The 144,179-nt window shown below is 41.9% G+C and overlaps 5 protein-coding genes across 8 annotated transcripts in view; 3 read left to right on the top strand and 2 right to left on the bottom strand.

Moving 5' to 3' along the window:
• Window positions 1-36,201: 36,201 nt before the first annotated feature.
• On the top strand, window positions 36,202-89,974 carry LOC134070869 (radixin). 2 transcript variants are annotated; one of them, XM_062527349.1, is made up of 15 exons: window positions 36,202-36,409; window positions 39,254-39,358; window positions 64,784-64,867; window positions 72,892-72,987; window positions 76,091-76,213; window positions 76,703-76,854; window positions 77,864-77,947; window positions 78,507-78,653; window positions 80,019-80,115; window positions 80,477-80,640; window positions 81,150-81,280; window positions 82,604-82,764; window positions 83,406-83,498; window positions 85,417-85,638; window positions 85,915-89,974. In XM_062527349.1, exons 2-15 carry the CDS (start codon window positions 39,347-39,349, stop codon window positions 86,077-86,079), a joined length of 1,731 nt encoding a protein of 576 aa, XP_062383333.1. In that variant the 5' UTR covers window positions 36,202-36,409; window positions 39,254-39,346; the 3' UTR covers window positions 86,080-89,974. The 2 variants fall into 2 exon arrangements, with proteins under 2 accessions (XP_062383333.1, XP_062383334.1); XM_062527350.1 differs by lacking the exon at window positions 83,406-83,498.
• A 3,441-nt stretch (window positions 89,975-93,415) lies between these two features.
• Window positions 93,416-112,143, bottom strand: LOC134071468 (probable ribonuclease ZC3H12C). 2 transcript variants are annotated; one of them, XM_062528196.1, is made up of 6 exons: window positions 112,041-112,143; window positions 102,105-102,958; window positions 96,988-97,127; window positions 96,312-96,546; window positions 95,946-96,052; window positions 93,416-95,031 (listed from the first exon to the last, which is right to left on the bottom strand). In XM_062528196.1, the coding sequence occupies exons 2-6, from the start codon at window positions 102,845-102,847 to the stop codon at window positions 93,425-93,427; spliced, it is 2,832 nt and encodes a 943-aa protein (XP_062384180.1). In that variant the 5' UTR covers window positions 102,848-102,958; window positions 112,041-112,143; the 3' UTR covers window positions 93,416-93,424. The 2 variants fall into 2 exon arrangements, with proteins under 2 accessions (XP_062384180.1, XP_062384179.1); XM_062528195.1 differs by lacking the exon at window positions 112,041-112,143 and adding an exon at window positions 105,303-105,466.
• A 937-nt stretch (window positions 112,144-113,080) lies between these two features.
• Window positions 113,081-129,842, bottom strand: ankrd10a (ankyrin repeat domain 10a). Its single transcript, XM_062527783.1, has 6 exons — window positions 129,484-129,842; window positions 127,690-127,842; window positions 125,694-125,785; window positions 116,415-116,659; window positions 116,179-116,268; window positions 113,081-114,122 (listed from the first exon to the last, which is right to left on the bottom strand). The coding sequence occupies exons 1-6, from the start codon at window positions 129,682-129,684 to the stop codon at window positions 113,707-113,709; spliced, it is 1,197 nt and encodes a 398-aa protein (XP_062383767.1). The 5' UTR covers window positions 129,685-129,842; the 3' UTR covers window positions 113,081-113,706.
• A 1,004-nt stretch (window positions 129,843-130,846) lies between these two features.
• On the top strand, window positions 130,847-137,836 carry hsf2bp (heat shock transcription factor 2 binding protein). Of its 2 annotated transcripts, XM_062527781.1 has the most exons (9): window positions 130,847-130,991; window positions 131,589-131,745; window positions 131,985-132,088; window positions 132,489-132,638; window positions 134,158-134,302; window positions 134,391-134,508; window positions 134,651-134,754; window positions 135,566-135,854; window positions 137,615-137,836. In XM_062527781.1, exons 1-9 carry the CDS (start codon window positions 130,938-130,940, stop codon window positions 137,619-137,621), a joined length of 1,128 nt encoding a protein of 375 aa, XP_062383765.1. In that variant the 5' UTR covers window positions 130,847-130,937; the 3' UTR covers window positions 137,622-137,836. The 2 variants fall into 2 exon arrangements, with proteins under 2 accessions (XP_062383765.1, XP_062383766.1); XM_062527782.1 differs by lacking the exon at window positions 134,651-134,754.
• Window positions 137,837-141,141: 3,305 nt separating this feature from the next.
• LOC134071029 (putative serine/threonine-protein kinase SIK1B) overlaps window positions 141,142-144,179 on the top strand; it is a 10,629-nt gene continuing 7,591 nt past the window's right edge. Inside the window, exons 1-5 of the mRNA XM_062527593.1 lie at window positions 141,142-141,300; window positions 141,612-141,784; window positions 141,922-142,038; window positions 142,696-142,759; window positions 143,491-143,652. Coding sequence (XP_062383577.1) covers window positions 141,635-141,784; window positions 141,922-142,038; window positions 142,696-142,759; window positions 143,491-143,652 — 493 coding nt within the window. The 5' untranslated portion in view covers window positions 141,142-141,300; window positions 141,612-141,634. The remainder of the gene's footprint in view (window positions 141,301-141,611; window positions 141,785-141,921; window positions 142,039-142,695; window positions 142,760-143,490; window positions 143,653-144,179) is intronic.

Raw genomic sequence — 144,179 nt, 5'->3', positions numbered from 1 at the left:
TAATTGTTTGTGACGTGCACATACCTCGTCTTCGTCGTGGTTTTACAGAGTATTCAAACGAGTGCATGGCTTATGTTTCTTCTCTGGACAGCCTTCAATTATGTTTGCTCAGCCAGTATGCTATAGAAAACATCAACGCTGATGGCTCGGACAACTTGTTAAATTCAGGCCTCATATTCACAAGGATATTTTTATGAGATCAACTGATTGTTTTCATCTTCAGCAAAGATTTTTGAATATATTTTACAACAGTTTTTTTTGTTGCTTTTGTAAATGTTTTTCCAGCATTTAGGGAGAACTTAAGATGATGGCAGAGGACATACCTGAATGAATGAACTAATAAGTTCAAACGAATGTTTTGTGTAGCCTTTGCAAATGATACCTTACTGAAAATAAATAAATAAACAGCTTCATGACGTACCCAAACGACCATCTCGAGTCAATACCCCTCTTCCGTCGCCGGATGCAGTGGCGTGCGCCTGTAATCCAAGTGTCTGGGAGGCTGAGGCTGGCGGATCGCTTGAAGTCAGGGGTTCGGGACCGCCGTGCGCTATGTCGAACGGGTGTCCACGCTAAGTTCGGTGCCGATATGGTGATCTTAGGGGAGCTTGGGATCACCAAGTCGCCTAAGGAGGGGTGAACCGGCCCAGGTCGGAAACGGAGCAGGTCAAAACCCCCGTATCGATCAGTAGCGGGATAGCACCTGTGAATAGACGCTGCAGTTCAGCCTGTCCAACACAGCGAGACTCAGTCTTTTGCGCACCAAATAGCTTCTATTACGCATTGATAAAAGACATGGTAAACGTCACACATTTTCATAATTGTTTGTGACGTGCACGGTGCACATACCTCGTCTTCGTCGTGGTTTTACAGAGTATTCAAACGAGTGCATGGCTTATTTTTCTTCTCTGGACAGCCTTCAATTATGTTTGCTCAGCCAGTATGCTATAGAAAACATCAACGCTGATGGCTCGGACAACTTGTTAAATTCAGGCCTCATATTCACAAGGATATTTTTATGAGATCAACTGATTGTTTTCATCTTCAGCAAAAATGTTTTAATATATTTTACAACAGTTTTTTTTGTTGCTTTTGTAAATGTTTTTCCAGCATTTAGGGAGAACTTAAGATGATGGCAGAGGACATACCTGAATGAATGAACTAATAAGTTCAAACGAATGTTTTGTGTAGCCTTTGCGAATGATACCTTATTGAAAATAAATAAATAAACAGCTTCATGACGTATCCAAACGACCATCTTGAGTCAATACCCCTCTTCCGTCGCCGGGTGCAGTGGCGTGCGCCTGTAATCCAAGTGTCTGGGAGGCTGAGGCTGGCGGATCGCTTGAAGTCAGGGGTTCGGGACCGCCGTGCGCTATGTCGAACGGGTGTCCACGCTAAGTTCGGTGCCGATATGGTGATCTTAGGGGAGCTTGGGATCACCAGGTCGCCTAAGGAGGGGTGAACCGGCCCAGGTCGGAAACGGAGCAGGTCAAAACCCCCGTATCGATCAGTAGCGGGATAGCACCTGTGAATAGACGCTGCAGTTCAGCCTGTCCAACACAGCGAGACTCAGTCTTTTGCGCACCAAATAGCTTCTATTACGCATTGATAAAAGACATGGTAAACGTCACACATTTTCATAATTGTTTGTGACGTGCACGGTGCACATACCTCGTCTTCGTCGTGGTTTTACAGAGTATTCAAACGAGTGCATGGCTTATTTTTCTTCTCTGGACAGCCTTCAATTATGTTTGCTCAGCCAGTATGCTATAGAAAACATCAACGCTGATGGTAGTCAGGGGGCCAAAACTGATATTAAAACTTTGTCGGACACTTTTTGGTACAAGCATACAACCTATCCAGTATTGATATTTAACCCCTCAACATGAGTTCTAGACAGGTTGTCAGCTTAGAAAATGTTATTTTGTCCATTTTAACACTATATTCTTAAAAATGGAAAAAGCGGATTTCCCCCCCAAAGTGCTTCCTTTTTCTTCCATGTTACCTACTGTAATGTTGGGCAAATGTGCAATATAATCCAACGTGTGTGCAAGCATGATCATTAAAAAAGAATGATCAATAAATACCACAAGAGTATCACACCACAAGGGCCACTGTTGTGTCAGGGGGCCAATTCTGAAAAGGGCTTCCGTTAAGACTTTTGCAGACATGTTTTGGTTCAAGCTGTCAGTGTCACCCTATTTTTTTTTTGTTAGAAGACACAAATAGGTAAGATATCAGGGTGGTTGTGAAGACAAAGTTAAAAGCTTGTAGGGAGAGACATGCAATGCTGCACAAGTTATAATATTTAAATGTTACAGTGAAAATGTAGAACTGTAGATGGTGGTGTATAGTGCTATTTAACTTCATTAATATACCAGGCTGTGACACAAATTATATTTAATGGACATATTACTATAGTTATTCATTCAATCCAAACATAACTGCTCTCTCCCTACTTTAGGGTTAGGGGTTAGTAACTAGTTAGCAATAACAACTTTGTTATAGTCGTATGGCAAAGGTATGTTTTTCCCCTGTAAAAACCGGGAAGTTAACTGAACTCAAATTATTTGAGTATACTGTAAAGCCTGGGAAGCTAACTTATCTGAAATTATTTGAGTAAACTGGATGCCTTGACATTTGAGTTTGGCAACTCATTTAATTTGAGTGTAAATAAGTCATTCAACTGGAGTTATTAGTATATTGTACAGTATGTATTGCATTTTGTGTTGGGATAACTTAAAGGAGTCAAGTAAACTACACTAATTTTATTCACCTAATAACAACTTGAGTGAATTGTCATGACAAGTAAGAATTATGTAGGCCTACACACAAAAAAATGCAATGTACTCAATGTGTGAGCTATCATTTTCTATGGATTATGGGTAAATGCTTCTTTGATTTTCTAATAAGTATTTGTTCTCTTAGCTGTTCATTGTGGCTTCTTACTGTTTACCAGGTGATGGGCAAAAATATTGTGTTGATGATTTTCAGAATATGGTCAGATATACCATTAAGGAGAAGCCCATTCTCAAAATATAAAGAACATTTTGAAGTTCACTTTTTCTTGGCCTAATGCAAAGTTGATTGCGTTTCCCAATTTGACTTTGACCTATAGTCACTTGAAAGTATCACAAAGTTGAGTATCCCAATGGTGTGATTAGGAGGCTCCTATGTCTGTCTGTATTGTCTCTTGGGGAGATACAGACACATTATGCATGTTTACATTGAGTACCTATATTACCCCTCTTATGGACAGGATATGAGCTTCAGGAGTAGAGATTTCAGGATTTTTTTATAGGTTTAAATTTCTATTAAATTAATAGGATTACTGCAGAATGATGGTAGTGAAACATAATATTTATCACCATGGCAGTACTGGCCATCATGATATACTGTATCTTCAGATTATCATTACGTCTGTCTGAAGCATAAGTGATCTAAGATTTTAAAATCAGCCCACAGGCCAAGTCTGTTATGGATAGTCATCTGCTTGATGGTGTGTGGTGTCAATGTAAATAACACAATAACATAACAGCTATAGTATAGCCGTACAGTTTAACTATTGCATTTAAGATTCAATTTCAGTCAAGATTAATATGTGATAATGTGTTAAGAATACTATGGACAGTGACATTCTAGGAAATGTAATGTGTGGTCAGCCATTTCTTATTGTGAATATACTTCTTGCCATGATTACTTAATTGAAATGAGTGGCATATACAGTCATGGCTGAAAGTGTTGGCACCCCATGCAATGAATAATGTATCATGAATAAATAAATGTTCTTCCTTAAAAGACTGGGGTCAAACGTATTGGCACCCCTATGTTAACCCTATGTTCTCAACTCCCATAGAGGCAGGCAGATTTTTATTTTTAAAGGCCACTTATTTCATGGATCCAGGATACTATGCATCCTGATAAAGTTCCATTGGTCTTTAGAACTAAAATTGCCCCACATCATCACACACCCTTCACCATACCTAGAGATTGGCATGGTGTTTTGTTCAGTTTTCTTCAGTTAGCCGATTAGCCTGTTTGATGCTCATTGAGCTCAATGCAAATCAAACCAGCTAATAGGCCAACTGAATAAAACACCATGCCAATCTCTAGTTATGGTGAAGGGTGTGTGATGATGTGGGGCTATTTTAGTTCCAAAGGTCAAGGGAACTTTATCAGGATGCATAGTATCCTGGATCCATGAAATAAGTGGCCTTTAAAAATCTGCCTGCCCCTATGTTAACCCTTTGTGTTAAATTCCCATAGGGTTACATAGGGGTGCCAATACATTTATTTATTTATGATACATTATTCATTCACATAGGACGTTGGTGTCCTTAAAGGTTGGATATGTTCTACTTTTATTACTTAAGGCATTAAGATCAATTTCCAAAAGATGATTTTATATTCCTCTTTTTAGTCAACTTTAACATGGGTGCCAACACTTTCAGCCATGACTGTATTTTACTCAAGTTGAAATTAGGTGAATAAAATGAGTATACAGTAGTTTACTTGACTCCTTAAAGTTATCCCAACACAAACTACACACATAGAAATAACTCAGCTGAATGACTTATATACACTTAAGTTAACTTCCCGGGTTTTACAGTGCAGCCAAGCAGTGGTGCTCAGGTAGGCAGCCAACAGAAGGTACCCAGGGACCATGTCCATGTGCTCAGTCTGAGTCCTGGTCAGGGACATCGACACTGCCTGGTACTGCACTGACTTCCACTTTCCTCACATCCACATATCGTCAACTCCAAGCACCTGACCTGTACTCACCAAGCTCCAAGCACCTGACCTCTGTGGTTAAAAGCTGGGGGGAAAGCATGCCATCCTTCATGTGCCTTCTTCTGTTGGCTGCCTATACCCGAGCACCACTGCTTGGATGGGGAAAAATGCCTTTGCCATACGACTATTACAAAGTTATTACTACTAACTAGTTACTAACCTCTAATCCTAAAGAACTGAGAGAGCAGTTATGTTTGGGTAGAATTGATAACTATAGTGATATGTCCATTAAACACAATTTGTCACAACCTGGTACATTAATGAAGTCAAATAGCACCATAGACCACCATCTACAGTTCTACATTTTCGCCATAACATTAAAGTATTACAACATGTGCAGCAGTGCACTGTCTCTCCCTACAAGCTTTAAACTTGGCTTGACTCATTCCCATAGATAGGGGTACTGATTGATAGAGGTTTTGGAATGCTATGTTATGTTTCCAATCTGATATTCACTTTGAAAACTGGTTCTCTTTAGGCGGAGATTGTTTTTTTCATGTTCTAGGTCTGTTGTCTCTTATACTGTACAATAAATGTTAATTCTGACACTTCAGCAGACATCCCACGAGTGTTAGCTTTCATTCCATACCATTTTTTTTTTATCTATATGGTCCTTGTGGTTGTGGAGATATTCAACATTTATCGTTGGCATGTCATGTTGAGCAGGAAACCAAAAAATGGGCGTGAAATTGCTTGCACAAGTCAAAAAAAAAAAAAATTTTTGCTTGACAACCACCATAATATCTTACCTATGGGTGTCTTCTAACTAAAAAAATAGGTTGACCGCTTGTACCAAAACATGTCCGCAAAAGTCTTAACGGAAGCCCTTTTCAGAATTGGCCCCCTGACTACAAGACAGTATGACTGACACAGTGCACAAGACAGTAGGCCAATCATTTTCTACAATGTAGCCCATGATAAACTGTTTTTATTTAATTATTATTTCTTATTAACTTAGGTTCAGGGACCATCGATCTTCTTACTGGACCAAACAAATTAGGTCTTCCTGCCGTCCTCTGATGGCCTTTTTGACCAATACAGAATGGTGCCAGGTGGTCACTATGAGGTCAATGGTGATGGCAGTCCAACAACAAGCCCAAGCTCTCAGCCACCTCCTCAGCCCCACCAGTGCTCCATTTGCTGCTAATGCAGCAGCAGCGGGGCCCAAAATGATGCAGAAGTGAGTTTTGTCTTAACCTGAGTTTTGTCTTACACTGTATTCACATTATACCTTATGCGGATCGGGGTAATCCACCCTCTCTAGCCAATGAAATGTCTTTGCGCATTCAAGTTTTTATGTAGGCCTACACTCCACTTTTTTCCCAAAAAAGTTTCTTGTTTGAATCGTTAAAATTGCATTCTCCCATAATGTAAGCACTCTCTTGCATTTAGATAATTCCAAAGAGGACTATTTTTTGTAATGCAGACACATGTGTACTCTTTTTCTCAGGAACATCCTGATTGCAGACGTAATTGAGGGGAAGCCTGTCACATCAAGAACAGTGACAGTAAAATTTTCAGACCATGAAGCCACGGTGCCATGCATCACAGTTAAAGTTAGAGTCTTTGGGCCATGAGGGCATGATTTTGGTTAATAGCCATGGCAATCAGTTGGTTGATTGTGATGGCACAAGAGGTACAATCTTTTTTCTTCACATAAGGATTCTAATGGTGTCACTTGTATGTTTCTAGTATAAAAACTCACAGAGATCCGGATGTGTGTTTGGAACAGTTTTTCAAATCCCCAGGGGGGGATTTAGACTCCAGAGGGTTTTTAAGCATATAATTCACAAGATACTGTACTGGTCATTTGTATAACAATAGCATTCTCTGAATACCCAACACAGGTTCTGCTTTCTGGTGACAACACGCCAGAAAAGTGTTTGCTGTTCCAGAGGCAGAAATGGAGAGGCTGCGGGGGTTTAAAAGAAGGCGAGAAAGGTAGCCACTAAACAGACATAGTTGATACACTTTTTTTTCCCAGGCATTTTTCTGGTGTAACATCTGATGCCTTTGTGTGTCTGATGCCTGAATATTTTTTACTAGTTCTAGTTATGCATGACATCAGTACTGTGCGGGTTGAATGAGTTTTCATAGTAAACAGTGAATGAAATTTTGCTCACACATACTTTTCAGCAATCCGGTGCAGGATCTTGAGACTTAGTTGACTATGTCAACGCAAATCAACTGACCCTCACACCCTCCCTAAGCCTGACGAACCAGCAGGCCATTAAAACGGCCTTCAGATGTTTTATTTGTACAGGTATGTCAAATAAGTCTATATCCCTTGGTCATTAGACTCATTATCCTACAACCGATAATACTATTGTTGCATTTTCCTTTTTTTGTAAAATTACAGACACGATGAAGGACCCCGTGTTTGCTGAGTGCTGCAAAAGCCTGCTGGGGTGCAGCGCGTGTGTGGACAGGTGGGAGCAAGAACATGATTACTGTCCGAAATGCAGAGGGGCAGTTTTTGATTTGCATAGGCACCCAGTGGTGGGGTTGGAGGACGCCTTGGCTGCCATTCAGCCTCTGTAGTCTATTATTATGATGATTATTATTATTATTATTAAGTGTATTATTAAGTATTTAAAAAAAAAAAAAAAATTAAAACATGTACCTCTCACCATAACGTAAGAGTGTTTGAAAAAGTCATTGAAGAATTTAAAAAGAATTTGTTTTTCGTCTTGGTCTTGATCAAGATGAAGCCGAGTGCATCATATGGTTACATTGTCCCGGGTTCCACAATACCATTTAATTGTCTAGTAATTTCAAACTAGAGAAGTTGGACTACTGTTAAATGTATTAGTTACTTGTAGTTTACTACTAACAAGTAGTATGCAACTTCAAAGTGCGACATTTGTACACATGGCACACATGGCTAATGGGTGGAGTAACATAAATGATCACACCAAAACTACATTTGAATAAGATTTATTAAATATATTGTAAGGGAGAGGCAAACACGATATAAAAATATGTATTATAAAGTCCAAGGAAATAGTCCAATGTACAGTCCAGCTACATCCAGTCAGCTCTTGTAGTATGCCACCTCCAATTGTAAGGGCATCGGCCGCCGCTCAGGGCTCCGGCTGGAACATGCTCTGTGTGACAGAGATGGAGGGACACAGAGACTCAGCCTTTTCACAATACACCCCACATGTCAATAACAACACCCATAACCATAATAGCCTTTAAGTCACAGTCTTTAAGTCTATTAAGGGGCAGATAACCCAGCTGTAGCATACAATAGCCACCACAATTAGAGCAAGTTATTTTCTTCATCTTTGGTCGACATATCTAATGTCTTCACACATAATAACATGAGGAATATGAGAAAGAACACTTGGTCAGGCCCAAGAGCAACTTGTGTCTGTGGTCCGCTCCACGTAGGCCCACTGAAAGAGGGAGGAGTACAAAGGGGCAGAACAAGAGTAAATCGTAAAAAATTTAAAGAAGTTTGCACACTTGAAATCCTTCTTTTTGGTTTTCTTTTCTACACACGGAAAACACTTGATATTTAATTAATGTGCTACAATGCAGGCCTGTTAACTGTATGACAACAGTGGTTTATCTAAACACATCATATCAATTTATTTTGTCAGTCATCATGCTCATTTTGATGAGTAAAAATGAAAGTTATACTATATTTAATACAAAATCCCGCAAGGTCTCCAGCGAGGTCTCCCGCGAGTGAATTCAGTCACATGGCAGCTCAGGTGGACTGTCCGGGACCAGCTGCGTGTGATATTCGGCCCCACCCGCTAAGACTCTCAAGCTCTCGTTGACTATGAAGCCAGCCTGACCCCGCGTTCACACTGTCCACGTCCGTCGACGGACCTCGGATGTTGTGTCTGCCGTATGTGTATTTGCATACACGCGATCTGATTGGCTGACGGATCCGTCGCTGCCTGAAAAGTTGAACATTTCTCAACTTTCTTGATGGAGGCAACGGAGCTGAAGGAACGGACGGACCCACAATGCATTTCAAGTCCGCCCCATGCAAAGTGAATGAGATCCGTTGACGGACGTCAAGGGGGCAGGCATATTCCCGGAAGTAGAAACACGAAATTAGCTGGTGATCAACGCTCTGCTAACTCCCATGGACGGCCATAGATTGCAGATTTTTTTGCGATCCCATAACTTCATGTAACATGTGCCCTGTGTCGCCCTTATAGCTTCTGTGAATTCTTTTTTTTTTAAAGATTATTTTTCGGGGCTTTTTATGCCTTTAATTGGACAGGACAGTAGAGAGTATGACAGGAAACGAGCAGGAGAGAGAGTAGGGGTGGGATCCGGAAAGGACCACGGGGCAGGAATCGAACCCGGGTCGCCGGCGTGCGGTGCAGGCGCCCCAGCCAGTCGCGCCACGGCCGGGGCCTTCTGTGAATTCTTTATAGGGTATTGAAGGCAAAACGAATTCACTTCTTCCTCGTATATAACGTTTCTTGTAAAGAAGTATAGTTAGCATGTCGGTTTGAGGGAAGCTAACGTTCGAGGGGAGATTTCCCGTAATGTTTGGATAAGAAGCTGAGTGAGCCTGCACGAAAACCATGACGGAAAGTCATTCGCAAGATCAGTGAAAATGCGTGTAGCCTACGGTAGCCTACTGTTTGATAGGGTAAAGCATTACCTAGAGGCAAGTAAACATAATAATAATATTAAAAACGAACGTTAACATTTTCAGAGGTTTTCGATCTATCAGACGAGTTACAGCAATGTGCAGGATGGCTAACGTCACGAAGTGAGTACGAGTCTGCGCAGTACGACGGAAAGTAAACGGAATTTTGTTTCAGCCCCCTTCCATTGAGAACAACGGAGTCTGTTTGTCCATTTCTTTTAGGTCTATGACGGACATAGACAGTGTGAACGCGTCTAATGCTAGGCTAGTGAAAAGTGCCAAAATTGAACGATTTTTTCAGGCTTGAACATGGCGTTTCAAGGGGCTTGTTTCCGGTGCCGTTTTACTTAGCCAATTAAATGCCAGGTTACTGATTGACGTAAGGTACAGAAGGAGAGCTCGTGCCCACACTAAGCTCGTGCATGAGCTGAGAGTGGAACAGTCACCAATCAGCATGAGGAGAAATCGGAAGAAATGGCACCGGACATGATGTATTTCTGGAAAATGGCGACGAGGAAGTGCCTTGCTAATCGGCGAAGCTAATCAGTCAAATCCTGACCCCCTGTATACCTGAAGCCTATGTTGAGTGCCCTGTCTATTATCTCTAGTCATTGTTGTCCACCCAAGCACATTGTTTTTAAAGGAATACGCCACCCAAAAATGAAATTAAGCCAGTCTTGGTCACCCCCAGAGTTAGAACAGTGAAAAAAACCCGGTTAAAATCCGTCCGGGCATTGTCCTGCTTTGGGAGCTTTAGCTTAGCACAGTTGCTGTAAATGAAGGGTGTCAGTTAGCACGTCCTCTAAAAAAGTGACCGAGACATCTAATTTTTTTCCTAAATATATCTTGGGAGACCTGTGTTCAGAACAAGTACAAATCATACTGCAAAATCGAACGAGGCTATTACCTGGGCAGATATTTACTTGGAACTATATTCAGCCTCATCACAGGTGAAGCACCGCTAGTCTCACGTAGCACTTGAAAACTCCTAACTTCAACTGGAACTTCACGGAATGGGATTCAAGTGCTGCTGCATGAGAACCTTGTGCCTATCTAGCAGTGCTTCGCCTGTGATGAGGCCGAATATAGTTCCAAGTAAATATCTGCCTAGATAATAGCTTCGTTTGATTTTGCATTATGATGTGTACTCGTTTTTAACACATGGCTCCCAAGATTTAGAAAAAAATGTAGATGTCTCGGTCACTTTTTTTGAAGGACGTGCTAACTGACACCCTTCATTTACAGCAACTGTGCTAAGCTAAAGCTACAAACGCTGCTCCCAAAGCAGGACAATGCCCGGGCGGATTTTAACCGGGTTTTTTTCACTGTTCTAACTCTGGGGGTGACCGAGACTGGCTTAATTTCATTTTTGGGTGGCGTATTCCTTTAAGCATCTAGGCCTTGAGCCTTTTAAATATTGGAAGTAGGCTAATACATTTGAATGTTTTAAAGCAACACTAAAGAGTTTTTTGTACTTTAAAATAATGTTTTCAAAATAATTTCTGTGGTTCCTCAACTCGTAACAGGGTGAACAGCACTTCTGCATTCACTTCGCGGCCCTCTATCGGCTACAGCCACACTATGTACGTTTACCAGATCGGGTAGTGTATCTGTAGTTCGATGGAATGAGACCAAAGAAACGACAAATTTGACTTGCTTCGATGTCGCAATACATCATGCTTTTGTGACAGGAAGTTGGGCTGTGCCCGCCCTTCACTTTGATTCAGCTGGCTGCGTTGCGAGTGGCTCTCGCCAGCAGATATGAGCCAACCACACAGGAAGCGCCTCTATTTAAAATGGAGAGCCCTCATTGCATTACACCAGACGTCAAAGACCCGCCCCGACTCCTGATCCTGGTCATTGCTGGAGGTATGATGGTGCTCATGTAGCTATGGCTAGTTATCTGTTTGAAACATGTTGATTTAAACCAACCACTTCCGTGTTAATAGTGCCCCTTGACGTGTGCATCCCATGGCTTCGAGGGGTAGCCTATTGCCAGAGCTACCGCCAGTCGTACCTTGGCTCTGATGGGACCTCTGATGGGTATGTCGCCTTTACTGGTTTGTTTTTATTCTCGCTGACCTTTTGGGATTTTGATTGAGTATTTATGTGTAACAGGAAGCTAGAACAAGGGAGTGTCGTGGAAAAAACCACGGACTTTAACCTAACTTTAAATCTAACTTAGCACTCTGAACAAAAACCAGCGGAGAATGATCTGAGATGAGAAGTAGCCGCTTGTTAGCCTGACTCTCGCCAGACCCTTGTAGTTCCGCCATGCTCCACCAGAGGCGTTTCGCTGAGCTCCACACAAGGGTCTGGACGCGAGGGCAATCCAAACCCCTGGGCCAGTGATCAAAAAATAAGCAACCAATCAGGAGCGCCGAAGCGAGTGTTTGATTCAAATAACAATGGCGGCACGCAGCGAGGAGTCTTGTGCTGACATTGATTCTGCTATTTCAACCGTTTTGTCGAATCTATCGAGTATTCATTCTTTAAAAGATTAACAGAGAATAGTTTTGAAGACATTTATTGGTGGCAAGGATGTTTTTACTCTTCTACCGACCGGGTTTGGCAAGAGCTTGAAGAAGCCTAGCACGTCATTCAAGATAACAGGCAAATGGTTTATCGAATCACATGCGAGGATGTTTTACAAGGACCCGCCTTCAGAAATACATCTCCTATCGAGAAGTCCCAGATCCTTGTGTGAAGCAGACAGCGAACTACAGGATCTGGCGAAAGTCAGGTTAGCCGCTTGTGGCCTTTATTCGCAGAGTCCTCCAAGGCACAACTCTGAACAAGCAGAGCCTAAGTGTTGCCGAGCAGGAGTCACGAATGATGGATGCCCTCTGCAGCGGGATGTCCACGACCCAGGCCTTTGGGAGAAGGTGCGCACGTTCTGAGGAGGCCCCCCTCGGGAGAGGGGTTTTAAGTGTCCCCACAACACCTCCTTTGTTCCAATTCTTTATGTAAATAGGAGATTCTTATCTTCCAATCAATACAAAAATGATATCATACGTGGATGAGGCCACTTGGCCTGCCCCTTAGATGAATTAATTACTCTACAGTAGGCCTGGGTCTACAGTAGGCCTGGTTCATGACCGGGGCATGACCGCACGACTGTGTGTGTGTCTCTGTGTCTGTGTGTGTGTGTGTGTCTGTGTGTGTGTGTGTGAGTATGTGAATGTGTGTGTGTATGTGTGTATGTGAGTGTGTGTGTGTATGTGAGTGTGTGAATGTGTGTGTGTGTGTGTGTATGTGTGTGTGTGTGTGTGTGTGTGTGTGTGTGCGTGTGTGTATGTGTGCGTGTATGTGTGTGCACGTGTATGCATGTGTGTGCGCGCGCGCGTTTGTGACATCATCCTTTTGCTCCTGCCCAGCAACACATGAGGCCTGTATGAAAATTTACCACAGGAGCGGCAGCCATTACGGCCCTGTCAACATCTGAAAACTGCTGCTTTGCCTACGCTAACATCACTACACAATCCACAACGTTGCTAGGGGTTACCTAGCTGGATTGAGTGTGCCGTGTCTTTCACTGTTTGTGATTATACTTTGCCTGTGTGTAGTGTGAGTGATCGTGCACGTGTGAGTGGGTGACCTGTTCATTATCCACAGTGTATGTGTTAATTTGTTGTCAGTGCTTGTCAATAAACTTATTTTCCTTTATGGAACCACGTCTCCTGCTGTTTAGTTAGCGAACCTGAATAAATAAAATACTTTTGTATCAGTCTCAAACTGTTTCCTGCGTGCTTGATATTTCCTAGCTGTAGGTCACAGTAAAATGAAAAGTTACAGCACAGAAAGTTTTCATGCGCTGCCATTGTGGTATGAGCGGTCTCTGAATCAGTGGCTTGTTGTTCTGAATCTGGACATTGACACGCCAAGCGAGACGCTTGGGCCATGGATTGCCGTGTATGCAGTCTTCGTTTTGATAAGGACGACTTTGTGTTCCCAAGAAGAGCTGCTCACTGAAAGAATCCAGAGAGAAAACCCTTTAAAAAGAATGTGATTCCACGAGCCGCGAAACTGCCTACGGATAGATTGGAGGTAAATGTATTTCCTTATTTATTGTGTAGGCTGGTCCATGTTTGAGGAAGATCATGCATCACGGAACAAAGTGTGGTCGTCTTAGATAGGTCCTAACTTTATTAGCAGTAAGACAACCATGTAGATAGTGAATGTTTTCATAAAGTGATTTTACTTTTGTCTTCAATTACTCTGATGTATCAAGATGGGCTAACCATATGTAATTTGTGTAAGGGGTCTTGCTGGGGGGATGGGGGCTGAATAAGAGCCTTTTGAAGTAGCCTACATGTTGATCCCATGGGTAGGAGCGGGCCGTTTGTCAACAGTACAAATTACGCATACTAAGCTTTCAACATCTTACAGTATTATTCATCATTAGATACAGGATTGAACAGTTTGGCACAGAGGTAGCAGTAGTAGCAGGCTAATCTGTTTGAAATTAATCCAGAAATGTCAACTAAATAAATCATAGATATTATTCATATCATATGATTGATACTGTTTACAATGTTTATTATTCCTCAACATTTTAGGCTAGTGGGATCCAGTCTTCTGTAACACACATGGTTTCTGAGCCACCTGGAGGGTTTCATTCTACACCAAAGAAGAGAGTCCACATCTAGTCTGCCCTCAGCTTTGACATTGATTCTGACCAGTCCGGAACCAGCTGTGGTTAGGCCACGCACAAAACCCACACAATCTGGCAGTTACCTTGCACAGCATCCAACTTACAATCTTTCAGAGGTAAGCATTGCATCACAAGTGTTTCCGCTCATGTCTCCAGCCAACAAAATTGAGATTGTGTTGTTTTTTTTGTCAAATGGAAAGGTAATGGGTGCTACATCATCATCGCGGACTCTCTCTCATGCTGCCTCAGAAGACATTTCGCTAGTGAGTGCATGGCTTGCTTTCCCCCTTTCTAACAATACGCCTTCATCTCATTGTTGAACTCAAATGTAAATCTTCCTACTCTTCATAAAACCCAAAATGTACCCTTGTACACAGGAAGATGTGGATGATCCGCTACACAATATGAGCACAAGTTTTGGTGAATTGGGACTGGATGACCCAGCTGACGAAAGCTTCAAACCACTAAGTGACACCACCCCATCTAATTCAGGAACAGGTTCTTCATCCAGTAAAGGCTCTGAGAATAGCTTGGAAGACAGGAGGTGGTTGGTTGATGAGTTCAAAATAATGCAACTTTATAAAACATGCCACCAATGCGAAACGGCTATATAGAAGATAAGACGACAACAAAAAATGGCAGCCAAATAAGAATAAATTGGACGTGTCTGAAAGGACACCGTGGCCGATGGCAATCGTGCCCAGACCAAAGAAAGATGGCACGGAATAACATATTGAACTGTGCTGCCACCTTGTTTACGGGAGCCACCTACACAGATATCAGAGGGCGTATTCACACCAGGAAGGTCCGTTAGTTCACTTATTTGGTCCGGACCATTTTTTTTTCCTTTTTTTCTTTTTTAGTGCGGTTCGCTTTCACACCGTGATTAATTGCAACCGGACCAGAATTTATAAACAAAAGCACATGTGCTAAGGTCGTTCCACCATTGGCTGGTAAACGTGTAGGTGGAGTGAAGAATAGGAAGCCAAAGTCAAAGTTGGCCCACGTAAATACTATGTTTGCGTACTGTACTCGTTATTATCCTAGCAATATAGTTTATACAGTTACAGCTTTGCAGAAGTGCTTGAGCGTCAAGACCGTTTGATGCAAGTTTAACAATATCATGCTCGTAATTTTGCAACGACGAAGACGTGCAACAAAACAGCTGAGAAGAGCTCTCATGTGTGTCCAACATGCTAACAGCAGGCCTACGGAAGACGGAACGGGTAGGAGATGCAAAATCAAATTATTGTTGGCAAAAAAGCGTTAGCCCACTGCTGCTTACAGCTGTTGTGCGTCACGGAGCTATCCTACATTTCCCATAATGCGCAAAAACTACGGGAGCTCGTCAAATCCAAAAAAGGTAGATTTCTGTAACTGGGTCGGATCGAGGTCGGTCTGCTTTCACACCATAAACAAACCGCACCAGGGTTCGATAGGAACCGCTCCGAGACCACCTCCTCAGCTGGGTCTCGGTCCGCTTGTTTGGTCCGCACTAGAGTTCGAGTGATTGTATTCACACCAGTCAAAAAGGTCCGAACCAAGCAAGAAACGAACTTGAGTTCGTTTTAATCGAACTAAACAAGGCAGGTGTGAATACCCCCAGAGACTGGGCACAACTGCTGAACTTACAACTCCAGTAAATCTCAATTTTATGCCATCCAAGGAAAATATCTAATACCTGCCATTAACCAGGAATACCAGGCTCAGCAGGATCACCATATGGAGCATGTCAAACAAGAGTGTGCTGCCGGAAAGAGCACCAGTTCAGCTATATTTATGTGTATGTTTTTATTGTACAGGTTTCAGTGGCAAATATTCTACTCCTTCCAGGAAGACACAACCAAAAAATCTACATTTTGAATTAGTCCAGGTAAATCAGCATGCAAAGATCATGGACAAAATTATATTACTGATGACAAGATGTTGGTTGCCTGAACACTAACAACTAACACTAACTAAGTCAATGTTATTCCATAGGTTACAGAGGCCACCAGCTCCGTAGCCATGGAGGCACTTGAATTTCAACCAGGCCTCAATCATCTAATCGCCTTGGATTTGGATGTGGGGGGGGGTAATAACCACAGATTGAGCGCCATCCATCCGCAAAATTATGAGGGAAAGCTATTGCCAAATCCGCCATGAATTTGATGCCTGGCATGTTAGTAAGAGTAAGCGACAACAACCCATATTTTCACATTTTGTCTTCTGTTTTGCATTTGGGAAAATGTACCCTTATCATAATTTTTATTATGACCGCCGATAGCTAGCGAAGCGGTCATATAGTTGTTGTCAAAGTTTTTTTTATCCTTCTTTTTTCCCGTCATCTACTTCCTGAATTTTTCGTCAACGATTCCCGGGACACCGTAACACCGGAGCACATGAAACTTGGTGGGCATGTAGCCCCAGTAGACTTCAGACATACAGAGAAGATAACCCAAGAAAAAAGGAAAGAGTGAAAGAGGACACACAGTTGAATAAAAAATTTACATTCCAGGTCTTAAAAATCCGGCAGCATTTTCCTGCAGGAAGATTAGAAGGGCCTGCAGAATAATTGTTCGTCTTCTGTGACATCGGCATCTTCCTACTAAGACAGAGGGATTGTGAGGTAATGGGAAGACAAATCAGCAGAATAGTAATCCTATGCATATATTAAATAATACTATAGTACAAGCGACATGTAGCCTACACACAAGACACAACCTCCTGCTCAGTTTTTCTATGAAATCGTGAGAGATGAATTTTCAGTGCATTGCTAGACTGGAAGGTCCAAAACCAAAGGGACGTAAGTGACAAAATTGAGTTATATATATCACCTGAAAGCTCTTGATGAGCTCTTTCTAGCTGACAAAATTAGAAAGTAAAATATTTGCAAATATAAAGTTATTGAACAAAAACCAAAGGTCTTTAACTGTGAACATAATAGAAGCAGTTAGATTTGTTTTGGCTCTCCTGTAAAGTTGGTGAAATGTCACTTACGCCCCTTTGGTTCTCAGCCCTTGAAATGCAGTGGTGTATGCATGGTCATGGGCTGACCCTTGAAAACTGACTGCGATTTAATCGATAATGGCAAAATACTGTAACTGAGCCTGTGTCTTGGAAAAGGCGTCACATAACCACATAGCCAACCCATTTTGGTATATAAAATCTAAGCTGACCCCACGCTACAATTGAGTCGCAACGATTTTGAATGCCAAAACTATTTGAGACCCAAAGAATTGCATTTGAACACTTTTTTTCTTTGATTGAAAATGTTTTCCTTTTGGAGGTGACAAAAAGTTTTGAAGTGTTTTTTCTTTTGATTGAATCATTGTGAGCAGGGGGTCCGGATTTGACTGATTAGCTTCGCCGATTAGCAAGGCACTTCCTCGTCGCCATTTTCCAGAAATACATCATGTCCGGTGCCGTTTCTCCCATATTCTCCTTATGCTGATTGGTGGCTGTTCCACTCTCAGCTCATGCACGAGCGTAGTGTGGGCACGAGCTCTCCTTCTGTACCGTATGTCAATCAGTAACCTGGCACTGGCTAAGTAAAACGGCACCGGAAACAAGCCCCTTGAAACGCGATGTTGAAGCCTGAAAAAATCGTTCAATTTTGGCACCTTTCACTTCGCCTACAAAAAAGCCACCATCTTTGCCCAAATGAGGAGATCCGGTATCTTGAAATTTTTTCTATGGGAAAATAACATGGGAATTTTCAATTATCGCACCTGTTAAACTCTCGCGGGGATGATGACATTGGAAATGCAGACGTTTTTCACTACACAGTTTTGTCCACTGCCGTCTAGTGGATACTGTGATCTTCGGTAGGTGAAGACGGCACACTTTGATCTTTGCTAGCCCAGAGCTAACTTACCATGCAACTTGCCATAGGCAGTTAGCTTCAATTAACTCCCGGATCTCCTTATATGGGCAAAGATGGCAGCTTTGGATCCTTTTTGTAGGCGAACTTCAGAGGTCTATACCTCCATGATTGTGAGACAAACGTACCGCAGAGGGCGGATGCTTTCCCATTGGCAGACATATTTGACTGACAAGGGTCTAAACCAATCACGTCTTTCTGACCAACAAGTCCTTGCAGAGAATCAGTGTTGCCAACTTAGCGACTTTGTCGCTAGATTTAGCGACTTTTGGCCGTCTCTGGCGACTGAAAATCTTATCTAGCGACTGACAACAAATCTGGCGACTTTTTTGTGTGTCTGGCGACTTTTCCCCCTCCTTGTCACTGCACTTCACGCAGCTCTGAACTCTCGTCCTCCCTCTCCCGTCCCGACCCTGGCCGCCTCTCCCTCCCGCTCCCGTCCCTACACAGCTGTGTGCACCACCACTCACGTTCAGTTCGACTACGTTCTACAGGCAGCCGCGTGCTTTAAACGAGTGGCTGCTCTGCTCAGTGGCAGCAAATGCAAGACAGCGGTCTGGATTCTGGACGCTCGAAAACGGCAGGCAGTAGTTGAGCTCGGACAGAAGAATAGCTTCCAAGAACTACAAGCAAGCATTAGGCTACAGATCTGTCAGCTAATCCTGGCCATCCCCTGCCATTTTATTAAATTATTGACGCCAGCTATATGACGCAAAATGAAAGTAAATAAAACAGTGATCACGCAACTTCTGTTTTCAGTGATAGGCTGACCGTGTGATAGAGCCACAATTAAACATTGTATCCATAAGTGAAGCAGGAACTATAACCTTCTGAGATTCACATAATGTGATAAAGTTATCAGACTTAAATCGGTGAAAAGCAGATGCAGGGAATAGGTAGGAAATGACTGCTTTTCAGCCACGTAGTAATGCTCATTCTGATGTAGGATATGACAAGATAGTAAAGTAGCCTATCCAGAAGTGTAAAGTGTATCAATTAACATACAAGCAGGCTATATTAAATTAAATATATTTGAATTAGGCTCTAAAGTTGCCTATACTGTATTAGTATGAAAAAAGCAAACAGGCATAACGAGTTTTTAAAGGGACCTCAACCTTTTTTTTTTTTTTTTTTGGAGGGGGGGGGGGCACGACGTAATGACGTAATTGATATGCAAATTAGCGTGTGACGTCATCTAGCGACATTTGGCGACTTTTGGAGCTGGCTTTAGCTACTTTCCATTTGAAATAGTTGGCAACACTGCAGAGAATTTGTGGTTGCCGGAAAGCCAGGGACTAGGCTAAAGAGAGTTGTTGGGAAGTACATGAAGCAGTATTCAACTGATTGTTATCTTGTAATAAGGATATTCTGTTAGATATTTAGATTACATAAAGTTTGCTAACAATAGTCAGCGTTGACTAGCGTTAATGTTCGCTGCCGTGTAGCCTATGTTACACTGACATTAGTCAAGGAAGGCTACCGATAGCATTTTAGCAGCTTTGCATAGGCTGACTCTTAACCTTAGTTAGCCTATGCAAGCGTTAATGTTCGCTGCTGCTGTGTGGATGGAAGCTCCTTGAATAACTCGCATTGAAATGCAAGCGGCCGACCTACGTGAATAATGAAGCAAACATTAAAGAGTCACCCTAATGACAACAGTGGTTTATTTAAACACATCATATCAATTTGTTTCGTCAATCATCATGCTCATTTTAATGAGTAAAAAAAGTTTTACTATATTTAATACAAAATCTCACGATATCTCCGGCGAGGTCTCCAGCGAGGTCTCCCGCAAGTGAAGTCAGGCACACGGCAGCTCAGCTGGACTGTCCGGGACCAGCTGCGTGTGATATTCGCCCCACCCGCTAACTGTGCGTTCAGACCAAAAGCGTCAAAGTCGCTTGTGAAGCTCATAGCCCGACGCTCAACCCAGTTCGGCGCCGAAAGCGCCAAAGCCATGACGTGAAACATTTGAACAAACCACAAGCAGCAATCCTGCGAGTTTGACATTCTGATTAGTTGATGCCGAACCATGTCATAGCTCATTACCATAAATTTAACTGAGGTTCAACTTTTCTTTGACGTCCGTGAAGCTCATGAAGCCACGCTCACGCCCAGAATGCTTTTGACTCCGGTAACGCCGACTCTCCATAGAAAATGAATGATTTCCGGCGCTCTTGACGCTTTAGACGGTCTTGGTCTGAACGTACAGTCAAGCTCTCGTTGACTATGAAGCCAGCCCAAGTCAGTCGCAGCTCATCGTGAACGAGCCTAATGCTGAGACGTGATTGCTCGACAGTCCCGCCCCTCCTCCGAGAGAGCTGCTTGCCCGGAAGTACATTTCTCATTCATTTCTCCCATTGACTTCTGGAAAAATCTGGATATAAAGAGTTTTAGACCATGCCTTAAGGCCAGTTCAAGCCGAAGATTCGCGACGGTCTGAGATGGTTGCGGAGAGCAGTTGCGGCGGTGTGAATCAAAAGTTGCAAGCAGTTGCAAGCCGTCGCTAAACATTCAACATGTCAAATCTTAGTTGCAGATTTTTAGGACGTCGCTGGTTTTTAGAATGTTGCAGCTCGTCTCGTCGCGGATCTTGTGTTTGAACTGGCCTTTAGGCTAACCAGCTACGATGTGACTCAGGCATACAGTGGGTACGGGTTGAGAATGCACCTTCTCCCGCGGGACTCCCGAAGAGATCCCGCAGGCCGTCAAGCTGATTTTTTTCGAGGCTAAGGCAATGTACCCAAACAACCACCAGGTGGCAGAAAGTTTCATCTCGCACTTCAAAATGATGAAGACCGCATATCCGTCAATAGTCGACTCCTTAATCTCATTTAATCATTACAATGAAGGTGATGACTGGCGAAATTATTCAAACGACGTTTCAATGAACCATTGTTGAAATGAATGAAAATGGTTATAGAAAATCGCCTACAGCCTAACGCCGACACCGCTGATTCTTTGATTGATTCTAAGCTGTTTTGATGTAGGGGATGGGTAAACTGGCGCGCTACAAACATGCTACCAATCAAATGTAATATTAGTAGGACTAGCCTACTTAGACACTTTAGTCATAGGCAACGTTGCCATGTTAATTTGGGCTAGAAGTGCTTGCTTGTGGTGGCGCTCCTGTCCGCTGCTTCTCCCGAATTGTGTGGCAAATTTGTCAGCAATCAGCTTAAATGTCAAATCATATTTATTTCTCTTTGTCGCCATGGTAGGCTACTGGGGGAAACGCGGAGAAACGAGATGGTCAATCCTCGTATTTTTTCTTCGCGTTTCGTTATAAGAAATATATAAGTAGGCTAATAGTTAGTCTTCTTCCGTTGAACAGATACGGGACGCTCTTTGTTCCGTATTTTAAGGAACTACTCAATGCACACACACTACAATGAAAAACACACAAAGAAATAACTAAACATATAGCCTACAACCTAATGACACTTTAATGCAGCGTTTCTCAAACTATGGGCCGCGAAACGTAGAGACTGCTGCTGGTCCGCAAGACATGGAGTGAAATTAGGTCCGGTGATCTGATAATTTGCTGCGCAATTGACCAAGTAACCGCGGACCGACAGAAAAAGAAAGCAAACGTTGCTGCAGAAATGCTTGCTAATTTGATGTGTTTAAACATAGAGCCATACAATTAGGTGTGTCTGTTATTATGATAATTTTCGAGCATAACTGCTTGTCCATAGCTCAGTGACAGGTGTTAATAGCCTTGCCATAAGCACTGCTGCAGGTGCTTCTTTTATTATGCGGTTAGAGCACAAGCGCTTACTCATATAGACTATAACTCGGAGGGACAGGTGCAAAACCACCAACTGGGATGGATCGAAGGGCAAGCAAGCACTGCCACACAACGTGAAGGCCTTTGTGTTGTCAACAAACAGAAAATTCCTACGATGGGGAGAAGTGGCCGCAAGGACTGCATCGATAAGATCAACGAATACAGTAATGTTTTACAACCCAGCTGGTATCCGCTGTTCATTCCGACATATAAAATAAAACAATAGCCTAAAAAATAACTGCATGCGTAATGGACACGGCTCTATATCCTAAATAATTTTCGAGGTTCGCCATTTGGTAATATGACCTATCCTTACTGACAATAATTTAGATTGAGCACAACTAAAGTTGCACGAAGGCAAAATACAGTCCTAAAAGCCTATTCTATATAGCCTGGCCAATATTGTAGATGTGCAAAAGCAGCATTTGCGTGCGTGCTTGCCGGTGAGGTGTAGCCTACAAAAATGAGCATAACATCTGATTATTAAAGTATGGCTATAGGATATAGGCTAGAGAAGAGTTGGTTTAAAATTCAAGTGTAGTAAAAAAGTTTGTGCACATCCCCGGTCAAGGTGCAGAACAAGAGTAGGCTAAATAATAATAAAAAAAAATGGAAAAAGGTTCGCACACTTGAAATCCTTCTTTTTTGATTTGATTTTATTTTCTTTATCACAAAGGAATGACGTTTCGACCGTGTGGTCTTCTTCAGATTAAAATTCAAGTACGTGCGCTATTTAACCCCTCGAGACCGACTGCAGTCTGCTGACACAGCCAGACGACTCTCCCAACCCATTCATTCGTTTTGGCCGATGATATAACCCATTCATTCGTTTTGTGCGTATATAGATTCCTGCATGCTGCATTACCGTGACCCTTAGCCTACCTTGTGGATGATTTTTTCTCATTGGAATACAGCAGGACAGAATGCCTTTTATCTAACACACGCAAACGCTGAGATTGTTGGAAGGACTAGGCTACTCAACAAACTTGTTTTTCGTTTCTGGGAGATCTCGTTATCGTTTTGGATTGTCGGATTTTTATAGGCTACTTATTGTTTGGACTTATGGACAATGAACTTTGAGGGGTGGTTGTTAGTGCTTTACAAAGCTTTGTGTTAATAAGTGTCGGTCCTCCTATCCTTCAGCTCACTGCGCGATGCAGTTGCGCATAGTGGCCACGAAGTCATTCTGTTTACGACACAATACATGATATTTGTGTTTTTCGTTTCTTAGATTTAATGCATGTTTGACATGTAAACAGGCCTTCAGTCCGTTAACTTAAGGCCTTCTTTTGCATGGGGTTGCTCGCATCTGCCCGTAACCTAGGCTATTATGTGCGTAGTGGCTGCATATAGCCTACTCTTGATTATAATATAAGAGGCAAATTGTTACAGGACAACTTAAACGGACTTCCCCAATGCTTCCCCGCAGCACATTACATTTTAATATAGGCTAATATAGGATGAACAAAGTCTATGGACTTGCTATATTAAATCCAGTAGCCTAATAATTCTATGTGCCACGTCCGATTTCGCAAGTGATGTAGTAGGCTACGTTTAAACATCGACAAACGTCTGTGAGAGTACCCATTTCATGAAGAGCAATTGTCTTGTGCGATCATTCCCCCTCCCCCACACTTGTCTAACCAGTTCACTAGACATTATAGCCTACCTATATGCGGCATTGAGGACGATTGCCTCCCTCCCCCCTCTCTCTCGACAGACACTTCCTGACACTAGGGCTCGGGATCATGACATCAAAACTTCGCGGGCACAGCCACATTGGCAGCTTCACTCCTTAGTTTACTATGGATTACTATGGATTTACTCCCGCCTTTTAGTGTGTTCCTGTTACTTAGTTTTTGCCTTCTTGGTCGTATGTTGCTGTGTAGTGGGGTGTAACAGTGCAACCCACGATCGCAAGAGGAAAAGAATAAATCGCTACTATATTTCTGCTTCTTGTCTTGTGCATCTGAATGAATGGATATTACGTTCAGTGCGCTACCAAATGGCGGCGATATTCCTAGAATGCAAGGCGTGTGCCCGAGCCCTATTATGTAAATGTAAAAATGTGTGTGTGTGTGTGTGTGTGTGTGTGTGTGTGTGTGTGTGTGTGTGTGTGTGTGTGTGTGTGTGTGTGTGTGTGTGTGTGTGTGTGTGTGTGTGTGTGCGCGCTGAACCACGAATTCACATATTAATTTTTCTTTTCAGCAGACATCGCAATCATAAAAAAATCGCAAAACTTTTTAATAAAATAAAGCCTCTTGTCTTAATGGGTTCCGGAGGTTCGTAGAGTAGGCTAAGTTTTGAACCCCGGTCGCTGACGTGTGATTCAGATGCCTTAACCAGTTACGCCACAGTTCGAGTGTCAATAGCTTCGCACTTAGCCAAGAAATATAAAGGATTCAGTCAGTCGAGTTCATTTATTCGCGGCATGCACTTGAAACGCCGATCAAAAGTTCTGACATGTTAAACTGACGTTAGTCATTAATTCACCACATGATAAAATGCTGTTATATTGACGCACCCACGGTAGTCTATGTCTCTGAATCAACATGAACATGCATAACGAGATCCATATATTCTAAGTTGCTAGAAACTTCTTTTGCGGAGCTAGGCCTACTAGTCGATGGTTACAATGAATCACCCTCACTGCCCTATCGCATATCTGACCATCCATTGTTACAGTACAATGTTACAAAATGCGCGATCTTCTCCGTGCATGTAGCCTACGGTTATAAGTAAAGTGACATGATAGGCATGTAGGCCTATTCAAGATATTTCTGTTAAATGCATTTTATTTTCAGTTGTCAAAAGTGGTGGGGACAAAAACTGTGATAGTGCTGGGTAAGCTACCCAGCGTCGCCGGTTAAAATGAACATGCCTCCGTTTTAAAATAGCCTATAGGCCTACACATTTCTAAGAATTCCTAGCATAAATGTAGCCTAAATGTCCATCTTGTCCATCTCTTTCGTGTTCGCCTTGACAATAATAGCCTATTCACGGAAATGCGGTCTTGTAACCGTAATGAATTAATGAATTAATCTAAGGTTGCCTATCGAGTCTTTCAGGTTGAATTGAAGGCTTCTAAAACCATTTTCATTAATTTCAACAATGGTTTATTGAAACGTCGTTTGATTATAATTTCGCCAGTCATCACCTTCATTTTAATGATTAAATGAGACGGATTAAATGAGACGGATATGCGGAGCATTTCTCTCCCTCTCCATTGACCAAAACGTTGCTCTGGCATCTCTGCTGGACTGACTGAGTTAGGCTACGTCGAGTGAGAGAGCTGTGAGGTAGGCTGTAAACATTCGAAAACTCTGCAACTGCAATCTAAAGGCCCATTCATGCTCAACGTATGGCAATTTACGTCCGTATTTTGTACGCACGTTCTATCCGGTGGTGTATTCATACCTCCGTCCGTATTTTACGTGTGAATGCATAGCGCCCCCACTTTTTCGTGTGATATTCCTGTGGTAGTGTTCGGTATTGCAACGTTTCATCCGTTTCATCCGTAATCGTAAGCTCCTCAATTTCATGTCAAAGTACGGACGAAATCAACGGAAAGAACGTGTGAAACACTCCACACGTATCCGTATTCGTATTTTACGTTGAGCATGAATGGGCCTTTAAGGGGGGATACTGAGATGGTTGGAAAATGTGGGAGTCGGCAAAAGTGTTTTGAATGGCAGACATTGAAAATAAGTTGCTGCAGTGGACTTTGACTAATTATTATCATTATTATTCAGAGATGCAAAGTAACTATGTAGAAATAGCCTACTTACGTTCAGTAGCTCGTGTAACTGTAGGCTACTCGTGTAACTGTATTTTAATAGGGAAAACATGGAGGTGTTTGGTCGCTTCTAACTTCATCTCTGTTTGGATCTGAATGCATTGGGCTAGCTAAGTTGCTAAGTTGCGCCGCGAACCAGAGCCAGTGAGTGCACGCATTGAAACGTGAGAGTATGCCGAGCGTCATGTCTCTTTTCTCCGCTTGTCACCAGCGCGGTGTCCTCGGGTTTTTCCATGAGCCGAACCTTCATATTATTAGGGCGGTCTATGTTGCCCCCTTGCGGTTGCAGTTTTCCCGATGCTTCGGGAGTCCCGATGTGCGGGAAAGAAAGGAGCATTCTCAACCCGTACCATCTGTATAACTTATAATTTCAAGTGAAAAAATGTCAAAAACAGAAAATGCAAAAAGGTACAAGACTGTGTAGCCTACACATCTTAAATTCCGAAATAAAGAACTCAAATCCTGTGATGCTTTGCAAACGTACACACATTTCCAACATTTGCAGCTTAACGATAGTTTAACATGGTTCCATATTAATCTGAGAAAAGAAGATGATTACTTCTTACCGTTTCCATTGAGTAAATTCAACCTTCAAGATGAGAAAACCGTTCTTTTTTGGAAGACCACACATCGGTTCTGACCATGGAGTTTGCTAACCATGCTAACTAGCTAACTTGCTAGTGAGGACTTTTATTTTGAAACATTTGTTGCTAGGGTATCCATGGTGGCCACTAAGAACTGGAGAAAGTGAACAAGTTCCGCCCCCATTCATTTCGATGAGAATGCTAGGCTAGTGAAAAGTGCCAAAATTGAACGATTTTTTCAGGCTTCAACATGGCGTTTCGAGGGGCTTGTTTCCGGTGCCGTTTTACTTAGCCAATTAAATGCCAGGTTACTGATTGACGTAAGGTACAGAAGGAGAGCTCGTGCCCACTAAGCTCGTGCATGAGCTGAGAGTGGAACAGTCACCAATCAGCATGAGGAGAAATCGGGAGAAATGGCACCGGACATGATGGGTATTTCTCAAAGTCAAGAGCTCGTCCTTGATAGAATGCTTTCTTTCAAGTCGAGTGCTAGAGAGACAAGGCTACACACCTTCCCAGTACCCCCTCCAGCCGTCAAGATCGCATGCAATGGAACAGCCTAGCGAGTGTGGAAGTGCACGGTTCCGGCTGCGCGCTTAATTAGAACCGTGGAAATTGTGCTGCTTTTACAGGAGTTCCGACAACTGCAGCTGCACTTTCCTCTAAATAAACTTTTTGGAGTAGCCTACAGTATTTCCACATTCGACTTGGTCTTCACATATCACAATCCGTAGTTTATAATTATGTTAGTGTCAATGGAAAGTTATACCGATAACTGGCAACAGCAACGGTAATGTTAAACTTCTACAAAGTTCGTATTGGGCGAAATTCTGATATAAATTAATAACAAGTCTATCACAACTTGTTCATGCACATTGACATATGCATTTATGATGAATATGCACAATAACTTGATAAATGCCTGAGCAAATATACGATGGCATTAACAGAACACTTGATAAATTATATTTAGCCTACATTAACACGCACTGCTTCTTTGCATCTAGTTTCCATCTCCCTCTCTCTCTTTTTTTTTAAACCGCACCGTCAGAAAATTTCTAATTGTTCATACGCAAAGGATTGTGGGTTATTTCTTCACTCCGAGGATCCATCGATGCATCCTCCAAAATTCTCAGAAATTCTCAGAACGAAGGACTCAGTACTTGCTAGAATTTGAAAGCATCCTTGACTTTGGAACAGTGCTTGACGAGATTTGATGACGTAACGTCCTTGAAAAAGTGGCTTGGAAGGAGCAATCCTTGACTTTGAGAAGCACCCGATGTATGTATTTCTGGAAAATGGCGACGAGGAAGTGCCTTGCTAATCGGCGAAGCTAATCAGTCAAATCCATAGACAGTAAAAGATATGGACAGAGCTATCACGTAGACGTCAGCAGAGACCGAGGAAGCAAATTTCAACGTTTTTTTTTTGGTCTTCTATTTCCGTCATAGGTCTGCGCAGGCTCAGGTCTCGTATATACACTAATCCAGCGAAACACGGAAGTAACACAACGCCGCCATTACTGCGTGCCTGGCTGCTAAGAAATTAGCCTGTTGGTTCCATAGGCGGCTGTTGCAGAGGTTAGCTGTCATTATACACGTCTTAATACCTTATGGTGTTAATAAATTACCTTCATTTGGTAAGTTTTGGTACAGTCTGACATCATTGATCCAATGTTCCCTTTCACCTGACATTTTCATTCATGAGCAGGATCTCTTGTTAGACATTCTCTGACAGGATGCTTTCATTGAAAAGCACAGGCAAGTGTCACTCGTCACACTCGCAGGCACGCAGTAATGGCGATATTCAAGATGGCAGCGCCCATAAAGTTCGCGCTGGATTAGTGTATAAATTATGTGACGTAGGCACATAGTCTGACAGAGTCTGACCTATGGCGACGCTTTACTCTCTATTGACGCATGCGCATTACCACGTTAGCATTGATTTCGGAAAACGTTTATTACTCTGCCGATAAAACAGTTACGAGATTATGACGCTTATTTCACAATGTAGTATGTACTCCGACAATAGAAAATGTTCATATAAAGGCTTAAAACGCTTCAGCTGTAACCTTATTTGATGTCAAATGTGGCGCTTACCCCTCATAGGATTCAATGGAATGGCCAGCTAGCACTGGTCTAGCCTACTTTTAAGCATGGCGGCCGCCATACTGTCTACACTCTCAGAACGTTTGCTGCCCCCTTGGTCAAATCCTGACCCCCTGGTTCTGACAGCCCTGCAGCCATTTTAAGTTTTGAAGTTCCAGTGAGACGATAGGTGCGGGAAAAGTTGAGACAGTTTGTTTGGGATTGCCATGGCAACGGTGATCTCTACCAATCAAAGGCTCTGCTTTCACCAGTTTCACACGTTAGGGTGTTAGGGTGTTGGGTAGTGTAGTACTATCTCGTTAAATCGTGAATAAAACATGTTTTTCTCAAAACAAGGTTGATGCCCCTTTCACTTTAAGCGATTATACCTGCTCATATAGATGTTTAGTCACATCGTAGCTGGTTTTAAGTCTACCATGGACGGTTACGATTTTATGGCTTATTCTCCATTTGTCAATGGAGAAATTGTATTGGATTTTTACTTCCGGGCAAGGCTGTGGGCGGGACTGTCGAGCTCTATAATGAAGCAACCAGGGGGTCAAGGCCATGTAGATAAGCTTCGGCAAGTTAGCAAGCGCCATTTTCAAGTATGGGGCATTTAGAACCTAACCTGACTTTCGCCAGATCCTGTAGTTCGCTGTCTGCTTCACACAAGGATCTGGGACTTCTCGATAGGAGATGTATTTCTGAAGGCGGGTCCTTGTAAAACATCCTCGCATGTGATTCGATAAACCACTTGCCTGTTATCTTGAATGACGTGCTAGGCTTCTTCAAGCTCTTGCCAAACCCGGTCGGAAGAAGAGTAAAAACATCCTTGCCACCAATAAATGTCTTCAAAACTGTTCTCTGTTAATCTTTTAAAAAATGAATACTCGATAGATTCGACAAAACGGTTGAAATAGCAGAATCAATGTCAGCACAAGACTCCTCGCTGCGTGCCGCCATTGTTATTTGAATCAAACACTCGCTTCGGCGCTCCTGATTGGTTGCTTATTTTTTGATCACTGGCCCAGGGGTTTGGATTGCCCTCGCGTCCAGACCCTTGTGTGGAGCTCAGCGAAACGCCTCTGGTGGAGCATGGCGGAACTACAAGGGTCTGGCGAGAGTCAGGCTATTTAGAACCAGCTCCGTGCACGAAAATCCGTGTTGGGCACGAGCTCTCATGCGCGTACATGTTGGTGGACCGGTACCTACAGCCAATCATTACTCCGTGCGACACTCCACTGGACTCAGGTGTGCGTTCCCGAGCCACTTTTTCTGCTTGTTGTTACGCGGCAAGCAAGGTATGTGCATTATCGCCACCCTCTGAACTGGAGGATGACTCTCTTTTTACAGAATGTCCAATAGAAATCAATGTAGGTCCATGCGTCATTTCCAGCTTTGGAACTTGGCGCATGGTCAGAGCCGACTGGCGCTGGATCGGAGCTCCAGTGTTCAATATGGCGTTGACGAAAATTGGCCGGATTTACCTATGGGATTTACTAGCCTAGCATCGGCCATTCATTTGTATGGAGGGCGGGACTTAGTCACGCTCTCCAGTTATATATAATAGGTGCGTTTGACTTGACGAAAATCTGCGCAGATCTGACTTGATGTGATGCATGCTGGGTTAAACACAGTGCATACTGGGACAGACCAAGGGGGCAGTGAACGTTCTGAGAGTGTAGACAGTATGGCGGCCGCCATGCTAAAAAGAAGACCGTGGCTAGCTGGCCATTCCATTGAATCCTATGGGGCGTAAGCGCCACTTTGACATCAAATTACGTTAGAGCTGAAGTGTTTTAAGCCTTTATATGGACATTTTCTATTGTCGGAGTACATACTACATTGTGAAATTGACCTCATTTGAATCTCGTAACTGTCTTATTGGCTGAGTAATAAACGTTTTCCGAACTCAATGCTAAAGTGTTAAGGCACATGGGTCCAGAGAGAGTAAAGCGTCGCCATAGGTCAGACTCGGTCAGACTTACGTGCCTACGTCACATGTACGACACCTGAGCCTGCGCAGTGTGGCGCAATGACATTGGGAGCACTCTGCGCAGTAATATCCTCACTCCAAAGTGAAACTGAAAGTGCAGGACATTATTGTGCCACACAATATAGTTATCCCTCTTACCTGCTTACAAATGCACCACGTTTTATTTTGTCTCACCATACTTGGTCGTGTGACTACTCGTGTAACTGTATTTTAAAAGGGAAAACATGGAGGTGTTTGGTCACTTCTAACTTCATCTCTGTTTGGATCCTAATGAATGCATTGGGCTAGCTAAATGCTATCAAAGCCAGTTTGTGCACGCATTGAAACGTGAGAGGTATGTGTCAACTCGTCTTAATTAAGGGAATGACATAGTTTAATATGAAAAAAAACGGTGAAGTGTTCCTTTAAATAATTTTGATTCTAAGGGCTCTCAGCGAACAAGGAGACGATGGCCCATGGGAGCCATGCAGTTTATTTATTTCAGTTAGCCTATTGGCTGGTTTCATTCTCATTGAGCTCAATGCAATTCAAACCAGCTAATAGGCTAACTGAAATAAAACCATGCCAATCTCTTGGTATGGTGAAGGGTATGTGTTGATGTGGGGTGATTTTAATTCCAGAGTCCAAGGGGACATGGTGTCCTGGATACATGAAATAACTGGTATTTTAAAAATAAAACAAATACAAATCTGCTAGCTTCTATGGAAATTTAACACATAGGTTAACATAGGCATTCCAATACTTATATCCCCTCTATTTTAAAGAACAATTTATTTATTTACGATACATTTTCTTTGTGAATGAATAATGTATGTCCTTAAAGGTTGAATATTTCCTCATTTTTTCGTTTAAAGCATTAAGAGCAATTTCCAAAAGATGATTTTATATTGTCAACTTTAGCATGTGTTCCAATACATTTAGAGTTGACTGTATGTCATTATTTATTAGTTAAATGTTTATGATTGTTGTCATTAAATGATTTTTGTAATGTCTGCACCTTAAAGTGTCCATGTAGTATATAGTTCATGAAATAAAAGTTTTAAATGCTACGGAATGGTCTATTTTTCTGATCCCCAAACTGATATCTCGATTGTATCTCCTCCTTCTCAAAAGTGTCTCATAGCAATGTCTCCTCATTTGCTCTATTATTTCTCCAAAGGAGAAACGAGTTGTAAATGAGACTACACTCAAACATATAGGAGATCTCCCCTAGGTCTCCCCTATTTCTCCTGTGTCTCAAACTAATATCTCTTTTGTGGCTCCTTCTTGTCTCATTAATATATGTCTCATCTATTTCTCCTAAGGCCATTTTAGGAGAAAGAACGGAGACAAAAATGATACTTCAATGATCCTAAAATGATCCTTAAATGAGAATCTCAATTTTGTCTCCTGAGCAACAGAAGAGATACAAATGAGAAACAATTTTTTCCTCTGGGATGACGAGTTTGACAGGTGTCTCGTTCTGCCTCCTTACCCAAGACTCTAGAGCGGACCAAGACGGATCAGTTCAACTGCACTAAAACCAGCGTCTGGGACGACGCTGGAGCTTATCCCTGTGATCCATCTGGCTCTGTTCTAGAATCTTTGCTCCTTACGTTAGAATCTGCTAAAATGAACAGAAATCGAAGGGCATTTTTTTGAGTCTCAATTTTTTATTTTTTTGCATTCAAATACTTTTTTTCTTTGAATGAATGTGTTTTCTTTGACAGAAGAGAATGTTTTTTTGATTGAAGCACACTTTTTTATGATTGAATAATAAAGAGATAAATCTACCTCCATAGATAACGGCCTTCAAGGTCGACCGGTTCGATGGAAATAATGGCACGGCGGAGGTAACTCCGTCTCCATGCTTCGCACGTCGCCGGAGTTCTAGACCTCCACCTAGCCATTATTTCCATCGAACCGGTCACCTCGTCGGCCATTATCCCTTACATATTAACTGGGTCTCCCATCCAGTCAAATAAATGGGAGTGGCGTAGTCAGACCATCTTGTGGTGTAATACAACTGGGTTATACTCCCAATTGTTTCATTCAGTTGAATATATCTAGCGTTGGGTGTACCTTTATTCTAAGATATTGGGTCTCCCATCCAGTCAAATAAATGGGAGTGGCGTAGTACTAGTCAGACCATCTCGTGGTGTAATACAACTGGGTTATACTTTTTAGCACTTGAAAACTACACTTATTTTTCCAGTACAGCACTAGGTGGCGGCATTGATCACAATCACATTTATGCCGAGACCTAAAAAGTCCTTGAACCAGACGCCCTAATTTTGGTCTATCGCTGCAATTTGAGGAGAATAAGTCTCATAGTGATCTTAGATAGGTATTGGGAAAAGATGTGATAGCATGGCATTTGGGATAAAAATCTCAATTAGATATTTTTCACAAAGCTTCGTCGGCTGATTATTTACTCTAAATTCATTTTTTTTGGTGTGTATTGCCACTTTTCTGAAATGTTATGTATCAGTATGTCATGATATTATCTACTAAAATATACAATAGCAGACCATAACACTGGATAAGTCAGGTTCAAACTTATAGTGGGTATTTTAAATATGGGTATTTTGAATTTGAAAACTGCTAATAGCCATCAAAAATATATATGTTTGGCAACATAGGCTATATGCAGTTTTTATAGAGGAGATTGTTCATATGATTTGTAACTTAGAGGATGGAAAGTATGTAACAAGTTCTGGAAAGATATTATTCTCAAAAACACAGAATATCAGGAATAACATTTCACCAAGAAGGAAAACAGAAAAAAACATTTTGAACTTGGTTGCATTTGGCAATCACAGACTACGAAACTGCTAACTCCACTTCCCCCTAACACCAACACCTCCATCCTGATGAGTTGAACCACTTCTATGGCCGCTTTGACAGGGACAACAAGGATGTGGCCATGAAGGCTGTGGTCCCTGCAGAACACCAATCCCTCACACTCTCCCCCACCAATCTGAGCACTGAGCAGGACTATTGCACCTAAGGCTGCTGGTCCTAATGGTATCCCACGTCCTCAGGGCCTGTGCTGTGCAACTGACTGGGGCTTGGATTGACATAATAATTTAACCTGTCACTAGCCTAGGCTTACCTGACTCTTGCCAGATCCTTGTAGTTCGCTGAGCTTCACACAAGGATCTGGGACTTCTCGATAGGAGATGTATTTCTGAAGGCGGGGCCTTGTAAAAAAAATCCTTGCATGTGATTTGATTAACCACTTGTCCGTTATCTTGAATGACGAGCTAGGCTACTTCAAGCTCTTGCCAAACTCAGTCGGAAGAAGAGTGAAAACATCCTTGCCACCAATAAATGCCTTCAAAACCATTCTCTGTTAATTTTTTAAAGAATGAATACTCGATAGATTTGACAAAACGGTTGAAATAGCAGAATCAATGTCAGCATAAGACTCCTCGTTGCGTGCCGCCATTGTTGTTTGAATCAGACAGTCACTTCGGCGCTACGTCACATCTATGAAATCCCCTTCGGCGATCCTGATTGGTTCATCATTTTTTGCTCCCTAGAAGGAGTTTGCATTGCCCTCGAGCCCAGACCCCTGGCTAAGTTCGGAATGCTTACAGTAGGGTCTGGATAGGGTCACCCCTCGTCCGTGACTCTAAGGCTTAGTTCACACTGGCAGTCGAAATCGGATGTCTTGCATATCCGATCAGAACCTGATCTTTCTGACTGACTGTTCTCATTGCATATTGCAAGTGATCACATCCGATCACATCCGATCTTGGCGTGCAATGCTCAGATCCGATATAAATTACACACACCTGGATTCATTAGGTAGAGTTGTACACAACCAAGTCGTCATGGATGAAAGTGGATTTATTTTTTATATTTTCCAACTTATTATGCGTAGCCGCGGCGCAAATACCTCGTCACCCTCAACAAAAATTATGACTTGAGTCTGACGTTGGGTTTTGTTTTGCTGGTAGCCCTGGCGCACGTGCTGAATCAATCAATCAATCAATCACTTCCGTCACTCAGAATTACGTTGCAATTGTTTGTCGCAGTGCAAATGACGAAAAGGGCACGGTGAAATCCTATTCAAGTGGTTTGACTGTTCAGATTCAGTCATATCCGATAGTAAGTGATATTGAAACCACCTCCGTATGTGGTGCGAATAAGCATTGGAAAAATCGCATTTCATGCGGTTTTGTGCCGTTCAGACTACCCAAAATTCAAGCTAGATACAATCCAGATAAGCAAAAAATCGGATTTCGACTGCCAGTGTGAACTAAGCCTATGTCATACTTACTGTAACATATGTAAAACCCATTTAACACTGGGTTTCTCCTTTAATGACTTCCGTCCAGTTGCACTCACCCCCATCATATGTGCTTCGAGAGGACCTGGCCCAACTCAAGACCTGCGTACCACTCTCATTGGACCCCTTCCAATTCACCTCGGTTAGAACAGGATTACGGAGAATGGCATCTCTGCACTTCACTCTGCCTATGGAGTTACATTTTTCCTCTTTTATGAGCAAGCATGAGCAGTAGAACAATTTGAGCACAGAAAAATATGATTTGGGTGCTTGCTCAAATTGTTCTACTGATCACTCATAAAAGAGGAACAAATGTAACTCCATATCTGCTCTGTCCCACCTTGACAATAGCAACACTTGTGTGGGAATGATGTTCATTGACCAGTCAGCATTCAACACAATCATCCCCTCCAAAACTGATCACCAAACTCAGTGAACTGGGCATCAATATCTCTCATCTAATAGATCAATATCCTCTGTGACTGGATTCTGGACTTCCTACCAGTAGACTGCAGTCTGTTAGATAGATAACCACACCTCCTCATCCCTCATCCTGAACACTGATGTACCACAGGGCTATGTGCTGAACCCCCTCCTTTATTCCCTCTTCACCTACGACTTCACACCTGTATGGCTCTAACACCATTGTCAAGTTTGCAGACAACACTGGAACAATGATGAGATGGCCTACAGGGAGGAGGTCCAGCACCTAACATTGTGGTGCACTGACAACTACATGGCTTTCAACATCAACAAGACCAAAGAGCTCATTGTGGACTTCAGGAAGTCAAAAGCTAGTACACTCCCTAGACTGGGTAAATCCAAAGATCATTAAGGGCGGAGCAAGATACTTAATGAGAAGCCACTTCCTGGAACCCGAATCGCAAGAGGGAGGGGGGGGGGGGCAAAATCCCCCTTTATGCAGAGCTGTTCCATTAAAGTCTATGGACATGACACGACACCCCCTTTATGCAGAGGAAGTGATCCCCGTTTTGCGCCCATAGACATCAATTACGAAGACGTATCTTGCTCCGCCTTTAGGATCTTTGGTAAATCCAGCCCGATTTGCCAGTGATTGGATTTCGCCCTGCAGCTCTGTCTGGAAAACTGCACATTTATCTCTCCTGCTTCTGTTATAAATTTACGGGGACCAATCACAAAGTGGCTAATTATCCACCTGCTCGGATTGTTGGTCTGATTTGTTGAAAGACTGTCCAAGCCTACGTCTTTTGAACTATGCAGTGATCACGCCTCTTGTGCAGTAGAAAGGCTCCCCAGACTAATGTTCAATCTTTAAAGACTGGTCTGTCTGGTGTTAGTCAGGCTACACACCCTCCTCACCTATCCTCATCCTCAAGTTTTAGAAGATGACCAAAACTTGCTTCCTCATGAACTAGGCCTGGCGTGATATCATGTGAGGGTTTTGCCAGTGTAGCCCACATAGGCCTATTACCCATAGATATCTATGCCTATTACCATAGTCAAGAGGCCTTCTTCACCTCACATGAATCATGATAGCAAACATATCACAATCCAATGAACATTCATGACTAGATTAAAGGCTCTTTATTAATTTTTTTAATTATTATTATTTATGATAAAGATGACATTGTCACGGTGGGGCGCTCTCAAACCCCCTTCTCATCTATCAATTGAACCACGCCTCATTTTAACTCCCATGACGACGGCCATATTGGTTGCCTCACAAGCTTCCCTTGCCGTGGATACCCTTTTACTGTCTATGTGGATACCATCAAGTTAGGTGAGGTCTTCTTCAGTTTGGACCTTGCCGTTATTTCAGCGTGGAGGCGTACGACAGTGGTAGTTTTAAAAGATATTGCAGCCTGCTAAAGGTTTATTTGTCCTGAATAAAACGGTACTTAAATGACAGAGTGGACGAAGGGAATTTATTGTCTGTAATAGCACGCAGTCCTTCCAACAAGGTGAGTTTTATCTTTCAAGTGGCTTCTCAGGGTTTGGATGTTAGGCACTTAGGTTAATGTTACCTAACGGTATTATTTACGTTAGCGGGTTTTTAGTCCGTTTGTATTTAGTCCTTATAGCTATTGGCCTTCATACAGCAACGTTGGTGTAGATGCCTTTTTAATCTCATGGTTGAATAACTAAATCGTATTAACAGCAGGGTTAGCCTACTGAAGCTAGCGGTAACGTTAACGTTTCTTCCATCAAGCGGGACTTGCTTGCGCGGTAGCGTCAGGTTTGTAGCTAATAATAAAAAATAATAATAGCGGCAGCAGTCTAATTGTGGTTCGGCAAAGCTCTTGTTTTATTTTTGGATCCAATGTGAACTTTGTTGCCAGAATGTATAACCAGGATTTGCTAATAATTATGGAAATGTGCACTAGGTCAGAGATATTACAAGAGTACAAAAGAAGCTAGCTGTATAGCATAGATACAGTGCGTCAAGATAAAGTTTGCGGAATTCCATGTGGCTAGTTTTCACCACCGTTTACAGTCGTAGCTATGCAGTTAGCGTGCTAGCTCGCGTTGATACGTAACGTGGATCCTATAGCTTGTTTATACGCGTATCCAAAGTTAACTGAAATGTTAACAGAAGCTCGATATTGCTGTTCAATGTTAACTGATTGCTAGACGTTTTGCATACCGGACATTATAACATTAATAGACCAGCCTGCACAGTTTTGGTGTCTCACTTTGGGCCTTGAGGGAAATTAATGGTTAATATACGGTTGATATGATATGTAATGGTAAGCATATAGCAACATGGCCTTGTGTAGCTAACGTTACTCTGACGTCGGCTCCTGCGGCAACACACGTGAACATTACCCTATTCAGCTCACGGTAATGTTTTCCAATTGAAGATCTAAATTACATAATGAGTGAAACGCATTGCTCATTTCAACGATGATGCAAAAGCAATCCAAATTGGGTGCGTGGACGTAGCGTAGAGGCTATTTTAGTCCGAGAGAGCTTTGCAACGCTACATTGCTTCCACGACCTGATGTGGGACGGGTCACTGCTGCGAAGCAGAGACTTGGTTTTAACTTTTCTGAAGTTATTTCGTATGTTTTTCTGTGTGTGGAATCATATTGATGTGTTAAAGATTGTAACACTAGGCATAGGCGTTACTTGGTACCATGCAATCGTATACATGCAGAATAGAAACCTGTAAACCAATTTGGATGTTTTGTTGGATGCTACATAACTTCATGGTGTGCTCATACACTGTTGACTCAGCATGTGCGTGTGTAACGTAAACTGTAATGCTGCAGTAGCACTGATGATAGCCTATCGCACGTATTGCGATGTTTATTGTATTAGTATAGTCCAGTAATGGGAGGAAACGAGATAAGCAAAACTATAAAATACTTGTTGTAGAGGAAGAAAGGCCAGCCTCTTGCACAGACTACTAGTCCATTGCATACGATACAAAATTGTAATCAATCAAAATAGCTCTAGTTTTACTTTTGCTTTTGACCAAATTATTGCATAAGAGAAAATTTATTGATGTGTCTAAACGTATTTGTGGCACTGAAGTAGTCAGGGTGGATCTAATGGCCTGATCATGCATTTCACATTGTCATCTGCTCTCTGCTTAGGATAAACTATATTTACACTGATGAGCTAGATGCTCAACTAGCAAAAACTTGACAGACAAGTGTCAATTCCTTTTTCAGGAAGTACAGTTCAATCTGTCTAGTACTTACCATATGGTAAACTTTTAATTCATTTGTGTGCAGTAAAGTATCAAATCAGAAGGTGAAGTAAAACTGCCGATTGGCTTGATTGATTGGTGCAGGTGCATGTAGGGACTGTATTCTCTTGAAGAGTCATGTTACAGTTGTCCACTAAAGCATGATGAGAGTGCCAGTTCTTTTAAGTTAATGGCCCTTCCCAAGCAGTATAAGGAAGCAGGACCAGGAACACTTTTGGCATTTCTAATCCCTATTCTCTCCAAGACTCGATCTTGAGTATGACTGTTGTCCATAAGTAGCTGGAGTTGTTGCAGTTTTAAGCACTGCATTAATTAACCCTAATTGTAGGCTAAGTTCAGGAGTGTATTTTTCCTGGTGTACACCTATCAGCTAGTTACTTGATACCCAGCTAATGGAGCAGTCCTAGCCCTGTTCCTTCACATCGTTATTAATCTTTGATAATTGCTTTCGAAAAAAAGGTCAGTTTAAATGCAATTAGCTAATAATAATGCAAATAATCATGCGGCTTACAACTCTTGAGTCGGCCCCAATGGTTAATCTGGTCACATCCATGACTTTTATTCATGTCATCTTCAGTATTTGACAGACAGTGAAACGTCTGCTGTGCTTTTCATGCAAGGCGTACCCATCAATCAGAAGTCAGAGCCAAATTTGGAATATTGATCTCAACTGAGGCTTGAATTTCAAAAATGACATCGCAGATCAACTGGCAATGGTGATATCTCTGGTGATAGCTCTAGATTAGACCTTGTAAAAAAACATTGAATTTGTTGATGTTTGGTGATCAAGGCTTGGTGTTGGTTGGTAGGATATGAACCTCCTCTAAAGACCATCAGCACGTGTTCGACTTGGTACCATGATGGTGGCCCTCTCAGCTCTAAAACGGTGTATTTGACTTCTATCTAATCCTGAAAGTGCATGACCCTATTATTTCCAGAAATAGAATTATGAACCAGAACCATGGAATATGTAATCTTCCTATGATGTTGCCAAAATAACTTTAAGACTGTAAAGCTCAGCCATGTTTAACATTGTGGGCATGTGTTCAGTCCAGATGTTCTTATGATTGCTGTGTTTGTCTTTTTCTAGGTCTGCAGCATTGAGCCTGTGCAGGATACTGTGACACACGACTAACTCTTTCATTTCTGTGGAGATAAGGGGACGGGAGGTGAGGAGGCAGAGATGCCGAAACCGGTAAGACCAAATGTCCCTTCCTCTTATCGTTCAGATGGTTAGTCTTACTGAATCGTCTAACCAATGTTGTTTTATTTTTTATGTATTTTATTTTCACTTAGTATCGTAAAAATCGTGTTGTATTAAGCTGGTTTACTTTTACGTGGGGATAATGGAGAACATCATTGTTTGCCCTTCAAATTCAAGCTTCTCTCTCAAGCACTGTTGTTCATGTGCCTCTCACTCACATATGCACATACAAACACATACTGTACATCATGGACGTTGACATGCACGTGAGTTTCATGACATATACATGGTGCCTGTGCCTCCCGATGCCGTAATCCCCTTCAATAGAGGGCAGAACACACTGGGCTGTACAGTACAGGATGGGGCTTGCCTGTTTCTTATGAAATACTTCCACTCTTATGTCACCCACAGCAATCAGATGTGCTTTGTTTGTTGCAATCAGTTAATGTCCATACCTAAAATCTGATTCAGGCTTAAGTCAGTGGAGTGTTAAGGCATTAAAATATAATTTTCCTAAAAGGGACTGAAACATTAAGGTAATGATGATGAAAACATATTTTTGCCTTTAGGTAATTGACTCGCAAAGGTTAAACCAGCACAATTGTAGCAATTGGAAATGGTGAGATAATTCAATGATAACGTAAGCCCTTAAGATAAAGGACCTGCTAGTAGCTGATAACAAAGGTTGCTATTGCCATGTCTCTTGAAAAATTAGATGTGCCATTCTGTAGGTGGTTGAACAGAAGGCTGTGAAATTACTAGCATGTCTACCTGCCCTGAATCATGTTGTACAACAATTCTTCTGAAATATTTTTGCGTATTGTCCCCATTGCCATGGCACCAAATGCAGGTTTATGTGTCCGAGACAGCATCACCAAAACGGCTAGTGCTAGTACTCTCTCTAGAGTTACGGTTAGGCCATCCTTAAAAATATGTTTGTTTGCAGTAACAGCCCCCCCCCAAAAAAATTGGGTCGGTAGGTAGGCAAATATTTTTTTTTTCAAGATTCAAGGTAAAAAAAAAAAGTACATTTTTGGTCACGGCGATTTTGTTGGTAATAATGAAAAAATATTTGCATGTTATATGTACATACATTACACACACACACACACGACACACACTATATTGCCAAAAGTATTGGGTCACCGGCCTTGACCCCCATATGAACTTCAGTCACATCCTATTCTTAATCCATAGGGTTTAATATGACGTTGGTCCAGTCTTTGCAGCTATAACAGCTTCAACTCTTCTAGGAAGGCTTTCCACAAGGTATATGCATGACTGTGTACCCGTGCACCAAGCAAGGTCCATACAGACATGGATGACAGAGTTTGGTGTGGAAGAACTTGACTGGCCTGCACCTGACCTCAACCCAATAGAACACCGTTGGGATGAATTAAAGGGGACTGAGAGCCAGTCTCCTCGTCCAACATCAGTGTGTGACTCACAAATGCGCTTCTGAAAGAATGGTCAAAAATGCCCATAAACACTCCTAAACCTTGGAAAGCCTTCCCAGAAGAGTCGAAGCTCTTATAGCTGCAAAAGGTGGACCAATGTCATATTAAACCCTATGGATTAAGAATAGGATGTGACTGAAGTTCATATGGGGGTCAAGGCAGGTGACCCAATACTTTTGGCAATATAGTAATATTTCTGAACGTGACTTAACAAAAATCAGCATACTTTATAGAGGGTGCATTAACCGTATGTTATCTGCACAACTATGACTAGATCCAATTAGTTGTAACAACACACAAACACTCTTGCTTAAATTCTTGCTTTATAATGATCTTTACCTTTTGAATTATTCTTTGACTATATTGCCCTTCTCTGCTTTTATTTGTTACTATTTGCTTTGTGTCTAAAGCACATTGAATGACCTCTGTGTATAAAATGTGCTAGGCCTATTCAAATAAACTTGACTTGACTAAAATGTAGGCTATAGCTTTAAATATGCTGTAGCCTACTGCCAGAGAAGTAAACAAAAAATATATCATATGAAAATATATTATGAAAAAAATAATATGTTAATTTCAATGATTTTATTGGTAACTAGATTATACGGTTTACTTGCATCCACCGCTACGACGTGTCAATGCAACCTACAAATCAGAGACATTACGTTGCTTTCTTTTCTCCACCAGTGGCTAGTTCTTAACCACTTGAAGAATAGCTGTCCTTGCTAGCCTGTAGTAGAACGATCCCTTAACGGGTCACTTAAATGTTTCAATCCAAAAGAAACCACTTAATGCTGGCACGTCCTCAATTTTTTGAGTTTCTTCCACCAAAACCTTAAGCCACGGTCACCGTTACACGGATGGGGAGAAGGGATGGGTCCGGGAAAATATCTGGACATAACTTCGTGCCAAGTCATCTAAATGTTCAAGTGTTTAATGCGTTTTCAGGTGGATAATAGTGCCCGAAATAGTATAAGTTTTGACGTCAACCACGAACATTTTCTTGGCTACAGCCGCAGCCATTAGGCTACAGTCAAGCGCGAACCACTGCAGTGAATGAGACTGGAAGCATAGCCTGTAGCGCATGACAAACATAAACATATGACGCCACAGTTTTTATTTGGAAGAAAGAACGCAGCCTACGTTTGTATGTAGGCAATTTGTATTCACAATACTTAAGAAAATATTATATTATTGTATTGCATTTGTATTGGGTGTTTGAAGAATAATAGGCCTAATTAAAAAAAAATCGGTCGGTCTTAACGCAATTTGCAACCGGCAAGTCGGTCGGACTAGAGGGGGAAAAAAATAAATGTTTGGGTCGGCCCTATATTGACAGGGTCGGTCGGGTTACGGCAAACAAGAATATTTTTAAGGATGGCCTTATGGTTATGGTTATGGTTATGGTTATTTAGCAGACGCCTTTGTCCAAAGCGACATACAAATAAATAACAATACAAATTAAATTAACAGTGAACAATTACAAAATAGGGAGAATAGTAATATTATCAGTAAAACAATAATTTTAAGCACTAACCTAATGAGAAATAAAACAGTGAAATGAGAATAGCAATCAAATAAGTCACTCAGTTAATTATATATAATAACTAGAAAATGTAATTCCATGGAAGGAATTACCATTGCATGTAAATGCAAAAAGGTTGCTGACTGTGTAAAACATTGTATTAGGCCTAGGCTATAGTTAAAAAGACAACTAGGCTACACAAAATAGATAAATAACAATAACCCAATTACAATTCCACTGAAATAACTTGGAAAGTCACATTTAAAAAGTGATTTATGAAAATGCATCAAAATTGTGGATATAGGCTATTTTGGAAAATAACTCTTCATTTATTAGAATTTAAAAGACTGAAATGAAGTTGCCTACTTACAGTAAAACGAGTTGCAAGAGCTGACACTTTAGTAGCCTACAGTGACGACTGGTAGGATAGCTTACATAGCCTTCATATCTACACTAATGCAGGTTAAAAAAAACAACGCCAAAATTAACGATGATGCAGCAACAGGTAGGATATCTAGCAAATGCAACGTTAGCTTACAGTAGGATATGTTATGTAGGCTGCACATATTACAGGATGAGCTAATATGTTCTTCGGAGTGTTTCCAGGTGTGTGATTGTCCTAATAGGAATGTACAATAAGCTGTTAACAAAGATTTTTAATTTGTGAATGATGCCGAAAGCTTTAAATGATTGCTTGGCTGGCAAGTCCTATAGCTGAAACGACTAGCTTGCTAACAAACAAACGTGAATGATAGCAATGCAGTTTGTATTAGAAACGACTGTGATAAGAAGGCTTGAACCTAAATGGTGCAACTAGTTGCTTGTAACTTAGTAACTTGCGTGTCGTAAATACAGTGTTAACGTTGACGTTAGGTTAGATTGTCTTTAGCTGTTGATAACGTTACCGAGAGAAAACCGGTTAGGCTACTGTAAACAAATCAAGTAAGGAGTAGCAGGAGATAACGTCCTGGTTTACAGCAGTGGCATGTTTTCATAGCTGTTACAGCCTGGTGCAGCGGTGGCATTTGGATCAAAGATCCTTGATTACTGACAGCTGAGCACTGACGTAACAATTAATCTTTGCCGCCAAAGGGTCTCAACGTTAACTCTATGGGGATTTTAAAATCTTTTATCGTAAATATCTCTACAAGTATAAAGTTCACAAATGTGAAAAATACATTGGACAAATCTCAGCTACAAGACCTCTGTAGGAGTGTTTGAATGACGTCAAACGGTTAAGTGGTTTTAGCGTTATAAAACGTGGATTTTGGTCGGAAGAAGAATAACTATATTAAGAAGAATAGGGATAACAGTACATTGCATTCACATGCAATGTAATAATAACTAAAGCATGGTATGGCTAAATTTAAGGACAATAGCAAAATTATATCAATGGACAAATTATAACAAAACAATACTATTATACAAACCATAACACATCACAAACTGAAAGGACTAAGTGCATATTAAACAAATATGTCTTAAGACCCCTCTTAAAAGATCCAAAGCTGTTGCTGGAACGGAGAGCACTGGGCAACTCATTCCACCAACACGGAACCACTGAAGAATAGGATCTACAATTTGACCTAGCATGTGTGGTTGGTCGACATAATAGACGCATAATAGAGTTGCTGTCATTGTATTAAAGAGTTGGCTGAAAGAAACCGACAACAATTTGCTCCCATTTGAGGCTTGTAAGACAATGCTGTGTAAAACTACAGCACAGTGATTGAACGTATCTTGTCATGCTATAGTGGTACTGTAATTTCCCGACTATTACTGTAGCCACGGCTTATACATTGATATTGCTGTACATTAGAAGCCCACTAGCCAGACACAACTATTATGTAAAGTGTGGTAATGCCGTCACAACATCTGAATGCGTCATTGGATATCCTGTTCATTACAGTGAATTATGTCCACGCACATGGTGACTTGTATATTTAATATTTATCATTATACATTTCTCTTTCGAATCCAGAAATTGATGCAGGAAAAGTGTCCAACGTGTGAGAACTGCAGTGCTCCTCACTGTACTGTACTGTGCTATCTGCTCTGCCTGACAGCTGATAGCAACAAGAAATATATTAAGGGGCCTGTCCATTTGAAAAAAGCGCAGAATGCCTATTGTGCACCCCCCCCCCCCAAGTAAATCTTCAAAGGGAAAAGGAGGGTATGAAGCCTGCCTGGAGCGCTTTGAAATCTTAATCTTTCTGAAATATCTTTACTCTTAAAGCAGCTATAGGGAGTGGGTAGCGGAAGAGAGTGTTACTGACCTTTTCAGTTCTATCTCTAGTCCTTAATAAGTGATAATAAAAATGATATGGATGCAGACTGATTCATCCAAATTGTGTTGTGATCTACACATGTGGTGAAATAATAGTTTAGAGCACTGGTTGCACATGTTTGGACAGTTGACTTATGATGTGTGTACTGTAGTGCCTGCTGTGAAATTAATTGTGCATTTTGTGTGGTGTGTGTTAGGGCTTTGACTTTTGGTCAAAAATCATATTCGAAGTTCGTTTGTTTATTAATATTAAAATTCAAAGATATTCGAATATTTATTACAATATTTTGACCATTAAATGCCTTGTAAAACCCAGTGTTTCATCTATTTTTTTTTGTAATGCTATTGAAAAACATGCAGCATTCGTGAAGCTGAATTTCCTTTCCCTGCTCTCCTTCCGTCTGTCACTCACTCACGCGTCTGTCTCCCACACACACACAGCCTCTCCCCTCCGTGCATACCGCGTCTGTCTCCATGAAAACGAGATCATCCTTGGAAGCATGGTGGTCGCACTGGTGCACCCGACACTGCTCGGGTGGAAGCATATATTTCTTCCGCAACTTTTGTAGACTATGCTTGCAACTTTACCAAACCATATAGAAGTAAACTCATTCGCCTTGGCCCTCGTGCGAGCTCAATGGACAACCGCCCCTCGACATGAACATGAGCAACGTACTGACGAGTTACAGGTTACAGTAGCCCTAGCTGTTACAATAAACGTTAGCTAGAATAGCTAATGGTGTATGGAAGCTAACGTTATTATTTCATGTTCTGATAAGATGGGCCTAGTAATGAAAGATCTTTGATAATAACCTTGCTAATGAACTCGCGATTCACTACTTCACCAGGTGTGAGAAACAGTGTTGGGAGTAACGCATGACAAAGTAACGCATTACTGTAATTCCACTACTTTTAGCTGTAACGAGCATGTAACTAAGTATTTCTTATTTATTACTCTCTTTTGTGAAAAATGAACGCCCGCAGACAAGAAGTCAAATCTAGCTGCTTCTGATCTGACGTCGCAGGGTGGTGCAATGATACACCGATCAAATCAATCAATGAGCATTGAAAGACCCCAGCCCTACGAATGCTGAAGGCGCCACTCCATGCAAACAACCAAAGCTAGACTTTACACGGACTGCAGTGCAGCTTATAAGCCGGGCAGAGTTGAATAAATTGATTGTTCAGTAGGCTACTGTTCATATTTACATTTAAAAAGCAGACATAAAAGTAACATAAAAGTTACTTTCCCTAGTAACTAATTACAGTGCATGAAAATGCACTGTACTGTTCTTCCTCGGTCTTCTTCTTCTTCTTATTATTACAGTGCATGAAAATGCACTGTACTGTTCTTCCTCGGTCTTCTTCTTCTTCTTCTTCTTATTAGAGTGCATGAAAATGCACTCTACTGTTATCCGATTTATTCTTATTAGAGTGCATGAAAAATGCACTCTATTGTTATTCCACTTATTAGAGTGCATGAAAAATGCACTCTATTGTTATTCCACTTATTAGAGTGCATGAAAAATGCACTCTATTGTTATTCCAACTATTCTTATTATTCTTCTTCTAACGCTTTTTGTGCGTTTAATGCGGCTTCAACGGTTTAACTTTGAAACTTCATTCAAACTGTGTCGCGTAGATCTCACTTAGGTGACTTCAGCTATATATTGTTCAACTTTGAAACTTTTATACTTTTTAAACTATTTAATTAAAACTATCAAAATTTCCCCATAGACTTAACATTGTGATTATGACATCACCGATTAGAATCCTATGCCAGAACTCTCTCTCCCAGGCTTTTAGAATCCTATCCCAGAACTCTCAGGCTTCTAGAATCCTACTGTATGCCAGAACTCTCTCTCTCAGGCTTTTAAGCGTACAGTCTGGCTCTAATAAGACTACAGATCCTATTCAACTGTTCCCTGTGCCCAAAACTGTTTCAAAATAAAAATCCTCACTACCATAATTCACTATCAAATCATTCAACCATTTAAACTACTCAACTATTTAACTGTTCAGCCATTTTAACTGTCAGTTGTCATCAACTATTTTAAACTACTCAACTATTTATACTCAACTACTTAACTGTTTGGCTATTCCAATTGTCTGTTTTCATCAACTATGACTCCCTCCAACTGTTTCTACTGCCTGAAACTAAATTCACTATTAAATAATTCAACTATTTAAACTACTCAACTATTTAACTGTTCAGACATTTTAACTGTCAGTTGTCATCAACTATTTATACTCAACTATTTAACTGTTTGGCTATTCCAACTGTCCGTTTTCATCAACTATGACTCCCTCCAACTGTTTGTACTGCCTGAAACTAAATTCACTATTAATTAAATTCAACTATTTAAACTACTCAACTATTTAAACTTCTCAACTATTTAACTGTTTGGCTATTCCAACTGTCAGCTTTCATCAACTATGATCCCTCCAACTGTTTATACTGCCTGAAACTAAATTCACTATTAATTAATTCAACTATTTAAACTATTCAACTATTTAACTGTTACGCTATTCCAACTGTCAGATTTCATCAATTATGACTCCCACCAACTGTTTCCTCTACCCAAAACTGTTTCATAATGAAAGTCCTTACTACAATTATTCACAATTAAATAATTAAACATTTAAACTACTCAATTAATCAACTGTTCAACCATTTTAATTGCCAGTTGTCTTCAACTATGACTCCCACCACCTATTTCCTCTGCCCAAAACTGTTTCAAAATAAGCCATCAGTGCCATAATTCTAGCCTAGAAATCTAGACGCCCCTAGCGGCAGCAAATGTAATTTGGCTGGCGGGGCCGTCTAGCAACGCTCTGAGAAATGGAAAATAAAAGCGGGCCAATCACAGCGTGTATAGAGTCAGTGGGTGGGCTTAACATAATGGTGACTGACATGCGACCAGAAGTTGCGACGGTAACGCATCCTGTTATTTGAAAACAAGAATATGATTCGTTTAGCGTTAGCCTATTGCGTGGAGAGGGAAGGTTACGCATCCTGCTACTTGAAAACAAGATGATTCGTTTAGCGTTATCCTATTGCGGGGGAGGGAATTTGAAAGACAACTGTTTATCCCACCCCTCCGATTGAGCCCTGTCTACGGTGAGTGTCCAGACCCTACATCTTGATGTGGGTCTGGCTCGTCAGGCTACCATAATTCCGTATTTAATAATTTAACTATTAAAACTATGCAACTATTTAACTCTGTAGCCATTCCGAATTACAGTTGTCATCAGCTATGTATCCCACCAACAGTTTCCTCTGCCCACAACTGTTTCAAAATAAAAGTCCTCACACAATAATTCTCTAATAAATAGCTCAACTATTTGAACTACTCAACTGTTTAACTTTTTGCCCATTCACTGTTAATTGTCATCAACCATAACTCCCATCAACCTTTTCTCTACTTCACCTCTATCTTTGTGCTTGAATGATATTTGAAATATTATCTAACAATATTTCATTGAGCAGAAATGTTTACGTTTTCATGCACTCGTAATTCCCTGGAATTGCTTTCTCTAGTTCTTATTATTATAGTTCTTATTCTTCTTCTAACGCTTTTTGTGCGTTTAATGCGTCTTCAACGGTTTAACTTTGAAACTTCATTCAAACTGTGTCGCGTAGATCTCACTTAGGTGACTTCAGCTATATATTGTTCAACTTTGTAACTTTTATACTTTTTAAACTATTTAAATAAAACTATCAAAATTTCCCCATAGACTTAACATTATGATTATGACATCACCGATTAGAATCCTATGCCAGAAATCTCTCTCCCAGGCTTTTAGAATCCTATGCCAGAACTCTCAGGCTTCTAGAATCCTACTGTATGCCAGAACTCTCTCTCTCAGGCTTTTAAGCATAGGCTACAGTCTTATAAGACTACAGATCCTATTTAACTGTTCCCTGTGCCCAAAACTGTTTCAAAATAAAAATCCTCACTACCATAATTCACTATCAAATCATTCAACCATTTAAACTACTCAACTATTTAACTGTTCAGCCATTTTAACTGTCAGTTGTCATCAACTATTTAAACTACTCAACTATTTATACTCAACTATTTAACTGTTTGGCTATTCCAATTGTCCGTTTTCACCAACTATGACTCCCTCCAACTGTTTCTACTGCCTGAAACTAAATTCACCATTAATTAATTCAACTATTTAACTGTTTGGCTATTCCAACTGTCTGTTTTCATCAGATGACTCCCTCCAACTGTTTCTACTGCCTGAAACTAAATTCACTATTAATTAATTCAACTAGGCCTATTTAAACTGCTCAACTATTTAACTGTTTGGCTATTCCAACTGTCAGTTTTCATCAACTATGACTCCCTCCAACTGTTTCTACTGCCTGAAATTAAATTCACTATTAATTAATTCAACTATTTAAACTACTCAACTATTTAACTGTTTGGCTATTCCAACTGTCAGTTTGCATCAACTATGACTCCCTCCAACTGTTTCTACTGCCTGAAACTGTTTCAAAATGAAAGTCTTCACTAAAATAATTCACTATTAATTAATTCAACTATTTAAACTACTCATCTATTTAAAATGCTCAACTATTAAGTGTTTGGCTATTCCAACTGTCCGTTTTCATCAACTATGACTCCCTCCAACTGTTTCTACTGCCTGAAACTGTTTCAAAATAAAAGTCCTCACTCAAATAATTCACTTAATATCTATTTAAACTATTCAACTATTTAACTGTTCAGCCATTTTAACTGCCAGTTGTCTTCAACTATGACTACCACCACTTATTTCCTCTGCCCACAACTGTTTCAAAATAAGTCATCAGTGCCATAATTCCGTATTTAATAATTTAACTATTTAAACTATGCAACTATTTAACTCATTTAGCTCAACTATTTGAACTAGCCTACTCAACTGTTTAACTTTTTGCCCATTCCAACTGTTAATTGTCATCAACTATTACTCCCATCAACCTTTTTTCTACTTCACCTCTATCTTTGTGCTTGAATGATATTTGAAACATTATCTAACAATATTTTGCAGAAATGTTTACATTTTCATGCACTCGTAATTCCCTGGAATTGCTTTCTCTAGTTCTTATTATTATTATTCTTCAACGCTTTTTATGCGTTTAATGCGGCTTCAACGGTTTAACTTTGAAACTTCATTCAAACTGTGTTGCGTAGATCTCACTTAGGTGACTTCAGCTTTGTTTTTTTCAACTTTGAAACTTTGAAACTTTTTAAACTATTTAATTAAAACTATCAAAATTTCCCCATAGACTTAACATTGTGATTATGACATCACAATTCCGATTAGAATCCTATGCCAGAACTCTCTCTGCCAGGCTTTTAGAATCCTATGCCAGAGCTCTCAGGCTTCTAGAATCCTACTGTATGCCAGAACTCTCTCTCTCAGGCTTTTAAGCATGCAGTCTGACTCTGATAAGACTACAGATCCTATTCAACTGTTCCCTGTGCCCAAAACTGTTTCAAAATAAAAATCCTCACTACCATAATTCACTATCAAATCATTCAACCATTTAAACTACTCAACTATTTAACTGTTCAGCCATTTTAACTGTCAGTTGTCATCAACTATTTAAACTACTCAACTATTTTTACTCAACTATTTAACTGTTTGGCTATTCCAACTGTCAGTTTTCATCAACTATGACTCCCTCCAACTGTTTCTACTGCCTGAAACTAAATTCACTATTAATTAATTCAACTATTTAAACTACTCAACTATTTACCTGTTTGGCTATTCCAACTGTCCGTTTTCATCAACTATGACTCCCTCCAGCTGTTTCTACTGCCTGAAACTAAATTCACTATTAATTAATTCAACTATTTAAACTAATCAACTATTTAACTGTTTGGCTATTCCAACTGTCAGTTTGCATCAACTATGACTCCCTCCAACTGTTTCTACTGCCTGAAACTGTTTCAAAATAAAAGTCCTCACTAAAATAATTCACTATTAATTAATTCAACTATTTAAACTTCTCAACTTTTTAACTGTTCAGCCATTTCACTTGCCAGTAGTCATCAACTATGACTCCCACCACCTTGACTCCCACCACCTATTTCCTCTGCCCACAACTGTTTCAAAATAAGTCATCAGTGTCCTAATTCCGTATTTAATAATGTAAGTATTTAAACTATGCAACTATTTAACTCTTTAGCCATTCCGAATTACAGTTGTCATCAGCTATGTATCCCACCAACAGTTTCCTCTGCCCACAACTTTTTCAAAATAAAAGTCCTCACACAATGATTATCTATTAAATAGCTCAACTAGGCTATTTGAACTACTCAACTGTTTAACTTTTTGCTCATTCCAACTGTTAACCCGTTTAATCCCAAATTTTTCCCAGACATGAAAATATCAAAATCATGTGTCTTGAGTAACCCTTTGAAGTAATCAATTACTATTTTTTAAAATTTTAATAAAAAAGTGGGTGAAAAGGAGTGTTTTATTTTCGGTCACAATTGTGACCGCTAGGCAACTACAGAGTCAGAATTTGGGGATTTTCTCTTTTTTTGACACATTTCTTTGTCCAATCATCTAATTTCCAATAAATTCCAAACAGAGATGATATGGGGACATTGTCCCAGGTCTGTTATTTACATTTAAATGTGTATCACAATACAATACTCAACATTGCCTCTGCAATTCTCTGCTATATTCTAAGTGTGCTGATTTTTACATAGAGAAGCCATTATATCACACTATTATACATAGCTATTGTAATAGCAGATTTTCTACGCTGTTCTTTATCTTAATTTTACTTTCAGTCATTACCTGCACATATCAGATCTAACTGGCTGTCCAGATTTGATAATCATACCTCAAAAACAGTAAATCATTGTCCTCATTGACTACTATTTTACATATGTCACATATACAAACTAGGTGGTGGGGGGTATAATCAACTCGCCAGTCAGCCTGTTAGAGGCATAATGCCTAAATGTATGCTGAGACCTGCAATAGACATGAACAACCTTACCATGTTTACATAGAAAAGCCATTATATCATCTATATCAACTATATACCACAATGCAACAACCACCACATGTTGCAAAAAGAGATGTCGTTTGTCTGTTTATTATTGTAAATCAAGTTTTTAAGCCAAGTATACTTGCGTACACAAGAAATTTGGTTTCTGCATTTATCCCATCCGTGAATTAGTGAACACACATGAAGTGACATCCTAAATTACCTGGTCCCTTTGCTCCAAAGGCCTCATATTCATAAGGCTCTATGTCCCCAGTGTCCTATATCCTGGGACCTATGCTCATTCGGGTATCTACTATGTGCTTTATAATGCTGGAGGACCCTGGAAACATACAATACTTGACCTGGAGAACACAGGACCCCTGTCCCTGATCCCAAATAACCCTGAGGAGCATAGGAGCCTGCTCTGACCTCAGTTATTGGCCTAATCTAGTGTCAGAACGGTGTGATATCCATTATATTGCTCAATTTAATTCATTTTACTACTGGATTAAGTAAGGTTCTAAATACATAATAGGACACAGTCTGTAATGTGGACATACAATAGTGTCAGGACAGATTGATGAGACAATTATTTTTGATCACATGAAGCTGTGCTTCTGGTTTGTCTGCCTGGCCCCTGTGACATAGGCCCTTTACTGTGCATAAGTGTGTGTGTTGGGCGGTGGGTTGGGGGGCTGTTGGGAAAGGGGTGGGGAATATATTTTCTGGTAAGGTTGTTCATGTCTATTGCAAGTCTTTGCATACATTCAGCCAATTTGCCTTCAACAGGCTGACTGGCGAGTTGATTACAACCCCCACCACCTGTGACATATGCAATATAGGAATTATAGGAATATAGTCAATGGGGACAATGATTTACTGTTTTTGAGGTATGATTGTAAAATCTGGACAGTCAGTTAGATCTTATATGTGTAGGACATTACTGAAAGTAAAATTAAGAAAAAGAACAACATAGAAAATTAGCTATTACAATAGCTATGTATAATAGTGTGATACAATGGCTTCTCTATGTAAAAATCGGCACACTTAGAATATAGCAGAGAATTGCAGAGGCAATGTTGAGTATTGTATTGTGATACACATTTAAATGTAAATAACAGACCTGGGACAATGTCCCCATATCATCTCTGTTTGGAATTTATTGGAAATTAGATGATTGGACAAAGAAATGTGTCAAAAAAAGAGAAAATCCCCAAAATCTGACTCTGTAGTTGCCTAGCGGTCACAATTGTGACCGTCTTCATGTTCACTCATGCTATGAGAACGCTGAACAAAGTTCACATATTTCATTTGCATCCCTCCATACTAGACACCTTAAAGATTATGTGTACCCAAACTCTTTGCCCTATTTTTACATAAACATACTTTTCTAAGCTTTAGTTTGGGAGCTTTTGGGTGGAAATTTTCTGTTCAGGGTGCAACCAAAACATAAGCAGCTCTGACCATGTGACAAATTACACTACACATTTGGCACTTCACATCTTTAACTGAGACCCTTTCAGGTTTCCATTTATGGGGAAAATGTATTGATACTTCATACAATGACATCTGTAAAGGCACAGAAGCAACAAAAAAAAAATCGGTCACAATTGTGACCGTTGGGATTAAATGGGTTAATTGTCATCAACTATGACTCCCCTCAACCTTTTCTCTACTTCACCTCTAGCTTTGTCTCAATTTTCATGCACTCGTAATTCCCTGGAATTGCTTTCTCTAGTTATTGATATTTTTCTTCTAACGCTTTTTGTGCGTCTAATTGAGCTTCAACCGTTTGACGTAGAAACTTCATTCAAACTGCGCTGCGTAGGTCTTACTTAGGACACTTCAGCTATATATTTTTCAACTTTGTAACTTTTACACTTTTTGAACTATTAAATAAAAACTATTAAAAATTCCCCATAGACTTAACATTGGATTATGACATCATAATAGGGCAATTAGAATGTTATGCCAGGTGGCCAGCCCCACCTGCAGCAGCTCTGTCTCTCTCAGGCTTGAAGCATACAATCTCTCTGTGAAGACTACATATCCTAAACTGTTTCCTCTGTCCACAACTGTTTCAAAATAAAAGTCCTCACTGCAATAATACACTATTAAATCATTTAACCATTGAAACTACTCAACTATTTAACTGTTCAACCATTCAAACTGTCAGTTATCATCAACTATGCCTCCAGTCAACTATATGAAACCTCCATGGACCTAGCAACCAACATGGCAACCATTAAAATTAAGCGTTTATGACAGTTTCCATAGCAACCAACATGATTTTACTACAGTAACTTCTTTATTCCTGATAGTGGCCACCATAGATACCCTATCAACAAATGTTTCAAAATAAAAGTCCTCACTAGCAAGGTAGCTAGTTAGCATATTAGCATTGTTAGCATTTTTAGCATAACTGCTAGAAATGATTAGCTAAGTTAGCTAATCAACCTGGTTAGCATTGTTAGCATTTTTAGCATAACTGTTAGAAATGATTAGCTAAGTTAGCTAATCAACCTGGTTAACATTGTTAGCATAGTAAGCATTGTTAACATTTTTAGCAGAACTGCTAGAAATCCTTAGTTCAGTTAGAACTGTAATGTTTAAGCTTTAAACTGTCTACCTTCACACTATCAGCTTTATTTAACCGATGCAACCACCATGTTTACCCTAGCTACACCTTAGTAACTATATCTACATTATCTACTGTATCTATACATTTTTGCATTTTCATGCACTCGTAATTTCCCTGGAATTACATTCTCTAGTTATTATTCTTCTTCTAACGCACGCAATTCAGCTTCAACCGTTTAACGTAGAAACTTCATTCAAACGTTGTTGCGTAGGTCTTGCTTATGCCATGCCTGCTTTGTATTTTTCAACTTTGTAACTTTTATACTTTTTAAACTATTAGTTAAAAACTATTACAATTCCCCCCATAGACTTAACATTGCTCATTATGACATCACGGCAGCAATTAGAATCTTAGGCCAGGTGGCCGGCCACCTGGGCACCAACTGTCAGTTTCTCTGGCTTTAAGCATACAGTCTCTCAGAAGACTACATATCCTGTTAACTGTTTCCTCTGTCCACAACTGTTTCAAAATAAAAGTCCTCACTGCAATAATACACTATTAAATCATTTAACCATTGAAACTACTCAACTATTGAACTGTTCAACCATTCCAACTGTCAGTTATCATCCACTATGCCTCCAGTCAACTACATGAAACGTCCATGTACCTAGCAACCAACATAGCAACCATTAAAATTAAGCGTTTATGACCGTTTCCATAGCAACCAACATGATTATACTGCAGTAACTTCTTGTTTCCTGATAGTGGCCACCATGGATACCCTAGCAACAAATGTTTCAAAATAAAAGTCCTCACTAGCAAGTTAGCTAGTTAGCATGGTTAGCATAGTTAGCATTGTTAGCATTGTTAGCATAGTTAGCATTTTTAGCATAACTGCAAAAAATCATCAACTAAGTTAGCTAATCAACCTGGTTAGCATTGTTAGCAAATTTAGCATTGTTAGCATAGTTAGCATTTTTAGCATTACTGCTAGAAATCATCGGTTAAGTTAGCTAATCAACCTGGTTAGCATTGTTAGTAAAGTTAGCATTGCTAGCATAATTAGCATTTTTAGCCTAATGGCTAGAAATCATTAGCTAAGTTAGCTAATCAACATTTTAACATGAATAGAAATCATTAGTTAAGTTAGAACTGGAATGTTTCATCTTTAAACTGTCTACCTTCACACTATCAACTCTCTGTAAACTATGCAACCACCATGTTTACCCTAGCTACACCTTAGTAACCATATCTACATTATCTATCTATTTTTGCATTTTCATGCACTGGTAATTCCTTGGAATTGCATTTCTAGTTATTATTCTTCTTCTAACGCACGCAATTCAGCTTCAACCGTTTAACGTAGAAACTTCATTCAAACGTTGTTGCGTAGGTCTTGCTTATGCCATGCCTGCTTTGTATTTTTCAACTTTGTAACTTTTATACTTTTTAAACTATTAGTTAAAAACTATTACAATTCCCCCCATAGACTTAACATTGCTCATTATGACATCACGGCAGCAATTAGAATCTTAGGCCAGGTGGCCGGCCACCTGGGCACCAACTGTCAGTTTCTCTGGCTTTAAGCATACAGTCTCTCAGAAGACTACATATCCTGTTAACTGTTTCCTCTGTCCACAACTGTTTCAAAATAAAAGTCCTCACTGCAATAATACACTATTAAATCATTTAACCATTGAAACTACTCAACTATTGAACTGTTCAACCATTCCAACTGTCAGTTATCATCCACTATGCCTCCAGTCAACTACATGAAACCTCCATGTACCTAGCAACCAACATAGCAACCATTAAAATTAAGCGTTTATGACCGTTTCCATAGCAACCAACATGATTATACTGCAGTAACTTCTTCTTTCCTGATAGTGGCCACCATGGATACCCTAGCAACAAATGTTTCAAAATAAAAGTCCTCACTAGCAAGTTAGCTAGTTAGCATGGTTAGCATAGTTAACATTGTTAGCATAGTTAGCATTTTTAGCATAACTGCAAAAAATCATCAACTAAGTTAGCTAATCAACCTGGTTAGCATTGTTAGCAAATTTAGCATTGTTAGCATAGTTAGCATTTTTAGCATTGCTGCTAGAAATCATTGGTTAAGTTAGCTAATCAACCTGGTTAGAATTGTTAGTAAAGTTAGCATTGCTAGCATAATTAGCATTTTTAGCGTGACTGCTAGAAATCATTAGCTAAGTTAGCTAATCAACATTTTAACATGACTAGAAATCATTAGTTAAGTTAGAACTGGAATGTTTCATCTTTAAACAGTCTACCTTCACACTATCAACTCTCTGTAAACTATGCAACCACCATGTTTACCCTAGCTACACCTTAGTAACCATATCTACATTATCTATCTATTTCTGCATTTTCATGCACTGGTAATTCCTTGGAATTGCATTTCTAGTTACTTTTGATATACAGTAACTGGTCAAGGAATTCAATTACTTTTAAAAGAAGTAACTAGTAACTGTAACTGATTGCCAATTTTCAGTAACTTGCCCAATACTGGTGAGAGCCTCTGAATCTGCCCATAACAGGTTCGAATATTAAGGGCTGCCTAAAATTCGTTGGAATTCGAAATTTTTTTAGAAATCGAATTATGTTCGAATAACGAAGAGTCAAAGCCCTAGTGTGTGTGTGCGCGCGCGCCTCTGGCATTTGTGAATCTATTCTGCTCCATTGCACAGGGCCTGTGGCCGACTCTGAATGTGTTGCTTTATTCAGTGGACAGCGGAACAGCCTGTCACCCTGCCGCCTGCTTGCTCTGGCTCTGTGTGTGTGTTTGGGGGGGGGGGGGGGCTGCAGGAGCTCAGTGCGACCCAAAGCCCCCCCCACAGGAAGAGGCCCTGCAGGCGTCCTCGCGTGTGTCTGTTTTTGTTTGCACAGAACGAGGTGGAGTGTGTATGTGGCACTGTGAGAGTGTCGGGGCCCCCTTTAAACATAAGGGGCACAGCAGCATCCTGTGAAGGAATGGAAGAAAGTGTGTGTTCTAGCTGTCTAAGATGTAGCTGTGTGTGTGTCCTGAAGTCCTCTAGTTTAAGGCATTCCTTTAAATGTGTTGGCAGTGAGTGAAGTGGTGTTGGGCCAGTTTGAATGAGTGCATAGGATGACATAACTTTAATGAAATATCTGTTGGTTACGGTAAGCATTTCCTCTTAGAAATGAGTGGGTGAGCTGCCGGTAATTGATAGAATAACTGAATAGCTGTCATCCATTTAAACCAGTTTAGTCAGCCAAATTGCTGACTGCTGCTGAGTTAAAATTGGAATGTGATCCGTAAAAGCCTGTGTGTGTGTGTGTGTGTGTGTGTGTGTGTGTGTGTGGGTATCAAGCAACAAACTCCTGAAAGACCTCTCTATGTCTGCCTTTCTATTTGTTCTGCCAGTAGGCCTGAAGATGGGCTATGTATTTCTGGTGTCTGTGCATTATGTAGCCTACTGTTTCTGTCTTGCAACAGGCATTTGAAAGATGGAGGGAGCTCTGGATCATGAAAACAAATGTTTCGACCCTGCTGGGTCTTCCTCAGGAAAACACCTTTTGCCTGAGGACGACCCAACTGGGTCAAAGCGTTGCTACATGCAATAAATGTATGGAAGTTTTTAGCAGAGTGCGGGCATTTCATTCTTTCTTGAGTTCTAGTTCCACCGGTGGGGATGTGCACACTGCAACTATGAGCGCTGGTTAATGAGCCAGATAGGGTGGCTGCCCTTAGCCCTGTTGCAAAGGATTAGGACATGTTGGGGGCAGGGATGGTCTGTCTGAGTTCTCTCAACAAAGCCCATGTTAAACGGCTTACCAACAAACAGCTGCACATTTAATTAAAGAGTGTCTGTGAAGCCAAAAAACATAAGGACGAGGGGGAGAAATACAAACACACTTGCCGTTTCACAACTACTTCTACTTCAAAGTCTTTTATCTTGACTGAAAAATAATTGGGATGTTCCTTATGTGCAAAACGTGGCCCTTTGCCACACTTGACTAGACGTAGTAAACTAAACTAAACGGGCCATGCCTGTCATCCCGGAAGTAAACCGTTCAGTACAGAGTGCACTCCTGCAGTACATAAGCGCACTCCTTAGATGACCTGATCAGTGGCAATTTGTTCGTCATGGCCCTGCCCTCTTCTCTCAACTCAGTCTTGTGCTGATAACTTGTTTCCCCCTTGTTTAATAGCCTAATCTTTCTTTTACACCTAATGCTTAATTCATGGGTGAATTTTAGCACTTGGCTTAGGTTTGGCAGGTGCGTGTGGTTGAAGCTTTTTGCAACTTAACTGTTGGATCCAGATTAAGCAATTTTGTTTGTTTAAATGTGGTTGTAGTAGGAACAAGGCCAAGGCCAAAGAGGTTACTACACTAACACTAAGTCCAGCAAGCCAGTGTGCAAAGATCACACACTCTCTCCTATTATTTAGCCTGTCCCGCCCTTCAGTCTACACGTGCACATTCACCGTTTTTCCTCTTCCCTACTTGCAAACATCTTGCATGTCCTACCCTGTCTCTCCCTGAGGGATGTCGGGCGAACAGGCTAAAATTAAACATGCCCCACCAATTCAGTTGGAGAATCACATGTGCAGTGGGAACTGGAGCAGGTATGCCACACCACGCAAGAACACTCCGTTAATTTCCTACAATGGTTTGTAGCTTGCTCTGTAATAGGCATATCACACCTAAGAGTTTTGCTTGTTACTTGCTTGTTTTCTTTTTTCCCCAGACCCTATTTGGTCTTAGCCCAATGAAGTCATGAACATGCCCTCATCAACAAACACTGCTACTCTAGTATGTCTGTCTGTACGCACTGCAGTGTGCAAGCCTGTTTGAGTGCTGCTTATGTAACATGCAGTAACCTGGCACTCGTGCATGCTAAACTGCATTATCCCGTGTGAATTTGCACTCCCTCAACACATGTTCAAAAAGCCCTCATACAAAACTCAATTGTGCAAGTGCATCTGTTAAGACACATACACGCACGCACACAGAAAGTGCGCTCGCCGCACATCAACACGCTAATCTCGCTTAATCGTTCGGTTGTTTTTGTGAACCGTAATAGTCTCTGGGTCACAACCAACACTGTGCTGTCCGGAGTGTAGCAGTACTTGATTTTGGTCTTTTTTAGAGCCCTCTGTGATTGTCACAGTTTCTGCTGGGTCACTGTGTTCCTGGAAAGGGGAGTGTTTGAAAAGTGAGGATCTAAGCTTGTTCCTATTTATTGGCCTTCCCTTGCCCCTCGCTTCACACCTTGCCTTTTGGTGGACGGAAGAGATTAAGGAAAGGAGAGCTTTTTTTCCCCGCGGCCACAGTTCAGGGTGAGTGACGGTGGTGTTTTGACTGTGACTCACTCCACCCCCAACAAACATAAATAAACACCACAGATATGTAGAGGAAATGCCATTTACAAGTTGTTTGCCTGTAGTGGCAAAGTGGTCACTAATGTTCATATGTAAACACAAGCGCATACTGTTCAGTTTTGCTACATGTAAAATTAGTAATGTTGCACTAGTCTAGAGTGTACTCCTTACAGGAAATATCACATGCACACACACAAACTCTCACTACACAGCTTACTGGCCCACACGTGGTGTGTTTACTTAGGCATACGGCTACAGTCGGGATGAGACATCTGCTGTCTGGGGTAAAGGTTAACTATAAGGGCAGCGAGGTCCTACTCTACATGCACCAACGTTAGGCTTCATACCACCCATCAGTGACCACTGGGCTACCATTGGGCTACCACTGGGCTTTTACATCATCTGCATAATTGAGGGAAAACAAGCAAGAATGAATTTAATCGAGTCCGTACCTTTCCGGAAATGTTAGTAAAGTGTTGTGAAAACGTTGCTAGCTGCAACAGCGACATTTCCGGAAAGGTACTGACTCGATTAAATTCATTCTGGACTCTCTATCCGACCACATAAAGACGTGGGGATACTTCGGTTTGGCTTTAGGGACCCTCTACTCTACTGTTGTTTGGAACCGTAGAAGAGGTATAAAAATAGCGTTTTGTAGCGGCGAAATGACATGCCCGAGTCACCTCCAGGCTAACGAGTTTTGGCTAAAAACGGTGAGCTCGAACTTTCTCAAAATACATCCGAATGACATGATTTTGGTGTCAACTCAACGTATGTACTCCCAATAGTCCGAAAAATTGATCTAAAGTGCATTTCACTCCGGATTATCCCTTTAAGACTAGTGATGCACTGATGCCAGCATTGGGTTTGGGCCACTACTGTGCTCATATGCTAACACTCATAGTGGCATAGTGACAAAGGCATGGCAAACATTTGCCACTCTACAGCCAATGACTATAATCCATAATTCAATGCCCTTGTTTTTTTTTGTTGTTGTTGTTGTTTTGCCTAATTTAAACATATGAGTGGCACTTTGTTTTAAACAGATAAACTGAAATAGACTGGCTAGACTGAATTGTCAGACAATGATGATTGAAACTGAAAGACATTCATATTGTGACTTGCATTCATAGAGCTACAGTTGTGAAAATATATGTGAGGAGGAATTTCCCATCCTTTGGTTTTTCTACAACCTTAACTGAACCTCAAAGGTGAGGTCAATGAGCATTTAGAAACTCTACCCAAGTATTAAGACTTGTAAGTAAAGGAGAGGTCTATTCATGGATGACTGCAGCACACAGTCCAATGCGAGTTGAGAGGAACCTGAGCATGTCAAAATGGAGTAGCTCATTAATGGCACCACCAGCCACCGCATCCGGCTTTCAATTTGGTCGAGTTAACGATTCTCTGCTCATGCTTTCTTTTGTCACTTTCATTCTGTCACTCCTACAGGGAGCTACACCAGGCACTTAACTGAAGCGTTCTGTTTGCATTGCGTTTGCTGTAACAATTAACTTCCACTATAATCAATGGAAGTAGCTGCATCAGATGTAATGGTGGTGCTTACATTAAAAAAGAAATAGACCAGTCTTCTAAAATGGATGTTACCCATTGCGAACAGAATGCTTCAGTTATGGGTCTGGGGTAACTTCCCTGTAACCTGTAAAGTTGTGCTGCCACGGTAGTGTAGCATAGCATAAGATAGAAGTTATGCCACTGTGGTAGAAGTTATGTTACCACGTCACTGTTAATTATGTTAGTTTGTAAAGGCCTACAAATGGCTGGCGGCAGAGCGACGATTCATGGCTGGCGACTGGCAACATAGCATAGAATCTATTGAAGTGAATGGAGAAACAAACAGACATGGAAGTGGAATGATGACCGTTGCATCGCTATAATCTGCCTATTTTTCAGGACGATTTTGATATGTTACAGAAAACAGCTGGGGGATTGTGTCGCCAGTAGTGCGTGTATTACAGTTAACAGAATTCCACTGTTGCGTTTGACTGTCTCATCGCCGGCCATGTGTAGTGGACTTAACAATCACAATAAAGGGATCTGCTTCTGTTTCATGTAATGTACACAAGGCAGAGAAATGAAAGGGAGACTACCGAATAAACAGTTAACACTGTCTGTTGTTTGAATATTTTAACGTATTCGTATGCTTCCCCCTGATAGCCCACTGTACTGACATGTTGCATATTTTAGAGTTGAAGCCGAGCTTATACACGCAGTATTGACACGAGCACAGTCAAAGAGAGCGGAGAAATCCTTCTGTTTTACAGCTTGCAAGGAACATTTCAGTAGCAAAAGGGTCTCGACTATACATGTTTTATGTCACTGTGAAAGCGGCTGACTGGAATAGGCCCTCAGGAACGGAGCAGTGAGTGGGACCAAAAAGAGGGAGAATGTGGGATGCGTTGTGCAGGTTTCATGAGTAATTAATGACTGAGGTAGAGAAAGGGGGAAAGGAAAGCGGGGCTGGATACAGGAGACTGAGGCACAGAAGCACACAGCTGAAACTCTACACGCCAACACCAGCTGCCGGGATCAACTTTCTTCACAGTGTGTGTGTCTGTGAGGGAAAGAGAGAGATGGGGATACCAAGAGAGCATGCGTGCCTTTTAGCATTGCACCCTGACGTGTGTTTGTGTGCACCTTTTTGAGTTACATAAGATTTAGTTAATTGAGGGAGTATAAAGTAGTGTGCGTGTGGCATTCATGTCATCTCCGGGTCAGGATTAAGGCCCAACTCTGTGTTTTCTTTGTGTCTGCTGCCTAGCTTCCATGTAGTAATCTGTGTATGGTGTGAATTATCTGTGGTTTAAGTATCTGGTGGCACGGCGCAAGCTTAAGTGTACCCATTGGTCTTTTGCACACACTGTGTGTGTGTGCATGCCATGTGCAGTGCCAGTTCCGAGCAGAGCCACATCCAATGGTTGAGTTTCTGCAGCTGCTCCGCCTCAGAAGAGGGACAGTGGGAGAGTGTAGAGGAGGAGAGAGAGAGAAAAGCCGCTTTCACACTGCACAGCAAGCCGGAAATTTGCCGGGTTTTTTTGCAGCTCGTCCCATTCATAGCCCAGGTAACTTTCGTAGCTTTCATAACCAGGTTGTAAACCAGACCCTGGAATCTTTCAGATTAAGGGTCTGGCCACGATTAATGTAATGGCCCAACTCGAGGGGAGGCACAAAGTGTGCATTTGAAAATCCCACTGCAAGCAAATGGATACACCGATTTGATTGTTACTCCTGATGGTTGGGGCAAACGTAACATCCATCATTGCTCGTGGCCAGAGTATCTTGCAGACACAATTCAAATTGTGTTCTCGCGAGAACTCTGGATTTCCAGGGTAGAGCTTTCATGCTTGAGCCGGCAAAATTGACGGCCTGTTTTATGCTGCTAATTTTCCTCCTCTGGGGGTACACAAATTGCCGGCTCCACTGCAGTGTGAATGTGAGCGGGCAATGTGCTGGCTTTTCTGTAAGATGGGTGGAGCTGTCAATGACGTGAGTTGTGCGACCCACAGCCGGAAGATTTAAAATCAGCAAACCGCTGAGCACAGCTTTCGGATCACTGACTCAGCATGTAAACAAAGTGATGAAGAAACGCCTTTGACACCGCGCTAACTTCATGCACGGTCATGCACACAGAATTAGGCTAATTCCAACGCCAAAAATATAGCTGATCGACCTGACCTAAAGCCTACACACCCTATGCCAGTTATGTATCCAACTGCTGCCTGCAGCCTACTTCCTAACTCCTAGGCTGCTGTCAGATTTGGTTGTTGTTTTGACAGTGTCACGAAACTAAATATTCTTCCGACGCCTGTGTTGTCCGTCACTGTTCAACTTCACGCCCAGTGCTTACATGTACGCCTACAGCGCGGCGGCATTTTGGAAAGGAGGAATATTGCGCCTCCTTTTCACACAGACGGAGCCGGCCAATTGCCAGCTCCACTTTACTGCAAATGTGCCGGCTTTCAGTGTGAAAAGTCAAAGAGCGATGGAGGGGGAGAGAGAGATTGGAGGCATGCCTGGAAGCCGAGCACTTGCCCTTTGAGAGAACTGAAAGGCCTGTAAGTGGTCTCTGGCTCACTAGTTTGGAAGTGAATGTGACACACACTACACTGTGTTTGACATGCTCTTTCTCTTCCCAGTCCTGCGCATAATTGTGTATGTCTGCTTTGTCTTCTAGCTTTCTCTGATTGTCCTTGTTCCACCTCCTCTCCCCTTTCCTGCACAAACTTCCCCACCTCATTGGCCCTGGTGTACTCAAAAGCAGCCTTTCTGGGTTGAGGCTCTTAACATACATTAACATGCAAACATGTGCATCCATACACAAGTACACACACACACACACACACACACAGGGATGCATTCATATATATACACACACAAACATATACACATTACACACACACCCCGCACAGAAAGATTTTCGTTTGTCTGCCCAGGGAGAGCAGATCTATCTCAATTCCTTTATCTATATATCAGGTGGCTGGCTGGCAGTCTGTTGCCTGGGAGTAATGCAGGGGTGCATTATTCAGTCACCCCTGGACTCTCCCTCTTGGCACACCTCTCTAGCTCTGCAGGGCTCCATCACAGCATTGCGGATTAGTGCAGAGTCTGCTCGCGGCGTCAGGTGACGCAGTGTCATCCACACCGGTATGGTCACCGCAGCCAAAAAGTACAGAGCCCTACTGCCTGTGATGTGGCTTCATTTGTAGTTTCTCGTCTGCACACACACCAGAGTTAATGCCGCATTATCAAACGCATACAAAAACAGAGGAATGCGAAACCACAAGGGTGTTTTTTTTAAGTTCATAGCATTAAACTTTCATGTTATCAATCCTTGATGTTTCTTGGGTTTTAAAACGTAGAGCTGTACTCTGAGCTTTTGCCTTTTGAAGTTGAAATCTATCGTTGGGTTTTGTTGTTATTAATGGTTCTTATTAATGTTTTTTTTCCCTTTACAAGCGCTTTGATTGAGTGTCAATTTTCTTAGTTATGGTTATTGGAAGTTAATTGGACCATTGGTAGGAACCATTAAAACGGAGTTCTGAGTGTGGAGGAAAAAAGCCTTCCCTCTGCTTGGTCATGTCTTTGAAATGTTATGCAATAGCTAGCCATATGTTTAGGACTGTGGCTAATATATTACTCTCTCTCCTTCTCTTCCTCCCTGCTCTCTTTGACAGATCAATGTCAGGGTTACTACGATGGATGCGGAGCTGGAGTTTGCCATCCAGCCAAACACCACAGGCAAACAGCTCTTCGATCAGGTAGGTTCCCGGAGAGTGGGTGAGGGAGAGTCATCTTATATTGCTTTCTTGGTAGAAGGCCTGAGCAGTCCAAGGAGTAGCATCTGTTGAAAAGGCATCAGGTTTACACCATGCACATGTAGTGGGTGATTCAGGGTTCACTGTATTGTGAGGAGAACTTACGGTTCACGTATCAATTCATCACAAAGGTTGTTCATTCACCATCCAAACTTGCACAGTGATGGCAGAGGTGGTCATGCAAGGTGCCAGACCTACTTGTTTAGCACAGCAAGGGTTTCAGCCAGGACACCTGTGTCCTGTTCACTGTCATTAATAAACAGTTGCACCAATACATTGCCCTCCAAAAGTATTGGAAGACATGCTTAAAGTTAAATATAAAATCATCTTTTGGAAATTGATCTTAACTCATTGGCTGCCAGCCATTTTCAGTTCAGAGCGCTCCATACTGCCAGACGTTTAACAGCATTTTGACTGTTTTTTCAAGATCCACCGAACGGTGAGCTTTATGACTATGTAAACACTGAAGGTACCAAATGAAAGAGTAGACTCTCTTCTTTCACCAGGAAAAACGGTTTGTTTCTATCGTTTTTCGTTCTTTAGTAATCGTCAGTAGAACATGGGTTAGTTTGGCTAAAAATACCTGTTTCTGACCAAAAAATTGAGAAAACGATCTTTTTGTGAAAATCAACTTTTTAACGTTAGCGTTTCAGTAGTATGTCAACCACGATTGCACTGTTATCTCGTCAGTCTCGTCAAGGTTGCTAGGGACTCTGATGGTCGCTATAGACTCTGAACAGGACGGTAGACTTAGCAAGCTAGCACTAGCAAAGTTGTTGTTAGTCTATAGCAATATCCAATGTAAATGGATCATACCGTTCACGTGTTTTCCATCCTTGATGTAAGAAGTAAGCATATTTATTCCCTGCACCGCGTGCAAACTAGATCCACTGTGGTCGATCTTCAGTGTTAGCTTGATGGATGTCTACATGTGCACTCTACAGGCAGATACTCTGCAGGCAGATAATTATCCAAATGGCACTGCTGTCATCTAGCGGTTCGGATCGCTAGTACAATCTGTTTACAAGCCTGAAACTCTGCCAGATCGTCCCCAAGCTCACCCATGAGCCCTCCCCATTGAAAAAAGCAATTGACGTCTAAAGACGTCAATGGCAGTGAACGTATGTGTCTAAATTGACGTTTAAAGACGTCAATGCCAGTTAATGAGTTAAAGCCTTAAATGAAACAATGAGGAAATATTCAACCTTTAATGACATCAATTCAAAACAAATGTATTGTAAATAAAATATAGAGGGTCATAAGTATTGGAACGTCCATGTTAAATTCCCATAGAGGATTTTTATTTTGACTTTTAAAGGCCAGTTATTTCATGGATCCAGGACACTATGCACCCTGGTAAAATCCCCTTGGCCTTTGGAATTAAAATAACCCCACATCAACACCATACCCTTCACATACTAAGAGTTTGGCATGCTTAACCCTATGAGCCCGACGGACGCAAAGTGCGTCAAAAACACACCCATTCTACTCTGTTACATTGCTCCGCGATTATTTGTCACAGCGAGACATTTAGACGTTTAAACGATCGACCATCTATGCAACAAACTGCGTCCAGCTATGGAACTGAAAAACACTAACTTCCATAGATGTGTGCATTTCAAGAAACGTGTGTCTGCCATCATTTCATCTGACCAATCAGTGGACAGCATTGTTCACGTGACATTTTAGTATCGACTTGTCCCGACTAGACCCACCTCTGAAACAGGTACGAGTAGGTACTAAAAATAGTAACGGGTCTACCCTGCAATCCGCAGTGGAAATGCTCCCAATCAGGGTAGAGTCGTACTGTGCCGTACCGTACCGTTACGAAAATGCCCAGTGGAAAAGGGGTATTAGATTTCATCTAGTGTATCAATACATTCTGTGGTGGCCCATTTCCTCACCAACTTGAGTTGTATGAGTAAATGCAACAGAGGTCATTCCCAGCAGCCCTTGCAAAAAAACAAAAAAAAAAACAGATTAGGAACAATGTCCACCACAGTCCTTCTCCTTTTCCTCAGGCATAAAATTCGAGGCCACCGCCTGTACACAAAGCATTGCTGGTCCTGTTCTGTGAGTCCGCTGGCCAACAGTAGACCTCTGTAGTGGGTCAGGGTGAGCACACGCCAGGGCTGAACAGCTCTGCTCTCTCTCCCCTCACCAGTGATGTGATGTCACTCCTCCCACAAAGTGCTTCTAGTATTGTTGACCAAGATGTCACTGCCTCCACTGCACTGTGACTGCAGTCATGGGCTGCATAATACAACCTTTATTAAGAAAAGGGAAGGACGGCATCCTGTGCATTCTGTGGGTTTATTGCTCCTCCTGAGAGATTACAAATGCTGAAAGAAGTTCTCACATTTTCATTTATTCATTTGTCAGATGCTATTTTTCCAAAGCGACTTACAGCAATTCGGTTATTAAAGGAATAGTTCGGTATTTTACACTTTAAGCCCGTTTTCTGCATTGCCTAGCATGAAAACGAGTGTTAGACACTGACATTTCGACGATTGAGCCTGTTTGTGGAATTTGGCAGCTTTAGAATGGAGCTCTGTATGGCTAACATTGCTCGCTTTGTGCATGGTCTATTCTGTCCTTAAAACACCCCTAAACGTTCGTTTTGAAAAATGTGCAGCTCACCGAGTGGGTACTGGTCTTCAACGATCTTCTATAGCAAGTTTCGCAGTGAAATTCAAATTCTGTTGTGTTATATTATGCACACACGGTTGAAAAAGTACTACCGGGATTTCGAAAATCCCTGATAACAGATGACAGAAGATGTATTTCGCTGCTAAACTTGCTATAGAAGATCGTTGAAGACCAGTAACCACTCGGTGAGCTGCACACTTTTAAAAACGAACGTTTAGGGGTGTTCAGCACAAACATACACTTTGACAGCATATATTATTGCACTACCACAACTTGATTCAAAAGTTAGAGTAAATTTGTCTCGACGTTGCTTGGCAACCATTCAGATAGAGGAGATTATATTACTTGGCAGAAGAATGATTGTGAATAAATCATTACATTTTTCATTGCTGTGCCTTTTTTATGTACAGTAGTAACTATAATATGTACTGTATTGTAGTATTAGAAATAAGCCACTTCAGTCCGTTGGTTAGTGATTTTAAAACAGCCTGCGTGTCGTGCCTAGCCTGGTCATACCAAACCCTTGTACCAATATCGTACAGAGGACCTACTCCATTCAGAATCAATTTCAGCAAGCGCTGTAGCCTGTTGCGCCACAGCGCCCCCGAAGATAACACTTTTGTATTATTCTAGTCAGTTGATATCTAGTAAGTTACATCACTGCGTTTATCAGGGGGTTAATCCAGTTGGGTACCACAAAATAATAATTAATTCAGCATGAAGGTCATGCAGAAATGTTCTGTGCTGGGATTTTTAGCATGTCGGTTACCAGCTCCCTCATGCTCAGACCTGAAATTAAAGTAGAGTGTAGGGTATGCTTAGGCTGATGCTTGCAGTCAAAATTCTGGTTTGGGCTTCAATGTAGCTAGCTTTATCATTTCTCCTTGGTTCTATCACCAATTTTACATAAACAGACCTCATGTTACCATTGTTTGGCGTATTGAAATGTTATTCTGAATTGAATTGTTTGTTGAAAGTGTTCAAACATCAGTTATTCTGTGCTAGTAACATTCTCGGCAGCAAAGACTCGGCTCAGATTTTGGCACAGATCAGATACTTGTTATGACGGCGTAACTAGACCAGGGCGGCCAAGCCCTCCCCCCTCAAAGCTGTACTCCAAATATGTACAAGCAAACATTTTGCAATATTAATGTCTCTGGTTGAAATATTTATTTGATGTTGTCAGAGCATGAGGTCCCTGACCGCATGGTCATTTTTGTCCTATTTTGTTAATGGACGAAGAAATTTGACCGTGCTCAATCAAACCCCTTGATAATACCCCCCACAGACCACAACCTACCCAAACCACAATGCATTTCACCTGGGGTTAAGCATGTGTGTGAGTGGCTAGTCCTTTAGTGTGGTTTTCCCTCTACCACTGTTAGCTCTTGTCCCTAAAGAGCCCTTATGTTTTGAGTTATTTATGAAAATCAATAAAAATCAAATGAGCAGTGTGACTGAGTGCGAGCCTTTTTGTGGCCTCTGTGTTCTTCACACTAAATGCATTTTTAATCCTTCTGTCCTGCTGATGATTAATATGAAGAGTTCAGACGCAAAACCCCCTCTTAATCCATCTGAACACACTTCTTTTAAATTAGCATTTTTTCTATCAGACTCCTATAGGTTTTTGCCTGCAATCATACCGGGAAGAGAGTGGTATTCCATTGGGTGGGTTTTGAAGCTAAATGCTTTGATTAATGGATACTGTCTGTGGAGAGCATTTACTCACCATTGTTATCTAATTTTTGACGGAGGTGACATTTGGAGGCTTTTTTCATATGTTAAGTGCAAGTCCTTAAGCCATCGTTTCCCAACCTTGGTCAGGACCCCATGTGAGGTCGCCTGAAATCCAAATTCGGTCTGGCTATGTAAAAACAAACGTAGACTGCCCGCATGAGATGTTTGATTGTTTGGAACATTAGTCAAGCATACAAAATAACCAGAAGTGCAAACGATAGTCAAAGGAACAAACGACATTTGGGGAAAGTCAAAGTACCACTCTCCATTTGGTGTTGTGAATGATCTCCAGAGATTTTGTGAATGATCGAGGTCGCCAACGTTTTGTGACCCCCAAAATAGTGTCACCTGCCAGAAAATGTTGGGAACTCCTGCCGTATGTAATGGCAAACTTGGAGATGAAATAGCAAAATGAAATGTGCTACCTTGGTGTGTGAGTGAAGCCTAAATTGAAAGTACCCCCGAAAAAACTGTACGGCACATTATCAGATTAAATATCCACAATAATATTTTTTTGAAATGGCCATGTTATCAAATCACTATCAATCAATTGAGGAAATTAGCTGCTGAAAGGCGGCCTTCTGAAATTGCTATTTGCAGTTTGCTTAGTACGTTAAAAATTTGCAAAGGAAAATGCTGTCATTTTGTTGGCAAACCTGTTCCACTTGGAGAAAGCAAACCTGTTTTTCCTGGGAAGAATTGCAAACTGACTGTAGTCAAAACTAACCACAGACATTTAATGGGTAATTTAATTTTGAATTATCACCTAGATCACCTTTTTTCTGTTTCTGCTTTTATTAACTGGAGAATGACGTCTCTGTCCTACCAGACAGACCCCCCCCCCCATATGGCATCCCTCCATTTTCCTTGTGAACAGTCTCTAAGTCCAAGCTTGTCCTCAGCCTCCCCCAGTCTGCATTCCGCATTCTCTGCTCCTGTGCTACAGCCTGTCGAAAGAATGCCAGCCTCAGCTGTTTAAGCAATTGAGCAGAAGTGTGTGTGTGTGTGTGTGTGTGTGTGTGTGTGTGTGTGTGTGTGTGTGTGTGTGTGTGTGTGTGTGTGTGTGTGTGTGTGTGTGTGTGTGTGTGTGTGTGTGTGTGTGTGTGTGTGTGTGTGTGTGTGTGTGTGGCGTGCGTGATGGCATGCGTGCTGCATGCACACATTCTTCCACATTTGTGCATCTGTTGTGTCTGTTTTCCTGCGGGAACGTATGTTCTTGTATGTGTGTGGACAATTAATATATGCTATTACGTACGTTCCCTCCCTCCCTTCCCCAGCTCCAATCTCTCTTTTTTCACAAGTGAGCAAATGGCTTTGCCTCAGAGCCTCATTAGACTGTATGCATCTCTACCTATTACTAACATCCTGCCACATACTTGAAATAATGACTCTTCTGATATTTCCATTACACGGCATTCAGAGAGGAGAGTGGTTGTTATATTTTATAGGATGTTAAATCTGTTGTCATTTATTTGAGGAAATTGTTATGCAACAAAGTGCACTTGGTGTGTAGTTCTCTCTGCAGCCTGGTCAGCAGTTCTCCCTGGCTGCTTCAGCCTTTACATGAAATACTTTCTAATCAGAGTGAATTATATTTTGCTTTGCTGTTCTGCTTTGAGCATCACAAAGCAATGTTTTTTCTCTCAAAACACTGTTTTTTTTTAATATGGTGACATCACAAACAGTTCTTTTTTTAATCAAATGTAGATTTAGGCTAAGGGGGTGTTCACACTAGGATGTTTTTTCTCAGGTGCGGGTGGATGTTTTACATTATATTCCCATGATACAGAGTGGTCCTGGGTGCTATTTGAACCGCTGCCACCAGTGTTTTTTCCCCCCTACCCTGGTTTTCAAGTTGAGAATGTCTACTCTCCAAGAAAAAACACCCCACGTCAAGTGTTTTTTGACAGCTGACCAATGAACAAGAGTTGGCGTCATAGTGAAAATCTGACTGAAGTTAAAAAAAAAATGGTGACCAAAACAAAGAAAAAAGATGCCAGCCGAACAATAGTTGTTCTTGTGAGTGAACATGTAGAGCTATATGACATGACCAACAAGTTATACCACAACATTTACCAACATTTAATGAGACCATCTGGAGGTCGATTGGTGTTTTTTTTTTCTTGGCAAGCTAAGCTAACCAGTAGCAATGGACGTAACGTTACCGTAAAGTTGGCTCCCGGTAGAACGGCAGTTGTCATGGGAATTAAAGGTAACGTTCGGTGCTGTTTTGGGGGAATAATAATAAAGAAAAAACCTAATGTGAACACCCCCTAAGGAATCTTATGTGCATTATTTGTTGTGGCTATGTTATTGTATGTGTTGCTATGTTATTACAATCTCTGAATTGTATAGTTTCATAACACATTGTTGTCATGGTATAGCCATAAATACTGATGATGCATCAAAAATGTTGAAATTACTGGTTGTAGTGGAAGGCTAGTAGCAGTAGCCGTTCTACTGTACTATATTCTACTGTAGTAGCTCTGATAAAGCTGATTGAATCAATAACTATGACTTTTGACATCTGAGCTGTCAGCGTAGGTATGTGCTTTATCAACACTTGGCTAGGTACCACAGTTTCCCAATTATTAGCCCGGGCTTATACATTGATTTTGCTAAATATCATCAGCTATGAGGTTAATACACAGGGGCAGTTAGTGTGGTATTAATATGTTTTTTGTTTCTTTTGACTTGCATAAAACACTGTCCTGCGGCTTACACACAATGTGGCTAATACACAGAAATTACTGTGTGTGCTTTATCAATGCTGCCTGGAACCGAAACTTTGTCTAAAATCGGTGCCTTTAGTCATGTCATTTTTTTACAAATATATGAAAAGAAATCTCAGAAGTGAATGCTGTTGAGAAACGAGAAACCCTTTGACATGGTCCAAAATTAGAAAATAATCTTTACATTAATAGTAGACTGAAGAATTGCATTAAGAGTTGTGAGTTTTGAGATCCATTATATTCCTAACGGAAGTAGAGACTCTGGATATTCTGCTGTTGTCTATTCTGTTTTCGTAAAAATAGGCTGTTTTGATGGAGGAATGGGGAGATGTAGACCGAATGGTAATGGAAAAGGGTGGGGGAAAAAAGACTCTGCTGTCAGTAAAATCTGTGTGATGGTTTGCTGTTTTTGACTTAGACGCTTTATTTACTGCCAGAGGGCCTAGTGATGAAACCTCTGATTCTCAAGTGACAGGTTTGATGTGTTCAGACTGCCGAACCACAAACTAGTATTGCATGCCGTTGGAGCAATCCAGTAACAACAATGATTCATAAGATCTGCTATTGAGGGCAAAGTGCTTTGGTGTGTGTGTGTATGCTCGCTTTCTAGCTAATCTATTTGAAAAGACTTGTTTTCCTATAGTCAAAGACAAATGATACCTGCTGAGGAACTTGGGTCTGCTCGTAGTGTTTGTATGTGTGTGGGATGTACAGAGTGAGGCTGAATCAATGTTCTGATTACAGATGCATTTGTTGTTTGACCTAATTGTTGTAATATATTATGTCCCAGTGTTTGTCCCCACTCAGCAGCATATTGACTTGCATTTGTGCTGTGTGTTTCATAAACAGGTTGTGAAGACAGTGGGTCTACGTGAAGTCTGGTTCTTCGGCCTACAGTACGTTGACAGCAAAGGCTACACCACATGGTTGAAGCTCAACAAAAAGGTGAGCCACAAAGTCTTCGTCTTCTCCCTTTCCTCTTTTCTTCCAAAAACTCTAGCCATCAATCATGGTGAAGTGGTTATTAGGCTGTGGTGAGGCCCTCCGATTTTTTTTCCCAAATGTATTTATTTAATTATTTAATTTTTTTTGACATCCTGTTAAAGATGGTGGCTAAAGAGCGGTTAACGACGACCCCCTCTTTGAATGCGCCTCTTTACTCACCACGACTCGGGTGTGTCATAAAAGTGTGTGTGTGTGCGCGTGCGTTTTACTGTGTGTACATGTCCCATAGAGGTCATTGAAAATAGTTGCATGCAGGATGATCTACAACAGGATTTCTTTAACAAGTGGCTCCTGCAGTGGAAAGTACTGGGGCCAACTCCTTGGATTCAGAGCCGGCTGTAAGACGCTGAGCCTGCAGACTCGCTGAGGCCCGGAGTGAATTCTGTTCTGTTGTGGGAACCAGCAGCGGATCAGATTAGCACTCACACCCCTGATCACACATATAGCATCTGCATGCTGTGCTGTGCGTGACGGGACTCGTACAGCTTGTACTACGTGGTTATTTACGGGCTCGAGACCTAGCAGGCAGTATACCCTTCGGCCTTACATTACATTTGCAGCCAAGTTCACCGTAAAGAATGCAAAGTAAATGGTCTCTGCATTCTGGAACTTACATAAACAGTAGGTGCCTCTGCAACACTTCTATATGCATGCAGAGGCATACTGATGCCTTCTGCTCTGTACGTGCTAGAAACGGCTCTGTGTTTAGAGGACTAGTTAGATCGTGCCCAAAAAATCAAGCCCGGCCCTACCCGAGCCCGTGCACTTTGTGTCCCGGCCCGGCCCGACACATTAACTGTAATAACTGTAATATGTGAGCCGCTATATTTCACGTACTAACTACAATTGTTTCATGTTCTAACTACAGTTGTTTTAACTACAAAAATCTGTTTAGAATTATTTTGATGAATAATGCAACAAGGACCAAGCATTCTAGGCTACACAATGTGCTGTAGCCTAGGCTATACAGCAGAGCATTGTGATGCATGCAAGTGAAGGAGACGCAGTGCATGACACATGTTGCATTTTGTAACTTGTGCAACTTTGTACACATTTAGTTACTCAGGCCCACGTTGCTAAACAATATGGATGCAATATGAGTCTTGAATTGGATACCATGCAGGCATTTGGCTAAGATCTCAAAACCGGATTTGGAACGTGCCTTGCCATAGAGAATCACATGATGGCGTTGGATTATGAACATATTTGCCACAAAAGCACACACAACATGTGGTACCGTAAGTCTAGCTAAATGAAGTTATTATTTTGCAATCACTTTGTCAGTTTTATAACCTAGAAGGTTGTTTTGTATCAATGGATACTGTAGCTCTGTGTATCCTCTTTCATCTGACATGCGTTTCATATCTGTGCGATCACGGTCGAGTAATTCAAAGTAGCCTAATGGGTGCGGGTGACTGTAAATATGATACACAGATATACAGACAAGTGCCTCTCGTTGGAAAGCCCCACTTCTGCTCTTTCGTGCGTTAAAGGTCTAATCTTGCTGCAACTAATAATCACAGAGCAATGTAACAGAGAAAGATGGGTGTGTTTTTTGACGCACTTTGCTTCAATCGGGTTCTAAGGGCTAAATCAAGTAACGATTAAAAAAAAAAACCCACAAATGCTTGATCAGAGGCCCGACCCGGCCCGACCCGGCCCGAGGATAGTGCCGAGAAATATCGTCCCGACCCAGCTCGGGCTCGGGCGGAGAATCTAACCTGCAGACTGAATGCTGGGTGTGGATTGATCGTTTGTGATGTCTTAGATCGGGGGCCTATTCCAGAAAGCGGGTTTTGTTAAAAATCTGAATATGTTGACCCTGATTTGAGGGATTTCAGTAAGAAATGTAACTCAAATTTTTGGTCCGTTGCCACAGTAACTGACTGTGAACACGACCTGCTCTCTAGCTGGTTTTCTTTAACTAACCCAGTGTTTCTCCATATGTTCTCCCCCTACTGAGCTGTTGGACATCTGAATGGTCATTTTATCCTCCAACAGTCAGACACAGGGAAAATTAACTTGCATAGCCTAGGCTACACCCAGGAAGGATTTTGAGATCCCGAATATTAACTTAATCAAACATTATTAATTTGAAATTAAAATGGGCTACTTGTTTAAAGATGGCTGTACCCCGTAAATGTGAGCTGTTGATGTTCACGGTTAGCATTACTGCCCTGTTTGTCTCATGAAATCAGTTGTGCAATGAATAGTGACCAGCCTCTCTCTGTCGCTATGCTGCTGGCTAGGCCTATATGATCGCAAAGCATTCAGAAGATTATGCTGTTTTGACACCGGGAGTGGAATGTTAATTCTATGATTTTATTTATTATGAAACAACCCCAGGAAAAAACACGAGATGCATTAACCCAAATTGGATAGCTCTCCTTATAGGGAGTGTTCTCTGGCGTTAAGAATTCAGCTCTGTTCATGCACCACAGACTTTTTCAGTTGCACAGGTGTCAAACCCCATCTCACTGGAAGCTTTTCTCTGCAGCCAAAGGCTACAACACCCATGTGTGGGAGTCGCTGTGGGTTTATACCCAAATGGTTTGAACATCTGCGCTGCATCACTCATTTTGTGTCAGTCTGTGTCCGTGTCCAGTAATCATGTAGGCTAGGCTGCATTGCTGCCTTTTGCAGATTAGAGAAAGCTTTTTAGGGCTACAGCCTTTGTGATCAAGATGATTGATCCTGTTCACATGTCATGTCTGTTCACGAACCTCCCAGTTAATGTGTTCTACTACAGTCTGACTTTAGGCGGCATCCAACAACTCAGATCTGCTTGTCGTTGTAGTGTCACAGTTGACATGGGTGCAACATCACCTGACAGTTTGTTCCTGTGTGAGGTCTTTTTAAAATGTATTTATCTATTTTTGTTTTATTATTGCTACCTTTTTCATGTCCTCACAACAAATAAGTTTTGAAGCTTAATGGTCATCACACCCAGCCGCCTAGGCAATGCACGATTAACTTGTTTTTGTGAAATAAACATCAGGAACGCGTGCTCTCTCTTTACCGTCCCTGTGCATTCTCTGTTCAGGTGACTGCGCAAGATGTGAAGAAGGAGAACCCGCTCCAGTTCAAGTTCAGAGCAAAGTTCTTTCCAGAGGACGTGTCTGAGGAGCTGATCCAGGAAATTACACAGCGCCTGTTCTTCTTGCAGGTGAGAGGAGGACTGTTTGACACATGCATTCATCCCCATACACTCACTAGGTTTGCCTTCCTCCCTCTCACCGTGTGTGTGTGTGTGTGTGTGTGTGTGTGTGTGTGTGTGTGTGTGTGTGTGTGTGTGTGTGTGTGTGTGTGTGTGTGTGTGTGTGTGTGTGTGTGTGTGTGTGTGTGTGTGTGTGTGTGTGTGTGTGTGTGTGTGTGTGTGTGTGTGTGTGTGTGCACACCATTTAGTCGCCTGGGTTTTTATCCCTTTTTTTTAACGTTATCCTCTGTAATTTGCCACCTTTCCCATCCCAGGACATACCTTCAATTTCCTTTTTGATTATTTCCTGCCATCTTCATTTCTGAGCTTATCTCCCTCCAGCACTAGCTCACACTAATCTCTCTCTCTCTCTCTCTCTCTCTCTCTCTCTCTCTCTCTCTCTCTCTCTCTCTCTCTTCCCCCCCCCCCCCCCCCACCCTCCCGGGTTATTACGCTCAGGTGAAGGAAGCTATCTTGAATGATGAGAATTACTGTCCCCCCGAGACAGCCGTCCTCCTAGCCTCTTACGCAGTCCAGGCCAAATACGCCGACTTCAACAAAGACGTCCACAAGCCCGGCTACCTCAGCAACGACCGCCTGCTGCCTCAGAGGTGAGTTCAGGAGATAAAGGCTATCTGTGAGGACGTGTTCAGTCTTGTGCGTTTTTTCTGGTTGGGGAGGGAGGGAGGGAGGGCACTGATACATGATTACATGTATGAGTGTGTTTGTGTCTGAGATTGTTCTTACTCCTATATCCTGTGCGTACTTATTTAAGTGTTTGTGTCTTTGTAGATAATCGGTCTAATAATTGTTTTAATTTGGTTTTAGATTTGTGTGTTTGTGTGTGTGTGAGCACATCCATGCATTTCTCTGTGTGTGACGAGTGCTTTCAAAGGATAATGAGATGTCCCAATGGCAGGGGCAGCTTTGAAGGCCTGCAGTAAATTGCCTTGTTAAATACACACAAGCGGAAGGTAGGAGGGAGGCAGGCAGGGTGGGAACTGGTCCAGCTGGGCTCTGTGCTTGAACTTGACCCTCAGTGGGGCCTTGTTAAGATATCCAAGTCAGGGTTTCCCCTCCGTTTGGAATTGGTCAGATGGCCTAGTTGGACCTTACTTTGTACGGTATGTCCAAAGAAATAATGTCACTTTTCAATCTCTTTTGCAGAAGAAAAGGAAGGGAGAAAGGTTAACTTGTTAAGTGATTAGGCTAATTGGCAGATGGGCTAGACAATGTCATGCATTGTCTCAAAACTTCTTAACTATGTTACTTAGCATAGCAGAGGTCATGGGTCATTGCATTCATAACTCTGCACTATGTCTATTAGATTACACCATTTTAATTCAATTGAATGAAAAGCACTCTTTTTCAGTAATGACATTGCTCCAGCCAATAAGTCCTCCTTAGCTGTAATGGCCTTGAATACATCATTTTCTTGTGAAGCAAAAATAGTCCTACACGCAAATACAGAGAGTCTCTGAGCCAGTCTTGGCAGTTTGGTGTTGTGTCTGTCTGTCTTTCTGTCTGTCTGAATAAGCCGTCCTTGGGTGACTTCTCCCCCCTCCTCATCTCCTCTCTCCTCCCGTCTCGTCCCGTCTCCTCCCATCCCCTGCACTGCAGAGTTCTTGAGCAGCACAAGCTCACAAAGGAACAGTGGGAGGACCGGATACAGACCTGGCACGAGGAGCACAGAGGCATGCTCAGGTACGGTAACGCACTCCCTCTTCTGCCTCTTCGGCCGCCTTCTCCTCCCTCAGCATTTCAGTTGCTGGTTGCAGTTGGCATGTAACCTGGAAATCCAGACCCAAAGAATCTAGAAAGATACAGAGTCTGGTTATGAGTAATAAAAATGGCCCGGATCGAGGGGCAGCACCAAACCATGCATTTGAAAATATCACTGCACACAATTGGATAACACTGCAACCAGTTTTTACTGACTGATTCCGAACTTCGGCATCGCAGCACTGTCGTCATCTGTTTAGCTGGCCTCTGGCCCGCCTATATCAGATACGCTGATGTGATTGGTGCAGCTCGGTCCAACGGCATGCGTAATGAGCATCATTACTGATTGCCAGAGTGATATGCTTAGTTAATTCAAATTGTGCTCTCATGAGAACTCTGGATTTCCAAGGTAGCAGTTGGCATGTAGCCATTGCTGAATAAATGCCTTTTACATTTTTATAAAGGAGTGCCTCATTTTCAGCCTTATTTTAGTAAGGTTGTTTTGTGCACGTGCATAAATGGCGTTTTTGTGTTCATGCAGAGAGGATTCTATGATGGAGTACTTGAAGATTGCACAGGACCTGGAGATGTACGGAGTGAACTATTTTGAGATCAAGAACAAGAAGGGCACAGAGCTGTGGCTGGGCGTGGATGCGCTTGGCCTCAACATCTACGAGCACGAGGACAAGTGAGCCCCCCCTCCCCCCCCACTCCTCGCTCCTATATAGTAGTCATTAAATGAACGAGCAGAACATGTTGTCCAACAGTTCATGCTTTTTTGTTTTAGATCCACTCTGCCTGGTCTTTCATCTTTTCATCCTTTTTAGGTGTGTGTGTGTGTGTGTGTGTGTGTGTGTGTATGTGTGTGTGTGTGTGTGTTAGTTCAGACATAGGTATCTCTCCTCTGGTTACTCATAGTTGAACCTCTGCCAAGTGCTTTCCCATAGACCCTCTCTTCGTAGAACTGTAAGGACTGTGTAGGTGTTTGAAATATGGCTGTGGTGTAATCAGCCTTGTGCTGATGCATATCCGGATCATAGTGATCCGGCAAGTGGAGGCTTGAGTGGAGACGTGTTGGAGTAAAAATAAACTCGAGAATATAGCATTGCTAGTGTGTTGCGTGAAGCCAAGGCTTATTAGCCAGTGGGGTCAGATGTTAGTCTGAAGTGCTAATTAAAATCACAAGGGTTTTTCCGTATTGGATAATGGATGATTGTGTAGTAACAGTAACAGGATTTTGGCCTAAAGAGATTTTTTTTTTCTTCTAAATAGTGGTCAGTATACGTTTGTTTCATTGACGGTATTGTCTCATTCAGATTGTGCTATAATTGGCTTCTGCATGAATGATGGTCATTGAATATGATGGGTTTTGAGTGTCTGGAGAGACAGGCACTGGTGTTTGCGGTCAATGACACCCTCAGCTGGTGAAATCTGAGTGGCCAATGGCTCGTACTGTATGTGCACACTTCCATTCTGATGAGTCATGCTGCCCAGAAGCCTCTGGCTCAGAGCTAACGGCCTAATAACGTCCACGACTGGAGTTCCGGGATGGAGGACATTTGGGGGTGGCGGAGGGGGGTGAGGTCTGGGGGTTCACTCAGAAGCTGTTGATTTCCCCATCAGCTCCCCCAACTTTTCTTTTCCGGTCCTGTGCGCATCATCACGCCACAGTATGCTGACTCGAGCCTGAATAGCTCTGAGCGAATGCTTGGACTCTGACCTTTTCACTGAATATTCATGGCTAATGGCTTAACCTTAGCTGTGAGATTAAACCGTCAAACACCACAGAAGCTATTGCTACACAGTTGACAGCCTCTGGTTAAATGATCTGGCAACACATGCCGAATGCCTCCAACAAGTCAGGGAGGGAAGCAGATGGTCTTGAAAATGTCCCCTGGTCGCAGCTTAAGGACCCCCTGAGACTGTCTGATCAAGTCAGGACTGATCTGGTCTAAACTGCTTAGTGGCAGCTATCGCCCCCTAATGGCTAATGCAGGATGTCTGGAATCATTCTACTGTACATTCCTCTGTTGTTGCTCTTTTTCTCCATCAGACTAACACCAAAGATTGGCTTCCCCTGGAGTGAAATCAGAAACATCTCATTCAACGACAAAAAGTTTGTCATCAAGCCAATCGATAAAAAAGCCCCAGTAAGTATTTATAGTTTTGGTCAGTCTTTCTGGGGAAATCAGAAATCATCTCTGTCAACTATTAGTTTACACTACTCACAAAAAGTCAAGGACATTCGACCTTCGGGTGAAATTTCAGGGCGAACCTAAAATCCACTATAAACTTTATAGGTGAAATTAATGTGACCTCTAAACATTTGAATGTGTATGTCCAACAGTTCAATGTTTCAGTACTTTCTGTGCTGAAATATAAAAATGTATCTAACATTTTGTGAGTAGTTTATGTTGCTAAAACACATAATGTCACAGGAGGATATGCAGATAGATGCACACGTATGAACGGGTCTTTATAGGATTTATGCCCGTGTTATTTTCCGTGCAGGACTTTGTATTCTATGCCCCGCGGTTGCGGATCAACAAGCGCATCCTAGCGCTGTGTATGGGCAATCACGAGCTGTACATGAGGAGGAGGAAGCCAGACACCATCGAGGTCCAGCAGATGAAGGCCCAGGCCAGAGAGGAGAAGCATCAGAAACAGATGGAGAGGTATGGAAGCCTACTCATACTGTACTCACACTCACACTCACACTCACAAATAGGACTTGCAAGGTTTCTGCTTTTCTGAGAATAGTCACTTACAGGCATGAAGATGAGATGAGATGACTTGACAGAAATATTAAAAACATCACTTAGGAGTCAATGATTGTATTTAAAAAAAAGTTTTTTTTTGGAAGTCTATTATTGGAAAAATATGCAATCAGAAGCAGATGGACAAATCTTGTGATTACAATCCAAGAGCAATTTCATTCTTGCCTCTCAACCTTTGCCTGCTGACATTGTTCCTTCCACTGTCACAATTGGCGAATCATTACATCAAGCATCATTTGCATTCGTTTGTTTTGCACAAGCTTTTAACTAAAGCCACCTGCAGCTGCAAGTCAAGCGTGCATTATTCTTCTTGCGAACCCCTTAATGGCATTCATCATTCATGCTACTGGCACACACACTTCTTGTTTTGAGCTGCCTTAACTAAGATGATTCCGCTGTCTACCAAGGGCCCAGCTGGAAAACGAGAAGAAGAAACGCGAGCATGCCGAGAAGGAGAAGGAGAGGATCGAGCGGGAGAAGGACGAGCTCATCGAGAGACTGCGACAGATCGAAGAGCAGACGTTAAAGGCTCAGAAAGGTGGGTGCAGCTTGGTGATCGGGGCTTGACTGTGTCACTGGTGCTTCTCCATCTCCCACTTTCTAACATCCCCAGCAGCCTTCAGTTTATATGCATTACTGCCATTTAATCCCGAAATCCACCATCAGAACTCAAGATGGTTCTGTGCGCTGAAATGGTATTGGGAGTTTGTTTCTAAGCATTTCGTTCAACAAGGGGTAAAAAGTCAACATTTGGTTGACTTTGGAGAGGAAAGACATTGGCCATGTTTTCAGCATGTGGGTTTCTGTTGCGAGTTTCACCCCCATGATGACACAGCTGAATTTTGCCTGAGAGAGCTGATGAGCCAGTGTGAGTGTGAGTGTGAGTGTGAGTGTGAGTGTGAGTGTGAGTGTGAGTGTGAGTGTGAGTGTGAGTGTGAGTGTGAGTGTGAGTGTGAGTGTGAGTGTGAGTGTGAGTGTGAGCTTCTTGGACAGAGAGCTGCTTGACTAAACTCTAATCTCTCGCCTCTCGTAGGGCTGTCTCCAGCTCCAGGTAAACACCTGGAAACACCTCTTCATGTTAACACCTCCCTTTTTTGTACCCCTTTGCCTCCCCAGATAAGAGGTGTTTCTCCCCAAATCCCCCACCCCTCCAATCCCATTCTACCTCCATGAAACATGCGTCACTGACAAACACACACACTCATCCTACACGCACACACACACACACACACACACACACACACACACAGTCTAACCGCCCATGTGCATGCTGCTCTCTGTGGTCTTGCATTCAGAAGCTTCTCATGTGTGATGATTATGTGTAAACAATGTGTGTATGTTTACACTCGTAAGAACCAATTAAGGCAGAAATAGTGCAGTGTTAAAGGAAATCAACAAGGTTTTTCCTTCTGTAAGTCATTAATGCTGAGGTCATTGATGGTCTTCATTCTTTATTCTGGGGAACCTTCTTATCATTAGATTGGCTTAGGTAGATGAATTGAGAACACACTCATGAACATATCTACTGTAGCAGGTGTGACTGGCTTATTTGTTCTCATGTGTTGTGCCGTTTTTATGTTCCCTCAGCAACTTTTGTGCTGTTTGTTTTGTGACGTCAGTTTGACATGGCTATTCCTGTTTGTCTGTGGTTTTGAATGTCCAGGTCTCAAATGAGAAATGCACTGAAACTGTATGCATTACACTCTTTAGGCTTGTCGCTAACTGGACATGTACGACTGTGTTTTTGTATGTGTGTGTCTGTCTGTTGTGTCTCTGTGGTATTTGATGTGTGTGTTTGCCAATCTGCTGGCACACATCTGTGTGTGTGTGTGTGTGTGTGTGTGTGGTGTGCGTCTTGCAGAACTGGAGGAGCAGACACGCAAGGCTCTGGAGCTGGACCAGGAGAGGAAACGGGCGAAGGAGGAGGCAGAGCGACTGGAGAAGGAGCGGCAGGCGGCTGAGGAGGCCAAACTGGCTCTGGCCAAACAGGCCGCCGACCAGATGAAGAACCAGGAGCAGCTGGTACGTCCGCCGCTCTACTCGGGGCATAATATGTGTCCAGGGTTAGATTTGGAATAGTTTGTCTTCATTACTCCGTATTCCAGATGTGGGCAAGCATTCACACATCCCCTGTTACAATGTTTCAAAGATTTCTCTCACCTTCTATGATCGTATGGTTAGCCTCTCAGATTTTCCGAAGATGGAAGGGAGATTGGATTATTTTTCTGCCGTTATATGGCCGGATGCCAGATGTTCTTGTGAAGGAGTTTCAGTATGGTGCCCTTTAGGAATGTGCAGTACGAGTCTAAATGATGTATGCTAACTGTAGTAATGGCAAATATATTAAATGTGATGTATGATCGTGCACACACAGACACACACATTCCCAAATTGCCAGCATACTATATTATCAATGTTCTTTTACAGGTAGACGACATTCTGTTTAAACGTAATTCATTTTCCTAGCAGAGCTATCTTAGCTGACCAGCCTTAAGCTAGCTAACATTTAAGCTCTAACCCTCAGTTGCTTCTGAGCGCTAATCAGAGCCCCCCCTCCCTCTACTGGGGGGGGGGGGGGTTTGAGCTGGAGGAGACTGGTGTCGGTCCCTCTTATGTGACGGTGAGTGCTGCTCTGCTTGTCTCTTGCCCCCCCCCCCTCACAGGCCGCGGAGCTGGGAGAGTTCACTGCCAAGATCGCCCTGCTGGAGGAGGCCAAGAGGAAAAAGGAAGAGGAGGCCACCGAGTGGCAGCACAAAGTAACGCCCCGCCCTCCCGCCGCACCCGCCTGTCCGCCTTCCCGCCAGTCCGCCTGTCCGCCTTCCCGCCAGTCCACCGTCCTTGTCTACTCGTCTCCCCCTCTCTCCCTCTCCCCCTCTCCCCCTCTCCCTCTTCTCTCTTATCTGCCTCTTGCATGCAACACTTTAGTAACAGGCCAGACTAGAAGGTAGTAACTGGAAGTGATGATATGGCCTTAGAAGTGATTGACTGCTAGCACTGGAGAAACTTGAACCTTTCTATGCTGAGAACGGTTGCAAACAGCTTGCCAAAAAACTGATGGCGCGCATGTGTATGTGTGTGGGTGCACATGTTTGTACGCACGCTTGCATGGAGAACATAAATGCTTCCTAACCTTATCCATATCCCTCTAGTACCTCACTTTCATTACCCCACTACATTAAACGCATATACACGCGATACATACAACTTGGAATACTTTTATAGTGCTTTTTATGTAAAGGATAATTGCATACAATAATAACACCATTTCTCATGATTTGTTCTGTAGTATGCAGTATGTTTTCAGTAGTATTATGTAAGGATAAGCAACATTTACAGTGTCCACCATGATGTTTCATACACGTACACAAGCATTGCCCGGGTGGATAAGAGGTCATGGCTAATCACTCAGGCTGCCCCATGTGCACTGCTCTAACCCAGTACTATAACAGCCAACCACTTCAGCCCGCTGGCATGAAGTTTGGGATTAAGCTTTGATCATGCTGAAATCCCATCCCTACCCCCACACTGAGGAGGTGGACAGTAAGTGGTTTATCCACGTTGCTGTGCGTCCACAGCCACCTTAAAGAAACTTGCTTGTGTGTGTGCACATCTACAATCTTGCGCACAACCTTGTCACTATCATCAATATTCATATTCTGATTGAGGACGCACAAAGACTTTATAGACTTGTCATGTGGGGTGTGGGTGTGGTGGTAGTAACTGTAAATGTCATATTCTATAAATTGTGAAGCAGTGCCCCCTTGTGTTTAATGCTGGTTGTGAATACATTGTTTGGTAGTCAGAAGAGTTTGGTCACAATAGCAGCTTGAGACATATGGCGCATTCCTTTTAGTGTTGTCAGTCTCGTACGTTTACTTGCCCGACAGAAAATGTACCTGCCCGTGAGAATTAGTGGCTTGTGCGAACGCTGGAGTTTGTAGTCTTTTGGGAAAGAACATGGATGCCACCAGGGCAGCAACTGTCTCTTAGTGCTGGACATTTGTCTAGAACACAATAAGATGTCCCTCGTTCTCCCTTGTTGGGTATGGTAAATGTGAATGAATGATAAACATTTTTGAGCAATTTCAACAAGTGCTGTCACATTTCTAATGAGCTAGATGGGCATTAGCAGGCTAGCTAGTCATTGTTATTGTTTTGCGCTAGCCTCTTTAGCAAACCATCTGGAAAACAAATCATTACATTGTATTGCATGCACAGCAAGACTTAAATGTATGAATTGGTGACCAGATTGACGCAGCAATATAATCTAGTGTATTAAAGCATTCCATTGTCATTAAAACGACCAACACGGTACAAATACAAAGAAAACACATGTCATCTCATCTCGACTATGGGCACAGCCATGTTTGTTGACAGGTCGTAAGCCCAACTCGGGGTACTCGCAAGTACTCCGAGGTAAAGGGGGCGTTCCTCCGTAAAAAGCCGCAAGAAAGCTGGGTAATTTACACTTTTCATCTCGGGCGGGCGACTTACGATACAAATGGATCGCAGGGTTAGGTTAGGGGCATGCATGCCTGGTTCATGTTTTTCACCTTCATCTCTCCTCTGTTCTCTTGCCTTTCCTGTTCTTGAAGTTGTCTCTCTCCCCTTTCTCTCTGCTTGTTTATGTGTGCGCGTTTGTGTTTAACACTCTCTTTCGTCCCCTCCCCGCAGGCTATCTCAGCGCAGGAGGACCTGGAGAAGACGAAGGAGGAGTTGAAGACAGTGATGACCAGTCCCGCGGCGGGCGCCGGGGAGAACGAGCACGATGAGCAGGACGAGAACAACGCCGAGGCCAGCGCCGACCTCTCCAGCGACGGCGTCAACGACCACCGCAGCGAGGAGCAGCGCGTCACGGAGGCACAGAAGAACGAGCGTGTCAAGAAACAGCTACAGGTAAAAGCCACACTGCTGCATGCATCGTAGCGCTCCATTGAGCATCAGAATAATGACCACAATAATGATCATAAAATATCACTCATCTCAAAGTGCTTTACATGATTGATCAGAAAACACTGGTCACTGTCCAGCAGAGTAATCAAAGTAAAACAATTGACAAATGAAATAAGACATAAGTATTTTGTACATTTTGTAAATTGTTTATAAGAAAGAAATGATACTTTTCATAATGTTTAATTTCCTCTCATCAATTTCCTCGTGCTCTCGTTAAAGGCTTTGAGCTCAGAGTTGGCGCAGGCGCGGGACGACACCAAGAAGACGCCGAACGACGTCCTGCACGCAGAGAACGTCAAGGCTGGCCGGGACAAGTACAAGACCTTGCGCCAGATCCGGCAGGGAAACACCAAACAGCGCATTGATGAGTTTGAGTCCATGTGAGCGTGCAAGAGGGGGATGCTGTGGCCTGTCAGCCTATTGCCTTGGAGGCTAATCTCAAGCCCCCAGTCCATCCTGCTCTAAGCCCCCCTCCACCCCAAACCCTCCAAAACCCAACCCCACCCCGTACCCCAGCCTGTTTTTGAAAAGCGTCCCCGAGCCCTACAGAGAGGCCAGAGGGGGCAGCCTCGCTCCCCTCATGCTATGCCAAAGGTCTCTTCGGCCAGCCAGTCAGGGCCGCTTTGTGTGTCCAGCTCCGCCCAAACCCTGTATGAACCCCCCTCCCACCCTTCAGTCAGGAGCAAGGGACGCATCATATTGTTATGAACTGCTTTAGATATGTTTTGTTTTGACTTTTAGGCGATAAGGATAACTAAAGATGCTGACAGATTTAATTTTAAGAGGGGAAAAAAAAGTGAAGAAACAAACAAAATAAAGATCAGACATGCTTTTATCTAAATGGCCATTTACAGCTTAACTTTTTTTTGTATGTTTGTTTTTGTTTAGCTAGATGTATGCTATAGCTTTGCACCCCCATGTTGCAATGAATACTTTCTTTTACTTTATTCCCCCCTGATTTTATTTTATCAACCCCTAAGCTTTTAGTTTATCCAGCTCTGTCACCATGACAACTGGATGGTCTCTATACAAGGGTCAGCCCTTCATATGAGGGTGTTATCAGTAGCTGTTGCTGCCATGGCGATTGCAATTGACCTGTTGACCCACTGATTGTTACAGAAAGAAAGAAGGCATACATTACCCCCCTCTCCCTTCCCCCGCGCCCCGATCTCCTCCACTTGTGGTCACTCTCTTGGGTGCAGCGGGGCATGGATAGAGCCATGTCGTCATCAAAAAGGTTGTGTGTGAAATCGTATGCATGTGCTTTTGTATGAGGTCTGAATGTGAATGATGAAATGTAACCAAAATCAAAGGATCACCAAAGGGAAATAATGACTTCAATGACAGCTTTTTTTTTTTCTTTCTTTAAACTCCCCATCCTTGAGTGATTGGGGAGGTTGGCGACATTAATAATGTCATGTAACCTGTAGACTGGAACGAGATGGATGGAAACTGAACTCCTGCTTTAGATTTTTCTTTATACAGCACCACTTGGGTAAGCTAATGTTACAGAGCGCATTGTGCACTCTGGGAATGTCACAGTCACGTTGTGTTGGCTGTTAATTTGTGATGTTATCAACTGTTTTAAGAGCCATCAGATGCACAAAAGCACATCCTCCCAAGACACTCCCCCCCCCCCTCTCTACGCCTTCCCCATATCTCGCTCCTCGTCTCTCTACCCTTTCTCTAGCCACTTGCTCCAGTGTTTGATGCCCAGTTGTCATATAGATGGTTTTCCCTGCCTACTGGCTCACAAAGGTCCAGCAGTTGTGGATGGACAGACAGACTGACACTATGGCAAGTGAATGCACAAGAGCCTTTGCTAGTTTTGTCTGCCTGTCTGTACGTCAGTATAGTGTGTTGTGTGAATGAATACATGACCCATGTTGTACTTGATGTGCATTAGATAAAGCATCAGCGTATATGTTAATATATGGGTGATGTAAAATCTGTATGAATGTTGTTGATCGTGCAGTGTGTGTGTGTGTGTGTGGTATTGTGTGCACTATGTAAGGGAGATGAAGATGCTCTCCATGTTTGCAGGGTTTTGTGTGTGTTGAGTGTTTGAGAGAACCTGTGGTGTGGGCTGTATGAGTGTGAATGTGACAACTCTGGGCCTTTCTGGCCAGAGAGCATATGAAAACATCGGTCCTGATTGGAGGACAGCTCTCTACCTCATAATTGCACACATGGCAACTGGTCAATCAAACACTGTGTGAGAACAGCCATCTGATGCGTCACTCTGTACACCAGTACAGTGACCCGTTCTGCTCGCTAAGGCCTCTCATCCACATGGGTCCCAATCTACTAGCCTCGAAATACTGACAGTGCACAATAGGTACCATTCCTGTCAGGCAGGTACATATAGTGATTTAGTGTGACACTTCTTGAATGAGTTAATGAGGTTGGATGGTATGAGGAGCCCTTTACAACAGTGTACATACTTGGGAGAAATTTACCTGATTGTATAGACCAGAGCAGCCTAGTATTATGGTTAAGAGAGAGGGTTTGCAAAATGTACTCAGTTACACTTCATGTTGGATTAATGCGTAGAAACTTGTACCAATTTTTCTTAATCGGTGGAGTAGTGGATGTGCTCGAAGGTTCGTCCCACCCAGGTAGATGTTTGTATAAAAAAATTAAATACGTCCTTGTTTGATCTCAGTTGATGTGTGCGGTACCTGCAGTGCCACTGAACAACTGGAAGAATGTAAACCTTGTAAAACTCAGCAAAGCTGATCTATTTTTCTGTGAATGTGAGCCAGTCTTGGGGAACATGGGTCATTACAGCATTGTTCCTGTTTGTGGAGGTGGATGCACTTTGGGGAACTGTGTATGAGTGTGCGTGTGCGTGTGCGTGTGTGTGTGTGTGTGTGTGAGAGAGAGAGAGAGAGAGAGAGGCAGAATGTGAACATGAGCAACATTTTCTAGAAAAAAAAATAAAAAGAGAAAAAAATCAAAGGAGACTCCGTTACGCTGCTTGAACAAGAAAGAGAGATAGAAAAAATTTTTCTGGCAAAGTCTATACGAAAATATCTATATCTATTTTCCCAGTCTACCAAATCAACAATGCCGATTGTTGTGTTTGATTGTGAAGAGAATAGGCCCTTTATACAGGATTGTTAAATGCAGCAACTACCCCATCCTTGTATTGTCGCTGTCTTCAAATGAGCTGCTCCCTCCCCCCCTCTGGTAGAAGTGTGCAACAACAGGTTGAGACTTGAGAATTATGGTCGCCCATTGGACTGTAGTAAACAAGTGATCATTAATGCCTGTATCATTTATGCTTAAAGGTAAACCCTTTTTTAATATCAGCTTGTAACTGAATACTTCACAAAGAAGCAGGCCAGTTGGGATGAATTATTTACTCTAATTTATAATTTACGGTCCTAAGTTTGTCCTTAACCACACTCCCTAGAAATCTGACTTCGATATTGTAGCAGGAGCATTTTGAAATAAAATACATTTTTATTTTGTATTTGCAAACATGTCTTTGTTCATTGTCTGTTTGTATGCATCCACAGGTCATGTTGGCACCAAGCCAGAGATTGTAAGCACTTGTTTGGGTTGAGGACGCTGAACAGGCCTTACATTTGTAAGCCTATCTTTCAGTGTCATGGACACTCGTCTCTGTAAAAGGGTTGTTTTGCCATAGTGTGAAAAAGCAGTTGATTGAAAATTTTTAAAAAAAGTGCTTCCAGCTTATTTTATTTTTTTTGTTTTGTTTTGTTATGCTTTTTGAAATTGAACCACCAGCACTAGTATGCTAGTTATTTAAGGGATGTTTCATCCAAATTGACACTACTGTTAAAACATTTGCAAAATTCATAGTCTGTTACAGAGTTATGGTCAAACATTTTGGCAGTGTTCTATCGAAAGTATTAGCGAGGAGATTTTCCACCCTAGCATGTTTTAAAGAAGTTCTGCATTTGGTTGAATCGTCCCCTTTAAAGTGTAAAATTGCTACTTAAAGGCCACAGAGGCATGAAGCTGTTGGGAGTTGTTACATATTTTGTTTGTAATAGTTGAATTTATTGGTTATATGTACCCAAGTGGAGCAGGGAGGCCTCCCCGTGAAAACTCTACCGGGTCAGGCTCACCCGACAGGAACCAGCTGTCAGTGTTTGCTGTTTGTTTTTACTTTCAAATAATATTATTATTATTATTGTTATTATTTGTTCATATAGCTTTCTGTTACATAGAGACCAATAACACACTATGGAGCTTTTATCCATTACTACAAGCATTGGTTAACAATAAAGATGAAAAATGTATTTTTTGCTTTATCCCTGTTTCCTTTATTTGCTAAACTCTGAGATTTGCGTCTTGAAATTGTCCATATCATAAATTTGACAACATTTTGGATCATTTTAGTCGGTCATAGTGTCAAATCTGCATAAATTAACCTCTAACCTCTGGTAAACCTACAACAAGAGCCCTATGCCATTGTTCTGTTAGGAGAATGAAGCCCTACAGCTCTTCTGTTACTGTTCTTTGAGTTAACTTATTGAACTCACGTCACTGACCTCCAAAAAAAGTGACAACCTTTAACCAGGAGCTTGCCATTTAAAAGCATAGTTCACCACAACATGTAAAGGTCAGGTCTGATGAAATGAAGTGCGTTTCAACCAGTTATCAGTGTTACTGTACCTCAGTGCTACCCAAAATGGGGTTTCTAGCAGAAAAGATGATTGATTATTAGTCATGTCTGTTGTACAGTGCAGACTAGTTTTCTCATACAATATAAGAGCCGTCTTGTCATTTTAATGAATATATAATACAAAAGGCGTAAATGCACAATTAATATTTGTGTAAACAAGCCTACGCAGTGTCCTAAAAATTTGGGATACATATTTTATTTCAATAAAAATACACATTTGGAAACTTCAGACAGTATCATTTTACAGCACATCATTGCATTTCTTTCTTTTTTTGTTGTACATAATTCATTTGTAATACTCAATTACTAACTATGACTGACTAATGCTTCAGAAAGCATGGCCCACCCAAATGCAAACTCAGTCACACCAGTTACTTTGGTCATCATAAACAGGAATTGAATCGGCACTGGAATGAACACAATACAGTAGCGAGTATTTAGAAAAGAAAAAAAAAAAAATCAGCATCGAAAGTTCGTTCAGCAGACACCATTGAGCTGGTGAAGTAACATTACAAGGGGGGGGGGAAGCGCCTAAACTGTCACGGGTGCAGTACCACACTGAAACACTTGGTGTAATACTGAACTAACACATAGATGCGCTGCTGCTGCCATATTTCAAATCAAGACTTGTGAAGAGCCAGTGGTCAAATGTGAATAGCAAAAAGTCCAGCAAAGCCACATTTAGGCAAAGGTAGATAAGCACACAGGCAACTTCTCACAATAAATAGCATGTGAGGTGAGGATATACTGTTTATATATGGAAGAAGAAAAACGAACAAACAACAAACCCAAACAACTTGTTTGCTGAACATGGTTCAGATCATCAGATGTGTCTTAAGGACAATGCCAGTCAGAGGCATTTACTCTATGCCCAAGCTCCGCCCCACTCAACACATGGTGCTGATTGGCCAGAGGGAAGGCTCTTTTCAAAACAAAGGTGCTCTTATGGAATACTTATTTCAGGCAGCATTTTACCCTCTTCTTTATCAGCTCATCACATCTCTCATTCTCTAGCTCCCGTTCTCCCTCTCTCTCTCCCTCTCTCTATGGAATACCATAAGGAGTCTTCCTTTTACAGTAATAAATCATAAAACGCATTTGCATCACCAGGCCTGATGAGGTTCAAGGTTTGGGGGGGGGGGGGGCGGGGGTTCGGGTTCCCAGTCCCAAAAGTTAGAACCCGATCTCATTTTTTGGCAGAAGGGCCCATTTGGTATGTAACCCAATCACCTGTTTAGTTAGATTCAATTGGTTCAGATACGTTGAAAAATTTTCTTGTGCCTTCACAAATTATTGTGGATGTCAAATTGAACAAGAATTTATAGTTTCCAATACAATAAATAATCTACAACCACAATCCCTGTACCTCCTAGCTCTAAACAGATGCATTTTATGCATTTGTTCATCCAAAAAAACAACTCTTTCAAGTAAAACTTCAAACATTCTGGTAATGGTGATAAAATGTTGCCAAAAATAGTTCATAAATTACTCATGTACTACCAACTGTACATAACGTGTGTGTATACCTTTTCATAAATTATATGTTTATAAACAACTCTGATTTAAGTTAATAAGATACAATTTGTATCAACAAGGACAGGTATTCTCTGACAGCCAAGGCTCACAATTTTCCTGTCGTCACCTGCAGTTCTGATGGGCTTCATACACTTAGACCCATTCAGATCTGACGAGGGCGACTGTCCTCATGTTAAGGCCCAACCGAGTCTTAATTAAATCAGTCGCAGCAACAGTGACGTGCTGCTGCTGTTCCTGACAACAGGACTACAAATGCAGGACAAGGAGCCAGAAGTCAGAGACGTCCCTTACTAGAACTAAGGTACATAGACGTCAAGAAATGTCCGTCTCTACTACTACACCTGTGGCTAAAAAGGAGAAGGTCTCTCTTGGTAACACTGACAGATCTACTGAAGGTCAACAAAGAGTCCCCATCCCTGACACGCTCACGCACACACACACACACACACACACACACACACATACCCATGTCCACATGCTCTCATGCAAACACACTCGAAATAGATAAAAAATGATTCTCTGAAAGAAAGAAAAAAAAACCAAATGAAATCAAAAATGAAGGAGCATGGAATAACAATTATAAATAAATTAATAATATAAATTTCTGCAATATCCCCAAGAACCATTCTTTTGTGATTCGAATGGCACATGATTTTGGAGATAATGATTCAAATTAAAACACAACAAAGAAATCAAGTGAAGGTAAGCATTACATCACATAAGATGAACTGAGGTTAAACCCAATTTAGGTATAAAGGCGGTGTACCATTTGTAACCATTCAACTGCATCTCATCCAGTGCACAACTACATTTTAGCTACTGAACAAAGAAGCTAATTCAGGTAAAACAATGTCTTCCACGCTACAACAGCGGGTAGTTGTTATAGATGGCACTGAATATGCATGTGTCCGCGTGCATTTGTGTGTGTGTGTGTGTAGTTAATGTTAAACGCTATGACTTAAAACGCTCTTCTCTTTTGATTTTCCGTACCTCAGCATCACAAATAATCTAAATCTACACGTACCCTGGCCTCTCACAACCTCCATTTTGATTGCCATGAGATACAAATCATTCTCAAATCTGATCGAAAGCAACAAAAAAGTGCCCTGTGAATCAATAGATGCTCACCTGAAAATAATATTTAAAAATACTTAACATAAAATCTGTATAATATATATATGAAGAAACAAACCCAAAATAAATAGAAGTACACATTCAGAACTCATTCACACTTCAGGTAGACAAATATGCTGACAGCACTACTCTTCCCCTTCTCTGCATCAAATGGTCAAGGGTCAATTTTCCTCCTTACTTAAAATGATTTCAAATGCAGAGTTCTTTTGGTGAGCTGATGCAATAACATCTCAGAAGTATTTCCAGGGGTTACATACCCCCAAAATACTGCAGGATACCCCAGATGTTCATTTCCTTGGATATCAGCAATTCATAATCCCCCCATAGGATCTGGTGCCTCCATCCTGTTGAAGCAAGCACACAGGGAACTGGGGGGGGGGGGGGGGGGGGGGGGGTGGCTCAGTACGCTCCAGGCTGGCTCTTCTCTGCCAAAATGGCCGCTGCCAGCTGCTGGGCGTCTGTGACATGAGGGTAGCGCCCCATCACCATGCGCACCAGCTCCGTGGGGAAGATGTTGCACAGGTTCTTGAACACCTTCTGCCGCACTTCCTGGTGCCGACTGATGGGGGGAGGCTCGGGAGGGTTGAGGGAGCCCATAGGCTGAGGCTGGGGGGAGTGGCTGGGGTGAGGAGGAGGAGGCTGGCTGGGGCCTCGCCCCCACGGTGCCCTCCAGGCCTGCTCGCGGCTCTCCTGGAGGCCCTGGAAGGTGAAGGGCTCGTAGCAGGGCTGAGGAGGGGCCTGAGGCGGGGGCGGCTGCAGGTAGTAGGGGTCCCACCCGCCCAGACGCTCCTGGCCCATGTAGAGGGCCTTGCGGGGCAGCAGGGGTGAGCTCTCGTACAGGCGGGAGTCCGAAACGCTGTCGGCCCGCGTGGAGGCCAGTCCCCGGCCCAGGGGCGAGCTCTGGGGGTGCGAGCCGCCCGACAGGGGCGGACAGTCCCCAGGGCAGCTGGAGCGGGCGGCCACGGTTTGGTGCTGGAGCTGCGGCGACAGGTAGGGTCGCGAGTGCTTGGTGAAGAGGGGCGAGTCGGGAGGCTCGTCCAGGCTGAAGCTGTACCCGCGTGGCGTCAGGCTCTGTGGCGCGGGCACCTGCTGCTGCTGCTGCTGGTGATGGTGGTGGTGGTGGTGGTGGTAGCCTGGCACCGGGACGGGCGCGAGCACGTGGCCCTGATGCAGGTGGTGCTGAGGGGGCGTCTGAGGCGGCGGCAGAGGGGGCGGGTACTGGGCACTGCCCCGGTGGTGGTGGTGGTGGTGGTGGTGGTGCGGTGGTGGCTGCTGCTGCTGCTGCTGCTGGCCGAGGTGGTGGTGTGGGCAGCGCAGGGGGGCGGCGGCGTCGTCCGACAGCAGGTCAGGCGAGCTCATGCACGAGCGCTCGCCCGCGGGGCCCAGCACGCCGCCGTACGAGTCCGTGCTGCTGCTGCCGCAGCTGGCGCTGCCCTCGCTGCTGCAGTCCGACAGGAGCGCGTCGGGCAGCATGCGGCGCTCGGGGCTGCGCGGGGGCACGGCGATCCTCAGGCCCGAGTAGGCGCGCACCAGCGAGCAGTAGCTCAGGTCCGGGGACTCGCACATAGGGTACTGGGACGCCAGCATGCCGCCCGAGTGAGGCTTCCCCGACGGGTGGGGGTACTCCCGGGTCGGGTCCTGCCCGTGTCCGTGCCCGTGCCCGTGGCCCATGGGTGGCCCGCCGGGAGCGGGCAGCATGGTGGCGCTCCCTTTGCCGTGGGACGGGTCGAGTTTCGGCGAGCGGCTGGTCAGCCTCTCCTCCACGTCGCTGTAGGACAGCGTGCGGACGCTGGGGTCGGACTGGCGCTTGGCCTGCGCTCGCTTGGCCTCGGCGGGCCGCTGGCTGCCCGGCATGCTGTGGCTCTTCACCAGGCCTGACTCCACGGGCACCTTGGCCGAGCAGCTCTTGGCGCTGGCGCGGAGCTCGTCTGCCACCGAGCGCTGGGGCTGGGTGCCACGCTCTGGGTGATAAAACTTACACTTGTGCCCGTACGTGCACTTCTTCCCTGCAGGCCAGAGAGAAGCAACACACATCAATCCACACATGCTCAGAATTGAATGAGTGTTAGTCTTGGCACGTCTAGCGTTTTCATTACTATATGCAAAGCGTGGATTCGGGTATGGGATGGGTAGTTTCACGATCAGTGAAAGATCAAGACATTTTCCGCACACATTTCCGTCTGTGTACTTAAACACGTTGTGATCTGTTTAAGTACACGTGTACGTAAACAGATCACAAGATCCTGGCAGTAGCTGGTAACATCCTGGACAAAAATCGAAATGTTTCAGAGCATAGGCAAACAGACGACGCATTTCAACCACTGGGTTTTCATCAAGGATAAGCGAAAATGAAGAGAGAGGAGAGGAAGAGAGAGAGACAAAGAGAAAGAGGGAGAGGGCATAACTGGAGAAACTGTTGTTGGATAAGCCATTGGAGCCTAGTAGTGCTTCTTTCCCCGGCTGCAAATATAATTATGTCGTATAACTGTGTGTTGTTAATGGCTACACTTAGGATCACCTTGACAGTTGAATAAATAAGTGCAAAAATACCATTTGTTGGCACAAAACACATCTTTCAGTAATTTTCATCCTCACACTGACCTTTCATTTTTAACCTACACTATTAGGTTAAACTACCATCTGAGCTGGTTGAACTTACTTAGCAGAGGAAATACTTCAGATATTCACTCCATCTGAATATACTGGTTATGTACACAAGGCCATATACTCTAGTGAACATGACAGGGCAGCTGATAACAGATCTAACATAGAGGGCAAGAGATCCGGAAGACACTGGAGACGTGATGTTAGCAACAGAGACACACCAGCAATGTTCATTTGAGGGATGGACATGTGGAGAGACTTTGGGGACGGGTATAAGCCAACCTACAGTATGGCTCCTGGGAGTGCAGTTACTCACCGTAAGGGCAGGGCTGCTTCTTGTGTTCTGGAATGATTGGTCGCTTTCGCAGAAAGTTCTCCAAACTTGGGCCATGTCGACCCAAAGGGTCATCAGGAGGCATGAATCTGCATGACAAGGAAGAAAGAAAGAAAGAAAGACAGAACAAAAGAACACAGTTAAAGACGAAGACAAGTGGGTGTCAGGATGGATGGGTGGTCCTTTGTATGTACAGTTAGGGTTAGTAAGTAAAGTAAATCTTCAAATAAAGCAAATTTAAACATATTGACCTTGACCAAAGAACTGTACAGAGTAAATGAGCGACAAATGTACACATCCAGATTGAGGGATCTACAGTAGTGCTGAACTTGGAGGGCAGTCACTTACTTGTCATTGACGAATGAATACATTAGCAGCCGCTCATCGATGAACTTCTTCCACTCTGGCTTCTCATTGGCTAAGTCCCGGTAGTTGTCGTTGGAGACTATGATGCCGTCGGACTCGTAGGCTAGCTTGACAATGAAGCGGTCATCGTAGCAGACCACCCTACGACCTTGCACCCGTCGTGAGGGCGTGAACACAAGGATCTTGTCCTTCTCCAGCCGGCGGAGAAACTCTTGGTCTGTACAGAGGACAAGGATATATAATGTTAAATTATATTCATCTAGAGATAAACTAACTATTGTGCAAGTGGCTAGCTTATGCCATTTCATTCTGTGGGACAGCTTAGAGCTCTGAAACAATGAAAGCTAGAATTAACAAAAGATTATTTAGAGAAGATTTAGAAAATCATATGAAGTTCTGACAACTGTATCAACAAATTGGTATGTTTAAACTCAGAGGATAATAACATTCGCATGAAAACATAGGTGCCCCCTTAAAAATATGAAATATAAGAACTGAAGAATTTTGAATAAAAGAAAAAGTTAAATAACAAATTAAAATGAGTGTTGAGATATTATTTTGGGGCAAGCAGAAGGCATTATTTTGAAGTGAAGTCATTTTTATTCTCTGTTCATCTGACCTAATGTATGAGACCTAAAGGCATCCAAAAGGTTCCCACCTGTGATGAGAGCATCAGGCCGCGACTGCTCCTTCCTCCAAGCTGGGACAAACACAGTGATGTCACGGTGTCCTCGCTCCAGGAACCAGTCAACTGCAAGCTGGATGCCTTGGCATGAGAAGACCTCCTTGTTGCCATGGCTTTGAGAAAGGCACAAAATGCTGGTTTAGACTTGGAGTCAACCCCTAATTTTGCATATTCAATCCCCTCTTTGCAGGTTGGTCCTTCTATCTAGAGCTTTCAGTTGTCCTAATCCAATAAATGTTTGAATCTGAAATTTAAAGGAAAACTCCAGCAATGTTTCACATAGATCTCGGTTTCTGAAGGTCACTGAGTAATGTCAGTTAAAAGAATCGGTGCTACCTAGCTTGAATTGCTGCACCCAACTGCTAGAGGAGCCAGGCAGCTCTAGTGCTACAGTACGCTCTGGGGGCATGAGTTCAAAAATCACAAGCAGAGATCTATGTGAAAAAATGGCCGGAGCACTTCTTTAAGACACTTCTCCAAGACTTGCACGGTTCATTTGTGATTCAATCACCCAAGATGCATGTCAACGCAGTTAAATGTGCTTGTGATAATATGCGGTTTGAATTACTTTTATCAAAAGTAAGGATGTGATCAACTCAGTCTTGAATTCCAAAAGTCTCCGGCATAAAACTTGTTTACCAACACGAAAACTACTCAAAATGCTACACATACAAATCTGTCATATATCTAATATAATCGAAATTACGAAGATGGTTTGTGGTTTCCATTGAACTTTGTTTTTGTTTTCTTTTCAATATTAGCTTTTACATGTGCCTAAATTATTCCACTTTCCAGACGGGGCCCCTTTAGAGAGGATCCTTTCAGACATATTGTTGCATTCCACTCAAAAGATCTCAATGGAGAGTCACCCATCAGTCAAGGACTTGACAGGTGTTTCAAAGGATCACACTCCCCCCGTTCTACTTGGGAGGTCACCAAATGATGCCCCCCCTCCTCTGCATATTCCACAGGCATACATTAAAACACACAATGTTGGTAAGGGGCAGCTGGCCTGGCAATCCCAGTGTGGTTCAGCTCTGACAGTGCGTAATGATGATTATGCACATTTATTGATGAGGACTCAATAGGCCTCATGCAGCAATATTCTCTTAAGACAAAATGTCAAATAATCTTAACTTTCTTCCATATTATACTTCTTTTTCAACAAGTCAAAAAATAGACCAATGGGTTGCACACATGTCCCTGAAGCTGTTTGCGCAACATTCCTCTCAGATTATCACTGGCTCCATTGTGGCCAGTTTCAGTCCCTTTCAGAATAGGTGTAAGGAGCTTATTGCCTTAAATACAAATGAGCTGTTGTTGGCCACGCCTCACTCCGGAGTTGATTCTATGTTTACGCTATCTTTTACTGTCTATGGAATTTTCATTTTCAGATGGGGGTGGGTAGCCACCGCCCTATATAGTTCTGGGTGTAGTAATGTTCAAATGTCCCCTATTGTGACCTCTCAGTTGGGGAGATTTCTGACTAGCTCACAGAAGCGCATAGTTTCTGACATCAACCTCTGTCAACTAACCCACAGAAACTCAACACACGGTTTTGTTTCGCACCTGGAGTGTTTGTAGAAGCATCAAAGCAAAAAAAAAAGTGCATAATATGCATAATATTGCCCCTACAAGAGAGAGAATAAGAGAGCTTAACTTGCAAACGCTCTTAAACTCTGACATTTTCTCTCACCCTGAGTATTGTTGTAAGAAGAATCCCAATTGTTATTAGCATAAGTAACCGCCAGTGAACACTGTAAAAGGCAAGTGTTGCACCATGTGCCAATGTTTACCATGCTGTACTGTACACATGTGATCCCTAAACCACATGTTGTGCAAAAGCAATGCTGCGTGCACCTGTGCACATAGAATCTCCTAAAGTATGTAGCTTTGCAGTCCTCTCAGCCTATGAGCTCATTTTTTTCACTCTGTGTTTAAAATAAAATGGCTACTCATGTGAATCTGCACATAGCAAACAGTTCATTTCAAAAGTCTTTACAACAGACTTATGGAATATAGACTATATTTTTTTCTGTTGCTACTGCGAAGTATTCTCTCCTTTCAATACAATCACTACCTAAAATGACAGTTGCTGATAATCTAACCATGTGTGATTCGAAGAAGTCTACTATGCTATGCGTAATCAATTAATGTGTTTTTGTGTTCCCCACAATCAAAACATTCATGTTTCTTTGCATTGGAGAGTGGATTAGTGGACTCAGTAAGCAAGATATTTTATCTCTTATCTTGGTGAAAGTGCTCAGGACTACGTCAACATTTTTATTTTAGCCTACCCAAGAAAAATGCAGAAGATAGATATTAGATATTTTTAAGAAAATATTGGTGAATCCCACAAATTAATAGTTACTAACAAATAAGAAGAAATCTGAGATATGAACAAAAAGACCAGCTTCTCCCATGAGTTGTGTTTAAAGTGTGAAAGTGGCTTTGACCATGCAGCACTTTTGATTAAAAAAACCTCCATCATATGCAAAATCTGTTTTAAAGCATTTGGGGAGAGAGGGAAGTATTTCTCCTTTTTAATATGAAAAAGTGCCGAGACATGCATGGTTGGACAAAAAGATAAATGGCAGTCAGACTTCTATCTTGTTTTAGTCAACTTTTACCTTACGTAAAGATGTTGGACCTCATAAAGCTGATACTGTATGTGACTTACCTAATAACTATTAGCCGCGGCTTATACAGTACATTGATTTTGGGGTCATTCCGTGTCAAATCACCCAATTTCAGCCAATTTGGAAAGTGACCCTCTCCAAAAAAATCTGAAATAAATCACAGGTGTTTGTAGCCTAGACCTATGCACAAATCTTAAATAGTATGTCTGGATCACTAATGGTTTAAAAACTGCAGCCCTTTGAAGCTTCAAGTCATTTTAAGCATTGTGGTGAACAATCCTTTTTGGTCAACTTGCAACGTTATTGGTTCTTTTGGTATTTCACACACATCAGTGAAACTATGTGAATGGAAGCACATTTTCCTGTTGAATTAAGAAATCTAATCAGATGAGACGTGTCTTGTGTAATTTCCCCTCTGCAAAGCTCTGAAAATGGCTATAAATTCATTATGTGAAAAGACATCATCACTTTTGAAGGCTTCTCATTCGAAAGGTATGTGCCACAAATTTCATCAGGTTTTTTTCCCACTCATATATGGACTATAAGGTCATGTCCATGCATCAACTTTGGTTGTAATCGTTGTCATATTGTCAGAGCATTTTGTTTTAATTGGGCTTGATTTTCAAAAAGCCCATTTTCGTCCTATCATTTCACCATGTGGACAGTTAACAGGATTTTTTTTAATTTTACCATATCACATTCTGTATGTGAGGATCATCTGTCCAAAATGTGGGCTTGTTGCTGAGTTTCTTTATTGGAGATATGATTTTTGGAAAATATTCTCTATAAATCCACTGAACTTGCATTGGATCTGCAGTACCACTTTGCACCACATGGGATGCTCTTTTAATACAATGGAAGTCAATGGAAGAGTAAGAGATTCACTTGTTTGCTGCACATATCCAATCTAAACACACATTTTATGGTTCATAGTTGAATTTCTCCAAGTAATTATTGCAACATGAACAACATACTACTCATAAATAAATCTTATTTAGAGAAAATAAGCGGATCAAGCAAATTATACACACATAAGACTGACTGGTCATCATACATACAAGATACTTGATGAGTTATCTCCTTTTCATGAATGCGTCTTGGATCCAGGCAATAGCGTTTTGAGCCCTCATACCTTTTGATTAAAACTTTTATGTGATGGAAACATGCATGGTCATCTTCATCAAGTGAAATATCTGCTCTAAACTGCATCTGACGCTTTTTCTGCATCTGATAATGCACTGAATTCTTGAAACCCCTTTTTCTTGAATATGTTCATGACTTTCATTTTCCAACTTCTATGGTGGTGTAGAAAACTGTTACAAAGATGGCAAGCTAAATCTTCTTGCTGCATGTATGATCAGTCAGTCTTATGTGTGTATATTTAGCTTGATCAGTTTATTTAGCTAAATAAGATTTATTTATGAGTAGTATGTTGTTCATGTTGCAATCATTACTTGGAGCAATTCAACTATGAACCATAAAATGTGTGTTTAGATTGGATATGTGCAGCAAACAAGTGAATCTCTTACTCTTCCATTGACTTCCATTGTATTAAAAGAGCATCCCATGTGGTGCAAAGTAGTACTGCAGATCCAATGCAAGTTCAGTGGATTTATAGAGAATATTTTCCAAAAATCATATCTCCAATAAAGAAACTCAGCAACAAGCCCACATTTTGGACAGATGATCCTCACATACAGAATGTGATATGGTAAAATTAAAAAAAAATCCTGTTAACTGTCCACATGGTGAAATGATAGGACGAAAATGGGCTTTTTGAAAATCAAGCCCAATTAAAACAAAATGCTCTGACAATATGACAACGATTACAACCAAAGTTGATGCATGGACATGACCTTATAGTCCATATATGAGTGGGAAAAAAACCTGATGAAATTTGTGGCACATACCTTTCGAATGAGAAGCCTTCAAAAGTGATGATGTCTTTTCACATAATGAATTTATAGCCATTTTCAGAGCTTTGCAGAGGGGAAATTACACAAGACACGTCTCATCTGATTAGATTTCTTAATTCAACAGGAAAATGTGCTTCCATTCACATAGTTTCACTGATGTGTGTGAAATACCAAAAGAACCAATAACGTTGCAAGTTGACCAAAAAGGACTGTTCACCACAATGCTTAAAATGACTTGAAGCTTCAAAGGGCTGTAGATTTTAAACCATTAGTGATCCAGGTATACTATTTCAGATTTGTGCATAGGTCTAGTCTACAAACACCTGTGATTTATTTCAGATTTTTTTGGAGAGGGTCACTTTCCGGCACTGGGTGATTTGACACGGAATGACCCTTTGCTAAATTTCTTCAGCTATGAGGTTAAAACACGGGGGCAGTTAATATGGTATCATTTCTTTTAACTTGGATAAAACATTGTCCTGCAGCTTATACACAATGTGGCTAATACACAGGAAAGTACTGTATATGAATTTACCTCATGGCAACATTGCTGCCGTCAACCACAATGGGCCTCAGGTTGTCCTTGTCATCCAGAGAGTCCATCTGTGAGGGAGAATCCGACTGACGGGACTCAGTGGAGTCGGAGAACCCACAGCCTGATGAAGAGGTGGTGGATCCTGAGGACGAGCAGGAGGAGGATGAGGGTGCCATCGATGAAGACCTGGACTGAGACGCTGCCGATCCACCGCCCTGCTCGCTTTCTGGCTTGCTCCCCAGCTTTACGAGCTCACCGAGAATGTCGTTAATCAGAGCCTCAGGCCCTAATTTGCTGAGCACCAGCCGAATGAGGTCCTCCTGGTAGCCGAGCTTCAATGCAAATTCCATCTTGTTCTGGTAGGCGCGCAGGCTTCCCACGGAGTCGGCGTCTTCAGAGACGGAAGTGCCCGGAGGTGAGGCAGACTCCAGGTCCAGACACGGTGAGCGGCAGAGTTGGGGATGGGCAGAGCGGGGCGGGAGGTTGATCTGCTCTGCCTCGCTGTCGGTGCTCTCCTCGGAGTCGGCGGGTGTGGATCCAATGCCGCTACTGCTGCCCAGGCTCGTTCCGGCTGGTAGCCTGCCCTCGGCCTCTTCCGACGGGCCAGGCTCCATTTTGGTATGGGCATCCGCTTCGGAGGGTGGCCGGTCTCTGGCAGTAGCCTTCACCTGCAGGTAGTCCAGATCGATCCCGAGGTCAAGGATGTGGCCTGTTCCATCATCTAGATGGTCCTTCAGGCCCATGAAGCTGTCAAATACATCCAGCGCCACCCCACCACAGACCTCCCTGCTGATACTGCTGCTTGTCCGGCCACCTCGATCCCACTTCTCTCAGGTCCACCTGAGCATGAGAACCTGTGGACAATCACACCCAGCAGTTCAGTGACGTACATCGGAACTTTACACGATCACAGAGAGCGGTAGTTCCCAATCCAGCTCACTCACTGCACTGGAGTTCACCAGAGTCCTTCCCTTCTGAAGAACGGCCCAGACTAAAATCCTGTCTTTGAAACTTTACAACCATAACTCTGGTTATAGGAATGCAAACCATGAGCATTAAAACGACACATCAATGCTTACTGGATGGGACAAAGGCATAGGATGGTGGGTGGGAGGGGTGGGGGGTAGGGAGGGAGGGGGTTTGTGGCGGGGTAGTTGGTTACTACGGTTTAGGGGGCGGAGAGGAGAGGGTGCAGGAATATCATTACATCATGAAAGGCGGCTGTCTGGCTGTCTGATTCAGCTGTTGCTAGGCTGCAGCTGCTCCGAGGCATCTTTTCAAATGCCTCGACAGAGCTGGAATCACTTATATCCCCTGCACAAAGAGAGAGTGCAGCGAGAGGGACAAGATGGGTGCAGAAGTGTGTCTTATTCACTCCGTCACAGGACTCTAGGCACCAGGCCAATCTGGACAGCATGGCTTGAAGTAGACATGGTACATAGCACCGAAATATTATGGGAATTTAAAAGAGAAAGGAACAGAGATCAGTTCTTGCTCCATTCTCTAATGGTTGCAAATTTGCTTTAACTAATAATAATTCCTCTTAGCAGCTCATGGAGGAATTGTCATGTTAACGTCAATGTACCACTTATCCCACATACTGCTTTAAATATTCCCTGTAAATTATATTCATGCAAACAGTTGTAAATCACAAGCTGAGGCTCTTAAGCCACAGTTGATCCAGACTGGGCAAATGAGAACTTGTCGTACCACCCAACAAGACTAACAACAACCCATGTACAGTCATCATTTAGGTTCAGGCCTCAACACAGACAACCACAGGGAAATTTACAGATCACCACCAACAGAAAGTGTGGTGGCATTTTTCAAACTCACAAAACCCGCCAGAATCTCATCACTACTATGTAATGAATATGTAACATGTGCCATTGACTGGAAGAGTAGAAGGGGGCATTGGAGAGAGAGAGAAAGAGTGAGAATGTGGGGAAAATGGAAAGAAACAGAGGGATATTGAGAGCAAGAGAGAGAGACAGAACGAGAGAAGAGGGAGATGAAAGGGGAGGGTAGGAGTTCTCTGGGGGCCTTGCCATTGTGAACTGAAGAGAGGGAGGTCTGATGCCCACCCCCACCACCCCAGAAACACAAAGGGGACGGACGTCCGCGCGTTGGGACAAGAGTGGTGGTGGTGGTTGTGGTTGTTGTGTGTGTGTGTGTGTGTGTGTGTGTGTGTGTGTGTGTGTGTGTGTGTGTGTGCTTGGAGGAGGGGAGAGTGACGCTGTCGGGAAGGCAACAGATGTCTACTGAGGCTACAGGAGACCCAGCAACTGGTGTTCTCTGTCTCTCTCTCTCCCTCGCTCCCTTTCTCTCTCTCCTCTTGTTCTGATGAGCGTGCCCAGTAGGCTCAGCACATATGTCCTGCCTGACAGGGTCACTTATACACAAAGGGAAACCTTGCCTTCACCCCACAGCGCAAACAACCCCTACCCCCATAGATATCACCCGCAGACACCAACTGCAACAGCACCCACCCCCTCCACCCCCACCTAAAATTCACCGGGTAGTTTCACTTACAAAATCTCATCTCTATTGCCATAGTTCTGGAACATAATGCTGTAATCTTGCACTCACAAAAAGATGATTCTTTTTTTAGCCGCTTCATGTCAACTGAAACTTGACAAGAAAACTTCCGGGTGAAACGAGATTTCAGTTAGAACTCCAGAGAAACGCGTGGCCGGATGAGAGGATGCGGTGTGTAGTATCAACAGATCCTTATACATTGATGCACATACCACAATACTAGTAACAGAACTTACTGTTGACATATTCTGATTTGCATTCTACGTATAAAGCAAACTACTTGTTACTTTATACTTGTCAAGCAAAAAATAAGTTATAATGAATTATTGTCTGTAGTATCTACAGATCCATACACACATCCATACACATACCACAATGGTGTCAACAGAATTTACTGTTGACATATGCAGATCTGCATTCTAAGTATAAAGCAAATTACTTGTTACTTTCTACCTGTCGATCAAAAAATAAGTTGAGTTATGGATCAGTAATAATATATAAATATAAAAATAGCAGACAATCACTCTGGGGAATGCAATTGTTCAACTATGGCATGTATAGGTACATAAACTAAGATGAGGAAATATTTTTACAAGCAAATTAACCTAAGAGAACAAAACTTTATTTGCCACTGGATTAATTCAATAAAAAACGACTCACCTTCAATCAAGTCAAAAAGTGTTAAGGATGGAAGTCCTCTATAAGTGCTCTTGTTAAAAAACAAAATTACCAAATCCAGCCTTCAGCGAAGTGATTGGTTTACTTCACAGATTGTCTCCTCTAAGTCACCAGACAAACAAGACAATATTAGATCCACAAATTGGTCCAGGTTCTTCCTTGAATTGCACCAAATACAGCCAAGAAGGGTAGCTTTTCACCACCAGACACAACCACACAAGCTTGCAGGGCATGGGCCACCTATGCCTAGTCCACCCTGAAAAGGACTGTTGGTACTGCAGGCAAGCCGGCTGAACAATGACTGCAAGAACAGATGGAGCTTCAGTGTCTACCATTCCCCCATTAGAGCAAGCATGCCATTGGACCAATGGCAGTGCAGTGACCTCACAATGGAACTCTCTCTCAGACACACACACACACACACACACACACACAGGGATCCACAGATAAGCTACTGCACGTCATTCTAAAGGGGGTCTTCCCCTGACTGGCCCATGAATCAACGAGGGGTGCGTGGCCCAACAATAGGCCGACACAAAGGGGAACGTCAGTAGGCAGCTGCAGCACGAGGCCTTAGCCATTAGAGAGGTGGCCGGCAGTGGGAAACACCTGGCTTGCTGAGGGACTGTGCTGGCTCGGCCCCCTTTGTCTATGGCTGGGGGGGAGGGGTGTTGGTGGAGGGGGGTAGTGCGTAAACAATGAGCTGAATTATGTTAAAAGCATTGCATGTTCTCTGAAAAAAAGGAGAGAAGAGATGGGGAGAGTGGCGGAAGAATAGGGAGAATGGGGAGAGTGTGCGGGGGCAAAGGGTACAGGGTGCGAGTGTGTGTGTGTGTGTGACGGGAGGGGGGGTGGGGAAGGGGTGTCAGTGCAGAGGAGGGATGTAGAGCAAGCTTTATTTAAGTCAAACAATGCACGTCTCTCAGCAGTTCTAGGAAAAAAGATATCTTCATTGTTGAGACACACTTCGACTAAAATGCCAGCTTCTTGGGGGGGATTTGAGGACAGAGGGATGCCGGTGACTCCACAAGCCCATGTTAAATGTCAGGCCTCTGCAAGTCGCCTTTTCACTTCATAACCTTAATTGAATGTAACTCTGCACAGCTATGAATTCAGATATTTGATTTCCAGCCTCATTTCTTCCCACCTTTCCCTCCGAGGACAGAAGATTGATGAGGGAAAGGAGTGTGGATGCACCTAAAAATATTTGCATATAAGCAACATGTCAGGGCAGAAGGCATAGAAAACCCTTTGAGGACCTGGAGGACCTTGCTCACTAATCATAAAACCACATGAAGCGTCACAGCAGATAGTGTTGACTGACATGAAATGATATAATGATTTCCCTCATGTCCATGCAGGCCCAAACTCTCCATCACCAAACTACATGCATATCGAGTCATTTTAGTTGTCTGCTTTTGTCTGGCCTGCTGTCCTCGATAGATAGATAGATAGATAGATAGATAGATAGATAGATAGATAGATAGATAGATAGATAGATAGATAGATAGATAGATAGATAGATAGATAGATAGATAGATAGATTAACCGAGAGGCTACACCAGGTATGTAACTGAGGCATTCTGTTTGCAGAGTGTACTGCAACAATTAACTTGCACTGCAATCAATGGAACTGGCTACACTGGACGTGACAGCGGCACACACATACAAAGTATTTTTTTTGGGCCTTTTTGCCTTTATAACCCAGTGTGGCCTGACTATATTAACTATTAAACTCAGTCTTATTCACCTCCACTACACATCCCCAGAACTCTAGAATCAGAACGCACATGAAAGGGGGCTTGAAGAATGGTAGGCAAGTTCAGCTTAAAGGAACACGCTTAGCTTATTCACTGTATCCACCTGTCCCTATGTATATAAACAATGTTTGAGTGCTTTTGTCACTTTTTAGAGATAGGCTAGTTGGAACTGCCTACCTCAATGAGCTATGCAAACTGGTGGGTGTTTCAGACTGAGTTACTGCACGCACAGAGACAAGAAGGGTATGTGTCATCTTATCTAACTCTTGGGGAGATGGTGAATCAGCTAATTTCTCCAAAATGTTGGCATGCTCCTTTAAGCACATTGGGCAATACTGGAACACAAGACAGATGAAAGAAAAGTCTGCCGGAAGGGAGCCATAACTCAGCCCATTCACAGCGAGCGACTGTAGCGGCCAGAGGGGACTGAGTGCATTGTGGGGGCCGTGTGCCTGGCTGACACTAGGGCAGTGGCAGTGAGGGCATGCTGGTTGACTTGTGGTGACTCTCTAATTGAGCCTCAGCTGGCCGGTCCCCTGAGGGTCCAGAGCTCTGACCACCATCTGCTGGATGGCCTGAAAGTAAACAGGTGCTTTTACACCAAATGCTGCGAGCCACCTTACACCCCAATCCTCCGACACTGAAGCTTTAGGACCCTCAATATATAAAACACCTCCTTGGTTAAATTTTATCAAGGGCTCAATAAAAATATGGCATAAAGACTACTGTGTGTATAATGTTCTTAACATAATTTCAACAGGCTCTAGTAGGTCTCCAAATCACAACCCTTTATACTTGTCTGTATAAATCTCTTCACCACTGATTGTGTCAACAGCTACCCAAGATAAATATCTGACAAAATAACTTTGTGATGATTTCTGTGTCAATAATCATCTTTGGTTGTTGTCACATCATTTACCCTCTTTTCTACGTAGTCACATCATTTACAGCCTTTCCCACAAATGGAATATTGAGGTCTTAATACAGATACTTTGGCCAAAATACCAAACAGAGGACGCACCACAACACCGTTTTGAATCCTGTCTAAAGAGCTCTGTTCAGTGCCCTGTTTGTGCTCCTGCTCCTATAAGAACACTAGCATATTGATGGGGTTGCTTTGACATTTTGGCAACTGGTACCAAACGTGCGGGATAAAAGCAAACTTTTGCGGTTTCATTCTTCAATCGAGAGCAGAGACTTTGTCCCGTCAATTTTAATTGGTTTTACTCAACGGGCTTCCCTTCTGAAGGGAGAAGGCTCATTCTTATCTTTTCAGACCTAGGTAGGCAGCCCATATACAAATGAATGGGTTTTGTTATTTGAGTGTTTTTGCATTGGTAGCCATCCATGATACATGAAAATGTCAATACATTAAATTGTCATTTTCCAGTTGCAAGTCCAAGTTACGTTTAAATGTGTTTGATGTGGAAATGTAGGTGCAATAGAACATGGTGAATAAGGACGAATGTGACCCTGTATTTTAGCCACTCGATAGTGGACTCGTTGTGGACTACTCTGTTTTCCTAAAACAGAAATAACAAAAAAAAGGAACCGCTACCAAAAAACATGCATGCATGCAATACCAAAGCACAGACCAGGTGAAACTAAGCTAATAGAAAACCGGAACATCTATTAATCTATCTATCGGTCTATCTCTGTCTAACTATATTTATCGATCTATGTATCGATCTAGCCATTTCCATCTACCCATCTATCTATCTATCTATCTATCTATCTATCTATCTCAATCTGCGTCCACAGACAGAGCAGCTGAAGTGGAGAGGGGTGGGAGGAGGGATGGGAGGAGAGACGGGGGGGATGAAGTTGCTAATCCCACTTTAGCAGCAACCCTCTCTGCTGTGAAAGGACGAGCAGAAGGAGGCCTTATGTCCTGCCTGGCCTTCCTGGCCTCTTCCTCAACGCCTCTGTTTACTCTTTCATTCAGTCTGGGGGATCGCCCCACCTTCTGCCTGAAGGGAGACACCACGTCCAGGTGTGTGTGTGTGTGTGTGTGTGTGTGTTTGTGAAAGAGAGAGAGAGACTGTGTGTTTGAGTAAGTGAGAGAGAGAGCAAGAGAGAGAGAGAGAGAGACCAAGTACACTAACAGCTGGCAAAAGGTCCATGATCACTGTTTTAAGACCCTGAGTGGCTGGGTAAGTACAGTAAGGCTGACGTTAGGTTAGATGACTGCTGAAACTGACACGAGTCCCACACCTCACACTGAGGCTATACAGTATGTTATTAGCCATCATATTTTACTATCACAACTAATCTAACATGAAAAGTAAGAGTTACATGCTATGTAACATACTAATGAAAATGGTGTAATAAAAATATAGGCTACTGTGTCGTTCAACGACTTTAGACCACACACTGTCAGACAGTTACGTGGAAACATACATTTTCTGAAAAAAATAAATTCATTCAAATTGTTACGTTTTTGTCACCATGTTGTTCACAAGCCCCTTCTAAGAGTCAACACAGCTAAAAATGTTTTTTTTTTTCCTGAGGAAAAACACAAGAGGGTGTTCATAGTACATAAACCCATCTGCTGCTCCATAAGGAGAACATTTTACACCTGAAACATGCAGGCACGAGCTAATGGGATTACTGTAGTTTAAGCAAGTGCACTTCCAGACACCAGACAGGGGATTTTGGTGTTGACACTGCAAGATTCAATAGCGCACCGCATCACTTGGGGCATCGGGAGTAGAGGGGACACTCAAACACTAGGGTATTTTAGGAAGGGTGACAAGACTTTAGTAACAGCCTGCTGCCTCAGCTTTTTTCGCTGGGCTCTGTATGTGTGCATATGCATGTATGTGTGCATATGTATGTGTGTGTGTGTGGTGACAGACTTGCTGCCATGTGCACAAGGTCTCTGGGGAGAGGCAGAGGGGAGAACAGGGCTCAGGGGCCGGGTAGAGGTCTCTGGCAGGCCAACGCAAGAATGGCTGAGGGTCCCCAGTGGGACAAGACCAGCTGTTGGGCTGCGCGCAGACAGCCCACTGTCCTACCGGCCCGCCACGACCCATTGTGACAAGCCCACGACAGTGTGCCTCCTGTTCGGACCTTTGCTTGCCAGGCCATGATCACGTCTAAGGGAGACCGGCATGTAGCTGCTACTACTACTGCCACTACTATTAAACACACACACACACACATACATCTATACATGTATCTCTTTTCACATATTTTATATCTTAACATATTTCATTCTTTCTTTCTTTCTGATTCTCCAATGTTGGCCCATCTTAGCAGGAAACTTAGTGTTTGTTTATGAGTATTTTCTTTCAGCACTTTCATCAAGCATAGCCCATGCTGTTTCTCCAACTCACAAGTTTCACTAGGTTTAATCAGAGGTATTTACAACAATGCAAAAATATATAAAATCTCCTAACAGAGGGATGTTAAAGTCACAAAGGCTACCTTGCTGAGATAAAAGGAATCTATTCAAAAGCAATAATCTTATTTAGAATAGAAAACGGTTTTAAGATTCGAAAAAAAGAAATAGTCTCATATGTCAATTCAATTTGTAATATCCTAATTAAAAGAAATAGAATGTTAATCTTTGAGGGGTTTTATTCTTATTTACAAAATGACTAAATAGTCTAAACTAAACTATGCAAACGTCAGGCTGGCTTGAGGCCAACTTATTAAATCAAAGCAAAGGTCAGACAAGCCAAAAATAACTATTTCCATGTTCCCCCCACATTTGGGTATAAGCAATTCTGAGCTCCCCCCTATTTGTCATAGATGCAAAGACTGGAGGCTAAACTTGAAGGTTTAGCCTTTAGAAGGTCACTGACAATCATTTCAATCTTTGTGTGAAAAGGTACGGTGCCTAAAGCAAGTATGCTTACTTCACTAAAACAAGTATGTTTAATCCCAAATGTAAAGTTCAGATATGGATTTAGGCTGCGTATAACAGCATTGCTGTCTATTATCTGCTTAAGCTAAACTTAAAGACCAGTCCATGTAGGAAGGCTGTCACAATACAATAGAGCTAGAAAAACATCACCAAAATATGTTCAGACATCAAAATATTTAAACGTGCTATATACACTCAAAAATAAATGCTGAAAGACCAGTTATGTAATTCTGAAGACATGATGCAGATATAATCCAATGTTTCTGTGCAATGCACAAGAAATTTCTCTCTTTCTTACCAAATATTCCATTGCAAATAAATGTATTTCAAATAAAATGTATTTTTAATGCATTTAATGCATAAAAACACACAAACACTATGCACACACACAGCCAACTGGAGTAAAACTTCTCACTGTGCTGTTTTTATTATTATTATTTGACACTTCCTGGTATTTCGGCCTAGGGCAACTGAGATCAGGGTAGGCAACTTTGTAATGTACCAACCTAATCTTTAGTCTTAATAGCAAATCATCTCTCTGCTTCTTTAAAGGTTGGCAGTAGTCTAAATGGCTGCGCTTGAGTTCTGCCAACATCTCATTTCAAGGCCCTAGGACAGAAGAATCTTAAGTCACACAGCCAGTCATGGGGAGTGGGATACTTTGAGTGTGCACAACTATATCATTAAAAAGCGACCGAGAGGAGAACAATAGCCCTCAGGCAAACGGCAGTGATTTAAAGTAGAAAGTGTGGCTCTACCGTCCACCACACAATGGGCTCACAAAGGCAGTTACCCTTTCTGGATAACTGCCATCTGCTCGGCACAGACGCACGCGCGCGAACACACCCACAAGCCGCGTTTCATCCCTCTCTCATTATCTCTCGCTCCCCCTCCCTGCGTCTCTAACTGAAGACAAGTCACTTAAAATTTCACGAAACAGGTGCAATGTACTCCCCCTGCAACTGGATAGGTTTTGAATAGTTTGTCCAAGAAAACACCTCCACAGGCAGCAGACTCACAAATAGCTTAACCTGCCGATTGTATTCTGTGTACGCATACATTTTGTCTCTCAAAATCATGCTAACTCACCCCGTTATGCACATCCTCACCATAAATAGGAGTCAACGTTATTCTTGGCGTCTCGCTCTGCGAACTTGGGCCTAGCCTACTCAAAATCAACAGCACCATACAGTAAACAGTGCTGGGCTTGGTGGTTTTCCCGCAAACGTGTTAGCCTATGTTCATGCAAAACAGTATTATTTGATAGACTATTTACAAACAGACCTGACTGTGCTTTAGCTACAGTTGCTAAACCAAGAGTCTCTTGCTACAAATGTAGCCAAATGCCGTGACTAAGTTAGCCAACGAAACACGAATGGCCGCAATAGAAGCATAGACCCCCCTTCAGTCTCGCAATGCAAGGTTAATTTCACAAGGTATTTTCCAGTGTTATGCAAATTCACATATTTATTGGCATAAAGATAATAGACCCTTGTGCTACGTACCGTAGACTGCATCTCCGGATGCTGGCGTACTATGCCGTGACACGCTTCCCTTAGCAATTTGCCATTGCTCCCCCCACGAAATGTGAAGGGAAGCGAGGAAGCCGGTTATCCTACTGTTGCAACTGACTGCTTTACCAACGCTACTGGCCGATACATGCACTTGTCAGTGCAAGATCGGCAGTGTCCGAGGTAATATAAGATTTTCACATAGGGGATTTTTATAAATATTAGCAATATTTACTATGACCAAGAACAAGGATTAAGACCTGGGAAAACACCATTCCCATCCATATGGAGAAAGAAGTCTAACCCCCCCACACACAAAAAAACGGTACTGTTGACACATTGCCCTGCAAGGCATCCACAAGGCTGTCTCCCACACTTGCGCCAATTTAAACAATCTATATTCACTCATCTGCTTTGGATCATCCCTAAACCTTACGTCATATGTGAATGCATTTATATTGACTTTTTTTTGGTTGTTGTTTATGTTTATAAGACCAAACCCTATCCTGAGGATCAAAAGGGAAACTCATTTCTGTGTGAGGTGCATTCTGCTCGTTGCCCAATAATATCAGAATACTTATCAAGCAAGTTTGGAATAAAGAGGATACACATTTTTTGTTATTACAAAGTAGAGTAATTTATAACAAAGGAATGTTGCAGGTTTTTTTCTTTACATGTCCCTTACACAAAAACTGTTTTACAGTTAATTTCCACTCGGCACGTAACAATTTAACCAATTTGACTACAGTACAAAAATGGAGCTTTACAGCCAAATACATAAAAAAACAGGCACAAAAACTACTACATCCTTTAACATAAGTCAAATTACTTCTCATTAACATTCAAATTCTCAAACATTTGACACCACTCATTTCCTCAGATTATATGTTAATGCTTGACCACATAGGATCCCAATTAAATTCAGTTAAACGACAAACACAAACTTTGAAGAAATGTAGGATACAGCACACAGAAAAATGACTACTCTAAGCAACATAAACAAAAACACAGAAAAGTAAAATGATTCTGCCCTTGTGTTATCATGAATTGCACCACTTTCCCCTTTGATTGGTTTACTATAGCTGGGAAGTTGGGAAGGTAACCTACTCCAGCCATGCTGAAAGCAACCGTTCTAAACAGTTAAGGCTGATGGTGATGGGCCACCACTGTGACATGAAACACACACATACTCGCACAACACACCACATACACATGTACGGTCTTATCCCCTGTCCGTCCCTCCTCTACGATCCATGGTAAAGCTGCATGGTGCTCAGGAGTGCCTGATTGTACTTCTGCTCCACCTTCATGGTGCAGGAGTGTTCCACACGGCTGCTGGTGTCCTCAAGGTCTTCCGCCGTGTCCCCGAAACCATGATAATGGCCGTAGTGCAGGTGATCCCCGAAATCGCTCGCGAAGGTGCCGTTAAGGCTACCCCAGGACGGACGGTGGCTGACACAACTGCTGGGGCTGCCAGCGAGGTGCAGGGACCCGCACATGTCTGCAGGGTTGGGGTGGTGGGGTGGCGTTCCGCCACTGCCGGAGGAAGCCAGGTGTCCGTTCTTAGGTGGTGGGTTGGCGTGATGGAACCCATTGGAGGTGGAGTTTGAGGCAGGTGGCGTGTGACCATTCATCAAAGATTGGGTGTAGGTGGCGCCACCTGCTGTCCAAAACGAGATGGTGAAACAAGGCAAGGACAACATGGAAATCTAACTGGAATGTCACCATCACATTGTACAATCGAAATACCGGTACATGCAGCTTTTTGACTTTTCAAATGTCAAGATATTTAAGCCAAAAGTCATATTAGGCTGAGGCATAGGTGAACCACCCTTGCCTTATTCTCTTTGAATTTTGTTTTGCACGTCATGTTTGTCATCAAGTCACTGATGAAGTTCTTTCTCAAACCCAAGAGATAGAGATGTTCCAGTCTGTTAAATTTAAAACATACACCTTGAAATATTGCATCACGACTTCCAGCTCGTCAGAGATCTTAAAGGGTCAAAGATCAAAATATCAGGCACCATTTGTAAGTTTGAATGTGGAACAGTGCTGTATCCAATAATAATGAAGACATTCCCTTTAGCAAAAAAGTTAAAGATACCAAGGAAAATGCTAAACCTAATTACAAGGTCAATCTGGACCACTGTCCTCTGCCAAACTCTCAAATTGTCAACTGCCAATACTGCAATTTAATTAAAATTATGCCGTTTAATTAAAAAAAATCATTGACTGTCCAAGATGCATTTTCACTAAAAGCTGTTAGCTAAGGAGGTGAGGGGGGGGGGAATCAAGCATACTCACATGATAAGTGCAAGAGGTGATTTCTCTGACAGATATCCATGGAATTGTACAGAAAAACAAGAAATCATAGCAAAGCACTAGTTCTAACTAATCTCTGACAACTACAAGCTTACTACATAGCAACCTTATACCAAATACACCAAACTGGGAGATACTACCGTTACATACTCAAGACAGAGTCAATATTGCTTCAAATGGCAGATCATTTAATTTCGACACAAAGTTGTAATGCATTTCACAACCCATCACCAAAGATGATGAATATATAAGATTACAATGGCCTGGGACATCCCCGTAACAACGTCATATAAATTCAGAAATATTAACAAATTTATGATCTATGACTTACTATCTCAACACTTCCTTCAGCAATACAGTACAAAGCATGTCTAATGCCGTTTTTGTGTCCATTCTCAAAAAAAGTTATTTACACATTTTTTTTTCCATTTTTGCAAGGAATATCTACATTTTTGTAGTATACGATCAGAAAAACTATGCACACACCATAAACTTTACATGGTGTAAAATACAAACAAAGAATGCACATGATCCACTTTAAAAAAATGAAGGGAACTTGAATTTAAAACTTAAAAATATCTTTAAAGGAAACTAAATCGGTAGTGGAACAGCATGCCCCATGCAGGTGTTTGAGCATGTTTGGCTCAATCTCCCTATAGTTCTATGGGTTTCATCCTTAACATAAATGGTAAATTGCACTCTTCATGCGGTTACATCATGTCTCCACTCACAAGACACAATGGAATGACAAACTTGACGGTGCAAAACTAAATCCAGGTTTTTGTTAAGAGTTTGTGTGAAGGCCAGGGGCATTTCTTAGCACCAACTACCAGCTGAGAAATGCCTGAGACACAACATCTCCAAATGTATTACCAAACAAACAGACATCATGTATAAAGCACAGACCTCAAAAGTCCATACTATTATACATGTGGTTGATTGTCATGCAAGAGTGCAACATAAAGTACAAACCAAAAGATAGTAAGTATGTCAAAGCAGAGGTCATCTGAATAGGAAAGAACAAATTTTCTTGGAGCTTCAGAGTACTCAATATCTGATCTCCAAAAGACGTAAAACGGAACGATTTTGGGAAAAAATAAAAAATAAAAACAAAATTCCAAAAGTTCATGGTAACTCTACCATACAAACGGTCAACTGGTCTATGTATAAAAAACATATTTTTCTCTGAACATGTGTAAAGTCACCAGGGCCTGATAGACTGGGGGTGGGGAAAGGCTGTTAAAGGTAGGCATACGAGAGCGTGCATGGCCAACGGGCTGGCTCAGTTTTGAACTCCGGCTTTTTGGAGGCAGGAGGAGAGGTGCTCTCCGTGGCCACCTGGTCCATCTGGCTCTCAAGGCCATTCAGCGCCACGGCAACGGGCCCAGTCCCACCTGAACTAGCATCTGGTAGCGGCTCCTCCACGTGCATGCTCTCCACCTCCTCCGCTGCACTGTTGGCCAACTTCAGGGGAAGGTCCAGATCTGTGGGACGAGAGAGGCAGTCAGAATCTGAGAAATACGCATTACCTAATTACGGTGAGTTTACAGTCATTTCCTGTGTATTGGCCACATTTCTACAAGAAACCAAGTTGAAATTCATCAAATACATAATTTCAAATGAAACTCACCTCCTGTCCTTGCCTTCTTGAAATGATTATTCTCAGCGCAGTCAAGCAACCTCTTTCTATTGGCTATGCCCCCAAGAGCTTGGTGGTGGTGATGCACTCCGTTCAGGAAGCCATTGGTGCCGTTGGTGTGGAGGCCGTTGAGCTGAATGAACTGATTTTGAGCATTGGAGAGGAGATGGGCGCATTCCTGGAAGCCCTGCGTGTGGGCCAGATCAGCTGCCGTCTGACTGTTGGCATTCTGCAAACTGCCAAATGGAGAAAGCAACCAGTAAGCATCAAAGGTAATATTGATTGTGCGTAGACAACACAGAAGGAAAAGAAGAAAAAAAGAAACAATAATCAACCAAAAAACTGTGACTGACGAGACAAAAACCAATCAACTGTGACTGACAAGCTGTCAAGATCACTGGGACCCTTGTGCTCAGATCTGACACTGGAACATCACCTTTTTAAAAGATATTTGGGGCCAAAGAGGACCCCTGAGTCAAGACTGCACTAGGAGGGGGTGAACACTGTGGATCAGAAAGTAGCTGTTTGATGTCAAAAGTAAAATGGTTGACAGTAAATTTGCAAACTACATTAATATAGAGCAATTATAGATAAACACTAATTCAGTGCTTATGAAATGTGTGAATTTGTTTTTATTCAAAATGGCTCTAAATTTTCAAAATACAACTGACATGAGATAGAAAAAAATGAAGTAGCCTGACTTAAATAAAAGCTCATCCCTACATAGGAGCAGGTTTGTGGTCAGTTGTTAATTTTGTGTAGGTCATGTACTGTAGACCGAGAGGACATTCAGTACAACTTTGCACTTTGGAATACAGGTCCAGCTTCTACCACTAGAGAGCATCTAAGCTCTTCAAATGAATCTGTTTAGCAAGAACAAGGTCAGGCTTGAAACTCCTTCCACAAACAAACGATAATGCTTTCACATTGTTCAGAAGGTCAATGCAAGGTCTTAAACTTGCATGCAGGATGCAAGTAAATTAACATTTGAAGACAGAGGTTAAAATATTCAACTCGTGTTAATGCTACAGTAAAGGTCATTAGAATTTGAAATTATTATACAAGTATGTTTTTGCCTCTGATACGGGCAAGAATTCAAGAAATCTAAAACCGTTATAACTGTTCGGGTATAGACTAGAAAGGAAGCCTCTTTTGTTCAAGTCAGAAAAATACTTTCAGTTCTCAAAATGTCACAATATCTCATGTCAGTTGCCCTTCAGGTTGATTTCATAAGCACAAAAAAAGGTCATAAATGTGGCATTGGAGAAATAACCAAGCTCTCGGGAACATACAATCCCCACATGTCATCACCTCCCACTGCAGTGTCTAGTGCTCTGCTAGAAATTCATGAATGACGAACCACGCATGGGATTCAGCAATATCCCAAACTAAACTTTAAGAACCTCCCCACCACCACCAATTTATTTACTAAGAGAGAAGCTATTATTAGAACCCTCGATCAGATAAAACCCTATTCAATTTAGACTTCCCTTCTGCTCTTTCCTGCCTACATCAAATGTTCCACTTCAGAATTCCTTCTATGGCAAAAGGCTTCAAAACTTGCTCTGCAGGAAAGCCCGTTACTAGCAGAGGCTTTCCTTCTCAGTTTGCCAAATGCCAAACCATACCAGGAGGATGGCAGGCATATTATATTTGTGCCACAATATTTCAAATTATATACTGACACTCAACTTTCCACATGTGGAGAGAAATGTCCTTCCACACAAAGCACTGGTGGAAAATCTGGTCCAGCTCAGTTTTATGCCACAGTGGATTTTCTAAGGCTTTCTCTGGTCTATGTTGTAGAGTCACACCCCCCATCTCGCTTAGCCATCCAAGCTTGGGTAAAAAATGAAAGCGAATGGGTTTAGAGATAGTTTGCTGAACACAATGGCGGATTTGAACATTCATGAATTCAATATACTACCTACTAAGTGCAACACCTTTCTCTCTCTCCTCTTGAATTTAATTAAAATCACACTGAATGAATCATTCTACACAGGACAAAGTGACAACATGGAACCCACTGCTAAGCAGACGAACACAGAGCGTACCCTTTTGACAGATACAAAGGAAATTACATAACAGGCTTGCATACCCATTATTTTTCTTTTAAAAAATTAAATGCTTCCAGTTGAATTACAAAAGGCTCTTTTGCATTTGGATATGACTGAAAAGACCTACTGTGCTAGCAAATCTGGATAATGATGCCTGCTTGAAATGCCAGACAATCTGTGGATGCACTTGTATATCCAAATTGTGGAAAATGGCAATGAGTGCTCAAATGGCAATTCAGACTTACTTAGATACTTGGATTTGAACTAGAAATTCACCGCAATAGGATTATTTAAAAGAAGCAATACATAAACTACACTAAATGGTGCACGATCGCCAGATGGCTGGTAAGTGACACTTAAGCACAGCTTCTCGGGAATCCTTTTGGAAAAATCATCCAAACAGCCATTATCCAATTCTTAAATTCAAGTAAAAAAATGCTGATACAACCATGTTCAAACCATTCCCTCCAGCTGGCAAAGCAAGACATATTGGTCTCATATAAATTAAATTTTCATCTGAACTAAAGCAGGATTGCCGTTTAAAGATAAATTAATTCATTACAACATAAAAGTTAAACATAAACTATATGGAATTACATCTGACTCCTGTTGGGGAGGGCCGGCAAACGTCCATGTGGCAAAACGGCACATTAATAACAGTGCACAACCAACAGACAAGCAATATTATGATCAGGCACAGAAATGAAGGCACAGGAGGTTCTTCCATTCCATTTAATTATGTGATCGTATTAAGCTAGATTCACTCATTTTAGTTAGAGGAAGCATTTAATTTTTTTCAACCCAAATCCTGGAATGCTTTGCTTTGCCATTTTAAGTACTCACTCTCTGTAGATCCCTGTCTAATTCCTCAAAAACTGCTAACTCTGCCCCATCAACCTAAGATTAGTGCTGGGCCTATCAGTTTATTCAATGGTTAGTTGACAAAAAAATCCCCTACATAACACATTAAGCTACAGTAAAATCTCAAACAGTGATTAAAAAGTGCTTTAAGCAAAGCATGCAGGTCTAAAAACAACTAAAAAAAATATAATGAATGACTGAGCTCCTAAAATTTAAAACCAATCACCGCAAGGAAATACCTCGACTGTTTGCCCGTGTGTAGATAGGGAAGGAAGCGATAGTGAGAACTCTCCTATAGCCAGAACAGTAGCACTGGCTGAAGCACTTGATGCAGATTGTTCAGTTGTTTTTGGATTGTTCCACCCTTTCTGGGACTACTTGAGAAAATCAAGCCATGTTCAAATTCAATAGCTGCAAAACATTAAGATGTGTAGGGGTATTTGTGGTTCATGGCAATTAATGCTTATCAATAAATACTCAAAAGCTCATCCTCATGGAGACCTTTTCATATGCTGCTTTCCATGAAAAAGGTCACTTCAAAATCAGGTTGATCATATAAAAATATCTGGACATTCAGGTAGAGAAAAAGACATTCCAAACAATCAGGGCAGTAATGTGACATTTAGACAATTTGTTAGCATGATGGGTTAGAGTTCCAGGAAACCTACTCTCCCTCTCTAATATGCAAGAATTTTCATTCTTACAATGTACAAAAATTTACAAGAAATAACAGGATTTAAATACATGTTTATTTTGATTCAATGTCAAAATCGTCTATGCCCTGTGTTGCCCAGATATCCACTTATGTGAACATGCTAAGCAGTCCACTATCCTTTCATAATACCACTTAGTACCTTGAGTACTACCACTAGTACCTTGAGACATTGTAGCCCAAACAGCAAGGTGAGGGTGCGATTACGGCCATAAACCCACACTATCAGTAATGGGGTTTTCAACTGCCAAAAATCCCCTTCCAGAAGCTAAAATAATTATTTATGGAGCAATATAACATTCAATAAAAATAGAAAACTACAGAGCCTGAATCCATTTACAGGGTGCCAGGGTGAATTTATGAACGGACCATAACCATAGCAATCCTCATGTAGCTAGGGTCATCAGTAGGCTAACACGAAGGAACTCTGTGGCAAGCTGATCGGTTAACATTACTGGCTATCCTACTGCTATTAAACGAAGGCCTACACGGGGCGGTCTGCTTCAATAATAGGCGGGTCAATATATTTTTACTTTTCTAGTAAAATCCGACCCTAGTAAAGGAGTCATTTTCAAGATGGCGTTCAAGATGGCCTCAGAAAACTAATTTTGGCTATATGAACCATTATTCAGCCTAAGAAAGTATTTTTGGTCTGATTTAAAGGGACACGTCACCGATTAGCATTAAGCTTTGTATCTTTAGAAAACCAGTCATGTTTTTGAATGGTCGTGCATCATTCCCTCAGTTTGCCTTGAGATGGGAGAAATACAGATTTCAATGAAGCCCATGAATAGGACTTCCTGCTTTCAATGATGTAAAATGATGATTTTTACATCATTGAAAGCAGGAAGTCCAACTTTGAAATCCGTATTTCTCCCATCTCAAGGCAAACTGAAGGAATGATGCACGACCATTCAAAAACATGAAGATACAACGCTTAATGCTAATCGGTGAAGTGTCCCTTTAAAGGTCACTGAATTTTATATCACACTAAAGTATCAGTCCATCATTTTCCAAAATGTATAGTGATTGACCTCTTGCCCAGGGGTTTGATTGATGGCCTCTGTCCAGTCAGAGGGGCCTATAGATGCCCTTTTACTTTGCACAGTCTTGGCTAAAACAGTAATCAGACAGCACAGTAGGTTAATGTCAGTGAATGCAGGAGAAATGTGAAGGCAATGTGGGCTATATTGATATCACTTTTTTATATATATATTATTTTGATTATGATCATTGATAGGCTTGCTAGCTAATTTCTGACAAACTGAGATTTTCAATCTCAAATGAAGGAAGTACATTGATTTTAATATATGGCTGATATGGTAGAGCATTCCAAAATGTTCACTGTTAACATTTAAAATCATATTATTGTTTAATTTGACCATACTTTGACTTAAAATTCACCCATGTAGGTACATTAGCAAATGAGGTATAGCCATTCTACCCTCTATGATTCTACCCCCTTGGCAGCCATCTTGAAAATGACTCTTTTCTCAAGGTCGGATTTTAATAGATTTTTAGCATTTTATTTAGCATGTCCAACAGTACCAGAACCCACAGAAAAAACTTTCCCCCCCCCCCCCTTCTTTATGTTGAACCCTATATTGACCTGCCTATAAGGTAATACAACATATGAAGATAAATTGATGTTGATGGAGACACTAATGGTAGCCTAGATGTCTGTCAATCATACAAAATGTTTTCTTGTTACATAAGCAGGCCTGAGCCCCTGTCGTTGGCAAAACTTTTAGTTAGATGAGGGAGGGGTGTGCACAGTAATAAACTGCCCCCAAGCTGAAATTATTTAGCTCACTAGCCGATAGTTAGTCAGGCTTACATAATATACAACCCTTTGAAGAAACATAATCCTGCTTCTTATCCTTAGCTTTTAACATCATTAAATGGACAAAGCTCCATTAATTTAGTAGGATTATCGATTACGGGTGATTCCAATTTACTCTTTCGCTTCCTTTTTTGAGTTGAACTGATCATAACTATGATTTAACACCATCTTGCTTGAAATTGCACATAAACACTCTTCTCTCTTCCATCTGCATTATTGAAGAGAATATCAAAATGTACAAATAACGCTTCCTGAACCAGTCAATTATACGAAATACGACTTTATTTTCTTCAATTTAACACAACTCCAATTTTTATACAAATTCTCAAAAACAACCCCAACTCTTGCTTGCTTGTTTGAGGGTCAAGGGAAGAAAAAGATAACAGCTATAATTCAGTGCATAAGTATGTCTACTAAGATATATTGAAGCTCATAATTTTACACTATTTTGTTAAGTCTAAGGTATACCTTGCATTGTTGATTTGTAAGGACACCTCAGGAGCAGTTATTTCTTATCACTCTTCTGAAATTCTGACATCTTTTGGTGTGCTTGCAGTTTGAATATTTTCTTTAAAAACAGGGTAGATTTTCTTGATAAATGCCCAGTCTCATCTGAAGGAGTTGAGTTGAGTTGAACTTTTGCAACACTCACTGAAGTATCAAAAGTGATCTCTTCAACAAGAGGTTATTTTTCCTTTATATTTTAACAGCACATGGGGAGCTGTACATGGGTAATTGACAAATAAGGCTGGCATGACTAAATAATATTTAAAGAAATGGATAGAATGCATTTCTTTTGAAGGCAGAAGACTGTGTTTAAACAAGTCTTCATGGCTGCGCAACATTTACATGGGTTAATACATTTTTTAGCCGGTATTTGCAATTGCACCACCAGTAAAATTTCAGGTGGCACAACCAAAAGTTTCTAAAAAGAACCCCACACTTCCCACAAGTGTTCTGCTGGTACAGTAAGTATACCTGAGAGCATCTACAGTGCTTAACGCATTTCTATTTTGTAATTGATTATGGTATTAAAATAGTTGGTGGTTAAAAATAACTTATGAATACATTGAATACAATTCATTAAAGGGGGCAGGAATTTCTACAGCTGCACTAGTTCAATTACTCAGCAAAGTAAAGAAATTGCCACAACTATATATATAAAAAAGATTACTCAAGGATCAGAACCTGCCCTTCATTAGCTTTGTCTACAGGGGTCTAACCATACAAAATTCAGACACAGACCATAATGATGAAGAGGTAGTTTGGTCAAAAAAACATATAGACATTTTGGTCATTTAAAGGTAGACCTTGATTTACAAAAAGTTCAACAAAAAAGGCAAACTATTTGTCTTTTGCCAAACTACTCCTTTATCATCATAATCCGAATCAACTTTTCATTCTCCAAACTCACTACAATGTTACAGGATTTATGACCAGTGTGTCTCCATCAAGAAAAAAATCCACATATCTCGAGGCATAAGGCGTGGAAATGTAAAGTTCGCAACCGCTGACCGAATCAGTACTCTTAGGCTATAACATTTCAGCCCCAGGATAAGCATGTGTTTTCTTTGGCCACAACATGATAAACACTTCCAGGAAGATCTGGGTAAAGTAACTCATTTTGAACGCTATTTGCGTGACTTGATTAGTGGATAACATACATTTACACTTCACAATGAGTTTGGTAAATTAACGCACAAGAGCGATACGGCCAAAAAACTGGAGCTACTTCTTAAGTGTGCAAATAAACTATTACACATTATAAAGAATGCATGACAATGGGAAATTCAACCAAGCAGAGGTATAATTGCATTTATTTACACGCTCTGACAGATGCACATTTCATCATTAAAATTTCAGGCTGAAAAGATACCACAAGGTTTAGACTATACACTGATTTTGCAACATTTCTTCAGCAAGATGTTAATACATCGGTGCAAGCTACAAATGGGGATGCATTTGTTTTCTTCATTCTAAAGAAACACACAACCTCTTTCTTATTTACTGAGCCATTAGGCACCTTATTGGCACTCAATCCTCAACTTGGATTGGTTTCATGCAATAGATGGACGCTGGTAACTACATGAAATGTAGCTTTTTGTGACAAAATTGAGTTTAATAAACGGCGTTTTTGTTTCTTATTTATCCTTATTGCAACTGTTGTGCCGTTTATACATAATGTGTCTGATACACAGGAGATTACCATAAGAATTAGGCAAGCATTTGAAATGCCAGTACCTAACAACAAAATATATCAATATACCCTCCAAAATTCAAAAACACACTGGACAAATAGACCAATGGTCTTTCAGTGGAGCGTTTAGTTGGAACAATGTCCCTATACAACATACTGTACAACTAGCCAGTATTTAATAGCCCACACCAATTGGACAAAAACACTGCTTACTTATATTCACCAATCGTCTCTCGACAGCTGGTGGAACTCCGTTGGAGAGTGTAACATGTGGAAAAGCTAAGACTCATCCAAAGAGGTGGGCTACATTTCCAACAGTAAATGGAATCTATTGTTGCCAAGACAGGGTGACCACAGAGGAGATATTAAACATGAGGCCAAATCTGACGCCAGAGGTTTGATTTACTGACAGTCACACAGTGCTCAGTAAGAATAGCATACCAATTACCCATAGTCTCTAAGATATAGCCATACACAAACTATCCTTAAAGAACTGTCTGAAAAAATGGTGAAAGCATTGTTCATGCAACTAAGGCTTAAATTGTATCAAAATGACAGCATTTGGTAAGTCCATTTTATGACAAACTCAATCACATTATGGTACTGTGTGTATTTTAGACCTTCAAACTATTCCTAGCAATAGATGGAATTACTATATGCACCTACCCATTTGTCTTAAAGGAGACCTGAAAAAACCTGTCTGGCCAGTGACTACTAAGAGTGAAATTGAATATCTATAATTAAACATGTAACACCCATTCCAGTCGCTTACAGTAAGAAGAAACAATTGAGTTACTTTGAATTGTGCCTGTGGCATAAGGGGTTTGGATACCTGCCATGAGCAAACGATGAAATGTGCATGTGTCTGTCTTCTTTTTTGGACTTACAAAAGGTTACTCTCAACACAGGCTAAACAACAGTGAGACAGGAAAGTCAATCAAATAAGTATATTAATAAAAAACAGTTGACAAAAAAAAAAAGAAAAAAAAAAATATATATCACTTAAGCCAGAGGAAGGAACCCCTTTAATAAAACTTTTAAATAAAGGTGGCATCAGAGTTTAGAAAGATTCCTATAAAAAAGCTAAACATTTTGTCAAGTATGTCTGTAGAGATTCAGGTCTTATAAATTATCCCATAACTTCAGGTGAAGCAATTACAGACACCTGCTAAACATACATACTACCAGTACCTAATACCAAGTTGTCCCATTGCCATCTTACATTTAAACTGGCTTTGGGACACCTGAGCAATCATACTTGTAGAAATAAACAAAAATGAAACCCACCATTGAGTAGGTTGCAAACCGTCTGCCCATACAAGATGTGAGATGTAGATTTCAGGTAGATTTAAGACGCAAAATAATAATCTATTGAGTATGTGGCTGGCGAATTTGACCAGTATCCTGTCAGTTTCTGGTAGACATTTACTTATCTTAAGAAGCTCAAATTCAATCTCCGATGCGAACATGGTCCTACAACGAGGAGATGGCTGACTTGGTTGCTTCTTGCAGGATCATTAAGGGGGTTCCTTCACCCTCTGAAAACAGTCTAGTTTAAAGCTGCTGTTTTAAGAGAGCGTGTTTTCGTGTGGGTACTTACTCTGGCTTGGCCCCGTGCAGCAGCAGGGCTGTGACGCACTCCATACTACCTGCCCGAGCTGCCTTGTGGATGGGGGTCTCACCCACATAATCCTGCAGACAGACACACACACACTTAGTGTGATTAAAGAGGGGGAAAACATTGGTTTTTGCATGTCAGTCACTATGTAAAAGAAAGATAAATGATAGTGTGCATACCCTGGGTGCAACATTTAACGTTTTTTAAATCCTTGTCAATCAAATGACTGACCGTTCGCCGTTTCAATGAACTGGACATATTGAAAACAAAAACCTTTGAGGAAAGGCAAGAAAACACTGTCGTTTTGAAGCTTTGTGTTCTTGCTTCTTGTTGTGTTTTAGGGGCCTGGGTCTCTACAGCAGACTCAATGAACTCTGAGCCTGGTAGTTCTCTCTAGTGGTCTGGAGAATGTTTCCTGAACATGGAGCATTCAGGAGGAAATCTTCCTCTGTGCTTAGATCTAGCGCATTTTACAGGAATGTAGGTCAAAGAACACAGTCCAGGCATAATCAGCCGTGATGCAGCAGACATGATGTGACGTGTGGTGTGTCTCTCTATCTGTGTGTGTGTCTTTCTCTCTCTCTCTCTGTGTGTGTGTGAGAGAGAGAGCGTAGACTGTGTGTGTGTGTGTGTGTGTGTGTGTGTGTGTGTGTTAGAGAGAGAGCGTAGACAACAGCCATGCTCTCAGTAACAGAGTTGCGTCACAAGCTTAATTTGCCCTGGGGTCACAGTTGAGTGGAGCAAGCCCTGACCTACACTGACTCGCCGACTGACTCACAGCCTCCTCTCTCTGCCTCTTGCCCTCCAACTGCCGACTGCTTTTCAGTAATCCCATCTGCATATTTCCAAGATGATATCAACACACACAAATGAATAGTGAAGGTAGGACTCATGCCTGTTTAGCCAATAAATAATCTTTTAAGACAATTAATGAAATGTGATTACAACCTCATGGCACTGAGCATAGGTAAACAAAGTGGTCCGTCAATTCTGGAACGCAAGATTAAAGTCCCTTTGACAACATAATCTGATTCCCAGTACATCCAGCATATGCCCACTGTTTAGAGCACTGTTGCTAGGCTAATACAATTGAATTTGGCTTTACTTGAGCAACTTCAGTATTTTCAAGAACCACTGAATACTTCCAGAATGCTTCAATCAAGAACAAGGCCCTGACTCCTGTAGAACAACTGAGCTCAGCTGGTACTAAAGACGTACAGGCCTTGCCGCACGATAGAGGCACAGATAGGGGGGGCTTGGCCAGTGGATGAGAACGGGTGTGCGGATGCAAATCCACCACTCACAGCGGTCCTTCTGCTCTTATCCCACTGACCTCGTTTTAAGAGTGGGCCGGGGTCGCCAGGTTCAGATCCCTCTCTGCATGTCGCTAATCCATAGCATGACACGCAGGAAGCAGAGGAGATGTGACACGCGTCACGCCAATATTCAATGTCACACAGATACTGGGGGCATGTGGTTTTCCACTGACAGCATCAATAGCACCTTTGAAAGACCTGCTACAATGAACGCTGAGAATAACACTAGAAACGTGCCATTTAAAACAACAATAATAATTTTTAAAAACATAATGCGCACACAACTCATGTGACATATACTATGCCATGTTTACTTCCAAGAAAAGTATAAACTTCTAACAATCCAAAAGAAATCCTGGAAATGTGGAATTCTGGGGTATTCTCACTCATTCTCGAGCAGTTTTACTGTGTTCGGTCACTCATTGTTTTACCATTAAAATAAATTCCAACAATCAAGTGACAAGTCTCATTGAGGCCATCTTCAATACAGACATTAGAACTAAAACGTGTTGTAGTAATTATTGTCAAGGTCTCCTCTGCATTGTAACTTGAATGTTATTCCTCATTCTGTAGGTAAACGCTTCTGAAAGTGTCTGTGTGTCTGCTAAGTGAGTACACATAAATGTAAACAGACATCATTTGAAACATAAGAGGCACGCCACCTGTCTGTTGATATCGGCTCCAGACTGTAGAAGCCACAGCAGGCACTCAGGGTGGCCTCCAAAGGCAGCGATGTGGGCAGGCGTCTGGGCAAAGCGTGTCGTCACGGCGTTCACCTCGCAACCAACCTGCACGAGCCGCCGCACACACTCCAGCTGTGTGGGGGACAGAGGCAAAGAGAGGTGGTTTAAGAAACAGAAGGAAAAACTGCAGTTCGCTATGTTAGGAAAACATAAACATTTTTTTTTATTAAAAAATAAAAGATTAATACTTAGAATATCCATATAGTCATGACTATGGAATACAATGGTTGTCTTAATGGTCATTATTCCACTGCCAAATATTCTTAGTTCAGATATCTTATCGCTCATTCACTGCCACACAGTGTGATAGTATCACTGTACGGTTTAATACTTCACCAACTGTTACTGGAATAGAAATGGGCATGGCCAAATGATACCCGCCCAACAGTCTCAGCCAGCCTGACTGGAGACTATGCTCACACTTTCCTCTGACATAAACCACAAAGACAGGGACTTCTGCCAACTCCCTCCTACTCTAAACCACTAACTTTGGGCGACATACAGACCACAAGTCAAATGCTCAGTGGTAGTGCAGACATTTATACTTTCCCCCTTTCTACAAAGGATAATGAGCAGCAGCAGGTAGATCAAATAGGGTTTTTTTTTGTTTGTTTGTTTTAAACACTAATTTCACAGATTAGGCTACTACCCCTATAGGGCAGTTAAGGCTGACATTAATCCACTTGAGCTGCAGTTAGCTTCACAGAGGCCATTTTCAGTGGTTCTTTCCCAGCTAAACAATGTCTGCATTTCAGGAACACAATACTGAATCACCTGCCACATTAACCATAGAAAATGTACTCAGAACAGAGTAAAAATATATTTTCATTTTCAAAATCCAAATCTAATGCAATCTGCTAGTTATTTAATACAATAGTCTATTGTCATTGTTTATATTGTTTGCTTAATATGGTTCAACAGGTGAGATACACTTGCACGTTTGCACACCACTGCGATTTCGAAGGGGATGGAAATCAGGAAATGTGACTGAGGATTGAGGAACGGTAGAAGGTCAAATTACAATTCCTTGTATTATCTTTTAAAATATGATTTTGGCGCGTTTTTGCCATTGGCTCTCCTTTGACCAATAAATGATAGCGTACCAGGAGCAGGGTGATAAGCGCTCAACGTAGACTACGCTCCGCCTGCGCACTACATTTGGTGGAGCTAGACGGGTACTTTCCAAAATTATTCATAAAGTAAAACCCTCCCATACTTGGTCCATTTATATAACGTTGCATAAACACTTTATCGATAAACATGAACAGCAACCACAATACAAGTTGTTTTTTACTAACTTTAGTAAAAATATTAGTCACGCACTGATTCTACGCCGCAAATTCGTAACTGCGCTAAACCAATGTTCATTGTGGGTAAAAGACAGAAAATTCCCACCGCATCTTGAACATCATGTCAAAATCTCTGCCTCGCGATATTCCGTTATACATAGCATACAAAGACGACGCATTATAGAAAGTATTTCCTTAATACCTTTCTATCCAGACCAAATGTCTTTTGTGGTTCCATATCTTGAGTTACATTGCTTTCTTTTGTTAGTTGAGCGACCCTGCTACCTTGCTAATAAACGTTAGCCAAGTTAGCAATGTCAGTTGATGTACATCTGAAACTTGGCTAACGCAGTTTGCCCATTCAGTCATTCATCAGTCCGCAATATATCAGCGTGATATCAGAATTAAAACTAAAACATTTTACCTTCCCGAAATGTGCTGCCCAATGAATGGGTGTCCAACCGTAAAAAGAGTCTTCAGCGACCAAGTCCGCTTGGTTTGTGGCGCACTGTAGTAGCGAGCACAAGGCACCGACGTCCCCATCCCTGCAGGCGCGGTGGAGAGGAAAACGATTGTTGAGGACCTCATCGTTTGAAAATCCAGATTCGATGCCCACCGACATCATTTTGTGCCTCAAATTGTCTGGAAAAATATAAAAGAGCGCCTAAATTGTAGGCAGCACACCCGTGGAGCTATTGTCGAAGGAAATCCAAATGTGCGAGCACCGTTTGACGAGAATGGACACATACAAAGACACACCGGGCGCACACCCTCAAAGTGTAACTTCAGTGGCAACATGACAAACCCGAACAGGAATTGCTGGATTGGTGACACGGATTTGGCGGTCAATGCTACGGATTGGAAACATGTAAAATCAGTGATGGAATTTTGAAACAAGGATTTCTAATCGGCCTAGCAGCACATAGGGTTATCTAGGGCGCGTGCAGAATACATTTAAATGCTGGGGTCATTGTTATTGGTTAAATGTTTACGAACCTTATAGACCTAGGCCTACAATATTATTTTACTTGGTGGGAATTTTCTTTTTCACTTAAGGGCAGGCACCCTTTCTCAACCGCAGGCTGTGTAATTTCTTCATACCATCCATGGGTCTGAAACCTCGGGGGTGGCCGTAGTTGGTGGGGTGAAAGAAAAGCTATCAGTTCTTCAAAAGAAAGGCCTGGATGGACATGCCCACCTACTGTAGCTTCAAAGGACACAGCACCACTGATGTTGGTGGTCTCTGCAACATTTTGCAAACATTTGAACACATTTTAAAGCCATTTTAGACCAAAACTGCTCTGCTTTCTTAGGGGGAAAAAAACTTTGCCTTATAACTTAACCCTGACTAGACCCTATCAAAGTGTCCTTGAGCTAGACAATAAACCCCAAACGACTCCCAATGTTCTGGTTTGCGCATGGCAGCCTCTGCCATCGCTGTATGGATGAATGTGTGAGTGAATGGATGAATGAATGTCACTCTGCAAAGTGCTTCAAGCATTCAAAGGAGTAGAAAAGTACTGCATAGGCAAATGCTGTTCATTTACAATTTTACACAAATGTCAAACCTAAATTGAAGAGAGGTTCTGAATCTTGATAAGTTTAATTAATACAGCCTTACAATTTCTTATTTTTGGAAATAGACTTTTGGGGTGGTAGCCTATGTAGCCTATTTCCTCTACTCTCCTACTCTCAAGTATAAGGTCAATTTGTTGTAGAATTTGTAATTTATAGAAAGGTCCACCAGAGGGCGTAATGAGCCGCAGGTCTTCAAACCTGCAGGTCTTCGAAGCAAGTCTTGGCTTGCTGCTAGCTATTGCTAAAACCAGATACATGATAGGGCTCTGCTAAAATCCATGAAACCTCAACAGTTAGGAAATGACAATGAAAACATCTGAAACCAAAATACCAACTGTTTCTCCAAGGACAGAGGTAATATATCTTACATTGGTGACATTATGTGCCCGACCTGTATAGTCTCTCTAGCCAGCTGTTGTAAAGTAATGCCTGATAAATGAAGTTAGCTGTGAGCTAATAATAGAAGGCGCACTAAGCTAACGTTAGCACAACAATAAACAACATTGTAATTTGACTTGATGTGAGTGATTTGACCATTTCTAAGTGTTTGTGGTGAGTCAATTAAGTATGACATTATTAACGTTAAAGTTACACGTCAGATCAAAGTTAACATCAGTTATTTATTTTAGTGTCCACTGTCCAGTCTCTAAAATGATCATAAGCCAAGTCAGTCAATGCCTTGGTTACTGTTTATGTTCTAGGCCCATCCACTTTTGAAAACATTAGTTTGCATTTTCAGCTGATATAAGAAATATCAAATAATTTGCTAAAAACAGTGACATGATTTTACATCTAAAATGGAGAGTTGAGTTTAACTATCGTCCATATGCCCAAGTAGTCTTGAAAAGTTCTTGGTAATGACACAGCACGTGGTTTCAGTTTCTGTCCACTAGATGGGGCGCTTGTCATTGTTATGTCAGCCATATATCTACGGTTCTGTGGTTTTTAAAGTACCTTCAGGACTGTGGGAGAGATGGATATGTGTCAATCCGAAAAAGGGACATGGAAAAACTTACTACCGAGGTCATGCAGCTACGAGAGTTTCTGCCCAAAGTAATCAACGGGGACCTGCTAGATTCACTACACAAAGCACGTCAGATAGAAACACGTAAGATGCAACATTGCCTGCTCCCATTCCTCAATTCACAACTCACGGAGTGTGTTATAATGCATACACATAACAAATGTGCAATCATGTAATGAAATAATGAAACAAATAATGAAACAAAAAGTAAAATGATGTTCAACGCATAACATTTTCAATACTACAGTATTTCCTTTCTCCAAACATGCCCTCAGTGTGAAGTGCGTGCTGTTTCTGGGTTGTGACATGGCTCCTGTGTGCAGAGAGGGAGCGGCTGGAGCAGGAGCAGGAGAAGCAGAGGCAGGACTGCCTGCACCTCCGCTCCCGCCTGGAGCTCGCCCAGACCGAGTGCCAGAGAGAGAGGGAGGTGAGAGAGGAAGGGGAGCCACAGCAAGGAATCATGGGGAGATGAATGAGAGTCATGTTGTGTGTATACGCATCCATGTGTGTGTTTGTGTAAGTCTGTGTGTGTGAGTGAGCATATGAAAGTATGTGTGTGTATGTGTGTGTGTGTGAGAGAGAGAGAGAGAGAGAGAGAAAGAGTGCAAGAGCATGTTTCTGACTGAGTGTGTGTGTGTGTGTGTGTGTGAAGGGGTATGTCGTATGTGTGTTGTATATGCATCCACACGTGTGTTTGTTTAGGTCTGTGTGAGAGAGCGTGTGTGAGTGTGTGTGTGTGTGTGTGTGCGAGTGCGAGTGTGCGTGTGTGTGCGTGTGTGTGTGTGTCTGCTGTGCTGTGCTGAGGGCTGTGTCTGCGTCCTCTGCAGGAGAAGCTGGCTCTGCGGGAGCAGCTGTGGCAGTGCAGGGAGCAGCTGCAGCAGCAGGCCGAGTTCTGCACGGGGCTGGGGGCGGCCGTCTGCACCCTCCTCTGGAGCGCCTCCAGCAAGGAGGAGGCCGTCAGGGACATCTTAGCTGATGTACGAGTACTGAGACTTAAGCTGCTGCCAGACCTAGGTGTTAGTCTGCATGTTCTGCCATGTCAAACATGTGCGAGCTGATGTATTGAGACTTAAGCTGCTTTCAGACATAGGTGGAAGTCCACATGTTCTGCGGATGTCATGCATTTGGGCGGTGTATCTGAACAACATAACCGGCTGTCAAAAAAAAGAGAAACATTTTCTCTGGCCAACGCACTCCTTAATTAAAATGTCTTTATTCACATGACATGTCCTTAATGGACCAGTTAAAAAAGCCCACGTGAAGCAGCATGAGGTCGTCTTCAGGGCATAGTTGTCTTCAAATCAAAACCATAACCGGCCATTTGGAATTCCGAACTTAGCCGGCTCTTACGCCACACCTCCTAGTATTTCCCACGGACATAATGTAAATGAGCCCGTGTCTGAACGAAGCAAAGAACATGCAGAGATTCTGTTCATGTGCGTGTTCAACCACGCCGAAATTCTGTTCTTGTGCGTGGGTGTCGTTCACACGTATGACCGCATTATGTCAGCATGTTAGCATCATATCTGAGTCACCAAACAAAGCTCTGTATGTACTGCGGGTCGGACCTCCATTTGACATAGCTCCGCATATACTGCGGAGGACGCGTCTGAAAGCAGCTTTAGACAGCCACACACACATACTGTACATACAAGCACATTAACACACACACACACACACACACACACACACACACACACACACACACACACACAGAGAGATACAAAGGAAGGTAGGTGTTGCCAATAATGTATGAGATTGGCATGGTTTTATTTCAGTGAGCCGAATAGTTTGGTTTGCATTAAGAGATGAAAAGTGGAAAGTACCCCATGCCAAGAGAACTTTATCAGGATGTATAGTATTCTGGATCCATGAGATAACTGGCCTTTAAAAATAAAAATCTGCCTGCCTCTATGGGAATTTAACATAGGGGATGTATACTTATGCCCCTGTATTTTAAGTAAGAACATTTATTTATTTATGATACATTATCCATTCACAAAGAAAATTGGTGTCCTCAAAGGTTGGATTTTTCCTTAATTAAAGTGTTAATATCAATTCCAACAGATTCCTCACTGTAGTCAGCTTTAGCATGGGTGTGTTAACTTATGCACACCACTGTACATCTACATCCACATCTGACAGTCACGGCTCCAAATATGCACACATGAAAATAGTGGTCATCACACAGATCAACACTCGGAGATTTGAGTGGATGTGGACTGACATTCGTACCATAGTTTACATTTGGTGTCAGAATATGTATTTCTTTCACAAATGCCAGTCCACATAACTACTGCAGCCCCTTGGCTTAAATATGAATATGATCTCTGGATTTTGAAGTCAAATCCTTTTATATGTAATTTTTTTTGTGGCGTTGTTCCAGGAAAGAGCTAAAGAGGGATTTCCTAGTCTAGTGAGTTTAAGAGGATAGCATTACAGTGTGTGTGTGTGTGTGTGTGTGTGTGTTTGCATGTCTGTATGTGTCTGATGCAGGGCAAGCTGGAGCCGTTTCTGAGTGTGGCAGGTCAAACTCTGGAGAGCTTTGTGAAGTCACTTGACCAAGACTCCAAATTGCCCCAGCAGGACTCCAACTCCCATGAGCACCAGTTTGTCCTTGCTCTTGCAGGAGTCGTCACCAGTGAGTACATGAGGAAAAGTCACAATTGCTCCTACAGCCAATCATGGTTTTTGGAACCCTGCTGAGTGGGATCTCTCTGCCTTATCAGACTTGGGAGCGGTGACGTGTGGGCGGGACTTCCTGTCTAATTCAGCTCATGTCCTGCTGGACACACTGATGGAGTTACTGGGGCTGATCAAGCCAGGAGTGTTCTCCAAACTGAAAGTGTAAGGTTATCTGAACACACACACACACACACACACACACACACTCTCAAACATATATACACAATGCGGCTACTGCATAGGAAATGACTGATGTTTTGCTCCTCCATGGAACACCTGCTTGTTATACCTGTATTCCATGCAGGTTGATGCTGATGGCTCTGTATAATGTCAGCATCAGTGTGAAGGGCCTGAAGTACATCAGTGGAAACCCTGCATTGCTTCCTCTTCTCTGGACCCTGCTGGAAGGTAAAGACTGGGAAGAGTTCACGCAGAACCATAAAAAAGATGAACTGAGCATTGTGCCTGGCGAGGCAAATACAAATGGAAGTATTTTAGTTAAGAACAGTGGCTGTATTGTGACTATGTGTGTGTGTGTGTGTGTGTGTGTGTGTGTGTGTGTGTGAGAGAGAGAGAGAGAGAGAGAGAGAGAGAGAGAGAGAGAGTGAGAGTGTGTCCGAGATGGCCCTGCACTACGCTCTTGACGTCAAAGCTGCAGAATTCTCGTGCAGTGAGGGAGACAGGGAGAGGGATTAAGGCCACATATCTGTCTGTTTCTGTCTCTCTTCCTGTCCTGTTCTCTCCCTCTCTCTCTCTCTAACATCCCTTGCATCCTCTCTTCTCCTGTCCTCTTTTTCCTCCCATTTTTTCTCTCTCTCCCTGACCAGCCTCTTGTTTTCCAATTTTACATCTGGCTTGCCTCTCTCAGTCTCAGTTTGTCCTTTTCATTATTCTTCAATGTCTTTACAGAAAGGGCAACTAATAACCCTCTTAGTCTCTAAGGCTCCTTTTCTCTCTTTGTAAACATGCACTGCCACACACTCTCTTGAGACAGCATGAATCCCCATATATGTAAACCTGTAACAAAACATATTTTTGTACACTCGACACACACTTACACACCTTCATACACACACACACACACACACACACACATTCACTCCCTCACTCTCATATTCACTCACTCACACACTCTGACACACTCACTCACTCAGACACTCACTCATTCACATACACACACAAACACACAAACTCACTCCAATCTCCTCACGCCTTCCAGAGAGCGACTCGGACGTGTGCCTCCACGCCCTGCGGCTGCTCCAGTCTCTGCTCCTGGAGGAGGAGGTGCTGGCCCACGTGGCCTCCGACCTGCTGCCCTCCCTCCCGCTGGGCCGCATCCACCAGCTGGCCTCCAGCCGCCACCAGGGCCTCCGCCAGACGGCCCAGGAGACGCTGGAGGACCTGGGGCCTCTCGTCCCCTCCTCCTCCTCCTCCTCCCAGGAGCCCCAGAAGGCCCCCGAGAAGGACAAGACTCCCTTCCTGGTGAAGAAAAGACAGCAAGTAGCAAAGTAAGGTTGCTGACGGACTGGGGGGATGCTCACGCTCTGTCTTGTTTAGCTGCTGTGCAGCCCCCTCTATTGCACCTACATCTACATTTCTTCATTTAGCCAAAGCCACTAACAGCAATAGAATACCATTTAAGATACAGCGCTACAGCTACAACAATTGGATATATAAATATTTAAGCTACAGAGCCACAGCTACAACAATGGAATGTATAAACATTTACTGTAAGCTACAATGTAGAGGAGATTTCAGCTATGGGATTTACCACTGCAGCTGTCAATACTAGTGTTAGAGGGTAGGAGTGCCTACATTTGAAGCTCTAGTCAAAGTATGGAGAAGTGGTGGAATAGGAGGTAGACGTGGGGAGAGAAGGAGGAGGAGGAGAGGGGGGGGAGAATCTCCTTTCAACCTGCAGGCAACATGAGCTCATGCTGCAGATATGCAAATTCCTGCAGTTATTAGCAGTATGTTTAAGGCTGGTTTGCCATTCACAGACTTAGTGCAGTGCCCTTTCAAACATGCTATTCATGTAGAAAACATGTAGCCTAATTACATGCCCGCAGGTAGGTTTGCTTTGAAAATAGGATGATAGGGAAAACCTCATGCATGAACAACACATCAACTAAAGCATTAAGTATGGTGGCTACATCATTATGAACTATGGTTTATTAAGCATGATCATGATGATTTTTTTTCTGTATATAATTTATTATGAATTCATGCATGTAAGCCTTCTTGAAATAGCATTGGATTAACTAAGTATTAGTTACTCATGAGTTCATCATGTTTTGTGGCCCCTCAACTAAAGTGGTGAATAATGACGTGTGTTTAGAGAGAGAGTTTAAGAAAGTGTGTTTAGAGAGTTTGTACAAATTAAGCCCAACAGTCATAGTAATTAATGCTTAGTTAATCTCCTAATAATTCAGGAAGGTTTACATGCATGAATTCATTATGATTCATGTACAGAAAAATAAATCATCATGATCATGCTTAATAAACCATAGTTCATAATGATGTAGCCACCATACTTAATGCTTTAGTTGATGCGTTGTTCATGCATGAGGTCATGAATGACATATGGTGAACTCATGTCAATTCCTGATGATTCATGAGATATTAAGCCATTAAGTAATGCATAAATCATGAATGAATTCATGTATGAATTCATGATGATTCATGTACCCTTACCGCAAAGTGTTACCGATAAGTCTAGTCCTAGCTTTTTCTCATTGAATTATCTTTAAGCCCAGGACTATGGATTAATTAATGACCAAGATACCATCCCTTCAAGTTTAATTAACTTGGCTCATATATACAGTATTTACTAATTCTATATCTGAAGTTGTACTTAAAAATTGTTAATGGTGACAGATGGAGTTCTAAGTACAACAAGATTGCTTTGCTTGCACGCACAAAATACATCACATACCAATGCCTATTCTTGAACCAAAAGGCCAACAAAACACAGCAGTCAGATGAAGAGGAAACATGAGTTAAGTGTCCTTACCACAGGACATCAGCCTGAGTGTGTTTAGCCAATGGGTACTTCAATTGTGAAGGCTAGCCATTAGGAGGAACAAACAACTGTGTCCTTGGGTTTTAAGTCATAGCATCTCATCTTTCCTTAGAATTGGTCGTTGGCATTTGCATACGCAAGCACCTCTTTACTGTAAATGGAAATGTTTTGTTAAAAGACAATCTATTTATGTTTTTTTTTATAACTGGAGGTGAGTTTAGCACAGCTGTTGTTCTACTCTTGCAGGTTCTAGTGGCGTCTGGAAACACGGTATGGCTTCAGCCCAAACAGACAGAACTGAAGAGATTCTTCTAGACACATCAGCAGCAGTGACAGCACTGGGCACTTTTTAAGTTGTCCTCAGTTTGTTATATTTTCTCCCGAACACATTCTGTTTTTGCTAAATAATCCATTTCAATGGATGGTTTGTTCAAACACTGTATTGCCGTTGTCAGATCTGTATCACCATTAAAGAATGTACATAGTTTTCTATAATATCTCAAACAGCTGTCTGTCTATCCCAACATATTTTCTAACTCATCCAGCAACAATTTAAATTCATTTAAACTTTCAATTGATTAAGCATGTGGATCATGGGGATTGTCAGCTTTTGCAAAGAATGTGGTTTCACAGCCAGCTAGAAGCCAACATAGTGAATTTTGTAACAGCTATTCGCTGAAAAAGGCTCAAGGATGTGAAATAAAAGTGCAAGGCTAAAGGTGTCATACACAAAGTTGTAGATGGCTGATAAGATACTGTAACACATACTTTGAACAATCTGGAAAATGTGTATCAAACTCTACCTCAATTAAGATATCATAATCTCAAGGATACTTCTGATTTCTGTGATAAGTAATGAATGACCTTAGTGTTGCCTGCCACCAGGTACAACCACCAGACCAGTACATACAGTAGTTTTTCAATGAAGCCAGCCATTTCAGTATTTGTACCAGGCCAAGCATGTTTGGGAATGCTCTGTGGGTGACCGGGAACATGCAAGAGTGTGACAAGAGTTGTCTCATCCCTCCTACTTGCACACTTCAAATACTTAGTTTAAGTATATAGTGCAGATATTGGGACAATTAAATACTAAGCGAGAGTACAGCACTCCTAGTCATGTATAACTTTATTTCTCTTTTTTCTTGCCTGTGACCAAAAAGAAGAAAAAAAGAAAAAAGATAAATAAAGTTATACATGACCAGGAGTGCTGTACTCTCGCTTTCTTTTATTTATTCCGTATGGGCACAAGCACCCAGTCAGCGTAAATATTTCGTGAGTTGAGCGCGTTCTATGTACTTTATTGACAATTAAATACTAACCATCAAAAAGTGGGCACTACGGATGTAAGCACTCAGTGTACAGTACACTAGCAGTGTACTGGCTGAAGTATGCGGTTTGAGACACAGTCCTCCCTATGATTGTCAGGTCCTGTTTCATTTCCCTATGGTCCGCAAGGGACCCTCACGGTGTAGTCTGAATATGGGGACCCTCACGGTGTAGTCTGAATATGGGGACCCTCACGGTGTAGTCTGAATATGATGACACCCCTGCTAAATGTCATTATGAATCCAAGGTCAGTTTATTTTCACTGACATGCATTCACTCACAGCAGAGGCCAGATCACTAGGAAGAATGACACAACTTTTCCCACATCTGGACATTGTTGAAGCTTTTTTGTCTGGATATTTGTGTTTGTTTTATGTATTTATTTATCTATGTATTTATTTACTGGTCCTATTATGACCCAGATACAAAATTCCTGGAAGTGGTATTTGTATGCCCCCACGTGCATTAGAGAATACTGCACGTCATAATAAACAGGGACAAATGGTTCTGACTAATACTAAAGAACTTTTTTTCCCAAGAAATGCAAATCCAATTCATGTCCTCTGTCAGCTGGATTTAAATAGAAATAACCTTAATCATATTTCCCAGACTTTTCAGTCTGTCTACTCTCGCACTCTCACTGAAATCTGTCTGCGTCACACATGTGTCTGTGTGACATTTCGAGGAAGAGCTGAAGTGTGCTGGAATATTAAAAATACATTTTCCCAACCTCAAAGACAACATGGGTTTGCCCTTGTGATGGTGAAATGACCAAATACCAGTAAAAACCAAACTTAGTGCATCATTCCTGTCCTTTTTAATTTAATCAAGCGTCCACAAACAAAGCAAAGCAATCTGGCCTGTTGTCATCATGTTATTTGTTTATTTATTTATTTATGGCACCACTTTTGAGTGAGGTTCTTGAGGATAGAACTAGCCTACAAGCTAAGTCTTCACTGCCCAGGTGCCCTGACTATGCTGTGTGACCTGCAGAGTTATACGTTTTAAATAGACCCAAAACCTTGAAGCACTATTCGAGTATTCGTTAAATCTGCCACTCTTTTTTGAATAGAAATGGTTGATCCTCAAGGGTAATTTGAAGAAAGATGAATAGTTTCAACAATTGTTTTGATGTTATACAAAAGGCTAGGGCAAAGACATTCCTTAAAATGATTTGAACTGATACGATATATCTGTTTGTTCGTCTTAAGTATTTTGTGGTTAACCTGCTGCTTGCAGACAGTTAAGTGAGAATTATGGGATACATTAGGTTGGAGGCATTTAGATGGACGTTTTCCTCCATCAACAAGATAGAGTGACATCAGGTCAAGAAAGACCTCTGAGACAATTGGCTTCCCTCATGTGACTTTCAGAGCTCATCACAGGGGGCTACACCAGGCGCGTAACTGAAGCGTAGGCCTAGGCTACTGTTTGCGACGCGTAAAATCCCGTTTCTACCAAGTTTCTACGTTACATGGCAGAAGCTGAATTAGACGCAGACATTTTGGTTAAGAGAATAATAATAATAATAATAACAATAAGAAGAAAATTTACTGTAATAACAATGTAAACAACTTGCAGTCATTGTAGCGTCCCATCAGCCTGGGCAGATGATGATTCGCATATCGCATTAAAAATTCCTATGGGTTTCCATAATAGTAGGCTATGCAAATTAAATTTAAATCCATATCTCTTCTAACCTGGTCTTCTAAGGAAATAGTTGTGAGCAGGTGTGGAATAAAAGCATAAGGCTGTTTCAAGAACTGTAAAACATCAGCTAACAATGGCCCAGGTCTGCAATGGCCTATTTTCGATCAACCTAGTCAGCTCATGCGCCCCCCGTAGTCGATGTCTCAGACTTATTAATGCAAAATGTCATGCGTTTCCACTTATTCAAGAGGTAAAAATTCCCTATGGCTATTGGATTGAACCCCAGTTTATGACGGACAGTTTGGAGACAGAATAAGGGATGACAATGATATTGAGGTGAGCCACCAAAGACCGCATGGATAATTCCTTAAGAGGTAGGCTATAACTCACCGGATTCGACTAGCACACTGTGAACTTAATTAACCTGCCCTGTCTACATGTACATTCATGGAACATTGTCCCAGCAATGCTTATGGAGGATCAAGGCGCGTGGATGCTTGAGTGATCCAAATGGCAAACAGCAGACGTTTCATGACTTGGATTTGTTTGGAAATAATGTACACATGTTCAATTTGTTTATTTACCACGTCACTCCACGTGCACGTTGCTTGGTAACCTGACTTTACCCCTGGTCTGCTCTTCAGTGGCTGGGTCCATCTAGCGCTCCCAAAGCTAGTGTCAGCACGCGGTTACTGACGCCAGAATGACGTTAATGGATGGGGAATCGATCTGTTTACCATAATGGGGCGGGGATTTCCACTAACTTGAAACAGTTTCAATGGCCCAGACACGAGCATGGGAGCCTCTAATGGCTAGGATTTGTGCGCAGCACGCTCAGATTGAGGTTACAAATGATCTGTTTTTATATCCGAGTGTTGGAAAGCTGTGACTTGCATGTTAAGGACTACATTCGCCTCTCCAAGAAGTTCTTGCAGCTGCCGTAGATGCTTGTTGTGGTAAGTTCAGATGGATTAAAAAAAAAAAAAAACCTGAATGCATATGAAATCGTGCTGCTGAATAATGTTGATGCATTGAGCCTATAGGTTACTGTAATATCATTAAATGTGAATGACGGAAAGGTTCACAATGCAACTGGTATCCTAAGGGAATAAAAAGGCTGTGTGCAGTCAAAACGCATTGCCTGTGACGCTCAAACTGTCTTGCATGTTCACGCGTTTCTGGTGTAATATTATTTGTTAGAAACAACATACTCAGCCTCGCCCACGCAATATTAACTGAATAAGAATGTACTGCTAAATAAATCTAGGTTAAAGTCAAAGAAGGATAATCATGGTGATCCTTTCGGACCGTTCCGATTCGGGGACTTCTTCGCGTCATGAGAGACCGCTTCAAGTCGGCTTCTACGAAATCACCAAGACTTTGGGAAAAGGGACCTTTGCCGTGGTAAAGCTGGCAAGGCACAAAGTCACCAAAACTCAGGTGATGTTTGGCTTGTTTTACGCAGCATCGTGTTTTTTGTCTGAGCAATAGGGTATTATATAGCTATAACAGTTGTTGTATAGGCTAATCACTTGTTTTTATCAGCCCATATTTATTCGAATGTGCTTTTTCATTAGGTTGCCATAAAGATTATAGACAAAACCAGGTTAAACTCTTCGGATCTGGAGAAGATCAACAGAGAGGTGCAAATCATGAAACTGTTGAACCACCCACATATCATCAAACTCTACCAGGTGTGTGTATGTAACCCATTAGTGTGTGCGTGTGTTTGTATGTGTGTGTGTGAGAGTCTCCATTTTTGGCATTAAGTACTTTACTCATATAAATTACTTACAAATAGTACTTTAGAAGTTCTCTTGACATTGTTTAAAGGTAACATGTTTAAACACAGCAGTATAGACTAATACAATTGTGCCAAAACGGGCAAACAGAGAGGTGATATCACTAATTATTTGTGTTGAAGCTTAGTGTAGTGGGTCTACAGTTTAGTTGATCTAGTGCTGAACAGAGAGTTTGTTTCCCATGCTTGTTCCTTTCCCTTTTGAGCTGTTCATTCAGCTCTCCCTGGAGAATTGCACAGTGGAAAATTGTGACCTTTGTGAGCAAAAGGTCAAAAGCAGATTGTTTTCCCAATAGCGTGTTTCAATTTACCACAGAATCTTGTGGTCCCAAAGCTGCTGTATGACAACAACTGAACTTTGCCCTACATAGAACAACCATGTGAGGAGATGTAACAAGCTGCCATTCACGTATCATTATTTGAATTACATAAATGGTTATAACTGTTTGTAAAGCGTATGGACTTGAACTGTAACTGTTGTACAATCAGCATAATCGCATTGTAAAGATGGGTTTTGCCATTGATGTGGCTCCCTTTTCATGATTTGCAGGTCATGGAAACTAAAGATATGTTGTACATGGTGACAGAGTATGCACAAAATGGTGAAATGTTTGGTAAGTTGAACGTGTTTATGTCTCATATTAGGGCTCATGTTGGCATCTTTTTTGCATTCTACAACTAAACTTGAGGGTGAAGTTGGGCTGGATGCACATTTGTTCACATTTATTTTCAGTCTTTGTGTATGTTGAGCATGAGAAAACAACAGGGCATGTAAAAAAATGTTGATACGTGCGCCTTTGCATGAGTGTCAATCTGTGAATATTTCCATAGCCAGCACCAAATCGTTTTGTGAGCACAAACAAATTACTGATATGCACTACAGTTAAAAGCTTTCTTGCTGATTGCATTCACAACATTATCGTAGTTGGGGGGGGGGGGGGGGGGGGGGGGGGTGACACAAAAGGCAATGGTATGGAACTGTTGTGTAAATGTGTCAAATTTGGACCTGTTCTGGCTTCGGCAAACATTCTTTGCCTCAGATGGTGCTGTCATGCTTTCATGCTTACATTTATTAGCAGTACTTTGCAAGCACAATAATTCTTTCAAGTCTGCCATATTTAGATGTATACTTAGTGACTGTAGCTTCATTTTTATAAAGCAAAGAAGAAAGCATTCAGGAAACAATAGACCTTGAACTCCCAGAAGCCTGATTCATGTAAAGACAAATCTCCTTGCTGGAGTACTCTTAAGTATTTTCATTGTGGGAAAAAGTATTGAAGTATTGAGTTATCAGTGGCGAGGATGTTTAGGTGGTGTTTGACTCTCCTCTCTGTCATCTTCAAAGACTATTTGTCGTCTGTTGGCCGCCTTACGGAGGGGGAGGCTCGTAGAAAGTTCTGGCAGATTGTGAATGCTGTTGACTACTGCCACCAACACCACATCATCCACCGGGACCTGAAGGCTGAGAATCTCCTACTGGATGCCAATATGAACATCAAATTGGCAGGTGGGGTGTATTGCAAGAGGAGGGTGCTACATTTCGTAATCTTAATCTCTGTTCTTTGAGGCACTTTATTGTCTGTTTTTTACTCTCTCTCTCTCTCTCTCTCTCTCTCTCTCTCTCTCTCTCTGTATGTGTGTGTCTGTGTGTTTGTTGGAGATTAGAGTGAGAAACAGCCATAATCTACAGATGCATCTAAAAAGATTAGAATGTCATGGAAAAATTGATTTTATTCTCATAAATTATTTCAAAAAGGGAAACTGTCATTCATTACACCCAAAGTGAAATATTTCCAACCTTTTTGTTTCAATCTTAATTATTCTCATCTTGATGATCAGAGTTTACAGCTCATGGAGATAAAAGTCAGTATATTTGAAATATTAGAATAAAGATTGATATTGCAGAAAAGTTGACTTGAGAAGAGCTCTAATCTTCTAATTAAGTCAAAATACTGGCAATGCTTTCTGAGCGTTTAATCTCAGTCTGGGCAGGGTAATGGACTTTTCCTAAATATTTACATTTCTTGAGGTATA

This window comes from Sardina pilchardus, chromosome 23, assembly GCF_963854185.1.
Source record: "Sardina pilchardus chromosome 23, fSarPil1.1, whole genome shotgun sequence".
Taxonomy (NCBI): Eukaryota; Metazoa; Chordata; class Actinopteri; order Clupeiformes; family Clupeidae; genus Sardina; species Sardina pilchardus.
This window is presented reverse-complemented; position numbering and strand designations above follow the sequence as displayed.

What these genes read in the sequence shown, in the direction of transcription:
- LOC134070869 (XM_062527349.1), top strand. An exon ending in GACCGCCTGCTGCCTCAGAG is followed by an intron (nt 76,855 to 77,863) that starts GTGAGTTCAGGA and finishes CCTGCACTGCAG; the next exon opens with AGTTCTTGAGCAGCACAAGC. An exon ending in TGAAGAACCAGGAGCAGCTG is followed by an intron (nt 82,765 to 83,405) that starts GTACGTCCGCCG and finishes CCCCCCTCACAG; the next exon opens with GCCGCGGAGCTGGGAGAGTT.
- LOC134071468 (XM_062528196.1), bottom strand. Translation starts at nt 102,847, where the DNA reads ATGGGCCTGAAGGACCATCTAGATGATGGAACAGGCCACATCCTTGAC. An exon ending in GGCAGCAATGTTGCCATGAG is followed by an intron (nt 97,128 to 102,104) that starts GTAAATTCATAT and finishes CCTTTCTCAAAG; the next exon opens with CCATGGCAACAAGGAGGTCT. An exon ending in GCCTGATGCTCTCATCACAG is followed by an intron (nt 96,547 to 96,987) that starts GTGGGAACCTTT and finishes TCCTCTGTACAG; the next exon opens with ACCAAGAGTTTCTCCGCCGG.
- ankrd10a (XM_062527783.1), bottom strand. Translation starts at nt 129,684, where the DNA reads ATGATGTCGGTGGGCATCGAATCTGGATTTTCAAACGATGAGGTCCTC. An exon ending in GAGCCGATATCAACAGACAG is followed by an intron (nt 125,786 to 127,689) that starts GTGGCGTGCCTC and finishes GTCTGTCTGCAG; the next exon opens with GATTATGTGGGTGAGACCCC. An exon ending in CTGCACGGGGCCAAGCCAGA is followed by an intron (nt 116,660 to 125,693) that starts GTAAGTACCCAC and finishes TCCATTTGGCAG; the next exon opens with TTTGCAGAATGCCAACAGTC.
- hsf2bp (XM_062527781.1), top strand. Translation starts at nt 130,938, where the DNA reads ATGACAATGAAAACATCTGAAACCAAAATACCAACTGTTTCTCCAAGG. An exon ending in AGCACGTCAGATAGAAACAC is followed by an intron (nt 131,746 to 131,984) that starts GTAAGATGCAAC and finishes TCCTGTGTGCAG; the next exon opens with AGAGGGAGCGGCTGGAGCAG. An exon ending in TCTTGCAGGAGTCGTCACCA is followed by an intron (nt 134,303 to 134,390) that starts GTGAGTACATGA and finishes CTGCCTTATCAG; the next exon opens with ACTTGGGAGCGGTGACGTGT.